The sequence below is a fragment of the Homo sapiens genome, chromosome X (assembly GCF_000001405.40).
Source record: "Homo sapiens chromosome X, GRCh38.p14 Primary Assembly".
In the NCBI taxonomy this organism is placed as follows: Eukaryota; Metazoa; Chordata; class Mammalia; order Primates; family Hominidae; genus Homo; species Homo sapiens.
Window position 1 is genome coordinate 43,136,297 of NC_000023.11, and position 144,179 is coordinate 43,280,475.

Here is a 144,179-nt window from a genome sequence, read left to right on the forward strand (position 1 = left end):
AGGATTGGAGTCAGAGACAGCTTTCAATATTTTTGTTTAATAGTGAAAGCCTTTCAAATGAAATTACATTGAATCACTACATCTATGTACACGGAGATATTTGGGTTGGAAATTTGATTATTTCATTTCCTAGCCATCAGAGATTATTTTGCCTATTTAGGTCTCAGTTACCTCATTTGTAAAATGAAGCACCAGCTAAGGCAAAGCATTGAGGTTAAATGGTACAAATATGTGAAAAAAAAATTGTTAGTGCCCTGATAATTGATTCATTTCAAGGAAACTTGTTCTCACTAAGCAGTGGCACAAAATCTGATATATAAACAAGAATGCAAATTTATTGCATTCTTATGGTTCAATAGCCAAGGAGATCCCATCCTACTTGGTCAACCCATTATATTCCCCATAGGAAACATATGTGGGAAACCAAATTATAATAGCTGATTACTTACTAAGCATGAGGCCAGCCTTATCACACTGGCCATTTTGATCTTCTTACCATAATTTCTAATAACACTTATATGCTCTATAAGGCCAGAATTTTCAACTTCGACTTTCTAGATCCTTGTCGGTGTTGCTCAAGGAAACTCCTTCTTCTAGCTTGACAAGCTTTTTATCTTTGGGTTCTTATTTTTAAGCATTTATAAAGTCTTTTTTCCTTAATACATTATCATACTGATTCTTTTAATAGGAATTATATTGTGATACCTCCCTAGTAAACTTGATGGTGTTTGGGAGTTACTAAATCCCTTTTCATTATTGTAGGGTAAACTTGTTAACAGAGAAGTCAAAGCATTTTGAAGAACCGTCATGTAAAATTTTATTTGGTGTAATAGTCAAAGTCATGCAGAATTATGCAAGATAATCAATTTCTTAGAACAGAACAAAACGATATATACCTAATCATGGTAGACAGAGCCTAGGGTCATCCCCGTGATTCCTGCCTCCAGATATTCTTGCCTTCGTGACATCTCATCCCCTTGAGTGTAAACAGGACTTGTAATTTGTTTCTAACCAATAGAACACAGCAAAACTAATGAGATGAATATGACTATGTGTACATGATTATGTTATATAAGGTTGTAACTCCAATTTGCTGAGAAAATCTCTCTTGTGCTGGGTTTGAAGAAGCCACCTGTCATGGTGTGAGCTGGCTGAATGCACGAGCCACATGGTAAGCCCTCAGTGACCTCTGGCCAAAAGCCAGCAAGAAACTGAGCCCCCCACCCCCAACTTCAACAGCCTACAAGGAACTGAATACTGCCAACAATCATCAGAAGTTAGAAGTAGATCCTTCTTTAGTTGAGCCTCATAAAACTGTAGCCCTAGATGACACCTTGATTGTAGCCTTGTGAGACCGTAAAGCAGAGGACCTAGCTAAGCTATTCATGGACTCCTCACCCACAGAAACAGTGGGAAAAATCAATAGGTGCTGTTTTAAGAAACTGAGTTTGTGGTAATTTGTTCCACAGCCATAGAAAACTAGCACAGCATTAGACTTCCATTTTTAATGTAGTATGAGTTTCCACACAAGTCATGAAACTTCCACTAGATCTTAAATAAATGCTTCTATAGAAAACCTCTTTTACACATGTTCAACTCTCCCATAATTCAGTTTGTGGGGTGATGCTAGGAGAGCTAGAGAGTGAATTCATATGTTTAAGACTCTAGGAGATAATTCAATGACATGCTTCTCTCCCATCACAGTCTGAGCCCTGCCATTGGTTTGCAGACAACATCCAATGTTGCCATTTTCTTATCTGTCCAGGAATTTATACCTTTGCCTCAAGCATAAAGCAAAACAAAAACATTATATCATAGGTAATTAATTCTGTCCCTTCTAAATTGAGTTTTGATAGTTTTTCTTCCAGGGAGCAATTTTTTTCCAAGGTCTTCCCTCCAAATGGATAAATGCAAGTTCAACCAAGTGAAGGGAAGGAAGAAAGTTATAGGAACAAGTTCAGAGTGCTAATCCCCATGGTGTGAGGGCACATGATGTGAAATGAAGGCAGTGGTGGTACACAATAAAGCTAACTAGTTAAGATGAAGTCAGACCATGCAAAATTTTAATAGAGCACATTCAAGATTTACCTTCTTAACCTAGGAACAATGAGAATATGCTGAAGGGTTTCAGGAGTGTGGGGGAAGTAGTACGATCAAAACAGCCTTTTGAAAAGGTGAGTCTGGGCCGGGCGCTGTGGCTCACGCCTGTAATCCCAGCACTCTGGGAGGCCGAGGCAGGCAGATCACCTGAGGTTGGGAGTTCGAGACCAGCCTGACCAACATGGAGAAACCCCATCTCTACTAAAAATACAAAAATTAGCGGGGCGAGGTGGTGCATGCCTGTAATCCCAGCTACTCGGGAGGCTGAGGCAGGAGAATCACTTGAACCCAGGAGGCAGAGGTTGCGGTGAGCTGAGATCGCACCATTGCACTCCAGCCTGGGCAACAAGAGCAAGACTCTGTCTCAAAATAAAAAATAAATAAAATTTAAAAAAAGAAACAAAAGAAAAGATGAGTCTGGCCCAAATGAAGGAGAGTATTGTAAAAACATAGAGAACAGGAGGTGATTAAAGAAATCTGGTGAGAGATTCTGATAGCCTGGATTAGTATGGTAACAATGAAAATTGAGAAGAGATGGAGATAATTGGACAGAGGTTCCTAAAGTTATTGCTCACTATTGCTTCTTAGACATTTCATCTCCCCCATCTTGGAAACATTTTCTGATTTAATTGTAATTTGCTGGAGGAATTTTCCATTTCTTCAGAAAGGGTGCATGGTTAATATGCTTTCTGGCCCTTGCATGTGTGAAGCAGTATCAACATTACCCTCATAAGTAAATGAATACATGGACTCAAGCTGCTACATGTTTCTCTCAACATTTTATAAATGAGATACTATAACTTCCAGTTTTATATAGCAGAAAAGAAATGCTTCCCTGTGATTATCTGCCTTTTTTTGTACATACTTAGTTATTTCTGTTTTGGAAGTTTCCGTGATATTTTATCGTGATATTTCACCAGATATGTCTAGGAGTGTATATTTTGTTCATTAATCCTATTTGGTACCCAATGAACACTTTTTATCTGAAAACTTGATTACTTTTAAAGCTCAGATAAGTTTTCTTTCTCAAATTTCTTGAATTATTGCTTTCCCTCTCTTTATTTACCTTCTCTCCTTCTGGAAATTCTATTCTTGGCATAAATCTCTTGGCTTGTTCTGTATTTTCTTTTTTTACTCATAATTTCTATTTCTTTATGTTTATTTTTCTTTTTTAGATAGTTTCTACATTTGAACTTTCAAATCACTTATTCAGTTTTCAGTAGTGCTGATTCCAACTTCTTCACAATTTTGGAATCTTTAAACCTAAAAAGCATTTTTTTCCCAAAACCTTTTGCTTTCTCATAATTTCTTTATTTTATTTTTCATAATAATTCTCATTATGGTTTTTTAAAGTTTTTTTTCTGTTATGACTCCTTTCCTTTGAAGTACTAGGTTTCCTTAACTCATCTGTGAATTATCTGTCCATTCATGTCAGCAAGTTTAGTAATCTCAGAACTTTCATAGGTGAGATTGTTGGAGACTGTAGGGCTGTAGTGGCTTTACAGAAGAATACGGTAAAAAGTGTTTCATTAACCACTGGTAAAACAACTGGATTGATTGTTGCTGAGTACCCTACTATTTCAGTCTTCTCCAGGCATGAGCTTTGAGTGGCTCACCTTTTATTGGCCCATTGGAAGGGGATTAGTTCATAGTTCCCCTCAAGGGTGGTGAGAATCCATGGGACCAGTAGGGTATCTCAGGGATACAGTGGTGAGTGAGCAGGTAGAAATGGTTCATCTCCATGGTTTTAGGCAATCCCCAGAATCTCCTGGCTGCCCTCTCAGAGAGCCTTGAAGTCAGAGCTCCTTACTTCTTGCTGCATCAAGAAGAATGGTCTCTTTTCTCCTGGTAATTGAAATAATACTGCAGAGAAGGTACATTATCCTCCTAGCCTGGTTTCTGTAAGGCCATCTGGGAAGCCTAAAGATTCCAGATATATGGGATCCCCTACAGGGTTCTACAGTGAAATAGGATAATCTCTATACCACCTTCCCAACCCCTTCCACCCTAAAGACACACACACACACACACACACACACATACACACATACACATACACACACACACACATACACACACACACTTTCATGTACTGGTGATTCCCTCCAGCAGGAGGTTAGAGGAAAATAAGGAGTGAAAAACATTTTCTCAGGCTGTCATCTTAACAGAATCCTTCCTCTTGGTAGTTTTAAAATTAAAAAAAAGATTATACTGAAGTCTCCGTGAAGATAGAAATGCTAGGTGATTTTTTAAAGTAAATTATATGAGGATCACGTTACTCAACTCCAGTAGATATTCCTTAAAAATACTAATGACATTCTAAACATGATTCATAATTGGTAAGTGGGTGAGTCAAGGAAAAGTACATACCTTGGAACTAACAGCTAAGAAATATGATCACATTAGCACCAGAAATTGATTTTTTTCTCAAGCTGTTTGCCAATTGTGTATTGATTAGTCATTGTCCTTGAAAATCAAGCTACTATTGATCTGTATCAAGTACCTAAACTCCTCAAGAAATATTTGTGGGTTTTGATGAATTACAAAATAGAATAAGAACATAATAGTCTGGTCTATGCAATTTTCATTATTTACATTTCTGAAATAACTCTGTGCATCTTTCTTTCCTTGTTAACTGATATCACCTAGATAATGAAACCTTTCTTTCCAAATTACTTCTAGGCTTTGTGAAGTGGTTTTGGATAATTTCATGATAAACGATCTCAGGAGATGCTTGATCTACCTAAGGTCTTGAATGTCATAGGTTTTTTTGTTTGTTTCTTTGCTTGTTTGTTTGTTTGTTTTTTGAGACAGAGTCTTGCTCTGTCACCCAGGCTGGAGTGCAGTGGTGTGATCTCGGCTCACTGCAAGCTCCGCCTCCTGGGTTCACGCCGAATGTCCTAGTTTTTTAGTTGATCAATAGAAACACTCTTGAAGATGTACAGTTGAAAAAATAAAGTACTTAAGCCATAACTTTTTTTCTTCTGCAAATGTAATTGTCTCCCATTTTAAGAAAAAGTACTTTGAGAAAATAGAAAAATTGAACACTGCTGCTTTTTGGATATAGAAATAAAAAATGAGGACACTCTAAAGTCAGAAAGAAGGAGTGATAGAAATGAGGACAAGACGTATGTTTGCAAGATTAATTGGCTCACTACTATTGCTAAAAGCATATAGAATATCACTAAATGTTAAGTAAGGAAAATTACCAAACTGCCTAAAGCATTTTGTGGAAGAGTCAAAGGCCCATAAAATTGAACCGAGAGAATCTACTTTTCCCTTCTTCTAGTACAAATAAAATGGAGGTTTTTCTCTTTCTTTTCTACATTTGAATGAGACTAAAGAGGCTCAGGTGGCCTTGAGAGCCTTGGAACTGAGATTATTATGTAGAGATGACAGCTAAAGAAGTATCAACCTGAGGTTTGACTTAATTGGTTTCTGTCTACAGGACCCCATATTATTTATCCCAATATGGTTTCAAAATTCTTTGCTTCCCTGCAAAGTAGATGTTCCCTAAGATTACCTCCTGCCTACCAGGCTGAGTGTCAATTAGTTGAAATGTTTTGTAATAGTTACTGCTTCCACTTTAGCTCAGCTGGATTCAGAAAGGGAGGGGGACTGGGTAGCTGGAGTTGATTTAGGAAGCACTGGGCTGTATCTCATTGACATGTGCTTTAGGAAATGGCTTTGAGTGGTTCCCACTTGTCCTGATTATAAATGTCTGCTACCATACTGGGGACTAGTGGTCTGTTAAGAACCTGGCAAGGAAGATCCCTGACCTGGAATTCTATTTTTAAAGAGTTTCATACTGGTCCTCCCATAACTATACTCTGCTATACAAGATAGAGTCCATAGGGTCAAGGGGTCTGACAATTCTAATTAGAACCAGGATTTCCAGATTTTTATGAATTACATTTGTCAAGATAGGAGTATAAAATATATTTTAATTAACAGTTTGCTAGTTTGATTTATAAGATTTATATATTTGGGTAAATAGCGTGTGGGCTTTTATTTGTACTCTTCACCTGAACCCTACAAATGTTAGGAGCAGGCCTACTTGTCACTATTCCTTTAAGGCAAAAGAAGACGTCACCTGACCAATTCCTGGACCAAATCCAGTGCTGCTCCTCTCCCAAATCAGAATAAAGCATTCAACTGGTCCTGCCTCTCCCACTAATTAACTGTGGGACCTTGGCATGTCACTTCTTCTGAGTGTCAGTTTTTCCATCTGTGAAATGAGGCGGTTGGGCAAGATGAGCTAAATATTTTTTTCCAGTTTTTCCAGAACTAAGAGTGGCAAAGAGTACACAACTATTTTTGGCTTTATCAGGCTTAGTGGGACCTTGAAACCCTTTTGAACCAAGGCTTCTATGGGTAAAGCAGAGTGGACCCTCAATACACATTTGTCTCATGAGTGTGCAGTGGACTTGCTCTAGGTCTCATCGACTTCTGCATATGAAAATGAACTTGATAACATTTATAACCCCAGTTTCACCAGTTTCTATGTATATGCTTAAGGCAAGAGTCTCCACCCTCCTCAAAATTTCACTCAACTAGTTATGGGCATCCCTGGATTGTTACAAGTGAATTTCTTAATAGTTCTTAGGGTTTTCCACCCAAGGATGTCGTATTAGTGTCTGCTGGAGAGATCCTTTCTCCTTGAACCACCACATTGCACTTTTAGCTTCTGTGCATGACAAACAGAATGGATGGTGGTGCCAGTGCACCATTTTCCAATGCCACGAAGACTATGGTACTTCAGAATGAGCTGCAGCCAAGTCATACACCATATTGACAAGGAGGAGTGCCCCTCTTTCATTCTTTTCATTTTATTTTCTATTTTGTCCCTGGGATAGCAAAGCAGGGGTGAGTATGCTCCGCTCCCTCACGGTCACATGTGAAAGCAAGGTTTCTCTCAACAGCCCTCAGAAACAGATCCAAGGATCACACAACAGACCTTGACACTGGCCTCAAAATCCCCGTGTTTCCCCAGATGCTGAATGTCATCAGACCCACATGAACATCAGTCAGGCACAGGCCCATGGATTACCGGCCCACTAACCTGGCAGATATACCAGATATGAGAAAACAACTAAGACACAACAAATCAGTGAATGAATGAATGAATAAGATACTAGGAAAATGATGAAGTACTGTGATACTGTACTGAAGTACCCATTTAGTACAGCGATACTAAAGTACTAAAGTAAGTATAGTGATACAGATGAAATCAGATATCATTTCAGAAATTCAATTAGATGCACATTGTTTATGGATATTTGCTGATTGTTTTAGGCCTTAGTGAATGGGTCTTGCATTTTTGGCAAACCAGTAAGCTAATAATTAATATTCACTGAGTACTTTGATATGCCAGGAACTGGGCTACACATTTATACGCATTATCTTATTTATTCAATTAGGTCAGGGGCTAGAAGAATTTTTCTGTAAAGGGCCAGATAGCAAATTATTTTCAGTTTTATAAGCCATTATGTGTCTGTCACACTATTCAGCTCCAAAAGCTAAAGTGTAAACAATTGGGTATGTCTATGTTCCAATAAAACTTTCTTTACAAAAATAGGTTGCAGGCTGAATTTAGCCTGTGAGCCATCATTTACTGACTGCTGCTTTATGGAATTCATGAGGATGGTACTGCTTACCTCTTTATTTAACAGGCAAGTTGGTTGAAACATCTAAAGGGGGGCTAGGCAATTTGCCCAAGGTTTTAGATACTAAGGAGGGGAACTGGAATTTGAACGTAAGCAGTCTGATTCCAGAACTCATACTCTTTAGTATAGAGTCATTTCTGGTACTTGCCAGTAATTTGAAGACCGTACTTAGGTGAGAAAGTTGAGAGCTGGGACAAGCCTGTGAGCCTGCTTTGTGTGTGGGCTTAATGTTTCCTTCCTTATCATCATCGTCAGCACAGAGCTTGATATACGCTGACTATGTCAAAGAAAAAAAAATCTAGTAATAAATGAGAAGTCACTTTCTTGGTTTTTAACCATCAACTCATGCTTCGCAATATCAAGAAAGCGTAGTGTATGTTCCATGCTAACAACCTGTAATTAGAGAATTGCAGTGTTCATGACTTCTTAATTGCTCTAATACGGTGATTTCAATTCCTACTCATTAATTTTGTTTCCAACACAGCCCCTCAAGCCAGCTCCACCTTTCATTAGAAGGCCATGAGTCAGTAATGATAGTTATGATGATGATAATGATAATCATTCTATTAACACATTTATATAATATACTCTAAACCACTCACTCTTCTAAACACTTGAATACTTTAATTCATTTACCCTTCATAGCAACCATTTTACAGATGGATAAACTGAGACCAAGAGGTGTTAAGCAATTTGGCTAAGGGCAAAATACCAGTCAGTGGCCCACCTGGGATATGAAGACAGGCACTCTGGCTCCAGGGCCCATGCTTTTAAATTGCTACTCCTGATAGCCATACAAGGACGAATTTAAAGTATACTAAAAGGCACAACTTTTCATTTTGATTGGTCACCCCTGAGTAGATAGAATGTAAATTGCACGTGGTGATTGACTATGAACAGTCTGAGGGATTCTTCATTCTTAGAGGGACTGTAACATTCCTTGAGTGTGAAGGAATGGGACATCCTCATAACCAGTCTCTCTTGTTCACTGTTGACACTGGTGATATATACAGATGCTAGTGTCCATTCCCTAAGACAATTTAGAGGAGTGATCAACTAAGTGTGTATGTGGTGGCAGGAAACGGGGGAGTCATGGGGCACCTCAGGAATGCCCAGGGGCATGGATGAGGGCACATTCTTATTCTTATTCTTATTAATGAGACAGTGTCTCACTCTGTCATCCAGGCTGGTGTGCAGTGGCGCAGTCTCAGCTCACTGCAATCTCCGCCTCCCGGGTTCAAGCAATTCTCATGCCTCAGCTTCCGAGAAGCTGGTATTACAGGTTTGCACCACCACACCTGGCTAATTTTTGTATTTTCAGTAGAGATGGGTTTTTGCCATGTTGGCCAGGCTGGTCTCAAACTCCTGGACTCAAATGATCCACCCACGTTGGCCTCCCAAAGTGCTGAAATTATAGGCGTGAGTCACTGCACCAGGGAGGGCATATTAACATTTTGAAGTGGAGGAATTTTCCTTTATTATTTATAATTTTCCACTTCAAATTTTCTTTTTTGAAATTGTACTCCTTTATGAATACAGCAGATATGTTGCTGGAATTTCACTATGTCCTCAGAATTACCCTTTCCCTATATGCAGTCCAATTTCTTATTGTCAGCACCTTCAACTTTTTGCCTGAGAAACAGGGTGGAAGTGCCAGGGAACTAAGATTCCCTGAAAGCAGCTCTATGTTCTGACTCTCAGCACACCCCAGATGATTAAGTTCCACCGTGGAAACTGGCTTAATAATTGTATCAGTCAAGATTCCACCAGAGGTACAAAACCAGTAAGATGGATGGATGGATGGATGGATGCATAGAAAGATAGATAGATAGATAGATAGATAGATAGATAGATAGATAGATAGATAGATAGATGGATGATAGATAGATAGATGATAGATAGATGACAAATAGATAGATAGAAGATAGTAGCTAGCTAGATAGATGATAGATAGATAGATAGATAGATAGATAGATAGATAGATAGATGATAGATAGATAGATAGATGATAGACAGATAGATTTATTATTGCAACGAATTGGTTTACCTGATTGTGGGGCTTGGCAAGGCTGAAATTCACAGGGCAGTCCATCAACAAGGGTAGGCTGGGACTCTCAGGCAGGAGATGATGCTCCTGTCCACAGGTGGAATTTCTTCTTCTTCAGGGATATTTCTGTTTGAAGATCTTCAACTGACTGAGTTAGGCCCACACAGATTATTTACGATAATCTTCTTTACTTAAAATCATCTAATCATAGACAGTAACTACATCTACAAAACACCTTCACGGCACCAACTAAATTAGTGTTTGATAATTGTGGACTATAGCCTAGTTAACTTGATGCGTAAAATTGACCATTACAACAATGTACCATTTATTGGTTATCTTCTTTTCTTGATCTCACTCCTCTACAAGTGTTTTATTGGATTTCCCTCTTGAATAAACTATCTGTATTTGAATTCTTGTCTCAGGGTCTTTTTCTAGGAGAACCAACCTCAGGCAAAAGAACTGGTGTCCTCATGGGTTCTTCATCTTCCTAACAAAAATTGCATTCAAAGGAAAAAATCTGAATTCATAACTCATAATTGACTTAAATTCTAATAAAATGTGACCTTCATCAGAAATAAGGACATTTAAAACATTCCCTATTTTTGTAAACAATGATGTGCTCCATGAGAACTGTGGCTGGTGTGTACTACATGTGGAAAAGGCACGATGCAGATTTTTAAAAATCAAGACAAAACATTTATAATTTTTAACACATCTATAATCACAGATATTTACAGATTTCAGGAAATTAAGAAACCACCTCAGTGCTGATCAACTATGAGCTACTATAGGACAGAGTAGTCTTTTTTAAAATACAATCCTGATAATACCACATCTTCATGCAAATTCTTTCCATACCTACTTTCAATTTTTGGGAAAATTTTCAAACTCTTCAGTCTGACATTTAAAACTCACCATGGCCTACTCTCTACCCTTGTAATTACTTACTGCTTCCCATGCTCCAAACACATGGATCCAACACTTCTTGGACTGTGCCATGCCTCTACCTCACAGTAGATTGCTTGACACTGCTCTTGATGTAAATGTGCTCACAGGTCCCTACTCAGCTCAGTTCTAAGCTGGCTACTTGCTACTTGTCCTTTGAAAATCCAGGTGTCACTTCATTGAGGTCTTCCCTCACCACCCCACACTCCTATTTGGATTAAATGCTTCTCCTGTGAGTTCTATCACATCTATTTCATACCTATATGATAGCACCTCTAGTACAATTGTTTGTCTCCTGTTTGAGAACAACACTGCTATTTCTTGGTGCCTACCTTCTAGCTCAATGCCTGACACAAAATGGTAAAGAAATGTTTGAAATGAATTAAATGAACCCAGTGAGTCCCTTGAATCAACATCATTATGTGCTTCCTTTGAATTGAAAGAACCTAGAATATATTTGTACTTTAAGTGTCACAATTTTCATGGAGCATCTATCATTCCCCATATAGGGCTTTTAGCTCCATCTTTTCTTCTGGGTATCTGTGCTATTTAGGACATTTTTATAGATGGAAGGAAGAATTTTTCCACATGTTTTCAACTTCCATAGCATTCTCCTGGCTCCACTCCCAAGAATACCCAACAAGTTTATTACACTTGTAGATTTGCAAATTAGCTTTCATGAGTAAGAGTGCCATTCCTCTATGAGAACCCAGAGCAGGGTTTGCTAGAGACAGTTTGCCAGGAAGGCAAAGACACTGAGTGGTTGCTAGCTCATCAAACCATTTACTGTACTTCTCCATTTTAAATCAAAAGTATTGATAAAAATGGATTTCCAATTGGTGGACTTTTCACTTGAAACCTGAAAAAGTCCAGGAGCCAACTGAGGGTCTTTTCAAGACATTGTCTGTGCACGTGTCTTGCCCTTTTTCTGTTCCTACGAGAAAAAGACCCACTTGCCCTTTTTCTGTTCCTACGAGCCTCCTTTTCCCAGGGAGAGAGATCATCTTGAGCCTTACCTGTAAGCTCAGCTTATCCCAAGTTTTGAGGCTTAACCGCATGTATGCTGTGTGAATGTATGTAGAGAAGGGATGGGGATCCCTCCACCACAAAGCCTTACACTTTAACTTTCAAGTAAAGAGAAGGAAAGCCTGGCCTATTAGTTTGAATGGTATTTTACTGTTCATTGTTCTACCAGAGCTAATAACAATAATAGTAACAGCTTTTCATTAAGCGCAATTTACCAGACATTGCACTGAGGTGTTTATATACATGTCAATATATTAATATAATCTTCATAATCAGCCCATGCAGTAGACTCTGCAAGCTCCATTTTACAGCTGAAGAAAATGTGACCACATAGGTAATACATTGGGGAAAAATTTAAGAAATTTGAGTTCAATTCTTAGAAATCTGCTATAAGACTTACTATGAGTCCTTCTCTGACGTTTTGCTTTCATTCTGAGCCTGAGTCTCTGTTGTTATAAAAAATCTTGATGATGATGACGACTCTAACTTTAGTTTATTGAGGCACTGTTATGCACCATGTGTTTTACATTTAGTTAACCAAGTGACGGTGCTAGGATTGAAATTCAAGGCAATCTGCACCAGAGCCTGAGGTCTTTTCACTGCAGTGTGGACCACTGCTCTCTCAAGGCTGAGGCTTACTCATGTTTTCCTCAGTCATTCTAGTAACTGTGGCCTTGCCCGTGGACTCCAGCCATGTGATTAAGAGGTGGCTTCCTTCCTGGCCCCTGCTGCCTCTTTTTCAGTTTTGAATCTTAGCCCACCTTTTGTCCCAGATCTGCTTTGGTAAATCTTCTGACACCATTAGCTGCCTGTCTTCTGTGCTTCCCATTGCTATCTCCCTGCCCCAAGCACTTGGCTCCAGTATCTCCTGTCACCCAACATCATGCTCCCTTGCCTGATTGGTCTCCTCTCTTCCATACATATGGACCTATCCATAAGCTCCTCACCCACATCCTATGGAAAATATCTCATTTTTCAGGTCAAAGCCTCAATTTCTCTGGCCTAGCCCTAGCTTTCAAGTGTTGAAATCCCATTTTGGAGTATGAGGGGCAGCTTTGGTCTCTAAGATCTATACATTAATCAATGGCAAATAAAGAAATAAAGACTCTTTGGTATCTGACTTAAATATCACTTTGGAAGTGACTGAACTCCCAAAGTATTTTAAATCCACGTCTCTTGAAGCACACAACAATTTTTGTCATATTTAAATATAGATACATCTTACACACTGATTCTTTTCATTCAGACTGTATTAGTTCATTCTCACGCTGCTATAAAGAACTGCTCGAGACTGGGTAATTTATAAAGGAAAGAGGTTTAATTGACTCATAGTTCTGCATGGCTGGAGAGCCGTCAGGAAACTAACAATCATGGCAGAAGGGGAAGCAAACACGTCTTTCTTCACATGATGGCAGGAAGGAGAAGTGCAGAGCAAAAGGGGGAAAAGTCCCTTATAAAACCTTCAGATCTTGTGAGAACTCACTCACTATCACAAGAACAGCAGCATGGAAGTAACTGCCTCTATGATTCAATTACCTCCCACTGGGTCCCTCCCATGACACATGGGGATTATCGGAGCTACAGTTCAAGATGAGATTTGGGTGGGGACACAACTAAACATATCACAGACCACATCCCCCTTGAGGGCAATAAAAGTTTAATTCATATTTGTGATACTAAAAGAAACAGCAAACTGGGGAATAACTGGGTATCTTGAAATGTAATACCCTCAATGACAGATATACTCTTCATTCGAGTCACCGAATTCACAAACATTTAGAATTTACGGAGGAAACGCACTTTTCTCATACACAGTATTATTAATAACAAAAATTTGGTAATATGTTAAATATGCTAAAGTTAATTTAAATAATAATTCACAGAGACTCATTAAAAGAAGATAATAGCTTGTGCTAAAGAACGATATTAAGTAGTAGATATTTTTTCTAAGATTTGTAAAATCTTGGACTCTGTAAAGTCACACAAACTGTGAAATACAGTTCATTAAAAGTATTTATTCTATATTGAAAATGCTCGGTTCAATATCAGCAGCGAATGAGTAATGAAATTCAGGTAAAATGTGAGTCAAACTCAGAGTAATCAAGTACATAATGACCAAGGAGAAATTCACTGATATGTTTACTACAGTACTGATCTGTTTTATCCGAGTCATTTATTTGGGACAAAAAGGAATTCTGCCATTATACCTTTGATGTAAATCAAACGCAGTCGCCTGCCTCATACTGACAATACTGTCAGTTTCCAATTGATTATAAATAGAAAATGGCCCTCCCTGCTACCATCTCCATACGTGGGCTTATTTTCCTAGCCATAATCACCTGAAGTCTTTGTAATTTAAAGGCCTAATTTTCTGCCCTCATTTTCATAAAGACTTTTATAGCAGGCACAATACACTCCAGTGGGTAAGTAATGTATCATACCCTTGGTACATGCAAAGATTACTTCATTAATTACAAAGAAAAACTACTTAAAAGGCCATATATTTTCCACAACCTGTTCACAGAAAAGGCCATAGGTGGCCATTTAAAATCATTTGGGTGTACATAAAATTATCTTAAACATTATACATGTACATTAAACATTTTTACATGTACAGAGTTTTAAAAGAGAAACATTTCTATAAAGTTTATAAAGAAAACAGCAAATCCTTTCCTATTCCTCACAAGCTATTAACTGCTCTTAGGAGGCAACCACTTTCAAATACTTTGGCTCTTTCTATTCAGGTATACAGTATCCCAATTGCTAATTCCTGATTTTTTTTTTCTGTTTTCAACATTATCTCTTGACTTTTTACTATAGAAAATAAAGACTCAGCTGTCTTAGACACTCCCTTTCCACCTGTAGGAGAAAGAATAATAATTATTTTCAAAACTCATAAGTTCTTAGTTGTAGTGAACCACTGTAAAAAAAAAAAAAAAAGATTAACAAGAGAAAAACAGCTGGGTGTGGGGGCTCACACCTGCAATCCCAGCACTTTGGGAGGCTGAGGCAAGCAGATTGCTTGAGCCCAGGAGTTCGATACCAGCCTGGGCCACATGGCGAAACCCCATCTCTACAAATAATACAAAAATTAGCCAGGTGTGGTGCTGTGCACCTGCAGTCCCAGCTACTCAGGAACCTGAGGTGGGAGGATCAGTTGATCCCAGGAGGCAGAGGTTGCAGTGAGCTGAGGTTGCATCACTGCACTCCAGCTTAGGTAACAGAGCAAGACCCTGTCTCAAAAATAAATAAGAGAAAAACAAACAGAAGTATATTCACATATATATTTCATATATACATGGGAGACACCAGGGATTGAGTGGTTCTCAAAGAGGTAGCTTTGAATTCCAGCTTATATAGTATCTTCAACAAAAAACGGTAAATTTTTGAGAAGTGCCAAGATAATGGAAAAGGACCTCGAGTCTCTGGGGGCAGCAACTTTTGGGAAGGCAAAAAATAATAATAATAATAGCAGATAAAGGCTAATTATTAAAGAGTGTTAATGTAGATTTCTCTAGTACCATCTGCAAGCCAACAAGCATTCAAGCTGTCTTCAGTGGTTAACCTTTGTTCTCCCTGGTAGAGAAAGGGTAAGGATACCTTTAGTCTTTGTACATCTACGTATTAATTTTAGGAAAACAAAGGGAGGGCAGAGAGCTTTCCTGTATCTATCCTTAAATTCAACAATCCTTCATGATTTGGGGGAACATTCTGATCTCCCACATACCTCAACTTTCAAACACATACCTCCCAATTGGTATTTTTTCATTCTCTGTATTCTTTGGAAAGATAAACATTCTATGTTGTGTTATTATTACAAATTTAACATAATTGAGCTATGTAGTTCCCATGCTTGTATTTCATTTCTTGTAAAACTATAAAACTTTTTTTTAATGTTCCTGGACTTAATCTTTCTCTTTCTTTTCTCTCTTTTCTTTCTTTCTTTTCTTTCTTTCTTTCTTTCTTTCTTTCCTTCTTTCTTTCTTTCTTTCTTTCTTTCTTTCTTTCTTTCTTTCTTTCTTTCTTTCTTCTTTCCTTCCTTCCTTCCTTCTTCATTTCCTTTCCTTTCCTTTCTTTTCCTTGGTTTCTCTGAGCCATATTTCTCAGAGTTGAGTTGGAAAGCGAGTTAAGAAGGGTCTAAGTTCAGATGTTCATATTTTTCTCCCCTCTCCCAAATTTTGCATTTGTGACCAATCTTCCACAATGTCTGGTGTCCCTGAGGGCAGAGTCTTACTGGTTTAAGTTCTTCACAGAATAAAATATCTGGTCTTCATCACGGATCAGGGAGAGGATGTGAAATTCATTTAAGTGCTGCTTATGCAACCAATCAATCAAGTCTCCTCTTTTATTAAACCTACTTTCCATCTGATACTATTCCTTAGCGTTTTTGAGCTTCTGCTGATGGACTCCATTTGTTTCTGTGTTTCCTGTACTACAGTCTAAGATATCAGTTTTCTCTGATCTGTTAGGACAGTTTCCACTTGCCTAATTTGCTTTCTGGTTTGCACTTCTTCAGTGTCATTTCCTCTCTATTGTCTTCATCTTTTTGTGAAATAACTCCTATTTCCTTTTTACTGACAGCTTGGTGGCTTTGAAGAAAAAATAGCAATAAATGCATGTGTTCAATTTACTAGATATTACTAAAATTCCTCACATACGTAATTTTTATTTTCTTAAATTTATATAAATAAATCTGTCACCTAAATTCTCTCTGAATTCAGATTTAGGAGTTCTAAATGTAAGAAATAAGTTGGTATATCATGTTAACCTATATCGTTTTGGGGCCTTAGCCTCAAATGGCAATGATAAAAAGGAGAAGAAGAAAGAAGAAGAGGGAGAAGAAGAAGGAAGAACAAGAGGGAGAAGAACAAAGAGGAGGAGGAGGAGAAAGAAGAAGAAAGAAGAAAAGAAGAAAAAAGAAAGAAAGAAGAAGAAAGAAGAAAGAAGGAGGAGGAGAGGAAGGAGAAGAAGAAAAAAAAGAAGGTGCAGGAAAAGGAGGAGAAGGAAAAGAAGACAAACCCACTTCTTTACACATTATGATGAGGTAGTCCTAGGACACTGGCTTAATGACAGAACTAAATGATGAGACAAAATTATTTGCCAAGACATTTTCTTTACACTGGCTTATTATGCCCTATTGATGAGAGGTTTCTAGCCATAATAATACAAGTCTTTGTCATGTAAGAAAACAAAAAAGCAAGTCTTTGCAAATAGTGGGTTTTCCCTTAAGTTAAAGGGCAGTCTTTGATTTGTTTACTTCCATTCTTTATCCAATTGCTGCTACCCTGCTGGCACCACCCTGCAAGTGTCCCAGATGACTTCCCACCTGCTTATAACAACAGCTTGTTTGGGGGCCTCTGAGAAACATTTGACTTTGAGAGACCTCCTGCTTTCCAGAACTCTATAGTCCCACATGATTTCTCTCTGCTCTTCATTCATTCCATATTTGTTTTTCTTTTTTATTTTAATCCTACTGCTCATTTTCCCTTGTTGTCATTGTCACCAAAGTCTTCAGCCCCATTTCAGTTCACTTCGGTAGCATCAACTCTCACTTATAAGTATCAACCTTGCCAAGCTTTGGTTGTTTCTTTCTGAAAACACTGCAGAAAGGCTAGCTGAGGCCAACTTGAATTCTCCCTGACGTATTGAAATGCTTCCATCACATTAAGCAGCTATACCAAATGCTTAAAAAAAAAAAAGGCTCACTGTGGGGAGGCAATGTTGTGGTGGATACTATGGTGTGCCACCTGAATCTTCCGGCTTTCCTGCTTCAGGACTGAAGCACTCATTCCCCCAGCTGCTGGAAGTATTGTCAGCTGAAGGCTCTTTGCTAAGATCCTCTCCCAGAAATTTAGAATTTCTTGTAGTCACCCTGGCCCAGGGTAATTCCCTGTCTCCTGGGACAATGTGCTTCTGGTAACTTCTCTCACACCCTACAGTGTTGATGCCACAGGTACTCCCTTGTAAACTTCCTGCAGGTAAATCTCCACCTTAGAGTCTATTTCCAGGAACTGACCCAAATAGATGAATATTAATTTGAGCATTTGGGGCTAAAACAAAATAACATTGTCACAAATCCTATCCTCCAAGCGTAGGATATTTTAAGGACTGGACATCAAGGAACCAGTTTAATAACATTGCTAAAGTTATTTTGTCTGGAATCAGACTGTGCAAGCTTGCAACCTGGATTTATACCTTACCAGAGCTATGGCTTTACCATATTTTTGTTCAGTGTAACATGCCTCCTTCCCTTGCGTATATAATGGCAATGATAGTATTGCCTATGCCAACATAGCCGACGTCAAAATCACATAGAGAGCTTGTTGAAATACAGATGGTCAAGCCCCACCCCAGAGTGTCTGATTCAGTAGTTCTAAAATGGGGCCTGAGAACGGGCATTTCTAACAAACTCCCAAGTGATGCTGATGCTGCTGATCTGAGAACCATCCTTTGAGATTCATGGCCACAAGTTTACATAGAGATAAAATGAGAGAACAATTGCAACGTCCTGAGCTTCAGGCATAGTAAGTGTTCAAAACCTGGCCAGATGGGGTGGTACATGCCTGTGGTCCCAGATACTAAGGAGGCTAAGGAAGGAGGAGTACTTGAACTCAGGAGTTCGAGGCCGCAGTGTACTGATGATCATGTCTGTGAATAGCCACTACACTTCAGCCTGGACAACATAGCAAGACCTCATCTCCTAAAAACAATAACAACAACAATCTTAGTTGTCTTATCTGTTATTGGGAAAGCAGTAATTTTCCACTTATGAACTTTGTACTGAACCTCTGCCTAAAGACAGTTTCCAGAAATGAGAAAAACACAGAAAAGCAATAACATCCAAGGAACAGATGGTTGTGAAGAAATTCCACAGACCGTAGTTAACCAGGGCTAACCAATAATTACAAATATGTCAGAGGAATATTAAAAAACAAGCTGAAGATCACCTTCTTTGAATGGGAACAACGTAATACTAACTGCATCTTTGACTAGAGCCTAGCCTTGCATAGTGCCATCAGCACCCCTGTTCAAACTCGTATTTCTCCTTTTCTAATTTCAAGCTGTCAGAGTGGGGCTTGTAGAGGGGAGGTAGGGCATGAATTAATTATTTCTGGCTCAATGGTTTATGTCATTGAGAAAGATAATTTTAATAAATCAAAATATTTTTCTAGTTAAGTTGGTTTAATTATTTCAAATGCTACTTTTTATTCATGACAAGTGGAATAATTCAATTCAGGCAATTAACTACATTCCAATATAAAGCCCCTCCCTCTTCAATTCCACCCAAAAGGTGGTTCCATGAAGCCTGTACCCGAGGTAACAAATAATATCTGTTCATTGGGGTTGCAGCAGGAACTCATTAGCAAGGATTTTAGGTTCTTCTCTTTGTTTCCCTACAGCTCTGATCCAATAAGACTTTGATTAAAATCTAACAAACATTTTCTGAGTTTCTACTATGGGTCAGACCTTGTGCTAATTACTTATCCAAATGTATCTTGTTTAATCCTCACAACAATAAGCAAATCTAATACTATGCAGTACGCTGATAGAGGCTTAATATTATAATACAATGAAATAAAGCCTGCAGGAAGCACAAAAACATCAGAAATTTCTACCCATCTCTTATTTGCAGTGAGTGATTTGCTATTTCTTTTAAAGAAAAATTGGTTTAGATGTCAGGCATATGGACACTGACTTTCATTTTATTCCTTTTTTTAGTATAGCTCAATGGCTTGCAAAGTCTTGTGTGTATATCAATTAATATAAAAAATTGTACATTCAGAACCAGATGTACCATACCTTATGGTTGATTTAAGGGTCTTTCAAGGATATTTTTGACTATAGGGAATTTTCATCTCTACGGCTGACTTCCAAAACTCATTCCTTTATAAAATGAGACTTTTATGTATATTTTAAGCAAAAAATTTCTGGCTCTCTGAATCCTAAGCATGCCAATATGACTTTTGCTTTTTTTCATATAGTACAGAAATGAACCTCAGTCAGGAATAAAGCTGGGACTGCTGAGGGGATGGCCCTAAAGAAGTGTCATCCACTTGACTCAGACTTGAAGAAAACCTTCATGATTATATTAGAGTTATTTTCATCAATTTATTCAGCAAATATTTATTTGGCATTGAATACATGGCAGGTACTGCTCTAAGTGCTGGGAACACAGCAGTATATTATGCACGAATTGCTGCTCTCAGGAAGTTTACATTTTAGAATCTGAAGAGACAGACAAATACCAGATAAATATATATGTAATATGTCATGATGCATTTCATCATATGAAAGGAATAGAGAGTTCCTGTAGAGGCATTATTTTATTTAACACCATCGGAGAAGGAGGAGAATAACATCCCAAAAACAAAGTGAAAAAAGTATTTTACATAGGAGAGAGTAACCACCTCCATTGTATGCAGATGGCGAATCCAATAAGATGAAAACTGAGAAATGATCATTGGATTTGGCAATAGAAAAGTCATTGTTGACCTTGACAAAAAAGTTTTGGTGGACTGATGGGGATGAAAGTCTGATCAGAGTGAGCTCAAGTGAAAATAAGAGAAGTGAAGAGAGTAAATAAGAAAAGTCTACCTGGGAGTTTTGTTATAAATGGCCATAAAAAATGGTATGGGCAACTAAGAGAGAGAAACATGGTATATCTGCATGCTGAGAAGACTGATCCAGTGGAGATGGAGAGGGAAAAACTGATGATGCAAGAGAAAGGAGGACACATCCAGGACCCCTGTTTTTGAATAAGTAGTAAAGAATGAGAATACATGCACAAGTAGAGGGTTTGGCCTTATACGAGATGATAAATAGCTAGTTTTTGTGACACAAGGAAGATGTAGAAGAAAGACACAGATATAGGAAACTGAAGATGAATTTGGTGGAAAGATATCAATGTTTACTTTGGAATGTTTCTATTTCCTCAGTGAAATAAAAAGCAAAACCATCTATTGCGAACAAGAAAAGGCAGGAGATATTGGTGGTTTGTGGAAAGAGAAAAGGGCCTAAGAATAATCATCTAAAAGAACGGGAGAATAAATCGATTTGGAAAAAAATAGAATTTCCTGGCAGTTCTAAGGGTGCATTGGAAGTCAATGCACATGTAAATTGCATCTGGTGAGCAGGCTGGCACAAAGCCAGTCTCCAGAATGGCAGGCAGGATGGTGGTGCTAGGATGTTGTACCTCTGTCTGAGAGCATGCTGTGTTATTTCCTGCTTTATGTAACCATCTCCATAAATTTCTATGACTTTTGCCATGAAATAAAGTTGACATCCTCTAGCAGTGACTGATTGCCTCTTTGCATCAATCACAACACTGTCCATTGTGACAAGCAAGCAAGGAGAGACTAGCTCCAGATAGAAGCCAAGTAACCCAGATGCTCTTAATAGAAAAAATCTAAGGCTATTTTCATCAAAATACTTCCCCTGAATTAAGTAAGAGACGATATCCCTCCATGTGTTCTAGGGAAGTCTCTGAAACCCATTTCTCATTACACAGTTACATGGCTGTCAATATCTGTTTCATAACACAACTCAAACTAAGAGTACTTCTAAAATGGGATCCTTCTTGCCAACATCTCAACTTTGGTTCTGGGATACCATGGTTCAATTTATTTATTTCAACTAAAACTGTCTTAAAAACAAACAAAAACTCATCAGTTGTAGCACTGTATCAGTTCAGTTTCTCCAGAAAGCAAGTGCCAAAACAGAATTAGAAGTGTGAGAGATGTCCTGGGGGGAATTTCTGAGCAGGATAAAGGGGGAGGGAGCAGGAGTGGTTGGGGGGGCCTTCAGACCAGAAGGCAGGGCTGACCCCTGTGGAAGGAGAGAGAAAGGAAGGAAGGGTGGGTAGGGAGAGCCTCAGTCAGCAGCGCAGCTCTGAGAAAGTCTCAGCCAGGTTGATGGGGAGACCCAGAACACAGGCTGCCCATCAAAAGAGATTTCATATTAGGCTGGAATGACCCAACTCTACTTGCCCCCAGCCCCAGGCCACGCTCTGTCATCAAGTAGCAACAGCATGGCAAGGGTGGAATACTGCAGGGGACCTGAAGTTGTGGCAACTGGAGTGTCAGGCAATGGCTCTCCTCACGCAGGTTCTCTTCTGTAGGGTGATCCGTATGTGCACTTTCATGGCTGCCACAATCATCTGCATTATCCTTATTCCCAATGCTAATTTTTTATTTTGACAATCATTACCAACAAAGCATATTCTGGATTTCTACAAGCTTCAATATGTCAGGGGTCTTACTTACACTGTTTTCTCTCTCTGCCTCTCCTTTTCTCCTCTGTCAGGTTATCTTCTACTCAATCTTGAATAATTAGTCACATAATGCTTCTTTTATGACTTCTTCCATACCCCATTCCCTTTATGTCCCCCATAGATTTTGATGATGCTTCTAGTAAAGCATTTATAATATGTTCGTAAGGTGTTTGTATGTTCTATAGTGTTAGATGTAAAAACTCCTTTCGAAAAGAAAGCATGTTTTATTTTATTCTCATCCTTCTAATGCCATGGTTCCCAAACTGTATGCCTAAGTGCCCAAAAGTGCTGCAGAGAAGTCACAAGGGGTGTCCCGGGGTAATTTAAATTCTCAAGGAAAATAGAATGATACAGTATGAACTATGACTATTAAGGTACCTGGACCTAAGCACTTAATAAGCACTATTGCATATTTCCTTGGCCTAGTGTTGCCATGAAAAATCAATTGAGACACTAAGGTGCTAGGAGCTGAGAAAATTTGAAAAACTGTACTCTCAATGAGCACAGTACTTGGCACATAACATCTGTTTGGTAAATGACTTGACTACTGACTTTAGATAATTTACCTCACCTGTACACATTTATTTAGCACATACACTCTCTGTGCCAGGTATCACTCCAAGTACTTTATGTGCATTGTGTCATTTATCCTTCCAACAGCCCTGGGAGGTAATAATATTGTCCTCTTCATTGTAAAGATTTGGAAAATAACACATGGAGTAATGAAGTAAGTTTTACAAGCCCACACAAGTAAAACGTTGTATGTTTAAAAAGTGAATTCCAAAGCCACCACATACTACATATAATCTCCCAAAAGATTTTTAAAATAACAAATGATGAAGTTGATGGAAAATAATAAAATCGCATTCACTTTACTGCAGTATATAAAGTGACGTTTTCAGAGTTAAATAGAGGAATCCATTATTGAATATTTCTTCAACAACTATTCTGGAGTGTCTGCTGGGTGTAAAATACAACGAGGGATACAAAGATGAATAAAGAAATAGTTCTGAAACTGACAACTTTGAAGCAAAGTGATTTTCACAAGTTTCCTATTTTCAAGATACTTTGTAATTCTAGTATCAGTCTGCTAATGAACCTTTCCTCTTATGTCTACGTTTTCTCAGAGACATTCCTAGGAACTCAGTTTTGTCCCTTCAATTAGCTTCTTCAGACTGAGGTTGAAATTTTTACAATCTACGCCAGCAACTGAACCCACTTTACTCTGCGCAACTAAAAGGGAATCTTCTCTCCTTCCTCTCCTTCCTAATTTAAGAGGGGCTCCTAGTTGATAAATAAACAGCAGCAGAGGCCATAGGGATCCATGCATATTAAAAGTTGGTAAGCAGCAAGAAGGGGTAAGAGTTTTGCTGCTCTCAATTAGTAGGGATGGGAGTAACAGGAAAACAAGAGTTAGTCACTTTGTACAAGTAACTCATCAAGTAACCAATATCAGAATCATAAGAGGTCTTTTGAAATAGAGTCTGGAGCTTCACTTCTGACCCCCAAAATCCGAGTCTTGTCTGCCTTCCAAATGAGTCTCACACTCCCTAAAATTAAACTAGGCCAAATCCAGTACATTTGTACTAAAAATTCAGATTTTGCTATATGCTTATAGTCTGCAACTGGTTAAGGTCAAACTGTCGGCTACAAGTTTTATACTGTTCTGAGAGATAGGAAATCTGGTATCCAGTTAGATTCTTATGCTGATTCTGTGTTTAACCTAGAGCAAGTTACTTAACCAGACTGAGTCGGAGATTTCACTTGAGTCAAATGGCCATTTTACAACCTTGACGTTCTATGATTGTATTCTGCTGAACACAGTCACAAAATAATTTGAGAGGCTATTATTGGAGCCTTTAAAAACAGGAGAAGGTGTTATATAGATTATGTAAATAAAATAAGATAAACATAAAACTGAAAATATAGAAGAAAACTTTCAGAAGGTACAATTTTCAGCCCTGCATAAGCACGTATCCAAAGCCTTCTGGAATTCTGTATAAATAAATGTAAAATAAGGGACTTACTTTTATACTGAAATTACAATAATGCAAAAAAAACCAGACTGAGTTAATATCTATCTGGACAAATTGATGAATTCTATATTGTCTTATGTGATATATGTGATGTTATTAATATCAGTGAAGACATAGGATAAATTGAGGAATACAGTAAATAATTTTATCATTGTGTAATCATATTTCATTGCTTGATTATATTTCAAATCCATTTAAATTTTTGATGTAACAATGCCAATTTAACCTGTTACCACAAATATCAATGCAGTGCTGGTGATAGATAAGAAGATATAAACACTGGCTTTTCAAGTCTGTAATTCCTTTTCTTAGAACATTTCAAATCATCAGGAAAAGTAAACAACCAGATAGAGAAGGTTAATGTAAATTTCTAGCTGAGATTTCCAAGTGGAAATTAAGTTCTCCACTATCCTTCCTACCTTGGTGGTGGTGTGGAAGGTTGAAATGGAGGCCAATAAGTTGAAAAAATTAAGCCCTTTTAGAATCTACATTCTTAAAATGGAAGGCAGTTTTGGGGAATATGGCTGTGGAAACCACCTCTGAGAGTCTCTTGATGCTTTAAAAGTAGATGTAGAAAACTATAGATAAAAATCTGTCATGAACATAGAAGCAAAAACTTTTCACAAACTTGAGGCAAAAATCTTCAAAAATACCTTAACAAATTGAACCCAGCACTATATAAGAAGAACAGAAGCCACAAACAGATGAAGTTTATTCTAGAAATGCAAGGCTGATTTATTATTTGAAAAATTAATAAATGCAATATACTATATCAACTGAGTAAAAAAGAAAAATAACATTGGTCATATCAATCAATGCAGAAAAATATTTGATAAAATTCAATATCCATTTATTTTTTTTTTGAAACTTTCAGCAAAGTAGGAAAAATGGGGAACTTTTTCAGGTTGGTGAGGAAAATCTACAAAACATAAACAACAACAAACTATAGCTAATATTGTACTTAAAGGCGAAAGATTGATTTCCCCCAAAGATTGAAAACAAGGCAAGGTTGTTAACACTACCACTCATATTCAATATCATATAGAAAGATCTAGCTATTGCAATCAGACAAGAAGAGGAAATGAAGGCATGCAGATTGGATAGAAAGAATTAAATCCTATTTTCCAATGACACCATTGTCTGTGTACAAAACACCAAGTAATCTACAAAAATCTACAAAATAAAATCAAGGCTACACAAAATCTCCTAGAACTGATAAGTGACTTTGGGAAAGTCACTAGATATAGGCTGAACACACAAAAATCAATTGTATTCCTATATACTAACAACAAACTCATGGAAACCAAAATTAAAACCACAATCATTTATAATTGAATGAAAAAACAAAAAGGATATCTAACAAAACACATACAGGATCTGTGCACTGAAGGTACAAAATACTGAGGAAAGAAGGCAAAGAAGATCTTAATGAATGGAGAGACATATTATGTTCATGGATTAAAAGATTCACCATAGTAAAGATGTCAGTTTTCCCCAACTTGATCTGTAGGTTTATTGCAATTCCTATCAAAGTTTCAGGAAAGTTTTTTTTTTTTTCAAATATAGATAAGTATAGTCTAAAGTTTATATAAAGAGGCAAAGGAACTAGAATAGCTATTACAATTTTGACAAAGATTTAAGTGAGAGAAACCTGAGGTTATGACTTACTATATAGCTACAGCAATCAAGATAGTGTGTTATTGGAGAAGGAGTAGACACATAGATCAATGCAACAGAAAACAGAACCCAGAAATAGACCAACATAAATATACTCAATTGATTTTTGACAAAAGTATAAAAGCAATTCCATGAAGGAAGGATAGTTTTTTCAACAAATTGTGCTGGAACAATAGGACATCCATAGGCAAAAAACAACAACAACAACAACAAAAAAACCCACCTTGATCTAATTCTGTATCACACTGTACACAAAAATTAATTCAAAATGGATTATGAATTTAAATGTAAAAGATAAAACTATAAAATTTTTAGAAGAAAACATATCTTTGGGACATAATACTAGGCAAAAAGCTAGTGCTTAGATAAGACACCAAAAATATATTCCACTTTAAAAAATGTATAAATTGGACTTCATCAATATTAAAAACTTTTTTACTGTTTTGTAAAAACAGTACTGCAAAAGACCCTATTGTGAACATGAAAAGACAAGCTATTGACTGGAAGAAAATATTTGTAAATCTTATATCTGAAAAAGGTCTTATATCTAAAATATATAAATAACGCTCAAAACTCAACAGTTTGCTCTTTTACAAATAAATATAGATTTCAATTGCAAAATGGGAAAAAACACGAAAAATATTCTACAAAGAGAAGACACAGATGGACATAAACACAGGAAGTGTTCAAAATCATTATCTGTTAGGTAAATGCAAATTAAAATCACAATGAAATATCACTACACAACTTTTAGAAAGCTAAAATTAAAAACTAATGCTAATACTAAATGCTAACAAGGATGTGAAGAAACTAGATCTCCCATACATTGCTGGTTGGAATGTCAAATGGTACAGGCACTCTAGAAAATAGTTTGGTAGTTTCTTACAAAAGTAAACATGTGCTTACGTGACATAGCAATCACACTGTTGGACATGATCTCAGAGAAATGAAAATGTGTGTTCACACAAAAACCTATACATGAATATTCACAGTGGCTTTATTCATAGTAGTAAAATGCTACAAACAACTCAAATGTCCTTCAGTGAGAGAACGGTTGAAAAAAACTGTGGTACATGCATACACTGGAATACTACACAGCAATAAAGAGGAATGAACTAAAGATATATGCAACCCAATTGGAATTTACAGGCATTATGCTCAGTGAAGAATATCTCAAAGGTTGCATATGTATAATTCCATTTATAGACCATCCTTGAAATGACAAAACTATCAAAATGAATAACAGAGTAGTGGTTGTCAGGGGACAAGGATAGGAGTTGGGTGGGCTATGGGTGCAAATTCAAGAAGGTAGTGTGAGGGAGTTCTTTTGTGGTGATGGAACAGTTCTGTGTTTTGATTGTGTTGCTAGTTATACCAATATATACAAAAATCATATAGGAATATATATGCATACACACATACACATAAATAAATACAGATTTTAAAAATGGTGAAAATTGTAAAAGGTCTGTATTTTTTTTGTTAACAGCAATGTACCAATGTCCATTTTCTGGTTTGATATTGTGCTATACATCTATATGATGTCTCCATTGGGGGAAGCTGTGGAGGGGTACATGGGACCCTTTGTACTCTTTGAAATTTCCCATGAATTTGCTTTCAAAATAAAATGTTTTTAAAAAATGTAAATGTAATAAAATGAACTTTTCTTACACAAATACACATACCTGGCGTGTTTGTAGAGCCCCAGAGTTATTCACTCCCTAGAAAAAGTGAAGAACAGGTTCAGGTCACTGGTATCAGATGATCAAAAGACTCTCCATTATAATATGTACTCTGGGATCTGTACAAAATCAGCAAATCAATTTGGCAGAACTAGATCATGATTTAATATCAAGGCTCTTCATAACTACCTCTCAGTCTATCTTTCTAACCTCATCTCCATCCATTCACACACACAATATGACACGGGTAGATGAAATAGACTATTTGTTTTTCATCGAACAGAATGCATATTGTCAAAGCTCTGAGTTTTTCCTTCTTTCTTTTTCCAGGAAGGCCCTTTCCCTCATTCCCCACTAGTGAAATTCATGTGCATCCCTCTCAGAGGTCCTACCTTATTATAAGACCCCATCTTGGCCAGGCAAAATTATTTGCTTCCCCTTTACTGAAAAACTTACCACATTGTAAAAGAGAGTTGTTGGTTAGTTTGAACTTGTCCTTAAGAACATAAATTACCAGCGGGAGAGGACCTTATCTTGTTCATCCCTAAGATACAGTGCCTGGCAGGTATGCACAATAGATCTTTTGATGAAACTAATTTAATGTAATTAAAATTAAGACTGAAGAATTGTTGACTTTACCGGTTGGCACATGGGTAGGCTATGTGAATAAAAAGTTTAGAGATAATAAGAATGAAGAAATGGATCCTTTCTCTCTACAGAGATAAGCCAAAAGCTAATAAAAGTGAAAAACTCATTAATGGCCTGGATTAGACAAGACTTGGCACGAAAACAAGAAAGGAAGAAGGCCTTTGTAAAGAGAAAAATGAAGGTTAGTCTCATTCAATTAAAAGGGTTCATAATGTGTAGGTAGGAGGAAAGGAGAATCCCTGAGACATGGGGACATATCATGTTATTATCTCACTTGGAAAAATGTTAACTCATTGTTGGTTGTTTTTCCTTAATAAACAGACCAGTTGAGTCACAGAAACTGGAAAGAAAAAAACACTTAAGAGTTAAGAGAGAGGAGGAGTGGAAGAAAATATCCCCATGACAGATATTATAAGGATTTTGAGACGGACCTTAAAATGTAAGTGTGAGAGGTGGTGGTATGGAGAGGGCTTTTCTAGTGTAAGAAATAGTTGGGGCAAAGGCAAACATACAGGAAAGCCCAGCATGTTTTAAGCACATGGTAAGCACTCTAGTTTTACTGATACATTGGGAAATGGAGTAGTAGAATAAGAGACCAGTCATGCAGTGTGTCAGTTGAAAGAGATTTTACAGATTATTAAATCCAGCCCTCTCATTTTATACCTGGCAAAAAAAAACACAAAAAAAACAAAAAAAAACTGTTGTGCAGATTGTTGATGAGTCCTCAATCCCCCTCCCTCCCCCATATAGAACAGTTTTTGTCATCTCCAGAGGATGTAAGGGACCCTGAGAAAGGTACCTTGAAATCACTACCATCCCAATTCTATTAGCAACACTGCCAAAAGAGTGTCTTCCGCATCATTTCCTGGTTGAGGTGAAGTAGCAAAGGTGAAGCAATATGTAGCCACCAACACCGATTGATTTACATGATAAGTGACTGGGTCAGGGGGTAAAGAAAAAGAGATGATCAAAGAATATCCCAAATACTCAGGTTTACATATTGGCACAAAAGCAACCCCCCTCTTTTCTTTGCTTCCTCCGTTGAAGTCCATCCACGTCTTTACTCATTATCTACTAGTACTGTCCTGGATACAGACAGGGTCGCTGGAAATTCTTAACAGTGCTGCCTCCTCCAGGGATCACAACAGGCTTGATCACACTGGCCACCCGCTTTGTCATCAGTACCATCCTTCCTTATGTTTCATAATGTGAGTCTCTTTTTCCATGCATATACAAACTTTATTATGTTTCTGTGATTCACCTTTTGAAAAGAATCAGACATTTACTTTCCATTTTAACTTTGTAACTGGTGTTAAGTTGACCTCGGTTTTCACTATCATGGTACTTTGCCATTCAAGGGAAGCCTAGTCTGCACCAAAACTGAAACAAACACTACTTGTTTCTAAATTACTATTTAATTTTGAGCACACTAACATATTTTGTGGTCAGCTTTATCCCATATCATTTATTCTCCAACATAGTAATAGATAATATTGTCAATGAGATACAGGCTTGTAATATAATATTTTTAAAGTAGAGGCCACTACTATTTGGGCTCTGAATTAGGCTGCTTTGAAGCACTGCTTTCATTTCTACCAAAACCCAAAAATGATGCTATTTCTCAGGGCAGCTTTGCCATATTAGTGTGTCTCAGCAGCCTGAGAAAGGCAAGATTTTAATAAACTGACAGAGAAAAGTTTTTCTTTCGAATAAATATAGTAAAAATAATGTCTTGTATAAATATATGCTTGTCTTAAATATTTTAAGCCAGATTATCCACAAATTAAGTGCATGTAAACATCAAGAACATTTTAATTTTGTGACTTTGATACCAAATCATTTTTTAAAAAAGAAAATGTTAAGTCCTAGAATTTAGATATCTAGTCTCATATACATGGGATTAATGCATCAGTTATCTTAAGACTGACTGACATTTTCTCTGCTGTTTTCCAGCATGCCTTTGGGCTACTTCATTATGTTTTATAAACTCTTTTGCTATCAGTTTGACATACACATTTTATAGGCAAATTGGGTTATTTAAAATGGCAAAAAAATTGGCAAAAATAAATCTATACAAGATGAGATCAGTAAATACACCCAAGCAACTAAACTCTATGCAGATATTAAAAATAAATCAGCTAGCTGAACTTCCAGCAATGTTCTTTTCTTTCATTCATTCAAGAAATATTTACTGACACTCCATTTTGTGCCCAAAACTGTGGTATGTACTGACAATCACTGGTGAGCAAAACACTGTCCCTGTTCTTATGTAACTTCCTCTAAATTGACCAATAAATCATGTAAATATATAATCAAGATGTATAATAAATAAGTACCTTAGAAGGAAAGTATAAAATGATTTGGGAAAATATAACAGAGGTACCTGGTATCAACAGGGATAGAGAAGGCTTTTCTAAAGTAACTTTTAGGCTATAATAATGCTAATGAAAAAGTCTTTTAAAATTTGTTATATTTTTAATTGTGAAATCCTTCATGTTGGTCATTATTTTTGTGTGTGTGTTTGTTTTTCCCATTTGTTCCAAAATGCTCTGTGGAAACAAATCACTTATTACAGTCATGTGTCACTTAATGACAGGAATACATGCTTAACAATGTGGGTACTTTCTGAGCAATGTGTTGTTAGGCAATTTAATCACTGTGTAAACATCATGGAGTATTTACACAAACCTTCATGGTAATAGCCTACTACACACATAGGCCATATGGTATAGCCTATTGCTCCTAGACTACAAACCTGTACAGCATGTTACTGTAATAAGGTAGGCAACTGCAACACAATGGTATTTGTGTATCTAAACAGAGCTAAACACAGAAAAGGTATACTAAAAAGTCAGTATAAAAGATAAAAAATTGTACACCTGTATAGGGCATTTATCATGAATGGAGTTTGCAGGACTGGAAGTTGCTCTGGGTGAGTCAATGAGTGAGTGGTGAGTGAATGTGAAGGCCTAGGACATTACTGTACACTACTGTACACTTTATAAACACTATATACTTAGGCTGCACTAAATTTATAAAAAAAAGTTTCCTCTATAATTAACCTTAGCTTACTATAACATTTTTACTTTGTAAACTTAATTTTTTTAAATTTTTGACTCTTTGTGATAGTATTTAGCTTAAAACACAAACACATTGTACAGCTGTACAGAAATATTGTCTTATATCTTTACTCTATAAGTATTTTTTCTATTTTTAATTTTAACTTTTAAAAAATTTTTGTTAAAAACTAAGACACAAACACACACATTAGCCTAGGCCCACACGGAGTCAGAAAAAACAGAACTTTAAAGTTTATGAAATTGATTTAAGAATCTATCTAATGTGTATCCAAATAATTACAGAGTTTCTTCTGAATATTAAAGCCTAACAAAAGTTAGGAGGTTTGAAGCACACCTTTAACATTCAAAACTAGCACTTTAATACATGAGCCATCAAATCCCATGGCCCAAAATGCTTGATCTAGATTAATCTGGAAAATTTCTTCAAAAGATTATGTTCTTTATCAATAACGTATATAATTTACTGTATTAAACACATGTGCAAAAAAGTAACAATTTACTATAGAGAAAGGACATAGGCACAAGTTGAGTGCATTTAGAAAACACACGGATTTACAACCATTGCATTTAATACCAACTTGCTAAAACATGAAAGCTATGAAACTACCTTCTTTTTAACTAACACGAAACCTAGAGAAGTTAATTGATCATTCATTCAGTGAGTATTTATGGAGTGGGTGTATAAGCACTGTTCTAAATCTTCAATGACCATCCCACCTCCGAGCTTTTTTGAAGAATGACATTCTGTGCTTTAGAGGGATATTGGGAAGCCACTAACATAGTCTGCCCTTCATATTCAGTGGCCAATTTTAATGTTTTGTATTGTTATAGGCACCAATAAATACAGGCATCTGGGATTGTTGGGGTAGAACTGGGAACTTTCAGGTGAAGTGGGAGTCATTACTCTGAAACATTGTGAATTTAGAGGGAGCCATTGATAAACTATTCTGATGCTTCATGTGCTTGTAAGATGAGGTATCATTAGGAAAAGCCACATAAAGCTGTTGCAGCTGTTACATAAAAAGTGGAGATAATTTAATAGAAAATGTCATCCTTTGCAAAATGTTGATTGCCTTTTTTTTTTTTTCCATAAAGACTTCTCATCAGAGGGGCTCCAGCAGCTGCGAGAAGGCATCCCATCACCGATGTTCCAAGATATCCTGGCTTACAAAGCTCTCCATGTGCTGTTTGGCATCAAAAACATTCTGCCTCCTTTTCTTTTTTTCTTTCATACTCCACTATGGAATATGGAATGTTTTCTTTCTGTGAGGATAGAGCAAGGACTGGCTTCTTGACATAGGAAATTGACTATAAACAAGAAAAACATCTGCTGAAGTCATGAGGTGCTATTTTTCAGTATTCAGGATCAAGGAACCCTAAAGCTATAACAATTCTATAATTCTATAATGTTAAAGATTTCTCCTTAACAGATGGTAGTCATTACAAGTTACTGCAGGGCATAACTCTTCAAAGGCTAAGATGAAAATTTGTCCCATGCAAAAAAGAGAAGAGATTTGATGAAGAAAAGGCAGGGTCAAGTGATTTTTAAATCGTGTTAGAATTCTCCAACTCTTTTGAAAGTTCTATTTTCTCATAATTAGTTTTAGAAAGGTGACTTAGTCATAAATTTTACATCATAAAAATCACTGGGCTTCAGAAATGTAATAGCTACATGTCTTTACTGAATTCAAAATAATCCCATAACTCTTGTCAAATGCTTTTAGAATTTATTATCACTAAAAGGATAATGGTTTATGCTATTTCTGTATACAAAATGCTTCAAATTAAATATATCATGTAGTGACATGGTCCAAAACAATTGTCAGTGTCATGCACATATTGGGCTCATTAATTCATTTGTTCATTAATTCATTCCTTCTACAAGTATATATTGAGCATCTTTTATAATCCCAGGCATTGTTCTAGGTGCTGAAGATACGATTATGAACAAAAGAAACAAAAGTCTCTTTTTTCATAGAGCATACCACCACTCTGGAAACACATGCATACAGACACACACAGACACACATGCTAGTGTTAAATGAAGGAATAAGATACTTTTGGAGTTGCACAGTGTGGTAAACAGACTTTAAGGTGGCTCCAAAGATTCCTACCTCCTGGTATTCATGCCTTTGTGTAATCTTCTCCCCTTGAGTGTGGGCAGGACCTGTGGCTTTCTTTTAAGCAATCTAATGTAACAAAGATAATGGAATGTAGGTGATCCTATGTCCTTATTAGAATCTCCCTCCCTCTTTCCCTCTCTCTTTTTCTCTCTCTCTCTGTCTGTTGTTCAATCTCATTTTCTATCTCTCTCTCTCTCTGGCTTTGAAGAGGCAAGCTGTCATGAATCTTATAGCCTCAGGAGAAAGAATGCTGCCAATGACCTAAGGGAACTTGGGAGCTTATCCTTCCCCAGTTGAGCCTCTGATGAGAACTCAGTCCTGGTTGACACCTTGATTGCAGCTTTGTGAGACACTAAGCAAAGGACCCAGGTAAGCCATACATAGATTTCTGACCCACAGAAACTGTGAGATAATAAATACCTATTGTTGTAAGTTGCAAAGTTTGTAGTTGGTTATATGGCAGAGAAAAATATTAGAAACAGAATTGTCGTCATGCTTTTGGGCCATAGAGATAACTAACCCTCTAAAATAAAACACCTCAAAGGAATTTCTAGATAATTAGGCTATGTCTTCTGTGAAGGAATATTTTTAAGAGTATTACATCATTGGGTCAAATATTATTTTGTGTTAACATATTTAGCACACAAGTACTTATGGCCTGTACTAATCTGATGGACTGGGCCAACCATATAGGACCAGCCTTGTCTTTACCAAATGGACTAATTTATAAACAAGCCCATGCTAGTCCCATTTTTGCTCGCATACAATAAACCAGGACAATGGGCTCACTTAAATGACTTAAGTATAATTGTGCTTAATCTGTGTAGACCAATTTACCAAGAACTTTTACTAAACTTATATCATGTAACCTCATACTAAGTCAGTGAGAGGAGAATTTTCCTCAGCTTTTCAAGGAAACTGAGGCTGAGAGAAGTAACAAACTGCATAGTTAATAAGTGACAGGTGTGACTGAAGCCACCAAATGTCATCAGAAAATAATGCATGGCTCATTTCATTCCACCATGGCTATGACAGGTACCTGTATAGGAAATTAACTGCTCTGTGCTTGCAGTTTGCCCTGAGCCAACTGAGCCTATCAGAGCAGACTCTGAGCTGAAGCAGCTCCCTCCTCACTTTTTTACAGGAAATGTAAGCCAGCATCAATACTTTCTTTTCCATCAGAAACAGCTATAAGCAGCATCCGAACAAAAGGGAATGAACAAAACGGAATATATTCTCCTTAGAGTAACTAAGATAGTAAAAAACATTAGCTATATTAGAGGCACTGTGCCAGGTACTGGGAATAGAAAAACGGGTAAGAACTCGCCTCTCCTCCTTCCACCACCATCACTAAGAGCTATTAGTGTGGGAGACAGAACTTACATCATTTCAGCTTGATCCGTTCAGTCCTGAGAGAGGGGTCTGACTGCAAGACCACTATGGTACCGCAGTGGACCAATGGCTCTACCCTTGGCTTTCAGAGAAGTTTTCTGAGAGGAGAAGGAGCCTTAATGGAGGTCTGCAAAGCCAAGTAAAGTTTTAATTATGTGTTCCAAGCAAAGGAAATTAGTAGGCAACTTAGAGAAGCAAAAAGCAACTTGCAATGTACAGGAACTCTCAGCAGTTGAGTGTGAATAATAAATGAAGCATAGGGCATGAAGTAGCCAGAGAGTCAGCAATAAAATTTATAGATTAAATTGCATGTGTGCCTACTATATGGAAGACTGGTAAGAACCTTAAAGACAATCATTTAATTCTAACAACTGAGGTAAGCACCGTTAGGATCCTCATTTTCCGGATGAAGAAAATGAGGCTCAGAAAGGCAAGTAACTCATACAAGTTCTCACAGCTAACAGCTGTCTGAGTTGACATTTGAACTTCAGGGTCTCAGAAAACGATACCCCAAAATGAAGTCCTCAGAAGCATCTTTCTTGCTTCTCTTACCCTCTTGCTCTGGCCTTCATTTTCCCCTGAAGTAGCCATAGAAACTAGAATTCCTCTTCCCTAAGCTGGGCCATAGAAGTCAGAACCCCTTTTCCCCAGAACCAGCCATAAAACCTAAAATTATTACTCTAATTCCCCACCACCACCCACCTCTTCCTTTGTGTGTAAAAACTGTCTATAAAGAAATTATCTGATTCTACCCCCTTTATCATTTTTTATTGCATCTATTTGATTCTTCTCTCTTTTCTTCTTTATTAGTCTTGCTAGCAGTCTATCAGTTTTGTTGATCTTTTCAAAAACAAGAAATGGGGAAAGGATTCCCTATTTAATAAATGGTGCTGGGAAAACTGGCTAGCCATATGTAGAAAGCTGAAACTGGATCCCTTCCTTACACCTTATACAAAAATTAATTCAAGATGGATTAAAGACTTAAATGTTAGACCCAAAACCATAAAAACCCTAGAAGAAAATCTAGGCAATACCATTCAGGACATAGGCATGGGCAAGGACTTCATGTCTAAAACACCAAAAGCAATGGCAACAAAAGCCAAAATTGACAAATGGGATCTAATTAAACTAAAGAGCTTCTGCACAGCAAAAGAAACTACCATCAGAGTGAACAGGCAACCTACAGAATGGGAGAAAATTTTTGCAATCTGCCCATCTGACAAAGGGCTAATATCCAGAATCTACAAAGAACTTAAACAAATTTACAAGAAAAAATCAAACAACCACATCAAAAAGTGGGTGAAGGATATGAACAGACATTTCTCAAAAGAAGACATTTATGCAGCCAACAGACACATGAAAAAATGCTCATCATCACTGGCCATCAGAGAAATGCAAATCAAAACCACAATGGGATACCATCTCACACCAGTTAGAATGGTGATCATTAAAATGTCAGGAAACAACAGGTGCTGGAGAGGATGTGGAGAAATAGGAACACATTTACACTGTTGGTGGGACTGTAAACTAGTTCAACCATTGTGGAAGACAGTGTGGCGATTCCTCAAGGATCTAGAACTAGAAATACCATTTGACCCAGCCATCCCATTACTAGGTATGTACCCAAAGGATTATAAATCATGCTGCTATCAAGACACATGCACATGTAGGTTTATTGCGGTACTATTCACAATAGCAAAGACTTGGAACCAACTCAACTGTCCATCAATGATAGACTGGATTAAGAAAATGTGGCACATATACACCATGGAATACTATGCAGCCATAAAAAAGGATGAGTTCATGTCCTTTGTAGGGACACATATGAAGCTGGAAACCATCATTCTCAGAAAACTATCACAAGGACAGAAACAAATACCACATGTTCTCACTCATAGGTGGGAACTGAACAATGAGAACACTTGGACACAGGATGGGGAACATCACACACTGGGGCCTGTCGTGGGGTGGGGGGAGGGGGGAGGGTTAGCATTAAGAGATATACCTAATGTAAATGACAAGTTAATGCATGCAGCACACCAACATGGCACATGTATACATATGTAACAAACCTGCACAATGTGCACATGTACCCTAGAACTTAAAGTATAATAATAAAAATAAAAATAAAAAAAAGAAATTATCTGATTTACCTTGTTTAATTGTAGGTCATAAGAGCCCTAATCAAGAGAGGGTTCTGTCCCACACCCAGAAGGAAAGAATGTTGCTCAAAGAGGCCAAGAAGAATCCAGACAGAAAGGACGTGCTGGGTTTCCCCACTCAGTCTGTTGGCATTAGATCATACCTTTTGTCCAATTATATTTCTACAAAGCTATCCATACTTTGTTGAACCTAAGCATAAAAATGGACAGTTTTCCCTGTATCTTTGGGTCTTTATTCTGATGGCTCCCATGTCATGTAAAAAACTATGATCAAATAAATATGTAAGTCTTTTCTCCTATTAATCTGCCTTTTGTCAGTGATTTTCAGCAAAACTTCAGACAGCAATGGGAAAGTTTTCCTTTGACCGCTACAGAACCTACATAATTCCAAACTCTTAGCTAAGTCGCATACTGCTGTTCTTCCAGGTATGAGACAGGTCCGAAGAACATTGTACTTAATTTAGCCAATAGCAGGGGTCAGAATTTTTTTTTTTTTTGTAAAAGACAAGATTATAAATATTTTAGGCTTTGTGGTCCATATGGTCTCTGTTGCAACTACTCGATTGTGCTGTTATAGCAAGAAAATAATCATAGACAATACATAAATGAATGAGCATGGCTGTGATCCAATAAAACTCTGTGTACAAGATACAGGCATCAGAATGGATCTGGCCCTTAGGTGATAGTTTACCAACTCCTGACCAATAGAAAACTATTGAAGGGTTTAAGCAAGAAATGACATGATCAATTTTGGATAGCACTGCTCTAAACAGTCTGATTCATGCCAGAAACATCAACAGGGCATCCAAGTTTGGATTGGATGAAATGGCTGCTTCTAGCAAGTGTCAACAACTGAGACTCTATCATGTCTTTTTATACTTTCACTTGTCCCTCATTTCTTTATTTGTCAAATATTTACTTGATGAATTGTGTTAGTCTGTTCTCACACTGCTAATAAAGACATACCCAAGTCTTGGTAATTTATAAAGGAAAGAGTTTTAATTGACTCCCGTTCAGCACGGCTGGGGAGGCCTCAGGAAACTTAGAATCATGGCAGAAGGGGAAGCAAACACGTCCTTCTTCACATGGTGGCAGCAAGGAGAAGTGCTGAGCAAAAGTGGGGAAAGCCCCTTGTAAAACCACCAAATCTTGTGAGAACTCACTCACTATCATGAGAAGACCAGCATGAGGATAACTGCCCCCATGATTAAATTACCTCCCACCAGGTCCCTCCCATGACACGTGGGAATTATGGGAACTACAGTTCAAGATGAGATTGGGTGGAGACACAGCCAAACCATATAATGAATATTCATCAAATATTTATTCACAATAAATATATATCAAATATTCATCAAATAATATTAATCACTATGTTTCAGGCACTGTTTAGGTATTAGGGATATAATGACAAACAAAAGTAAAGTCACTTCTCTAATGATGCTTGCATTCTAGTGAGAGGAAGATAGATAAACATGTATATACACACACATAAAGCTATACAATAGGTTATAAGTGCTATAGAGAAACACAAATTAGGAATAAACAGTACTTGGAGGGTTAATTTTACATGAAGTGCTTAGGAAAAGTCACTCTGCTAATGAGACATTTTTACAAAGATGTGAATGAAATAAGGGAGTGAATCATGTGGATATACATGGGACAAACAAATATAAAATCCAGTGGTGTGAGTATTCCTGGAGCATTTGAAATGCAACAAGTATGTCAGTGTGGCTCCAATTAGCAAGTAAGGCATCATAGGAGATGAGGCCAGAAAAGTATCCAGGGGCCAGATCAGAATCAGATCAGGCCAGTTGCAGTGGCTCATGCCTGTAATCCCAGCACTTTGGGAGGCCAAGGTGGATGGATCACTTGAGGCCAGGAGTTCAAGACCAGCCTGGCCAAGAGGGTGAAACCCCATGTCTACTAAAAATATAAAAATTAGCCTGGCATGGTGGCACACACCTATAATCCCAGCTACTTGGGAGGCTGAGGCGTGAGAATCTCTTGAGTTTGGAAGGTGGAGGTTGCAGTGAGCTGAGAGTGCACCACTGCACTTCAGCCTGGGCAATAAAGCGAGGCTCTGTCTCAAAAAAAAAAAAAAAAAAAGAAAAATCAGAAGATCAAAAGAGGATATTTAAAGGATCTGGGGTCTGGTTTAAGGTGTGGATTTCAGTGTGGTATCCTGATCAAGACTGAGCAGTTTGTAACATAATGGTTTAAGATTGGTAGACACAAGGTCTTGAAGCACGCCTTGGTAAATAAACCGTTTAATATATAAATTGTTTTTCAGGAGAGCAGGCTGTTGTCTCAGATAAAGTGACTTGTAGGAATTTCCTGAAGCGAAGACTGAAACTATTTATTGGTTTGCAGTTTTATCATCCCTGGGAAAGGTTTTTTTTGGAACAAATAACTAAGTCATGTTGACACAGATGATCTTAGCTCTTAGTCCTAATTGCTGTGTCATATTGATATAGTTGGATGCATTTCTCACATATTGCATCATGATATGTACAAGTGATTGTCTTAGTCTGTTTGTGTTGCTATAGTAGAAAACCACCGACTAATAGACTGAGTAATTTATAGCAAATAGAAATGTATTGGCTCCCAGTTCTGGAGGCTGGGAAGTCCAATAACAATGTGCCACCATTTGGCAAGGGTCTTCTTGCTGCACCATCACATGGAAGAAGGGAAAAGAGAAAGAAGAGGGCCAAACTTGCCCTTGTATGAAAGGTATTAGTCCTACTTACGAGGGCAGAGCTCACATGCCCTAATCACTTCTTTAAAGTTTCATCTCTTAATACTGTAACAGTGGCAGTTAAATTGCCATATGAGTTTTGGAGGGAACAAACATTCAAACCATAGCAGGTACATTTCAAAGTACAAGGAAGAGACTCCAGTGCTAATACACTGAGCACCTATGTGAGGTCTTTTCCAAGCATCATCTAATTTAGTCTTTACAACATTCTTATATGGTAGGTACTAGGTTCAAAGATTCTACCTGAGAAAACTGAGGATCTGAGAGTTAACATGCCTGTCATAGTCCATTAATCTTGCTATAACAAAATACCACAGACTGGGTAATCTATAAATAATAAAAATTTATTTCTCACAATTCTGGAGGCTGGGAAGTCCAAGATCAAGATGCCAGCAGATTCAGTGTTAGGTGAGTGTTGCTCTCTCTGTGTCCAAGATGGTGCCTTCTTGCTGAAGCCACATGTGGCAGAGAGCAAAATGCAAAAGGACCTAGCTTGTTCCTTCCAGTCCTTTTACAAGGCACTAATCCATTCATGAGGGCAAAGCTCTCATGGCCTAAGAAACTTTCAAAGGCCAAACATCTTAACACTGTTACATTGGGGATTATGTTTCAACATAAATTTTGGAGGGCACACAAACATTCAAACCATAGCAATGCCCAAAGTCACATAATTAGAAAGTGACATAACCAGAATTAAAATCCAAGTCATTTTTTTTCTCCAAAGTTCATATACTTAGCCACTGTAAGACACGGCCTCCTATGAACCAAAACAATACGCAGTGTATTTTCAATCTTCAAAGGAAACTTGTCTGAAATTATGGGAAACTTCTTAGTCCTGGTGATAGTTGCAGGAGGCAGCTAAGGGAGGATCCCTGGAGAATCTCCCAACCACCCCACAAGTGTTTACATCAGATGCTTTTATGCACATGAGAGAACCTGCCCAGGCCCTTGTCTGGACATGCCCACAATGGACTGGGGGCCGGCCTGCTCACTGGAAGCATGGGGTGGAGCCACTGGGGATTCGTTCCTTATGCAGTGGGGAGGAGCGTGGCCTCTTCAGGTTGTGTGTGTGGTGGCCTGGCATTCAATCTGTGAGGTGGATGCGTGTTGGAAGGACCCCTTTTGGTTTCTTTTTGCTCAGAGCTTTCTTTTAATAAATTCCGCTCTCCTCACCTTTCAATGTGTCCGTATGCCTAATTTTTCCTGGTCCTGTGACAAGAACCTGATTTTAGCTGAACTAAGGAGCGAAAGATCCTGGATCATTTTGGTGACCCATACTGGTACATGAGGAAAGGTGAGTAAAATGCAGACCAAAAAATGTTTGTCCCTTTTGTTTCTGAGACTTTTTGTCCTTGGACTTCTTCTGAGGGTAAACTGTGCCCCACCTCGTTGCTCTCAGGGGTCAGCAGTGTCAGTCTCAGTCCAATCCAGAATTTCTATGGCATTTTCCTTCTTTTTTTGAGACTGTACTGGCACCTATCCTTTCTTTTACAATATTGGGGGTGTTTCACCCCCACCCCAATGGCTGCAGGCATGACTCCCTGCTCCCCTCCCCTCCCAGGTGGGGCTGGAGCACATGGCCCAAGGCCCCCACGTGGCAGGCTGGCCAGTGTTCCCCACCACACGTCCATGATGTCTTCCCCTCACCTGGCCTCCCCTCCCCTAGCTGAGGGGTCCAGCTCTGAGCCCCAGGGAAGAAACAGCAATTAAGTTTTTCTCCCTGTTGGAAGAAACCATTTACATAAGAACAAGCAGTTCTTTCCCCAGGCATCTTTCTGATATGATTTGGCTGTGCCCCACCAAAATCTCATCTTGGATTGTAGTTCCCATAATACCCAAGTGTTGTGGGTGGGACCCTGTGGGAGATAATTGAATCATGAGGGCAGTTTCTCCCATACTGGCCTCATGGTAGTAAATAAGTCTCACAACATCTGATGGTTTTAAAAGGGGAAACTCCTTTCACCTGATTCTCATTTTCTCTTGCCGCCACCATGTAAGAGGTGCTTTTCACTTTCTGCCATGATTGTAAGGCCTCCCCAACCACATAGAACTGTGAATCCATTAAGCCTATTTTTCTTCCCAGTCTTGGATATGTCTTTATCAGCAGTGTGAAAACAGACTAATACACTTTCCAACTCTGCACTTTAAGCTGTTTTTTTCTTTTCTCCACTAGGCCAGGCATTAACTTTTATGTGACAGGCTTTTTTATTTTCCTTTTAGAAGACGTTTGACTAGGCCAGGATCCCAACTATCACTGTTTATATTCTCTGTAAAGTTTTAATTATATTTAAAAAAAAAAAGGATTTTTGAGGTTGGTCTTAAGCTATACTCAATCTGGTGTGTTTTGCATATTTTTCTTTATGGTTCTGTCGGAAAGAGGGGTACCTTAGAATGGGATGTAGGCCTAGGATTACATAGGTCCACTGTTCAAGCCCAGCAAACTGGTCAGTAGCAAACTTTGCTGAAGGCCTCCATCTTGTTTTAAATTATTGGGAGTGTGACCTGTAACCACATGGCAATGCTTTGTTTCAGCCTCCACCATTTACAGCGGTGGCCCAGGTTCAATCCTGGCTTAGGGAATGAGTCCTTTCTGGTTTGATATCTGTGTGACCTTTGCCATTTGTCAATTCTCTTCCCCTCCATGAACCACCTTGTATTTTCCTTTCTTGGAGTAGTTGGGAGGTTACCTTTGGTAAAGTTCAAAAGCCAGAAATATTGGCCACTTGGCATGGCTAAAGTCGGGTAATAAGGGACTTAAAAGGATTTTCTTAAAGAGCACTCAGCTTAATTAAAAGTGGATATCCAAGTTATGGGTATATTTAAAAGGACTTTATGGTTTTCTCTTCTTGGATCTTGTTTTGCTGGGAAAAGGTTTTTTTCTCAGTCGACTGAACTCCATTTTGCCTTGCCACTCTTACTGAATGCATGAGAGGTTCTAAGATAATTTCTGATGGCCTGGGACTCTTGGGAAAAACAGAAAAGGTACCACAGATTCAATTTTTAGAGACACCTGTTTTCCTTATGGAGTGCCAGGAATTAGAGGTGTATAGATCCCTCCCAAAATCTGTTTTTGTCTTCCAGCTACACTTGTTTATTAGACCCTAGAAACTACATGCTTTCCTAGCCTTGCTCTTAAAGGGCTCCACCCAGAAGCCAATAATGCAATTAGGAGATTGGCAAAGGAAAAATTTTATAGCTACTGGATCTTCTTCTGCCTGTCTGTGTGGTTATACATGTGTTGTGTGTGTGATGTCTATAAAAAAGAGCTCTAATTAATTGACTTAAAGAAGGATGAGCGCTTGGATGAAATATTTTTGAAAGGGAAGATAAAAGCTACGGTACTTTTTAGTTCATGTGACTTTAATCTTTCAGAAATAAAAACAGCCCAAAAGATTATTGGTAAAATGCAGATGTTGTCAAAATGTAAATTTCTGCCTAGGTGTATCACATTTATTGACTTGTGTATGTTAAACCATCACCATCCCTGCATCTCTGGTATGAAACCCAGTTAATGATGGTGGATTATCTTTTTGATATGTTGTTGGATTCAGTTAGCTAGTATTTTGTTAGGGATTTTAGTGTCTATGTTCATCAGGGATATCAATCTGCACTTTTCTTTTTTGGTTATGTCCTTTCCTGGTTTTGGTATTAGGGTTATGCTGGCTTCATAGAATGAATTAGTAAGGGTTCCCTCTTACTCTGTCTTGTGGAATAGTGTCAAAAAGATTGGTACCAATTCTTCTTTGAATGTCTGGTAGAATTCTGCTGTGAATCTGTCTGGTCCTGGACTTTTTTTGTTGATAATTGTTTAATTACCATTCCAATCTTGCTGCTTGTTATTGTTGTGTTCAGGGTATCTAATTCTTCCTGATTTAAGCTGGGAGGGTTGTATTTTTCCAGGAATGTATCCATCTCTTCTAGGTTTTCAAGTTTATGTGTGTAAAGGTGTTCATAGTAGCCTTGGATGATCTTTTGGATTTCTGTGGTGTCAGTTGTAATAGCTCCCATTTCGTTTATTATTGAGGTTATTTGGATTTTCTCTCTTCTTTTCTTGGTTAAGCTTGCTAATTGTCTATCAATTTTATTTATCTGTTCAAAAAATGAGCCTTTTGCTTCATTAATCTTTGGGGGTTTTTTTTGTTTGTTTCAATTTCATTTAGTTCTGCTCTGATTTGGTTATTTCCTTTATTCTGCTAGGTTTGGGTTTGGTTTGTTCTTGTTTCTCTAGATCCTTGAGGTGTGACCTTAGAATGTCAGTTTGTGCCCTTTCAGTCTTTTTGATGCAGGCATTTATAGCTATGAACTTTCCTCTTAGCACCGCCTTTGCTGTATCCCAAAAGTTTTGATAGGTTGTGTCACTATTGTCGTTCAGTTCGAAGAATTTTTTAGTTTGCATCTTGATTTTGTTTTTGACCCAATGATCATTCAGGAGCAGGTTATTTAATTTCCATGTATTTGCATGGTTTTGAAGGTTCCCTTTGGAGTTGATTTCCAGTTTTATTCCACTGTGCTCTGAGAGAGTGCTTGGTATAATTTCAATTTTCTTAAATCTATTAGGCTCATTTTGTGGCCTATCGTATGGTCTATCTTGGAGAAAGTTCCATGTGCTGTTGAATAGAATGTGTATTCTGCAGTTATTGGATAAAATGTTCTGTATATATTTGTTAACGTCCATTTGTTTCAAGGTATAGTTTAAACCCATTGTTTCTTTATTGATTTTCTGTCTTGATGACCTGTCTAGTGCTGGCAGTGGGGTATTGAAATCCCCCACTATTAATCTGTTGCTGTCTATCTCATTTCTTAGGTCTACTAGTAATTGTTTTATAAATTTGGGAGCTCCAGTGTTACGTGCATATATGTTTAGGATTATATTTTCCTGTTGGACAAGGCCTTTTACCATTATATAATATCCCTCATTGTCTTTTTTAACTGCTGTTACTTTAAAGTTTGTTTTGTCTGAAATAAGAATAGCTACTCCTGCTTGCTTTTAAAGTTCATTTGCATGAAATGCCTTTTTTCCACCCCTCATCCTGGGTTGTAAATTCCCTTTTTCCTTGTTATATTTGAAGTTGAGCCCAATCTCTCTCCCCAAATGCAAAACCCCATTACAGTGGTCCCTATACCTATTGCAACAGTTCTGACTATAGTCTGCCTCACTGTTCTTTAACAAGTGTCATGAATAATTTTTATTTAACAATAATAAAATAATACAACATAATAATATATTTTATCTTTAGAATGTGCTAAAAACTTTATATACTTAACTCCTTTAATCTTCACCTTCATCCAGTAGGATAGTCATTATTGTTAGTTATCCCCACTATCCAGATAAGGAAGCTGAGGCACTGAGCTTTTAGGTACCTCACCTGGGTCACATAGCTAACAATAACAACAACAACAAAACCTCAAATGGACGTCTGCCAAGGCTCAATGCTACGCCTTCAAAACATTAAGCCAGGTGTTATTCAGACATAAAATAATCAGAAACGGAGGTTCCACCCATAGATATTCAACAAGTTCAAACAAACAGCTGCACTGAACCATTTTTACCTCTAAAAGTGTGGATCACAGGGGCATCTGAACCCTGCATTTCAAGTACAGTTTACAAATGATTTCACCAAGGGTTTTCTAATCTGAATAAAGGAAGACAAGGAAGCTGGGATAAAACACAAAACTTAAATTTAGTAAAAGGGCCACAAAAGGATGCTGTTGAATCCCTGTGGGGTTTCTTTGTGGGTGTCTGAAAATGGGAAGGAGATAGAAGGCAGAAGGGAGCTCTGTGTGTGATATAAATGACCACAACTCAATGTTTAGGAAGACATTCTAAAGGGAGAAACTTCCTCCTGTAGGACAAAAGAGGATAACAATAATAGCAAACATTAATTGAGTGCTTAATGCATGCCAGGCACCAAGCATGGTTCTAAGTGTTATTGTTTTTTAATCATTACATGATTTGGTCTGATTTGATCTTCACGACAACTCTATAAGGCATATTTTGAGAAATTAGCCCTGTCTTGTATGGAGAAACACAATGTAAGCTCAAAGGGAAATAATCTGAAAGGACAACTGCTGCATTTACACAAAACAATATTAGGAAAATAAAGATTAATGGCTCTTGCCTATAGATTTCTATTTGTACAATTGCAGGAGAAAAAGGTTTTAAAATTTACCCAAATAAAACTGTACCTATTAGTTTGCAGTTAATTATTGAAAATGAAAGACGATTATATCACACTCTTCCCCAACTCTTCAAATTGGATAGCATTTCTATAAAATGAGTGTTTAGAGATTTCTAAAATAAAAACAATACAATAGAGGAACAACAAAGAAAAACACCTCAAGGTATCTGAATTGTTTCCGGATAAATGAATGTGTTTTTAAGAAATATTCAAGCAAATATTGAAAATAATTCAAGCAGAGAGAGAGAGAAAGAGAGAAATGATATATTTTCTTCTTATAACTATAAATGTGTTATATATGTATAGTGTAGGAGTCCAGAATATGCCACCCCAAAATATGCCTCTTTGGCATAAGGACTATTTTCAGTTGATTATTCTAAGAAACTACAGACACAGGAGAAGCTCTAAAAACAGAGAAGTTACCCTTTTGTAAGAGAAATTCACATCTATTAAAAAAAAACTCCATTTGTAAGGGTGTCTCCCACTCCATACCAGAAAGAAAAGGCTTACTCTAAATCACTAGAAACTCTTATCAGTGGAGAAGGTACCTGCTTAAATTTGCATAAAAAATGTTACCCTTGTTTACCATGCTTTTTCTAGTCACATTCCCATAACTGCTTCCCCTCCACACCCTTCTTTCTTTGTTTCAACTGAAGATAGTATTTAAGCCTGAATTCAAAGCCATTTTTTTGAGATTTACTTTTTGCTCTCAGTATCTCCCAATGTATACATAAGACATACATGTTAATAAACTTTTTTGTTTTTCTCTTGTTAATCTGTCTTTTGTTACGGGGGTCTATCCCAACTAAGAACTATGAAGCATAGTGGTAAAAATATTTTTTTCCTCCCCTACAATAAAATGATCTCTTTAGGTTACATTGAAAAACTGAGGTGAAGAGATATTCTTCCCATATTAAATCAATCACCATAGACCTTCAAAAGAAAAAATATAAATGGAAGAAAGTTTTATTTTTAATGAAATAAGGAAGGAGCCACACAACAAACTATAACCAAAAAGAATATGTTGGAGCTCAAAAACTGATACCTCAAAATATGACATTTGGTTATGGTGAACTGAAGAAGCTTTAAGGTCCCTCTGACTTTCCTCACTTCCCATAATAGTCTCTCTTAAAGCATAAGATATGCCGGGCACGGTGGCTCACGCCTGTAATCCCAGCATTTTGGGAGTCCGAGGCGGGCGGATCACTTGAGGTCGGGAGTTCAAGAACAGCCTGACCAACATGAAGTAACCCCATCTCTACTAAAAATACAAAATTAGTCGGGCGTGTTGGCGCATGCCTGTAATCCCAGCTACTTGGGAGGCTGAGGCAGGAGAATCACTTGAACCTGGGAGGCAGAGGTTGTGGTGAGCCGAGATCGCGCCATTGCACTCCAGCCTGGGCGACAAGAGTGAAACTCCGTCTCAAAAAATAAAAAGTATAGGATAAAGTTGTTCTCTGAAGTTCCTTTATCTGCCTAAAGTCTGAACTCACCAAGGAAAACAATAGATTTTTCTTCCCCTCCCTGTTATCTCATTACCTATTGCAGAAAAGAAGACCAAGAATGTAACCACACCTGAACAGACTCTATAAGATAATGTCTGTCTCTTAGACTCATTCACATTCTAAAGAGAACCACTTACCAGGTAATCTCTGTTCCCCAACCATTCATTCTCTCTAGTAATCCTTTACTGCTCCTCAATAGAATTTCTCTTGTTTTGCAAGGATCCAAGCTCCCATTCTTTCTGTAACTTTAAGATGGTATATAAGGGCCTGATGTGGTGGCTCACCCCTGTAATCTAAGCACTTTGGGAGGTCGAGGTGAGATTGCTTAAGGCCAGTTCAAGACCAGCCTGGGCAACATAGTCTGACCCTGTCTCTACAAAAAAGATAAAAGAAATAGCCAGGCATGGTGGCATGTGCCTGTAGTCCCAGCTACCTGGGAGGCTGAGCAGGAGGATAGCTTGACCTACAAGTTGGAGGCTATAATGAGCTATGATCACATCACTGCATTACAGTCTGAGTGACAGAGCAAAACCCCATCTCTAAAAATAAATGAATACATTTTAAAAGATAAGCTTATATAAGCTTCTATACTTCACTGGGGGATTGGATCTTCATTCTGAAGGCTCCCTTGTATACACGTTAAATAAATATGTATACCTATTCTATTAATCAATATGCCTTATGCCAGTGATTTTTAGGGAACCTTCAGTGGGCCAAGGGCCTTGCCCCCTACAAATACCAACCAAATGCAGTGGAACTGAAACCTAAACAGGGATAGATTCCAAGATAGACCTAAAATTCTCCACATATTAAAGAGCATTGTTAAGTATCAATGATATACCATATACCAAGAAATATTCTAAGTGGTAACTAATTTAATCCTGACAACCCTGTGAGATAGGTAATATTATTTTCCCCATTTACAAGCAATGAAACAGAGGCATAGAGAAGGTAAGTAACTTGCCCAAGATCACAAAACTACTGGTTATTAAAACTGAAGTTTGAACTCTGGAACTTGAATAGAGCACAGAGCTCTCCAAAAAGAAGTGGCAGAAAAATCCCTCACTTAACAAAGAAAGTTCTAATATAAGGCTGGGCTGGACTGAGAGTGCCTCCTTGAAGCCACTCCAACACAGAGCGGCAAGGGAGGCAGCCTTGAACAAAAAAAGTCCCAGAAAAAACAGGTGGTCAGTATGGCAGAAAGAGGCTGGGGGTGGGGGACGGCAACCAATTCGTAGCTGTTAATCTTTGTCAGGAGAAGAAGAGCAAGTGCCAAGTCATCACTCAAGAAGCCTGTGGCACATGGGGCTTTACTGCAAGACTATCAGGCCAGTCTTGTCAGACTGTACTGCAAAATCCATGTAAACCATCTCTGAGACTCTTGATTTAAATCCAAGCAAGCTGAAACCTCATGTTCCCTTAACCACACAATTTTTTTTTTAGCAAATAAATGATCTATAAGAAATGTCTTACAGAATATTTTGAAGATAGTTTTTATAACATTAGGCTGAGGATGCGTTACTGACAATTCATAGAGTTGGTTTGGCCTTAGAAAATAAGGTGGTGGGGAGAGAAAACAGTAGAGGGATCCCTCCTTCACTCCTTTAGCCAAAATAAATTCCAAAGATGTGAAATGTTTAAATATAACGAAATGAAATTTTTAAAACCCTAGAAGATACCATGAAAGATTTTAAACGATAAATTTAGGATGTTTGATCAAAAAAGCTTAGAGACCTCTACAATGTCAGTTAAAAAGAAAAGCATATGTCCCCTTCCCCAGTGCATCTGTTTCTTTAGTGTATTTATTATACATATATATATAAAATATATGAAACATGGATTTATTTATACAATTATAAATAGTCACTCACCACACTCTAACATTTACGTATCTATATACAGCTATATAGATATAAAGATATAGATAGATATAAATGTAATCCTCACGACTCTAAGAGGCACACGTTTAGAAACAAGCTGCTCTGTCTTTAAAGAGTTAATGTGTAATAATGCTAAACTACAAATAATGCTTCCTTTCATCCTATATAATGTATATATAGTCATGCATCACTTAATGAGGAGGATATATTCTGAGAAATGCATTGTTAGGCAATTTTGTTGTTGTGCAAACATCAGAGAGTGCACTTACACAAACCTAGATGGGATAGCCTACTAGACACCTAGGCTATATGGTATAGCATGTTGCTTCTAGGCTATGAACCTATACAGTACATTACTTTAGTGAATACTGTAGGAAATTGCTACAAAATGGTAAACACTTGTGTATCTAAACCTAGAAAAGGTACAGTAAAAATATGGTATTATAATATTATGGGATCATCATCAATATATGCAAAACTATTGTTGCCTGAAATGTTATGTTGTACATAACTGTATATATGTATATATACAGTCCTCCCTCACTGTCCATGGGAGATTGGCTCCAGGACTTCCTTTAAATACCAAAATTCATGGATGCTCAAGTCCCTGATGTAAAATGCCTTAGTATTTATGTGTAACCTATGCACATCTCCCCACATACTTTAAATCATCTGTAGATTGCTTATAATACCTAATATAATGTGCTATAAAAACAGTTGTTTTATTATATTGCTTATAAAATAATGACAAGAAAAAATGTCTTTACGGACCCAATTAAAAAAAAATTCTATCTGTGGTTGTTTGAATTCATGGGTGCATTACCCACAGATACAGAGGGCCGACCTTACATAAAAAATGAACATAAAATATGTAATCTTAGGTTGAGGTGAACCAGCATTTACAATTTTAGGCATAAATCCATGTTTCAAATAGTCTTCTTGATAATCTTGAATATTTTAGGCCAAATTCTTATCAGATCTGATGAGACTGTATGTATTTTTCACCCTGCAGTACAGTTGAACAGAAACAAAGAGAGCATCAAAGGGCCAAGAACAGGAGGACAAATCATATCCTTGTAAGATTCTCTGGCTGGCATGCTGTTATTCATGTAGTGGACACCACTACTGTGTTACAATGTTGCTGACATGGCCTCAGTGACTGTGAGGACTCCCTAACATTCCCTGTGTCACTGAGTTACTCTTTCCAGTCTCAAATTGCAGACCCCCATGATGGAATCTGAATTAGTGGTATATGCCTGGCTACCATAGGGCAGAGAGAGGGAGGACAATTTCAACTTTCTAAATGCAAGACAAGGCTCCATACGAAATGAGAGAATCTCAACAATAGGAAGGAATTGGGTGCTATACAGCTGTGACAATGAACATTGTCCACTATTGCATGTCTCAGCAATTCATAGTGGCTGAGAGCATGGGCACAGAGTCAACAGACTGAGACCAAAACTATCATTTGCTAGTCCCATGACATGACTGCTCTTAATAGGGTTCCACCAGGGAATTAAGCACTAACACTCCAAAACAATTGTTCTATACAATGCATTAATTTATTTCCTATGTTACTAGAATGGTGTTAGTTATACATTCTTGGAAGAATTGAGGAAATAGTCACTCCAGTCGTTTTCTATAGGGCTTAATTATCTCACTGAACCTCTTGTGAGAGAAGCTGCAAGCTTAGATAAATTATTTACTTTTTCTACGCCCGTTTTCTCTTTTAATTTCTAAAGTATAGACAAAAATTGTACCTTGTTCATAATTATTTAAAGATAATGTAATAAGCTAAAACATGTAAAGAACTTAGAACAATGCAAGGCACAATAGTAAATGCCATTTCTATCAACATCATATCCATATTTATATTTTTCACTTCTACCTGTAGTATGGGTGCTCAGTAAATAGTTGAGGAATGAATGGATATATGCCTGGGTGAAGATGAACAGTAGTGGTGTGCAGAGTAAATTAGGTGAGACAGGAAGCAGAAAGGCTGTTTGGAACCTGCTTGAATAATAACACAAAAAGGTAAGTAAAGAGGTTTTGAAACAGGGAGACAGCACTGAAAATTGAGAGAACACAGAGATTATTCCACAAGTCTTGGAATCTGATAGGGTGTGGGGAGTGGAAATAACACAAACTTATGAGCTTGGGTAACTGAGTAAATGGATGGTGGTGTCATTCACAGAAAGAAAAAAAAAAACTTCCAGAGAGAGGTGATGAGCTGAGTTTGGAACATTCAGGTAACTAACCTTATAAGTAGTGTGAAAGAGGGGATATTTATTCAAAAAGATTTTTGTTACCTTTTTCCATTTATCTTTTTAACTTTTTTACTTTGTTTAAATCCAAAGGACCTTCCAAGCAGGACTGCATTCAAACCATTCCAAGAAAAGTGCCATATTTGGTGGTTGGGTTGTATGGTTGCAAGTCATAGAAACAACTGTTATTAGCTTAGGAAGAAGAAGTAGAAGGGGGCAGGAATTTATTGGGGTAATATAGGGGGATACTGTGGAAATAATTGGAAAGAATACATTAAAACCTCAGAAAGAATATAGTTGGGAAAGAAAGCCATCAGGTACCCAGAAAGGACTCTGTCATAGGGTTTTCTTTCTTGTGTTGGCCTCCTTATTCTCTCTCTGCAGACCTGTTATTTCTGCTACACAGTCCACATGCTGAGAGGTGGCCATGTGACTTGTAGCAGATATCAGTGTTCTGCCCAAATACCTTCCAATTCCAATTTGTCTTTTTTGTGGATCCCCTAGCTTTGGTATGTTTTTGAGGTAGAAGATCAGAGGACTTATTTCCTAGTCCCGACCGGATGAAACAAAGAAACTTGCTGGAACCAACAAATGGTGCTGAAAGCAACCTCTAATTGCCCTCATTGCTCATTAGCATAAGACACTCCCATCACCACCATGACAGTTTACAAATGCCATGGCAATGACCCAGATGTTACCACCCCTTTCAATGGCAACTACCTGGAAGTTAATGCTCCTTTTCTAGAGATTTTGGCATAGCCCACCCCTTAATTTGCATGTAATTAAAAGTAGATATAAATACAGCTAGCCAATAGCCCACAAGTGCCAACTCTGGGCACACTGCCTATGCATTAGTCCTGTTCCACAAAAAGCAGTACTGGTTCAATAAAAGGTGCTGTCTTTCACTGCTGGTTCATTATTGAATTCTTTCTTGAGAAAAGCCAAGAACCCTCCTAAGCTAAGCCCCAAATTTGGGGGCTAGCCCACCTGCATCCCTTTCCCTCCCCTCCCCAGTATACATTTTGTACACTGGCTCAAAGGGTGAATTTAATTTCCAGTCTCAGTGGTAGCTAATTTGAACCTGATTTGAAATTGATTGTTTTCAAGCAGATACTAGTATGTATGCATTTATTAATAGACAGGCACTGAGTCTCATTTTTCTTCTACTTTCTCTGCTAATCTGTTCATGAAATGTGATTTTCAGCAACCATGTACATACATGCAATGTATTAGTCTGTTTTCACACTGCTGTAAAGAACTACCTGAGATTGGGTAATTTATAAAGGAAAGAGGTTTAATTGGCTCACAGTTCTGCATGGTTGGAGAGACCTCAGGAAACACAATCATGGCAGAAGGCGAATGGGAAGCAAGACACATCTTACATGGCAGCAGGACAGACAGAGCGATGGAGGAGACTGCTGAATACTTTTAAACCATCAGATCTCATAGGAACTCCCTCATTATCACGAGAACAGCATGGGAGAAACTGACCCCATGATCCAATCACCTCCCACCATGTCCCTCTCTTGACACATGGGGATTACAATTAGAGGTGAGATTTGGGTGGGGACACAAAGCAAAATCATATCATGCAATGAGATGAAATGGAATTTGTTTATTTTGATATCCACCTAATTTTTTTTCTTTTTTTGAGACATAGCCTTGCTCCATTGCCCAGGCTAGAGTGCAATGGCGCAATCTCGGCTTACTGCAACCTCTGCCTCCCAGGTTCAAGCAATTCTCCTGCCTCAGCCTCCCAAGTAGCTGGGACTACAGGTGTGTGCCACCATGCCCAGCTAATTTTTGTATTTTTAGTAGAGACGGGGTTTCATCATGTTGGCCAGGCTGGTCTTGAACTCCTGACCTCAGGTGATCCACCCGCCTCAGCCTCTCAAAGTGCTGAGATTACAGGCGTGAGCCACTGTGCCCAGCCTAACTTTTCTTTTTAAATAACATTTATTTTCTCTTTTAGGGCATAGGAATTGTAGTTCACACCTACAATTCTGTTTAGAGGACTGCCAAGAGAGTCTTGGAGTCCCATTTGCTGGGATGTAGCAGAGATGAAAGTGCCTGGGGATTTACATTCCCCCACCACCCCCAAGGCAGTCCTTAGTCAATGATAATTGCTGAAAGCATAGGCATGCCCTGTTTGCTTGTCTCTAATCAGAAAAACTCCAAAATGTAATTCACACTCCAGGGTTCCGTTGCAGGATAAAATTGAGTAATCCAACCTTCTATGGAACTTTTGCTTCCTCCTTTATCCTGCCTTGTTTCCATTAGTGCCTTACTGATTTTTCCTGTGAGCACTTAATGATTTGATTGCAGTCGTATCCTCATCTCAGGGTCAGCTTCATGGGAACCCAACTGTTATGGCTTGAATTGTATCCCTCAATAAAGATATGTTGGAAATAACGTCCTTGCAGATGTAATTAGTTAAGACGAGGCAATTAGGGTGGACTCTATTCTAATATGACTGCTATCTTTATAAAAAGGGGAAATTTGGATATGGAGGCAGACATGCGCAGAGGGAAGATATACAAGGTGAAGATGGCCCTGTAACTAGAGTACTGCATCCACGAGTTAAGGAATGACAAGGACTGCTGGCAAACACCAGAAGCTAGGAGAAGCAAGGAAGGATGAGAGAAAACTCAGAGCAGGGCCATGACTTTAGACTTCTGGCTTCCAGAACTGTGAGAGAATAAATTTCTATTGTTTTAAGCCACCAAGCTTTTGGTACTTTTCTTACAGCAGCCCTAGGAACCTAATGCATTAATTAACAACAGCCATGTGCCCAAGATTTTACACCTTTTCTCTTTCAGAGTTCAGTACAGACTGACACAAGATTATCTTAGCTCCTATTCCAGATTCTCAGAGTATAGATTCTGACTGGATTACCCTGGTCCTTGAAGTATACCTAGGAGATGGAATAACATTGTATAAGCATCCACGTTGTCATTAAGAGGAAAGAGTTTCCATTAAAACAGGTAATTTTTTGTTCCATGGGCTGCAAAGAGATCTTTCAAATGGCCACTACAAAAAGATTTCTCAGAATGGAATTTTCTGAGAAAAATTGTACAGTCCTAATGCCAAACTAGCATGTATCCAACAAGAAATGATGAAGAAGTTTGATTACTTTTTCAAATTCGGATGATGTTATAAATGTATAGGGTTTCCAAAACATGCATTTTGAAAAAGCTTCAAAGTTGATTAGTGTTGCCATTTTGACTTCCTGATTTGGCTTCTGAATGGCAACAATGCATGCTACAGAATAATGTTAATTCAGAATGAACAACAAATCTTGCTGTGCAGCGGAACATGAAGTCAATTTATGTCAAATGTTGTTGCACAGGGATTGAAAATAAACAGAAATGTGATCAGTATATCTATGAATTTACTTAGCAGAACAGTATTTTATCTTTTAAGCCAATTCTAAAAGGGAAAAGAAAAGAGAGTTTCCTTTTCTTTTTTCTTATGATTCAAGCTAGAAGTAGAACATTTTGTACACTGGCTCAGAGGGTGAATTTCATTTCCACTCTCAGCAGCAGCCAATTTGAACCTGATTCGAAGTTGATTGTTTTCAAGCAGTTCCTCGTATATATGCATTTATTAATAGATGAGCACTGAGTCTTATTTTTCTTCTACTTCCTCTACTAATCCAGTTATGAAATGTGATTTTCAGCAACCCTGAACATACATGCAATAAGATGAAATGTAATTTGCTAATTTTAATATCCATCCAACTTTTCTTTTTAAATAACATTTATTTTCTCTTTTATGACAAGAATTTCAAAGAAGGGAACCTGCATACTTGAAGTTTCTTTGTGAGTGGAAGTAGTGGCTTTCCACTATCCATATATTTGTATATACAAATTTTTGATGATCATTGTCAGTTACCCAGAAACAGACCGCAAGATGAGGATTCAGGTGCAAGTTGTTTATGAAGGAAGTGCTGCCAGGAGAATCTTGTAAAAGAGTGAGAAAAACAGGAGAGGAAAGAGGAAGAAGCAAGCAATTGTGTGGTTTTAGGCCAGGTCCTTACCTCAGCCTAATCCTGCGTAAATCACAGCTCAGAGTTAGAGCTGTTTCAAGGAAAGTAGCTGGGCTTTATAACTCCTGCACCAGCCAGTCCTGGAATAAGGGTCACTGGATTTAGGGTGGGGGTAAAAGGGCAGTTTGTCAACTCCCAGGCACTTCAAACTTTTTGCTGTTGAGGCAGAGCAAACCCAGTAGCCCAAGAGTGGGCCTTCAAAGAGAAACACAGCTGTGCGATTTGAAGGAAAAACACACAGTAACTGGAAAAACGATGCTCTGAAATGCTAAAAGAGACTCAGCAGTATACTTAGTGACATCCCTATGCCAGGTACCTTCCAATTGATTTCATTAGGATAGAAAGTACAGCTTTTTGGTTTACCGTCTCCCCAAGCTTAGACAGCCTGCTTTAGTCTTCTGCACCATAGCCCCCACACTTAGCCCAAACTCCTGGGTTACCACATCTCAGCCTGGACTTCAATGTCCTTGGTCCTCAGTAATCTGGCAGGGTGGATCCAATATAGACTATTTTTTCCTTTTTAACTTGAAATCTGATTGACTTGTGACCCTGGCTTAATTGAAGGCAAAACTTTATCTTTGATAATACTGCAAAATTGAACTTGCCAAAATTATTATTTTAGACAATATGTTTTAAACATCAGGAAAAATTTAAAGTCTATTTATTAAGCCTTTCACTATGCATTCAGAAATTTCCATTAATAATATCATATTTCCTCAAGTCTCTCTGCCACAACCCTCATGTATGTATTCATTTCTGATGAAATCTGAAAAAAATATATAGGTCTGCTTCTACAGCAACCTTCCCCATAGGCTGCTACAGTCAAAAACAATAATCTAGATGGGCTATAAACACTGCACCTCACCATCACAGTGTCCAAGTAGAATTGTTATAACTTGGCAAGATGAACCCAAGTTTTGTCCTCAGCTCCTCTTTTCTTTCTAGGATTTATACATGCTTGGGAATGTCTGGAATCCTGAGGAGGCAGTCAGAGAAATATCTCCTTATGTGAGAGTTTGATTTGCCTCCTGGGAAGGACTTTCCATGAGGGAAAAAGAGTCAGATGGATAGAATATGGCCAAGGGCAGTGGACAGGATCTGAGGGAAAAGGACAATCTTATCACAATCCAAGAATAAAATCATATTGTTGGTATCTTTTGTGACCGTCTTCTTTAGCTTAACATTGTTTGTGACAGTTGGATATAGCCATTCTCCCTTCGTTTTCCTTTCTATACTTTCTGGATGCAACACAATTTGTTTGTCTAGTGTACCATTGAGTACATGTAGATTGTTTCCAAAAACAAAGTCAGTTATTTCAGTCCTGACTCAGTCCTCAAGTCCAGCTCCCAGGAACTCATGCATAAGCCTCATTATGAGGAGGCACTATTACAGGAGAAAGAAAGAGTTAATATGTAAGGACATTGGTGTGATAAGACATCAACCATGTTAGTTCCAGCATTTTTGTTGGTGATGCCAGATAGCATGGCATTGCTGGCTTATCTCTTCTAGCAATCCTAGGTGCTCTTTCTGTCACAATTTATAATCTGTTTATCTAAAGCCACCCCCTTTAACCTAGGAGACAAAATATGTTGTGTTCGGAAAATGCTCACTAAATCACAGTCCAAGATTGAGGGCCCTGAGGCAGCACCTCACAAGGATGCTATTAGAGGAGGCCTCAGTGATTTTGAAGATGAGGGCTGGGCACAGCCACCTCTGTTCAGACTTTGTGGGCATGTCAGTGGCAACAGGAGCAGCAGGTCCGTGTGAGTATGCACTGCTAGTTACCACCTTGTGCCTCATTTAACTGCTTGGAAAAAAAACAAAAGGGAGATGGAGTCAAGGGTAATAAGAAAAATACACAAAGTTTATAAAGTAATTAAGTATCAAACACTTGTTTAAAACTAGTAGGACACCTGAGTTCTGTTATTTTTATCACCTGTGTTAATAATAATAATCAAACAATGCCTACACCAAAGTACCCTACTATGGTCCCCCTTGCCATCACATTCTTCTCTCGTTCTCCCAGTGACAACCATGGTCTAGCCATCTGTGATGATTATTTTCTTCATTTTCTTTACAGATTTTCAACTTAAGTATGGATTCAAACTACATGACATAGTTTGGCTTGCCTTGCTTTTGAACTTTTACATGAATAAAATCATATTGTTAGTGTCTTTTGTGACTGTCTTCTTTAGCTTAACAATGCTTGTGACAGTTGGCTATAGCCATTCTCCCCTGGTTTTCCTTTTTGTATTTTCTGGATGCAACACAATTTGTTTGTCTAGTGTACTACTGAGTACACGTAGATTGTTTCCAGTTATTGGCTTTACGAACAATACTGCTTAAATAGTCTGTATTCAAGTGCACACATGAAAGAATTTCTCTCAGGTATATCACCAGTAGTCGGATACAATTTCAATTTTACTAGAGAATGCCGAATTGTTTCAAAAGTGGCTAGACCAATTTATCCTCCCTCCAGCAGTACCTGGGTATTCCTGTTGCTCCATGTCATCACCAGTCTGAATTGTCAGACTTTCAGTGTGTGTTAATCTGTTGAATATTGTGATGTTTAATGTTTATTTCCTTGATTACTAATTAGGTTATCAAATATATTTCTGAGTGCCTTGATTTGTATGCAATTGTAAATAGTATATATTATTTTGAGACAGGGTCTCACTCTGTTGCCCAGGCTGAGAGTCCAGTGGTGCAATCTTGGCTCACTGCAGCCTCTACCTCCTGAGTTCAAGTGATCCTCCCACCTCAGCCTCCCAAGTAGCTGAGACTACAGGCATGCACCACCACGCCCAAGCTAATTTTTGTATTTTTAGTAGAGACAAGGTTTCACCATGTTGTTCAGGCTAGTCTTGAACTCCTGATCTCACCTCAGCCTCCCAAAGTACTGGGATTACAGGTGTGAGCCACTGCACCTAGCCTGTAAATAGTATATTTATTTGAATTCTATTTTTCTATATCTCTAAGTGCTTTGATTTGTATGCTATTATAAGTGGTATCTTTATTTGAATTCCATTTTCTATTTTTTAAAAAATCAACTTTTGAGATATAATTTATATAATAAGATGCATCAGCTGGGCGTGGTGGCTCAAGCCTGTAATCCCAGCACGTTGGGAGGCTGAGGTGGGTGGATTACCTGAGGTCAGGAGTTCAACACCAGCCTGGCCAACATGGTGAAACCCTGTGTCTACTAAAAATATAAAAATCAGCCTGGCGTGGTGGCACGCGCCTGTAATCCCAGCTACTCAGGAGGCTGAGGCAAGAGAATCACTCGAACCCAGGAGGCGGAGGTTGCAGTGAGCTGAGATTGTGCCACTGCACTCCAGCCTGAGCGACAGAGTAAGACCTCGTCTCAAAAAATAAATAAATAAGTAAATAAGATGAATCCATTTTAAATGTTTTATTCAATGAGTTTTGACAAGTATATGCGCCCATGTAACCACTATCCCATTTCTATATAAATATTCTATAGAAATTCAGAACTTCTCTTATGCCCCTTTTCAAACATTCACCCTTAACTACCATCACTGTGCAACCACTAATCTGTTAGCTTTCACCAGCTTTAGATTAGTTTTGCCTGTTTAAGAATTTTATATAAATATAATCATACACTATGCCCTTGGGATAGCCAGTATCCAAGATGATCCAAAATTATCCCTGGCTTCTGGTATTCATATCTTTGTGTAGCCCCTTCCAACATTGTACCAGTGTTGGTCTGTGTGACCAATCACATACAGCAGAAGTGATTGTATATCACTCCTGAGATTAGGTTATTAAAACACAGTTGCTTCCATCTCAGTCTCTTTCACTCTCACTCTCTTGGATCACTTGTTCTTGGTGAAGCTATGCCCTGAGAAGCCCCATGGGGAGGCACATGTGGCAAGGAACTGAAGCCTACTGCCAATAGCCATATATGTAATTAAAAATGGAAGCAGATCCTTCACCCCTATCATGTCTCGGATGACTGAAATCTCTAGATGAACCTTCATTGCAACTTTATGAGAGACACTGAGTTAGAACCATCCAGCTAAGCCACTCCTAGACTCCTGACCCAGAGAAACTGAGATAATAAATGTTGCTTTAAGTCACTGAATGTCTGGGTAATATTATGCAGCAATATATAACTAATATGGCACTCTTGGATTTAGCTTCTTTCACTCAGGATAACATTTTTGAGATTCGGCAATGTTGTTTCATGTTTCAGGGGTTTATTCTTTTTATTCTTGAGTGATATTCCATTATATTACTGTAATAATATTTATTATCTAAATATTGCTCATCATGTAGTTCAGGACATGTTACTCCAAAATTTGACATTTTGTCTTACTGAATATTTTAAGCTGAAAAAACTTGAGAAATGGCATATGTGGTATGGACTTTCTGACTGTTTCCTGAAGCAGGTCACAAAACCCTCCTGTGAGAGGAACCCTCTGTGGAAGAACAGAATATGTCACCCCAAAATATGAAGAATTGTTGAGCTGAAGATGATTAAGAAGAAGCGGATGCAGGAAAGCTCTCTGCTCTCCCTCTATTTGCTTAAAAGCAGGATAAACACTTACAAAGACTAAAGGTATCCTTGCCTTCTGCCAGGAAGAAAAGGGTTAACTGCCAGAACAGCTTTAGACCCTCATTGGCCTGTAGATGGTACTAGAGAAATCTACATTAACAAGCTTTATTAATTCGCTTTTATCTGCCATTTATTTGCCCTCCCCCAAGTTACTGTCAAAGTCCTTTTCGTTTGTCTTGTCACTTCTCTAAAAATTGACTGTTCTTTATTGAAGATGCTATATAAGCTGTAATTTAAAGACATACTTCCATTTGTTTTTCTCCCGTTAATCTGTTTTTTGTTATAGGGGTCCATTCCAACTAAGAAACTATGGGGGACCAGGCATGGTGGCTCACGCCTATAATCCCAGCACTTTGGGAGGCCAAGGCCGGCAGATCACGAGGTCAGGAGATCGAGACCATCCTGGCCAACATGGTGAAACCCCATCTCTATTTAAAAAATACAAAAAATTAACTGGGTGTGGTGGCATGCACCTGTAGTCCCAGCTACTTGGGAGTCTGAAGCAGGGGAATCACTTGAACCCAGAAGGTGAAGGCTGCAGCAAGCCGAGATCGCACCACTGCACTCCAGCCTGGTGGACAGAGCAAGACTCCGTCTCAAAAAAAAAAAAAAAAAAAAGACTATGGGGTTATTTTCCCCCTTCACCTCCCTATATTCTAAGGAAAGAATCATTCTTATTTGTGAAGACAAAAGGACACAGAGGGAAATATGAACTAAATTTTTGCTGTGTCCTCCACTTTACTACCCTTAGCTCATACCCCCTTTGTCTTATATTTCTTTGTGACTCTCCACTCTTCATCAAATACAGTGTTAAAAACACTCAGGTTTAATCACTTATTTGGGTCTTCATTTCCTTATTAAAGCTCTCACGGCATGTAAAGCTTATATTTTTAAAATGTGTATGCTTCTCTTTTGTCTTTTATATGCTTTTCTCTGTCTTCTGTTACAGACGCCACAATCAAGAACTCAGAAGGGTAGAAGAAAAAGATAGTTTCCCTTCCCTACACAGGTAAATAGAAATGCAATTTTTTATATACATTTGTATTCTACAAACTTTCTGAACTCTTAATTCTAATAATTTAGCTATAGATTCTTCTTGATTTTCTTTCTTGTTTTTTCCTTCAACCTTTAAGCTCTGGGGTACGTGTGCAGGATATGCGGGTTTGTTACGTAGGTAAACGTATGCCATGGTGGTTTGCTGCACAGATTATCCCATCACCTAGGTATTAAGCCTAGCATGCATAAACTATTTTTCCTAATGCTCTCCCTCCCCATAACTCCCACCTTCGACAGGCCCCAGTGGTGGTGTTCCTCATTATGTGTCCATGTGATCTTGTCATTCAGCTCCCACTTATAAGTAAGAAAATGTGGTGTTTGGTTTTCTGTTCCTGCATTAGTTTGCTGAGGATAATGGCTTCCAATTCCATACATGTCCCTGCAAAGGACATGCTCTCATTTCTTTTTATGGGTGCATAGTATTCCATGGTGTGTATGTACCACATTTTCTTTATCCAATCTATCAATTCTGGGCATTCAGGTTGATTCCATGTCTTTGTTATTGTGAACAGTGCTGCAATGAACATATACGTGCATATATCTTTATAAGAGAATGATTTATATTCCTTTGGGTATATACCCAGTAATGGGATTGCTGGGTCAAATGGTATTTCTGTCTCTAGGTCTTTGAGGAATTGCCACCCTATTTTTGCACAACAGTTTTGCACAATAGTTGAACTAATTGGCCAGGTGTGGTGGCTCATGCCTGTAATCCCAGCACTTTGGGAGGCCAAGGCAGGCAGATCACGAGGTCAGGAGATTGAGACAATCATGCTAACACGGTGAAACCCTGTCTCTACTAAAAATACAAAAAATTAGCCGGGCATGGTGTCAGGCGCCTGTAGTCCCAGCTACTCAGGAGGCTGAGGCAGGAGAATGGCGTGAACCCAGGAGGCGGACTTTGCAGCGAGCCAAGATCGCCACTGCGCTCCAGCTTGGGTGACAGAGCGAGACTCTGTCTCAAAAAAAAAAAAAAAAAAGTTGAACTAATTTACACTCCCACCAACAGTGTAAAAGCATTCCTTTTTCTCCACAGCCTCTCTAGCATCTGTTGTTTTTGACTTTTTAATAATCACCATTCTGACTAGTGTGAGATGGTATCTCATTGTGGTTTTGATTTGCATTTCTTTAATGATCAGTGATGTTGAGCTTTTCTTAATGTTCGTTGGCCACATTTATGTCTTCTTTTGAGAAGTGTCTGTTTGTGTCCTTTGCCCACTTTTTAATGAGGTTGTTTTTTTTTCTTGTAAATTTAATTTCCTTGTAGACTCTAGATATTAGACCTTTGTCAGATGGATACATTGCAAAAATTTTCTCCCGTTTTGTAGGTTGTCTCTGCACTCTGATGATAATTTCTTTCGTTGTGCAGAAGCTCTTTAGTTTAATTACATTCCATTTGTCAATTTTTGCTTTTGTTGCAATTGCTTTTGGCATGTTGGTTATGAAATGTTTGCCCATTCTTCTGTCCTGAATGATATTGCCTAGATTTTCTTCTAGGGTTTTTATAGTTTGGGGTTTTACATTTCAGTCTTTAATCCATCTTGAATTAATTTTTGTATATGGTGTAAGGAAGGGGTCCAGTTTCAATTTTCTGCATATGGCTAGCCAGCTCTCTCAGCACCATTTATTAAATAGGGAGTACTTTCCCCATTGCTTGTTTTTGTCATGGGCAAAGATCAGATGGTTGTAAGTTTGCGGTTTTATTTCTGAGTTCTCTATTCTATTCCATCGGTCTATGTATCTGTTCTTGTGCCAGTACCATGCTGTTTGGGTTATAGTAACCTTGCAGTATAGTTTGAAGTCAGGTAGCATGATGCCGTCAGCTTTGTTCTTATTGCTTAGGATTATCTTGGCTATTTGGGCTCATTTTTTGATCTATATGAATTTTTAAATAGTTTTTTTCTAATTCTGTGAAGAATGTTGATGGTAGTTTAATGGGAATAACATTGAATCTATAAATTACTTTGGGCAGTATGGCCATTTTCACAATATTGATTTTTCCTATCCATGACCATGGATTGTTTCTCCATTTGACTGTATCCTCTCTGATTTCTGTGAGCAGTGGTTTGTAGTTCTCCTTGAAGAAGTTCTTCAATTTCCTTGTTAGCTGTATTCCTAGGTATTTTATTCTTTTTGTAGCCATTGTGGATGAGAATTCATTCATGATTTGGCTCTCTGCTTGCCTGTTGTTTGTGTATAGGAATGTTAGCGATTTTTGAACATTGATTTTGTATCTTGAGACTTTGCTGAAGTTACTTATTAGCTTAAGAAGCTTTTGGGCTGAGATGATGGGGTTTTCTACATATAGAATCATGTCATCTGCAAACGAAGATTTGACTTCCACTCTCCCCATTTGAATACCCTTTATTTCCTTCTTTTGCCTGATTGCCCTGACAAGAACTTCCAATACTATGTTGAATAGGAGTGGTGAGAGTGGGTATATTTGTCCTGTGCTGGTTTTCAAGGGGAATGATACCAGCTTTTTCCCATTCAATATGATATTGGCTATGGGTTTGTCATATATGGGTCTTATTATTTTGAGGTCTGTTCCTTCGATACCTAGTTTATTGAAAGTTTTTAACATGAAGATAGGTTGAATTTTATTGAAGGCCTTTTCTGCATCTATTGAGATAATGTGATTATTGCTTTAGTTCTGTTTAATGTGATGAATCACATTTATTCATTTGCATATGTTGAACCAACTTGGCATCCTGGGGGTGAAGCCAACCTGATCATGGTGTATAAGCTTTTTGATGTGCTGCTGGATTAAGTTTGCCAGTATTTTATTGAGGATTTTTGCATCAATATTCATCGAGGATATTGGCCTAAAATCTTTTTTCGTTATATCTGTGACATGTTGTGATATCAGGATGATGCTGGCCTCATAGAATGAGTTATGGAGGAGTCCCTTCTTTTCATTTTTTTGAAATCATGTCAGTAGGTATGGTATCAGATCTTCTTTGTACCTCTGACAGAATTCAGCTGTGAATATGTCAGGTCCTGGGCTTTTTTGGTTTGTTTGTTTGTTTTTGTTTTTGTTTTTTTTTGGTTGGTAGGCTATTTATTACTGCCTTAATTTCAAAACTCATTATTGGTCTATTCAGGGATTTAATTTCTTCCTGGTTCAGTCTGGGGAGGTTGTATGTGTCCAGGAATTTATCCATGTCTTCTAGATGTTCTAGTTTATGTGCACAGAGGTGTTTTTAGTATTCTCTAATGCTTGTTTGTATTTCTGTGGGGTCAGTGGTGATATCTCCTTTATCATTTCTGATTGCATTTATTTGATTCTTCTCTCATTTCTTCTTTATTAGTCTAGCTAATGGTCTATTTTATTGATTTTTTTTTTCAAAAAAAAAAAACAGTTCCTGGATTTGTTGATTTTTTGAACAGTTTTTTATGTCTCTATCTACCTCAGTTCAGTTCTGATCTTGTCTTCTGCTAGCTTTGGGGTTTGTTTGCTCTTGGTTCTCTAGCTGTTTTAGTTGAAATGTGAGGTTGTTAACTTGAGACTTTTCTAGCTTTTTGATGTGGGCATTTTAGCGCTATTAATTTTTCTCTTAACACTGCTTTAGTTGTGTCCCAGATATTCTGGTACATCATCTCTTTGTTCTCATTAGTTTCAAAGAACTTTTTGATTTCTGTCTTAATTTCTTTATTTACTCAGTGGTAATTCAGGAGCAGGTTGTTCAGTTTCCATGCAGTTTTGTAGTTTTGTGTGAATTTCTTAATCTTGAGTTCTAATTTGATTGTGTTGTCTGAAAGACTGTTATTTCAGTTCTTTTGCATTCATCGAGGAGTGTTTTACTTCCAATTATGCAATCAATTTCACAGCAGGTGCCATGTGGCTATGAGAATGTATATTCTGTTGCTTTTGGGTGGAGAGTTCTGTAGATATCTATCAGATCCACTTGATCCAGAGCTAAGTTTGTGTCCTGAATATCTTTGTTAATTTTCTCTCTCAGTGATCTGCCTGATATTGTCAGTGAGGTGTTGAAGTTTTCCACTATTATTTTGTGGGTGTCAAAGTCTCTTTGCAGGTCTCTAAGAACTTGCTTTATGAATCTGAATGCTCCTGTATTGAGTGCATATTTAGGATAGCTAGCTCTTCTTGTTGAATTGAACCCTTTACCATTATGTAATGCCCTTGTTTGTCTTTTTTGATCTTTGTTGGTTCAAATTCTCTTTTGTCAAAAACCAGGATTGCAACCCCTGCTTTTTTCTGTTTTCCATTTTCTTGGTAAATTTTCCTTCATCTCTTTATTTTGAGCCTATGTGTGTCTTTGCATGTGAGATGGGTCTCTTGAAGACAGCATACCAGTGGGTCTTGGCTCTTTATCCAGCTTGCCATTCTGTGTCTTTTAATTGGGGCATTTAGAACATTTACATTTAAGGTTAGCATTGTTATGTGTAAATTTAATTGTCATCCTGATGCTAGCTGGTTATTTTGTCAACTTGCTTATGTGGCTGCTTCACTGTGTCACTGGTCTGTGTGCTTCAGTGTGTTTTTGTAGTGGCTGGTAATGGTTTTTCCTTTCCATATTTAGTGCTTCCTTCAGGAGCTTTTGCAAGGCAGGCCTAATGGTGATGAATTTCCTAAACATTTGCTTGTCTGAAAAGGATCTTATTTCTCCTTTGCTTATGAAGATTAGTTTTGCCAGATATTAAATTCTGCATTGGAAATACTTTTCTTTAAGAATGTTGAATATTGGCCCCCTGTCTTCTTGTAGGGCTTCCACTGAGAGGTCTGCTATTAGTCTGATGGGTTTCCCTTTGTAGGTGACCTGGCCTTTCTTTCTGAATTGCCTTAACATTTTTTTTTCCTTTCATTTTGACCTTGGAAAATCTGCAGATTATCTGTCTTGGGATTGATCTTTTCATGGAGTTTCTTACTTGGGTTCTCTGTATTTCCTGAATTTGAATGTTGGCCTGTATTTCTAGGTTGGGGAAGTTCTCCTGGCTGATATCCTGAAGTGTTTTTCAACTTGATTCCATTTTTCAAGTCTCCTTAGTGTACCCCAATGAGTAGTAGGTTTGGTCTCTTTACATAATCCCATATTTCTCAGAGGTTTTGTTCATTCCTTTTCATTCATTTTTTTTAATTATTTTTGTCTGCTTGTCCTATTTCAGAAAGATAGTCTTCAAACTCCAAGACTCTTTCCTCCACTTGATCTATTCTGCTATTGAAACTTGTGATTGCATTGTGAAGTTCTCATGTTTTTCAGCTCTATCAAGTCGGTTATGTTTTTCTCTAAACTGGCTATTCTGGCTATCAGCTCCTGTATTGTTTTATCAAGATTCTTGGCTTCTTTGCATTGGGTTACAACATGCTCCTTTAGCTCAGCAAAGTTTGTTATTGCCCACCTTCTGAAGCTTACTTCTGTCAATTCAGTCTTTTTAGCCTCAACCCCAGCTCTGTAGCCTTGCTGGAGAGGTGTTGTGGTCATTTGGAGGAGAAGAAGCACTCTGGCTTTTTTATTTTTCAGTGTTTTTGCATTGATTCTTTCTCATCTTTGTGAACTTATTTACCTTCGTTCTTTAAGGTTGTTGACCTTTGAGTGAGGTTTCTGTGGGGTCTTTTTTGTTGATATTGTTGTTTTCTGTTTGTTTGTTTGTTTGTTTTTTAACTGTCAGGTCACTCTACTGTAGGGCTGCTGTTGTTTGCTAGGAGTTCACTCCAGACCCTAGTTGCCTTGGTTTTTCCCATACCTGGAGGTTTCACCAGTGAAGGCTGTGAAACTGCAAAGGTGGTAGCCAGCTCCTTCCTCTGGAAACCTTGTCCCAGGGGTGTACTGATCTGTCACCACCCTGAACGCACCTGTAGGAGGTGGCTGGACACCCCAATTGAGAGGTCTCATCCAGTCAGGAAGAACAAGATCAGAAACCCACTTGAAGAAGCAGTCTGGCTGCTTTTTGGTAGAGCAAGTGTACCATGTTTTGGGGGACCCTTCCTCATCCAGACCATTTGTATTCTCCAATGCCAGCAGGCTGGAATGGCTGAGGTAGCCAAATTGCAGAGGTAGTGGCGGCCCCTCGTGCTGGGAGCTCTGTCCCAGAGATAAGAACTCTGTCCATAGAACCCTGGCTGGAGTGGCTGAAGCCCCCACAGGGAGGTCTTGCCCAGTGAGGAGGAATGGATTGAGGTCCCATTTAAAGAAGCAGTCTGGCCACAATCTGGCAAAACAGCTGTACTGCATTGTAAGGGACTCTTCCTCATCTGGACCATTTGTATTCTCCAAAGCTAGCAGGCTGGAACAGCTGAGACTACCAAACCACAGAGATGGCAGCTGCCCCTCCCCCTGGGAACTCAGGCCCATCTCAGGCGATTCCAGCTTGTTCCCATTGGCTGGCTGGAATTCCAAGCCAGTGGGTCTTAACTTATGACATGTCATGGAAATGGGGCCCAGAGAAAGATGCTGCTTGGCTCCCTGGATTCAGCCCCCTTTCTAGGGATATGTATGGACAGATTTCCCACCTTGCCAGGGATCCCAGGGCCAGAGTATGTAAAACTCCTGTGTCTTTGTGTATGCCTAAGCAGCTGCTCTGCTGAGACTCCACACAGCTCTGTGTATCTGACCCAAGGCCCTGGTGGCATGAGCTCTTGAGGGGGTCTCCTGACCTGCAGGTGGCAAAGATCTGTAGGAAAAGTGTGGTTTCTCAGGTGGGGTTGCACTATCAGTCACTGCCTCCCTTGGCTTGGGTGGGGGTTCCTTTGGCTCTGTGCCACTCCCAGGTGGGCCATCACCCTGCTCCCTGCTTTTCTTCATTCTCTGTGGGTCGAGTTGTTTGCCTGGTCAGTCCCAAAGTGAGAACCTGGCTATTTCAGTTGAAGATGCTGGATTCACTCACCCCTTTTAATTTCTTTCTGCAAGTGCTGCATACTGCAGCTGTTTCTAATCCTTTTCTTGATTTTCTAAATGTACATTGTGTCATCCATGAAAAATGATAGTATGATTCTTCCTTTCCTAGACCAATGGCTTTTATTTCTTTTTCTTGTTCTGTTTCACTGACCAAGGCATCTGATAAAATAAAGGATGGATGTAATGATAGGAGATATCCTTGTCTTACTTCTGATACCAAGGATAAAGTTGGAACCTGAATTTACCATTGAGTATGATTTAGGTTTGCTCTTATTCAGTAAAAATGTTTCAAAAATGCATTTGCTCTTGTTCAGTAAAGATGATTAAAAAAAGATAACGGATGTTAAATAGCATTGATTTTTCCAAATCTATCGAGGTGAGTATATATACAATATATGTGTGTGTATACATACATATATATCCTTTTTAATATGTTAATGTGGTGGATTATATAAATTGGTTTCTCATGTTTTACTGTACTTTCATTCCTGGGATATAAACACTATAGGCTGATGTAGTGTATTTTCAAATATTGTTTGATCGAATGTAATATTTTGTCCAGGATATTTGTATCTATATTAATGAATAAGATTTACCTTTAATTATTATTTCTTGTATTTCCTTTGAATTATCTTAGAAATCAAGGTTATACTAGCCTTATAAGGTAATTCAGAGTATATTCCCCCATTTGTTTTATTGGCATAATTTTTTTTTAACATTGAAGTTGAGGGGTACATGTGCAGATTTGTCATATAGGTAAACTTATGTCATGGGGGTTTGCTGTACAGATTACTTCATCACCCAGGTATTAAGCCTAGTACTCATCAGTTATTTTTCCTGATCCTTTCCCTCCTCCCACCCTCCACCCTCCAATAGACCCCAGTGTGTGTTGTTCCCCTCTATATGTCCATGTGTTCTTATCATTTAGCTCCCACTTGTAAGTGAGAACATGTAGTGTTTGGTTTTCTGTTCCTGCATTAGTTTGCTAAGGATAATGGCCTCCAGCTCCATCCATGCCTCTGCAAAGGACAAGATTCCATTCCTTTTTATGGCTTCATAGTATTCCATGGTGTATATGTACCACATTTTCTTTATCCAGTCTATCATCGATAGGTATTTAGGTTGATTCCATGTTTTTGCTATAGTGAATACTGTTGCAACAAAATTCTGTGTGCATGTGTCTTTCTGGTAAGATAATTTATATTCCTTTGGGTATATACCCAGTAATGGAATTGCTGGGTCAAATGATATTTCTGTCTTTAGTTCTTTGAGGAATCACCACACTGTCTTCCACAATGGTTGAGTTAATTTAAACTACTACCAACAGTGTATAAGTGTTCTTTTTTTTCTCCACAACCTTGCCAACATTTGTCATTTATTAACTTTTTATAATAGCCATTCTGACTGCTGTGACATGGTATCTTATTGTGGTTTTGATTTTCATTCTTTAATCAGTGATGTTGAGCATTTTTATCATATGATTGTTGGGGGCATGTATGTCTTCTTTTGTCTGTTCATGTCCTTTGCCCACATATTAATGGAGCTGTTTGTTTTTCTTGTGAATTTGTTTCAGTTCCTTATAGATGCTGGCTACTATACCTTTGTTGGATGCATAGTTTGCAAAAATTTTCTCCCATTCTATAGGTTGTTTGATTTCTCTGTTGATAGTTTCTTTTGCTGTGCAGAAGCTCTTTAGTTTAATTAGATCTCATTCGTCAATTTTTGCTTTTGTTGCAATTGCTTTTGGTGTTTTCATCATGAAATCTTTGCCTGTGCCTATGTCCTGAATTATATTGCCTAGATTTTCTTCTAGGGTTTCTATAATTTTGGGTTTTACATTTAAGTCTTTAATCCATCTTGAGTTAATTTTTGTATATGGTATAATTATGGGGTCCAGTTTTAATCCTTTGCATATGGCTAGCCAGTTATATTGTGATGAATTTGTAACAGATGAAAAAAAAAATTATTTGTTGACTATTTGTTAAAACTTCCCATTGAAGACACCTGAAACTGAATTCTTCAAATTTCTTGTCACTTATATTACTTTAATGGTTTTAGGAGACTTTCAGTTTTCTAGCTTTTCTGAAATATGCTTTGGAAAGTGTATTATTAAGGCTGTAAACAAATAGTTCAGTTCTCCTCCTTTGAGGTATCTGATAGAATTGCATTGTCCCATTGTCCTTGAAATTAGCTGCAGTCCTCTACCTGCCTGGGCCAATGAAATGTGAATAGAAGCAGTAACTGTGGTTCAGTCAGCAGAGAAATTTTGTATCTAAAAATATAAAAATAAAAATTATTTTTTAAAAGATGGTTTATAAGCTTTTGTACCTCCTTGGGGGGTTGGTTTTTCATTTCCGAAGGCTTTGTGTCATGTAAAACTCTTACTAAATAAATTCATTATCCTATGGTGTTCTTGTGATAGTGAGTGAACTCTCATGAGATCTGATGGTTTTTTAAGGGGCTTTCCCCTGCTTTGCTTGGCATTTCTCTCTCCTGTCACCATGTGAAGAAGGACATGTTTCCTTCCCCTTCTACCATGATTATAAGTTTACTGAGGTCTCCCCAGCCATGCAGAACCATGAGTCAATAGAACCTCTTTCCTTTATAAATTACCCAGTTTCAGGTATTTCTTCATAGCAGTGTGAGAATGGACTAATACATTTCCCTTTGCTGTTCTCGTCATAGTGAGTGAGTTCTCATGAGATCTAGTTGCTTGAAAGTGTGTAGCAGTTCCCCCTTCACTCTCTCTCCTGCTCCACCATATGAGGACAGTGCTTGCTTCTTATTTGCCTTCTGCCATGATTGTAAGCTTACTGAGGCCTTCCAGCCATGCTACCTGTACAGCCTGCAGAACTGTGAGTCAAATAAAACCCTTTTCTTTATAAATTACCCTGTCTCAGGTAGTTCATTATAGCAATGTGAGAATGGATTAATACAGAAAATTGGTACCAGAGAGGTAGGGCATTGCTATAAAGATACCTGAAAACGTAGAAGTGACTTGGATACTGGGTAACCAGCAGAGGTTGGAACAGTTTGGAGGACTCAGAAGAAGACAGGAAGATGAAAGAGAGTTTGGTATTCCTAGAGACTTGTTAAATTGTTGTGACCAAAATGCTGATAGTGATACAGACAGTAAAATCCAGGCTGAGGTCTCAGATTGACATGAGGAACTTATTGGGAACTGAAGTAAAAGTCACTCTTGCTATGCTTTAGCAAATAAACTTCTGGCATTGTGCCCTGCTCTAGGGATCTGTGGAGATTTGAACTTGAGAGAGATGATTTAGGGTATCTGGTGGGAGAAATTTATAAGCAGCAAAGCATTCAAGATGTGACTTGACTCCTTCTAATAGCATACATTCATGTGCATTTGTGAAAAGATGGTCTGAAATTGGAATTTTTATTAAAAAGCAAAGCAGAGCATGAAAATTTGGAAAATTTGCAGCCTGACCACGTGGTAGAAAAAAAAAAAAAACATTTTCTGGGGAGGCATTCAAGCCTGCTGCAAAAATTTGCATAAGCAAAGAGGAACCAAATGTTGATAGCCAAGACAATGGGGAAAATGCCTCTATGACATTTCAGAGATTTTTATGGCAGATCCTCTCATCACATGCCTGAAGGCCTAGAAGAAAACAAATGGTTTCCTAGAAGAAAAAAATGGTTCCTCTTATCACAGACCTGGAGGCCTAGAAGAAAAAAATGCACAGGCCCCTCTGCTCTGTGCAGGCAAACATGGTATTCTGCATTATGGCAGCTCCAGCTCCAGCCATGGCTAAAAAGGGCCAAGGTACAGCTTAAGACATTGCTTCCAAGGGTGCAAGCCCCAAGACTTGGTGGCTTCCATGTAGCCTTGGGCCTGTGGGTACACAAAGGGCAAGAGTTGAAACTTGGGAGCCTGTGCCTAGATTTCAGAGCATATATTGAAAGTCTGGATGTCCAGGCAGAAGTCTGCTGCAGGGGCAGAGTCCTCATGGACAACCTCTACTAGGTCACTGGGGAAGGGAAATGTGGGGTTGGAGCCCCCACACAAAGTCCCCACTGGGGCACTGCCTAGTGGAGCTGTGAGGAGAGGGCCGCTGTTCTCCTGACCCCAGAATGGTAAATCCACCTACAGCTTGCATCATGCACCTGGAAAAGATGAAGGCACTCAATGCTAGCCCATGAAAGCATCTGAGAGAGCTATACCCTGCAAAACCACAGAGGTATGGATGCCTAAAGCCTTAGGAGCCCACCGCTTTTATCAGTGTGGCCTGGATTTGAGACATAGAGTCAAAGGAGATAATTTCAGAGCTTTAAGATTTAATGATTTCCCTGTTGGGTTTTGGACTTGCATGGGTCCTGTAGCCCCTTTGTTTTGGCCAATTTCTCCCTTTTGGAACGGGAGAATTTACGCAATACCTGTATCCCATTGTATCTTGGAAGTAACTAACTTGTTTTTTATTTTACAAGCTCATAGGTGGAAGGGACTTGCCTTGTCTCAGATGAGACTTTGGTGTTGGACTTTTGAGTTATTGCTGGGATGAGTTAAGACTTTGAGGGACTGTTGGGAAGGCACGACTGTGTTCTGAAATGTGAGAAGGACATGAGATTTGAGAGGGGCCAGGAAGGGAATGATATGGTTTGGCTCTGTGTCACCACCCAAATCACATGTTGAATTGTAATCCTCAGTGTTGTGAGAGAGACCTAGTGGGAGGTCATTGGATCATGGGGGCAGATTTTCTCTTTGCTGTTTTCATAATAGTGAGTGAGTTCTCATCAGATCTGGTTGTTTGAAAATGTGAAGCACTTCCCCCTTTGTTCTCTCTCTCTCCCTGATCTGCCATGTGAGGACAACGCTTGCTTCCCCTTCACGTTCCACCATGATTGTAACCTGAGGGCTCCCAGCCATGCTACCTGTACAGCCTGCAGAACTTTGAGTCATTTAAACTTCTTTTCTTTATAAGTTACCCAGTTTCAGGTAGTTCTTTATAGGAATGTGAGAACAGACTAATACATAGTCATGAATTTAGCAATGAGTAAGGAAAAGTTATTACTTTTTGTCCCTTACAATAGTGATATATTTGTACAACATTTGGCCCAGAAAAATACAGTTCTTTTGGTATTTTCATGCTGATGAAGTTTATTTAATTGGACTATTTAATATTAGTATCATACGTGCTTTTCAATTTTAGATTGTGGAAATGGGCCATAAGTATTTTGAGGGCAGAACTATTTTCTTGCTTGATTCCCCACACAGAGTATTATGGACATTACAGAGTATTATGGACAGTTCCCAACTTACAATGGGTTCAACTTACAATTTTTCAACTTTACAACTTTACTACGATATGAAAGCCATACACATTCTTTATACTCCTTGACTTAGGATGTGGTTTATCTGCACATAACCTGATCATGAGTCGAAGAGCATCTGTACTCAACAGATATTTATTGAATAGATTAATAAAATTGGTGAAGTGTTGCATTATGCTTTTTCTGCTACCTCTACTGGCTACCATTGAGGTTTTTCTTTTTCTTTTGCGGAGGTAAAATTGTTTTCAAATATCTGTCTAAAATTATGCTTTCGTCTAATATAATCTAAGAGTTTTCTCTGTGGTGGAGGAATAATGTAAGCAGTTAAAACTCTTCAAAAGAGCAAAAAGCAGAGGCATTGTAGGTGTTCCTTGAAATTCTGATTAGCTGGGAAACTCCTGCAAGGAGATTGGGCTACTGAAAGAAGGACTCCTTGTCCTACCTCTCTTTGAATAATGTACATGAAAAGCATGTATGAAGGAGGGGAAGTATAATCTTAGAAAATATGCTGCTTCAATATTCGTTCTGTGATGAGCCATACAGCCATATAGTATCTTCACTATCTATACCATTTTTACAAAATGTATTCATTCAGCAAATGAACAGCAGGCATTTGGGCTTCCTTGGGAATATGTAAATAAATTAATTTTCTTTCCACAGGGTCCATGCATTCAGTGGAGTAATGATTCCTGTCCATGAAAAAAAAAAAAGAAAGTAGAAAATTTCAGAGAAGAGAAAAATTTTCCACTTGGGAGCAAGGGCATGAGGGCAGCGGGGAAGTGGTAGATATACTGACATGTTAATATATTAGGTCTTGTATTTCTTTTGTACATAGTCTTTCTTCTTTGACTGCCTCGTTCATGCATCTCCACTACTTGAAAAATTATTTAATTTACAAGCATGTGCCAAAGTCCTACATCATGCTTCCTCTAAGATTCTATGCAAGCCAATTCAAAGATTTCTCTCTTAAAAATATTTGTATGAAAAAAAGACATGGCTAGGAAATCACTGTTCAGTAGGATAAAATAAAAGTGCAAGCAAACAAGTGATAGAGAACCTCTGGTTAAAGAGCTTTACCCCCCTGACTGATGGACTGATATGGAAACGTAAGATGAAGAATTTCCTAGCAGTTGTGAATCTCATTTAGGTTTATCAGAAAATTGTGGAGCAGGGAGAGAGCCAAGATGGCTTACTAGATGCACCCACCAAGAGAGACAAGATCATCAGGTAGACAAACACACTCCAAACAGATCTTCAAAAATAAGGCATTGAGTGTGGACAGAGGGAAGATGCAGGCCCCAGGCTGAAAGTGAAGGAAGCTGGGGACCCTGCACAAGGTTGCCAAGCACCAGGACATGTTTCTGACACTAAGTGGCGCCTAGAGAAGGGATAAGTGAAATAGGCATAGAGTGGCCCACTCTTGCCATGAACCTCCAAGATCCCGGGTCCAGGAGACCCCATGACCCCCTTGGACATCTGGTCCAGCAGGGAGAACTGCCTTAAGAGTTGGCAGAGACAGAACTCCAGCCTGTGTGGAGTCCAGAGGGTTTGGTGCAGGAATGGCTGGCTGCAATGCAGCACAACCATGGGCACTCATCACTCAAGGCTCACCATATTCTTCTAGGTGGCTCTAGTCTGTTACCAGCTGCATCCAAACAGAGGAGGGTTGTCTTGCCCATGGGATGGAGGCAGTCTGACCTGAGTAACCCACTGTCTGCTGGCCTCTCCCAGGGTCCTTGCCTTGCAGCACCTGCTTGCAGGGCAGCCTCAGTTTGCCAGCAGCCACTGCCACAGCTCTTTTGCCAGCAAACCCCGCCTAACCATCCATGTGCTTTTACAGATTGACTCCCACAAGCACTCACTCACCTGCACATTTCACCCTGCCAGCATTTTTTTGCACCACCAGCAGCACTTCCCCACCAGCACACACTTATCCACAGCATCTCCCTGCTCCCTCACCAGCACACACATGGGTAGGGATCCCCACCACCCCACAAGCATGCACATGCAGGAGCCCCACAGGACCCACTATCATCTCTTCCAGGGCACATGCACACAGGGACCCCTTCCACATCCTGCCAGTGCATGCATGCACACACACACACACACACACACACACAGAGACCTGCCACTGCCCTGGTGGCATGCATACACATGGGGACCTCTCACTGCCTCACTGACATGCATGCATGCAGGGGTCTATTGCCATCCCTCCAGAGGACTCTTGCCAGCAGCCCCCATCAGAGCATCACTGTCAGCAGACTGGGAACACCTTGGCCCTTCCAATGTATCAGGTGCTTAACTCAATGGGCAAGAGAATAAAGCTGCAGGCCTGTTCCCAGCCCCTCAGGGATAGAGCACATAGCCAGAGTGCTGAGCTGAGACTTGGCTCTCTGGAAGCAGTTAGAAATGAAGCCAAACAACTAAACCTAAAGTATACTATAGTCAAACCCTCAGGAACATTAAAAAATATGAAAGCAAAAATTTTCATCCAAAAAACAGTAGCTTCAAAGATGAAATGAGCATCAGCCCACACAGATGAGGAAGAGCCAGTTCAAGAACTCTGGCAACTCAAAAAGCCAGAGTGTCTTCTCGTGACAAAAAAATGACCACACTTGTTCCCTAGCAATGGTTCTTAACCAGACTGAAATGGCTGAAATGGCAGACATAGAATTCAGAATCTGGATTGCAAGGAAGCTTATCAACATACAGGAGAAAGTTGAAACCCGATCCAAGGAACACACTAATATGGTCCAAGAGTTGAAAGACAACATAGCCAGTTTGATTTTTAAAAAGAATCAAACTGAACTTCTTGAAGTGAAAAACTCACTACAGGCATTACAGAACGAAAATGGAAGCATTAATAACAGAATAGACCAAGCTGAGGCAAGAATTTCAGAGCTTGAAGGCTGCCCCTTTGAATCAATGCAGGCAAACAAAAATAAAGAAAAAATAATTTTTAAAAATGTACAAAACCTCCAAGAAATATGGCATTCTATAAAGAGATCAAACCTATGACTCATTGGCATTCCTGAAAAAGATGGAGAGAGAGAGCAAGCAGCTTAGAAAACATATTTGAGGATACTGTCCATGGAAAACTTTCCAACCTTGCTAGAGAGGTCAACATACAAATTCAAGAAATTCAGAGAACCCTTGTGAGATAACACAAAAGATGACCATACCCAAGACACATAGTCATCAGATTCTCCAAAGTCAATGTGAAAGAAAAAATCCTAAAGGCAGCTAGAGAGAAGTAGCAGGTCACTTACAAAGGAAACCCCATCAGGCTAACGGTGGACCTTTCAACAAAAACACTAGAAGCCAGAAGAGATTGGGGGCCTACATGCAGCATAATTAAAAAAAAATTCTAACCAAGAATTTCTTATCCAGTCAAACAAAGCTTCGTAAGTGAAGGAGAAATAAAATCCTTTTTAGACAAGCAAATACTAAGGGAGTCCTTTACCACCAGGCCTGCCTTACAAGAAGTTCTTAAGGGAGTGCTACACATAGAAAAAAAAGACGAACACCTGCCGCCACAAAAACACACTTATGTAGATAGCCCACTGACGTTATAAAGCAACTGTACAATCAAGTCCACATAACAACCAGCTAACAACATGATGACAGGTTCAAATCTTGATATATTAATATCAACCCTGAATGTAGACGGGATGAATGCCCCACTTAAAAGACATGGAGTGGCAAGTTGGATAAAGAAACAAGACACAACTGTATGCTGTCTTCAAGAGACCCATCTCACATGCAATGACATCCATAAGCTCAGCAGATGTAGAAAGATCTATCAAGCAAATTGAAAACAGAAAAGAGCAGGAGTTGATATTCTTATATCAAATAAAACAGACATTAAACCAACAACAATAAAAAAGGACAAAGAAGGGCATTACATAATGATAAAAGGTTCAATTCAACAAGAAGTCTTAACTATCCTAAATATATATGCACCAATACTGGAACACATATATTCATAAAATAAGTTATTAGAGACCTAAGAAAACCTTCCTACTATTATTGTGTTGTTATTAGTGAACAACACAATAATAGTGGGAGACTTCAACACCCCATTGACAGTGTTGGATCAACAAGAAATAAAACAAACAAAAATATTCAGGACCTAAACTCAATGCCTGACCAAATGGACTTAACAGACATGTACAGAATACACCACTCAACAACAATAGAGTATACATTCTCATCTGCACACAGCACATACTTTAAGATTGCCTGCACACTTGGCCATAAAGCAATTCTCAACTAATTTTTAAAAACTGTAATCATGCCAACCACACTCTCAGACCACAGTGCAATAAAAATAGAAATCAATACCAGTAGATCTCTCAAAACCATACAAGTACATGTAAATTAATCAACCTGTTTATGAATGACTTTTCAGTAAACAATGAAATTAACACAGAAATTTTAAAAAAATCTTTGATACTAATAAAAACAAAGATACAACATACCAGAATCTCTGGGCCATAGCTAAAGCAGAGTTAAGAGGAAAGTTTATAGCACTAACCACCTACATCAAGAAGTTAGAAACGTATCAAATTAAAAACCTCATGTCACACCTAGAGGAACTAGAAAAACAAGAGCTAGCCAAAGATAGCAGAAGAAAAGAAATAGCCAAAGTCGGAGATGAAGTGAATGAAATTGAGACATTAAAACCCATACAAAGGGTCAATGAAACTAAGAGTTGGTTCTTAGGAACAATAAATAAGATTGATAGACTGCCATGTACATGAATAAGGGAAAAAAGAGAGATCCAAATAAACACAATAAGAAAAGACAAAGGGGACATTACCATCAACCTTACAGAAATACAAAAAAAAAAAAGCCCTCAGAGGCTATTACAAACACCTCCATAAAACACAAACTAGAAAACCTACAAGAAATGAATAAATTCCTGGTAACATACAGTCTCCCAAGATTGAACCAGGAAAAAAAAAAAATTGAAACCCTGAAAAGATCAATAACCAGTTCCAAAATTGAATCAGTAATAAAAAAACCTACCAACCAGAAAAAGCCCCAGAACAGATGGATTCACAGCCAAATTCTACCAGAGGCATAAAGAAGGGCTGGTACCAATCCTACTGAAACTATTCCAAAAAATTGAGGAGGAGGGACTCCTCTTGAACGCATTCTATGAGGCCAGAATCATCCTGATACCAAAACCTGGCAGAAACACAATGAAAAGAGAAAACTTCAGATCACTATCCCTGATGAATATAAATGCAAAACTCCTGGACAAAATACTAGCAAATCTAATCCAGCAGCACATCCAAAAGCTATTCCACTATGAACAAGTAGGCTTTATCTCTGAGATGAAAGATTGTTTCAACATAGACAAGTTAATAAATGTGATTAATCACATATAGGGGACTAAAAACAAAACCCACATGATCATCTCAATAAATGCAGAAAAGGTTTTCAATAAAATTCAACATCATTTCATGCTAAAAACCCTCAACAAACTCAGCATCGAAGGAACATACCTCAAAATAATAAGAGCCATCTATGATGAACCCACAGCCAACATCATACTGAATAGGCAAAAGCTAGAAACATTCCTCCTTAGAACTGGAACAAGAAAAAAATATCCAGTCTCAGCACTTCTATTCAATATAGTACTGGAAGTCATAGCCAGAGCAATAAGGCAAGAGAAAGAAATAAAAGGCATCCAGATAGGAAGAGATGAAGTCAAACTATCTCTTTTTGCAGATGATATGATTCTATACAGAGAAGACTCCATAATCTCTGCCCAAAGGCTCCTAGAACTGATAAGCAACTTCAGTAAAGTTTCAGTATACAAAATCTGCATAAAAATCATTAGTATTTCTATACACCAACATTGTCCAATCTGAGAGCCAAATCGAGAATGCAGTGCCATTCACAATAGCCACAAAAAAATAAAATACCTAAGAATACAGCTAACCAGGGAAGTCAATGATCTCTATAATAAAAATTACAAAACACTACTCAAAGAAATCAGAGGACACAAACAAATGAGAAAAATTTCTATGCTCATGGATAGGAAGAATCAACATTGTTAAAATGGCCATGCTGCCCAAAGCAAGTTATAGATTCAATGCTATTCCTATCAAACTGCCAATGTCATTTTTTACAGATTAGAAAAAAAACTATTCAAAATTCACATGTAACCAAAAATAGCTCAAATAGCAAAGGCAATCCTAAGCAAAAAGAACAAAGCTGGAGGAATCACATTATCCAATTTCAAACTGTACTACAAGGCCACAGTAACCATAATAGCACGGAATTGGTACAAAAATAGACACATAGACCAATTGAACAGGTTATAAATCCCAGAAATAAAGCTGCACATCTACAACCATCTGATTTTTTACAAAGTTGACAATAACAAACAATGGGGAAAGGACTCCCTATTCAATAACTGATGCTGGGATAACTAGCTAGCCATATGCAGAATATTAAAACTGGACCCCTTTCTTTCACCACATACAAAAATTAACTGAAGATGGATTGAAGACTTAAATGTAAGACCTAAAACTATAGAAACCCTAGGAAAAAAACCTAGGAAATATCATTCTGGACATAGGCCTTGGCAAAGATTTCATGATGAAGATGCCAAAAGCAATTGCAACAAAAACAAAAATAGACAATTGGGACCTAATTAAACTAAACAGCTTCTGCACAACAAAAGAAACTTTCAACAGACTAAACAGACAACCTACAGAATGGGAAAAAAATTTGCAAGCTACGCATATGACGAAGGTCTAATATCCATAATCTATAAGCAACTTAAATCAGTAAGAAAAAACCAAACAACCCTATTAAAAATGGGCAAAGTACATGAACAGACACTTCTCAAAAGAAGACATACATGCAGCCAACAAACACATGAAAATAATTCTCCACATCACTAATCATTAGAGAAATTCAAATCAAACTACAATGAGATACCATGTCACACCAGTCAGAATGGCTATTATTAAAAAGTCAGAAAATAACAGATATTGGTGAGATTGTGGAGAAAAAGGAACACTTATACACTTATATACTGGTAGGAATGTAAATTATTTCAGCCACTATAGAAAGCGGTTTGGAGAATTCTCAAAGAACTTCAAAAAGAAATATCATTTGAACCAGCAATACCATTACTGGATATATACCCAAAGGAATATACATTGTTTTACCAAAAAGACATATGCACTCATATGTTCACTGCAGCACTGTTCACAATAGAAAATACATGGAATCAACCTAGATGCCCATCAGTAGTGAAATGGATAAAGAAAATATGGTACATATACACCATGGAGTACTACACAACCATTAAAAAAAGCAATCCTGTCCTTTGCAGCAATATGGATGGAGCTGGAGGCCATTATTCTAAGCAAACTAACACAGGAACAGAAAACCAAATACTGCACATTCTCACTTATAATTGGAAGGTAAACATTGAGTTCACATGAACACAAAGAGGGGAACAATAGACACCAGGGTGTACTTGAGGGTGGAGGTTAGGAGGAGGGTGAGGGTTGAAAATCTACCTATCAGGTACTATGCTCACTACCTGGGTAATGAAATCATTTGTATACCAAACCCCAGTGACACAAAATTTACCGATGTAACAAATCTGCATATGTACCCCCTGAACCTAAAATAAAAGTTGAAGAAGAAGAAAAGTAAATGAAAAAAGAAATTGCCTAAGCATTTTATTAGAGATGTGAATTATTTTTCAAAAGATTTTGAAATATATTAGGTTAAAATATTTTTTCTTAGACCAAGTCTGGTTCAATTTTTCTTTCTCAGATTCTGCTTTTGAAGGAAACAATCATAAAGGAACTGGTTTTGTTAGAAAAATATCTGAATATATTTTTGTGCTAAATTTATTAATTGAATTTCTTGCTTAGTCAAATTTTATATTTAATACAGATAGCAGGAATGGGAGCTGGGCTGAATTAATACAATACAGCCCTCTCAATAGAGCTGGGAAATATATGTATGTATGCTAACCCATGTATACATATTTATCTACCTTTCTGTATCTATCTATATGTATATTAAATATGAATTTATACTGATGTCTCCAACTCTAATCCAGCAACACAGGGTATATTCTGGTCCTCCCTTTTTGCTTATTTATAACTTATTTCCATGACACTGAGAATTCTGGCTCTTATTATCTACTATAAGGGTCAGCAAACTTTTCATGTAAAGAGATAGTTTTTCCTGTAAAAGTAAATATTTTAGGCTTTGGGGGCCATAATGTCTCTATCACAACTCCTCAGCTTTGAATTTTTTAATAATTTTCACGTATTATAAAGTATAATTTTTCTATTGATTTTTTTAGCCATTCAATAATGAAAAAAAAAGTTTTTTTGTGGGCCATAGAAAAATAAGCTAAATTTGGCCCACAGTCCATAGTATGCCAATCCCTATTCTACAGTACACTTATTTGTTCACTGTAGTGCTTACATAGTTTCAGAATTGCTAATCCATATCCCATGCTAGACAAGTTTACCAACTAAAGCACAGTGTTTGTACACGGTACTTTTTGCCTTTATCCTTACAGTCAAAACACTATATTACAAAGTTATCAGGTCTGCTCCTTTCTTCCTCATTTGCATCAATATAATAACGTTATGGGGCACAGGACTACCCCAAAATGTGGCACCTTGGCATTTGAGAAAGTAGCAGGAGCAGGAAGGTCTCTCAAGCCTTCCCTTGTCCTTCTCCCCTGAGGCAGATTATAAGATCTAGGAAGGATTTTCTGAGCTGTCCCTGAAGCAGGTTATAAGACCAACATTCCAAAGGTGCCCTCTCTTATCTTCAGAGATAAGGAAAAGAACATTCTTATCTCTGAAGACGCAGGGACAGAGAAGACTCTCACATGAGAGGAAGTCTACACTTGCTCATTTAACCATTTCTGGCAGTGTTGGAGGTTAAGCCACATTTTTTTCTGTGGTATTTTGGTAGAGGAGCTATTTTCTAATAATAAATATTTTCTATCTATCCATCTAGGTTGCTCCTCTCCTGGCTCTTAGGCTAGATAGACTATAGAAAGTAGGATTTCTTGTTGTTGTTGTTGTTGTTTTCCCTTGGTGTTTGCCTATTGATGTTTCTGAGTTGCTGGCTTCTCCAGTGCCCGGTTTGGAAAATATGTGTCAAACACACACACACACACACACACACACGATTCACCACTAATCACTCCTTTGATCCTGAAGTTGCTAGCTTGTCTGACTTCTTTCCACCTTTCAGAGTAGTACACATCTATTTCTCCCCTGCTGACCTTGGTACTTAGGTTTTCATACATTTTGCTTTAATTTATGCTATAAATCTCAGGCTACATTCTTATTATTTTTGAAGAGTAAGTTATCCTTTAAAGAGATTTAAATAATGAGGAAAAGGTGTTACATATTTACCCATGTAGTCACCATTCTGATGATTCTTCATCTTTTGTGGAGATCAATATTTGCATCCTACCCAAGACTTCTTGTTATCTGTCTTTTTTATTATAGCCATGCTAGTAAGTATAAAGTAGTATCTCATTGTGGTTTTGATTTGCATTTCCCTAATGGCTAATAATGTTGAGTATCTTTTCATGTGTTTGTTGGCCATTTATGTATCTTTTCAGAAAACTATTTGTTCATATAATTTGTCCATTTTTCAATTGAGTTATCTTTTTATCATTGAATGGTAAGTATCCTGAATACAAATCCATTATCAAATATAAGATTTGAAAATATTTCCTCCCATTTGTGGTTGCCTTTTCATTTTCTTCATAGTATTCTTTCAGGGACTAAAGTTTTACATTTTGATGATGTCCATTTTATCTATGTTTTCTTTTGTTGCTTGTACTTTTGTTTTCATGTCTAAAAATTTTTGCCTAGCCTAAGGTCATGAAGATTTGCTCCTATATTTTCTTCTAAAAGTTGTATAATTTTAATTTAGGTCTAAGATCAGATTTAATTTTCTTGTGTGGATTTAGGAGAGTGTTCTTCTTCCTTCTTTTATGTGTGAATATTCAATTATACCACCACCATTTATTCAAGAACTATTTTCCCCTATTGCATTGTCTTGGCATCTTTTGACCATAAATGTGAGAGTTTATTTCTGGACCCTCAATTCTATTTAGTTTATTTATACTTCTATCTTTTTGCCAGTACCATGCTGTCTTGATTACTGGAGTTTTGTGGTAAGTTTTGAAATCAGAAAGTGTGAATTCTCCAAATTTGTTTTTATTTGTCAAGTTTTTATTTATTTATTTATTTTAGCTATACTGGGCCCTGTGAATTTCCTCATTGATTTTAGAATCAGCTCTTCAATTTCTGCAAAGAAGCCTGGTGAAATGTTGCTAGTAATTGTGTGGATCTGTAATCGATTTGGGAAGTATGTCTATGTTAATAATATTAAGTCTTTTTATCCATGAACATAGAGTTTTTTCATCTATTTAGGTCTTCTTTAACTTCTTTTAACAATATTTCGTAGTTTTCAGAATACAAGTTTTGCACTTCTTTTGTTAAATTTATTCCTAAGCACATTGTTCTTTTGGGTCCTATTGAAATGTGAATACAACCTTATTTTCTTCCCTCTTTGTATGACTTGTCTTTTTTTTATTGGATGTCATAAATTGTTAATTTTACCTTGCCGGGTGCTGGATATCTTTGTATTCCTATAAATCTTCTTGAAAATTTTTCTCTTCATAGAGTTAAGTTACTTGGAAACATTTTGGTCATTTCAGATTCTGCTTTCAGATTTGTTAGGTGGGCCTGGAACACTGGTCAGTTTAGGACTACTGCCCATTATTGAGGTTAGACCCTTCTGTGTACTGTATTTAACCCCCCATGAATCTTAGTTACTTATTTATTCATTTATTTGCTTACTTACTTATTTCTTTACTTAATTAGTAACAACAGGGTCTTGCTATGTTGCCCAATCTGGTCTTGAACTCCTGGCCTCAAGCAATCTTCCCACCTCCACCTCCCCAAAGCACTGGGGTTATAGGAATGAGCCACTGCACCCAGCTTAAATCCTATGAATCTTGAGGTAAAGCACTATTTCTGGCCCTTTGGGAGCATTTTTTTTCTCTAATCCTTTCATCTGATTCTTTCTCCATCCTCAGGTAATTTTCTCACACACGTACTAATTGATACTCAGTGGGGAACACTCTGCACTGGAATTCTTTTCCTAGAGTTCTCTTACAGCCCTATCCTTTCTGGCACTCTGTCCTACCAACTCTAGGCCACTTTGTTCTCCAAGATTCTCAGCTCCTCTTAAATTCAGTGCGTCTGTGGACTCTTCGTGATCCCCCTCTCTGTGTCATGGACTAGAAATTCTCTGAAGATAATTATAGTGCTCTCTTCATTTGTCTCCCTTCTCTCAGGGTCACTGTCCTTCACCTTCTCAGACTAATGTAAAATCAAGATGTCACTAGCTTGGTTCCATGACCCACCATGGATAATAAAATCTACAGATGCTTGGGCCTCTACTATGAAGTGGCATGGTATTCAACCATAACCTATGCACATCCTTCTGTATACTTTAAATCATTTCTAGATTACTTTTTGGTTGTATTTTTCTAAATTTGAGGTCTGAACTCGAAGGAAGGTGATGTCATAATAGTTTTCAGATGGGAGTACAATGTGAGGATAAGAAACTTCCAGAGAGTAGCAACACCATGTAACAACCATAACAGAATTGTTTCATAATAAACATTCAGGAATTTAGTTCTTTATGTCACTTTGCTTAGAGTTGTCTCTAGTCATGGAATTCCCAAAAGTAGATAGAAACCTAAAAATTAACAGACTCTTTTGAGAATGCACAGTCAGGGTGGGTGAGGCAAAAATCATTTGCCATCTGGGTAGAATATGCTGAAAGCAAATGATAACTTTTTATTGTCTCACATTTAGAACAGACATTACTCTAAAGACCCTTTTATTTTGTCTTCTGAGCTACCAGTGTCTTCTCTCACTTAAATATAAAATTTGTTAATAAAAAAAATTCATATACAATCACACTAAAAAATAACAGATTATAACTTAATTTAAAAATGTAAGCTGTAGCTTTTAACTTTTCTAAACACATAAGAATTTTTTTCTATAGTGTCAACTATATTTAAATATAAATGAGAATACATAAATGAAAACTATTGTTTGGTGACCAATTACTTTTGCTGTTTTCATCTTTATTCACTTAGATTTCTTTAACAATTTTCCAGATAACCTAAGATTATTTTTTAATGACACCAATATAATACTTAGAGAAGACTTTAAATTATAATTGCTGGCCGGGTGCAGTGGCTCACGCCTGTAATCCCAGCACTTTGGGAGGCCAAGGCAGGTGGATCACCTGAGGTCAGGAGTTCGAGACCAGCTTGGCCAACATGGTGAAATCCCGTCTCTACTAAAAATATAAAAATCAGCCGGGCGTGGTAACACACACCTGTAGTCCCAGCTACTTGGGAGGCTGAGGCAGGAGAATCACTTGAACTGGGGAGGCAGAGGTTGCAGCGAGCCGAGATCGCGCCATTGCACTCCAGCCTGGGTGACAGAGAGAGAACTCCGTCTCTAAATAAATAAATAAATAAATTATAATTTCAAGATCCTTATTTAGCTGTAAGTTAATTAAATAACAGTGTAGTCACTGTTGATATTAAAAAAACTTCCCAGAAAAGTATAACACCCTGAAATTTCACCTGGTACAAGTTAAGTAATTCTTGGGTTCACATAATTTGAAACTGTGCTTGGAGTTTACAAGAACAACAATAGCAAAAAATCATAAGGATATTAGTTATTGTAAATCAATTTAGTTGAACATCCATGTTTAAATTTACATGTCCTAAAATTTTTGTATCAGTAATGATTATTTATCTGACCCCATAAGACAAGTATAGAAAAGTTCCAGTTAACCAGACACTTTTGTAAGAAAATAAAATCAAGTACTGTATATATAAAGTACTTTATATTATATTCTACACTGTGATAAAGTAAGAAAGAAAACATGTAACTATCTTTTAAAACAAATCTATCAAAACAGTTTAATTTGCCCATGACTTACTATAACTAAAAGTAATAAAAGAACCTTTATAATCCTCTCATATTTATCAGAAAAGATTAAAACTATTTTAATTTTGCTTTAAAGTCATCATTTAGAATAGTTTCTTAAAACTGGCCTTATACCAATGTATCAATGCTCATTTCTTTGTTTCTTATCATAGTAACCTAAAGTTCACCCATATACCTAAAACTTAATTGTTCCCTTTTAGGCACAGTTTTTTTGTTTCTTCCTTTTTGTCTATGCATTCTTGAGACTATTTATTCTAAAATTATATGAACTTAGTTCCTAGACCAGTTACAATATGAGCTCCATTAAATGTGATAAATTTAGCAATATTGTTCATTTCCATCCAGATTCGTCAATTTAGTTCCACAAAAATGTATAACTAAGGAGGGAGATCCCTTTATGCTCTACCTAGATCCTACCTCAGGGAAAGATTTGCCTCAGCTTCTGGGAGAGATGTCAAAGATGTGTCAGCCAAAGGTAGCCACAAATTTCCCCCACTACCCTGATCCAAATGGAGATGGCAATGTCCAGACCTCTCTACCCAAAAAGGAACAACTCTGAAGAGCTATTTTAACTGTAGAGTGCCACCATAGGGTTGCCCCAAATCTTTGTTAGGCTGGCACTGCAGGTTGGCCTTCTCCCTCTGCTCATGCTTATTTAAACCTCTTACCTCCCACAGGTGTTGATCCCTTCATAAATATTATGCATGCTAAGCCCTATCTCAAGGTCTACATCCAGGAGAACCCAACCTGCAACATTAAGTAAGTAAATAGTTTGCCTTTGATAACATTATTTATATCTCCAGAGTTGGTTCTATCTCTGCCTATTCTAGCCAATCCCTCAGTCACTGTGCCCAGCACAGGGAACTGTCTTTCTCTTTAATGTCACAGAAGAAGATAGGATATTTTTGTGATATTAGTTGAACAGATTTTCCATTGCTTCTTCATCTCAAAATGGACCTGTCTGTTTGAACTCATGTTTTCATGGTGCACACAAATGACCAATTCCTGTGATCAATTACCTTTAAGTTTCCAGAGATATTTTAAGCAAACAGGCAGTTGTGTATCTAGAATCTCTCTGACCACAAACACAAAGAATTATAAATGACTGTTTATAGACATAGGCCAACATGTGAAAAATTGCTGGGCAAATTATACAATTTTAGCTAAAAGAAAAATGAAAATAAGACACAAAATCCCTATGGAAGAAACACAAAATAACTTCCTGCAACCAAAAGAAATAATCGATTATTTGCCCACTATATCTTTTCTAGGGGCTTTTGTCATCCCTTAGTAATATAATTGCTGACCAAAAGCCTATGGTACCACACCCGAATCTCCTTTCCTCCAGTCTTATGACATCCTTCAGACATCAAATGACATTTCCAGGCATTCGTGGGAGAAGCAGGGGTGGTGACATTTATTGTAACTGTCCAAAACATGAGAACACCCAGTACTCTAGCTCCAAACTTTCTCTAAAAGTTTTCACCATGAGATTTTGAAAAGCAAAAGCTCTAAAATTGAGTCCAATTTCTATGTCTCATTAAAACAGTCAGTGGCAGTAGCTGCAGAATAGTAAAGCCACGGAGATCTGAAGTTTTCAGTGTCATTCTTGGTTTGGTGTTACTTGACTCAGAGCTGTTCTTACTTCACTCTAGTGAGTACCAAGATAGTGACTTGAGCCATCTTGGTAGTGCCTCCAAATTCTTAAGGAAAATATATATAACAAATTCATTATTTCAAAGTTTTATTTTAAGTTTGATGCAAGAGACTAAGCCTCTAACTCAGACAAGTGAAATATTTCACTCTTAGTGGAGACACAGGAAAAAAGACTGATTGGAAAAAGAAATCATTGTTAGAAAGAGTAAAAAATGAAAAAGAATGTTTGTTTAAAGATATTTAGACTGCTGCTAGATACATAACTGAGTAGGTAGTAAATAATATCACCAATTTTTTAAAATTTGTAGATAGGTTTAGCAGAACAACCCCCAGGCAAATTATCAGGCATAACAATGACTGCTCTGAAGGAGGCTGGTAATTACATCACACTGGGTTTGAGTCATTTTTTTCCCTTACTCATCTGTAATCTAAATTATGTTACCCTTCAAGATCTAGCTCAATACTTCCTTTGGAAATAGAAATGGCATTCCAGGGTGAAGGTGGAGGACAGGAGCAGGGAAGTATGGTTGGGAACATGAATACACAAAAATATAGAAGAAAAAGCAGTATGATAATGCAGAAGTCAGGATGAGATCCACCTAACTCAGGTGGACACTGCTTACTAGAGACACAGGAGGAAAATATTCCAGAGATAAATGAAAAATTATATGGAGTCCTCATATTTTTTCAAGTGGGAGAACTAAGGTTGTTTGCTTTCTCATTCATATTTACCAGGTTACTGACTGTGCAAGAACCCTTTGATCACGTACCTTACAGACCAAGATAAGTGAGGATGCCCATGTATAACCTGCTGTCTTTCTGGTCTCTTATGTTTTTGTACCAGAAAGGGACAACTTTTTGGGTAACCATAGGTCTCTAGTATATCTGTGATTACAATAAAGATTTTTGATATACCAAAACTGATGAACCAAAATTCCACTGAAATAGCGAGTAAATGGAGTTCTTTTATCCTTTGCAGTATACCAGGGTGAACTTTTTACATGATTTCTTGCTCCAAAGGGAGAAGTGTTATGACAAAGTACATTTAAGGACCCTAACTGATCACAGAAAAAATATTAATGGCATTGGGAAAAAAATGCAGACTAATGAATCCACTACTAAATTTTATCTATCTTGTAGCTCTAAAATTGCACTGTTTAGAATACACTATGGTAGCCACTAGACATATGGCTACTTGAACTTGAATTGGTTAAAATCAAAATTAAGAATTTAATTTCTCACTCACATTAGCCACATTTCAAGTGCTCAACAGACACATGTGGCTAGTGTCTACCATATTGGACAGCATAGATTTAAAGCACATTTCCATCATTGCAACACTGCAATATGGAGGATGTATCCTCAATACATTGATATTGCCCCCTCAAAATTCATAACCCCTAGATATCTTATCTCTGTATGTGAGGATAGTGTATTAACTTGCACCTGGACTGAGATAGATAAATGCTTATCTCCAGAGATGTCTGAAAGTCTGGTACTGACCCTTGTCTAAGATAAGGATGGAATGTGCTGGTTAATGATTTATACTGTGCTATACAAAGTCCAAAATTCCTTTGGAGGTATCCTCTGCTGGCTTGTCTACATTGTTTAAGGATGGATAGGTTGATGGTTTGCACCTGCTTTAATCATTTACACATTCTGATTTTATTTGTGATCAGTGGAGGATAAAACCTTCAATAAACTTGTGTCTTAGCTTCCTTGATATTAAGATATCTTGCACATATCTTAGATTTTTATAATCTGAATGCAAAGCACATCCTTTGCAATTGAGAAAGGACTCTGTGAGCTGCTCCTGGATATGTGAAACCCCTCAGTGACTGACCGTATTTTCTTTCTTCTGCTGTACTTGCCCTTATTAAAGCCTTACATGTGAAGTAAGTCCTTTCAATTGTCTGACTCCGGGTGATTGTTATACCCTTTGATATAGTTTGGATATTTGTGCCTTCCAAATCTCATGTTGAAATGCGATCCCCTATGTTGGAGGTGGAGCCTAGTAGGAGGTGTTAGGGTCACGGGAATGGATCCCTGATGAATGGCTTGGTACACAGTAATGAGTGAGTTTGTGCTTTATTAGTTACTGTGAGATTTACTTGGTAAAAAGAGCCTGGCAACTCCTCCCTCTCCCTTGCTCCCTCTCTTGCCATGTGACATGCTTGCTCCAGCTGCACCTTTTGCCACAATTGTAAGCTTTGTGAGTCCCTCAACAGAAGCTGAGCAAATGCTGGCACCATGCTTCTTGTACAGCCTACAGAACTGTGAACCAAATAAAACTTTTATTTTTATAAATTATCTAGCCTCAGGTATTCCTTTATAGCAATGCAAAACAAACTAACACACCCTTAAACCCTATATTTAAGGCTGAGATCTTGGACCCTCCTCCTAAAATTTACCTTAAAAGGTGAAGCAAGCACTAGTCTTGGAGACTATAAATTGGAAAAAATGGCAAAGCAGTAGGTGTTCCAATCTTTGCTTTAGGCCTGAGTAAGAGGCCATAAAGATGCCTGTGGAATCCTAGATCTTAGTTCTGGGTGTAAGTAGAGGGAAATTGGGGAATAACATAGGCACAGCATAGACAAAATTTGGCCAACAGATCCTAGTCTCCCCACTTCTGTCAGGAATATAACTCAAAGGTGGAAGGAGGACTGAGCTTACAGATGAAATTCAAATAGGGACTGACAGTTATTTCTGTTGGTTCATATGACTTCTATTCTAGAAACTGTCTCTGAGGCTGAAAGCATTGTAGGATATAAGGGAATGAAAGCTGCAGTATAATGAAAATTGCACAATTAAATCAAGATCATCCACCAAAGGCGCACAGTCTAAATAACTACAAAATCCACTGTCTTCCATAAACTATTTGTTTTGAGTGTTCTTGGATTAACTTAGAGACAGCTTTCTGTTCTGGGTACTATAAAGGCTCTAAATGGGATATTCATTGTAAAGCACGTGTGAATAAAGGAAATAATTATGAAATATAAGAGAACAGCAGAAACATTTACACACAGAAAATGCCTTGTAACCTTAATCAGGATAAAGAAAGAAAGAAACACTAAGAAAAAGTCTAATATTAGAGAACTGGTTGAATGAATTATGGTATAGTAAAGTGATGGAATATTATGCAGGCATTAAAATGATAGGTTTATGTAGAAACATAAACAAAATGTTTCATATAATGTTAAGTAAAATCAGCAGAACACAAAGTGGCATATCATATATGAGAGCATAAAATATATGCAAGTTGAAGGAAATATATTAAAATAAGGTATTATGATTGGGAGTGGACTATTTTTTATATTAAAATGTACTGTTATATAGACTGCCTAAGGGTATACATTAATATATACACCTTCTGTATGTGTACATGTATATGTAAACATAAGACATAAAGTGGTAGACACATTAGTCTGGATATTGTTTAGACATTGTCTTTTTTGTAGACATTGTCTAGCAACACTTACCAGTAGAACATGTTGCAATGATGGAAATGTTCTTTAAGTCTATGCTGTCCAATATGGTAGACACTAGCCACATGTGTCTGTTGAGCACTTGAAATGTGGCTAATGTGAGTGAGAAATTAAATTCTTAATTTTGATTTTAACCAATTCAAGTTCAAGTAGCCATATGTCTAGTGGCTACCATAGTGTATTCTAAACAGTGCGATTTTAGAGCTACAAGATAGAAAAAGTTTAGTAGTGGATTCATTAGTCTTCAATACATTGGTTTTCTCCATCTGTCCCCATTGCTTAAGGTGAAAAGTACTCTTGTTTAACATTAAGTTTGCTGAAGGACACATGAGAAGTCTCACAAAAGTTGCTTGGGTTTATTTCTTTTCTTCAGGTTGAGGATTTTCAATTTAATAAATCCTTTGAACTTTAACTGATTAATTTATTGAGTAGCTAGAAGAAGTTAGGATAAGAAAAAAGATCTGGGAGCTACAATCAAAGAGACTCTCAGTTGCCATTGGAAAAGTGCTACAGGGCATCTTAGAGCAGATGAGTAAATAGCTATGCAATTCACAGTCTTATCCAACTCCGAAAGAGAAAACTATAGGGAAATCTTTCCAGCAGCTTCTCCATGTACTTTTCTCAAGAGACCAGAGTTATCCACAGGAAAATGAAATGTGCTGAACTATACCTGGGGGCTATGACGTTTGAGGGGACACAATTCACCCCATAACAGGCACATATTGAAAACCAGGCTGCTTATCAAAACATCTAAAGCATTCTTTTCTTTGCACTCCTCTTCCTCCACTTGACATGAGCTGTCATCAGGATAGGCTGTGGTTGACACTGCTTTCTGTCATGGAGGAATAATTTCCTCATGGCCAAAGTAACAAGACGTGTATATAAGGAGGTAGACATAACATAGTCTTCTGGCCAGGAATCAACTGTGACATAACTAGATGGATTATGTTAAACATGTGAGTTTTCAAAACATAACAACCAAGGCAACTTTGTTGCGATGAGTGACCATTCAATGCTAAATGGCACATGAAGCCTTTTAGCTCTTAAAATGAACAGGGAGGATGCTTATCTGTGCTTTGAGGAGAGAAGTTAAACAATAAAACACAGAGCTGGTTCTTTGAAAAGATCCATAAAATTGACAAACTTCTAGCAAGACTGACAACAGAAAAAAGAGAAGACACAAATAACTAATGTCAGGAATGAAAGAGTGTATTATTACAGACCCTGCAGACACCAAAATGATAATAAGGAAATACTTCAAACAATTCCATACTCATACATTTGACAACTTAGATGAAATAGATCAACTTTTAGAAAAACATAAAGTACCTCAGCTCACCCAATATTAAATAGTTGATTTGAATTGCCTTATGACTATTAAATAAATTGAATTCATAATTTTTAAAACTCCCCAAATAGAAACTCTAGGCCTAGACGGTTTCACTGGAAAATTCTACCAAATGTTCAAAAAGAATTAAAGCAATTATATACAATCCCTTGCAGAATATAGAAGAGGTAACACTTCTCAATTAATTTTATGAAGCTATTATTACTGTGACACCAAAAGCAGACAAAGATAGTGTCCAAAACTAAAAGTACAGATCGATATCTCTCATAATCTTTGATATAAAATTCCTTAACAAAATATTAGCAAACTGAATTCTATGATGTAAAGAATTATACACCATAACCACTGGGGTTAATTCCAAGGATCGAAGCTTGGTTAAATATTTAAAAACAAATAATTTCATTCCACCATAATAACAAGGTAAAGAAGAAACATTAATGATTTTGTCAATGGATACATAAAAAGCATTTAATACATTTTAACACTCATTTATTATAAAGTCTCAGGAAAATAGAAACAGGACAACTTCCTTAACTTGGTAAAGAACAGCTACAAAAACCCTACACCTAACATTATACTTAATGGTGAAAGAATGAACGTTTCCCAGCTATGCTCAGAAACAAAGTAAGGATGTCTACTGTCACTGCTATTATTCCGCATAGTGATGGAAGTTTTAGGCAATGCAATAAAGAAAAGTAAAGAAATAAAAAGGTATACAGGTCAGAAAAGAAGAAAGAAAGAAAATCTATTAATAAAAACTCCTAGGTCTAAGTGAGTTCTTCAAAGTCACAGGATATTATGATATTAGAACAATACATCAAACAACAAAAATCAATTGCATATCCATATATTGATAAAAAACATGCAGAAACCAAAATTTAAGACACCATGCTACTAAAATTGCCAAATAAAATAAAAGAGTTAAGTATATAGTTAACAAAACACATATAGGGTCTGTTTGCAAAATTACAAAATGATGAATGTAATCAGAGAAAACCTAAATACATGAAGAGACTTGCCATGTTCATGAATTGGGAGACTCAACACAGTATAGTTGTCAATCCTCTCCTAATTTATATAGAGAGTTAACAAATTTCCCATCAAAATTTAAGCAAGGTGTTTTATAGTCATATAGAAGCTTATTCTAAAACTCATAGGGAAAAGCACAGGCCCTGGAATAACTAAGATAACGTTGATAAAGAATAATAAAGTGGGAGGATTTACTCTACCCAATATTAAGACTTACTATATAGTCCAATAATCAAGACAATATGATATGGTGAAGGCACAGATGCATAGATCAATGGAATAGAATAGAGAACACAGAAATTGCTTCCACACAAGTACAACCACTTGATTTTTGACAAAGGTGCAAATACAATTCAATAGAGGAAGGATAGCCTTTTCAAGAAATCGTGTGGGAGCAATTGGCCCTCCATAAGCAAAAAATGAACCTTGCCCTAAACCTCACACCTTATACAACTATTAACCTAAAATGGATAATGGACTTAAGTGTAAAATATACAGAAAAAAAAAACAAGAGAAAAAATCTTTGGGGTCTAATACTAGACAAAGTTTTATTAGCCTTGACACCAAAAGCATGATTCATAGAAGGAAAAATTGATAAATTGTACCTCATTAAAACTAGAAACTTTTACTCTGTGAAATCCCGTATGAGGAGGATTAAAGACAGTCTACAGACTGGCAGAAATTATTTGCTAACCACATATTTGACAAAGGGCGATTATGTAGGATATAAAGAAGTCCCAAAACCCAACGGCAAAACCACAAACAATCCAATTAGAAAATGGGCAAAAGTCTTGAAAAAACATTTCACCTAAAGGGATACACAGATGGAAAATAAGCACATGAAAAGATGTTCAACACTATTAGCTAAGGAAATGCAAATTAATACTAAAATGAGATATCACTACACATCTATCAGAATGACTAAAATAAACAAAAAAATAGATATAGCACCAAATGCTTGAGATGATGTAAACACTGAATCGCCTGCGTTGCTGATGGGAATGTAAAATGGTATAGGCACTGTGGAAAACAGTTTGGCAGTTTCTTATACAGCTAAACATGCAACTACCATACGACCCAGCAATTGTACTATTGGATATTTATTCCAAAGTTATGAAAACATGATCATACAAAAACCTGAACATAAATGTCGTAACAGTTTAATCTGTAATAGTCAGAAATTGGAATCGACCTAGATGCCCTTCAAGGAATGAATAGTTACACAAACTGTGATATATACACACTCAGCAATGAAAAAGAACAAACTATTGATACTTGCAACAATTTGAGGAATCTATGAGAAATCATGCTGAGTGTAAAAAGCCAGTCTCAGAAGGTTACATTGTGCACTATACTATGCTATAAAATTTTATTTTTAATAACAATTGTATATGTTTATAAGGTATCAATGTCAATATCTTGGTTGTGATACTATACTATACTTTTGCAAATTGTTATCATTGTTAGAAACTGGGTAAAGCATACAAAGACTCTCTCCATATTGTTTTTTACAACTGCATGTGAATTTACAATTATATCACAATAAAAATTTCAAAAACATTTTGCAAAGCACTGAAACATACACTTCACCAAAGAAAATACAGAGACGGCAAATAAGTATGTGAGAAAACATTTAACATCTTTAGTTATTAGAGAAATGCAAAGAAGAAGGAGGAGATACCACTACACATATATTACAACAGCTAAAAAATACTGACAATATCAACTGTTTGCAAAATTGTGACACATCTGGAACCTTCACCTGGGAATGCAAAATGGTGTAGCCACTCTGTGAAATCATTTGGCAGTTTTCTTATAAAGTTAAACCTACATTTACCATACTATCCAACAATCTTATTCCTTGGTATTTACTCCAAAGAAATACAAACTTATGTTCATACAAAAACCAGCAAATTAATATATATCACAGCTCTATTATAATTGTCCCAAACTGGAAGCAACCCATATACCTTTTTTAAAGTGTGAGTAGACAAACAAACTGTGATATACCCATGCAATGGAATAATACTCATCAATGAAAAGGGATAAATTATTGATACATGGAACAACATCAATGAATCTCAAAGACATTATGCTAAGTGAATGAAGCAATTTTGTAAAAGTTACATAGTATGTGATTCTGTTTATAACATGTTCTGGGGAGACAAAACAAATCAGTGGTTGCCAAAAGTTGAGAGGGGGGAAGAGGGTGTGATTATAAAGGAAGAGCATGAAGTCATTTTCGAGGGCTGATAAAACTGCTATGTATCCTGATTGTGGTGGTATTAATAGATACATTAACCTATACATGTGTTGAAACTCATAGAAATGCATGCCAAAAAGTCAGGAGGGAGTAGAAAAGATTCATATGAAACCTTTGATAACCTATAGCCCATCCTAGCAATTTGTACTCAATTCTTTCAATGTCTCTGAGTAGTGACTCAGGGACTTGAAGACTCAGTAACTAGTTATCTACATATTTTGTCTTGAACTGAAGCGTCTATTGTGCCTGCCCATGTCATTAGAGAACAGGAAAATTGGAGATGCCATTAGAGAACAGGGAAATTGCAGTTGCCTTTTCAAAATTCTGGTTCCTTTCTTCACACATGACATAGAGACAAAATTACATGATAACTTTTTTTTATGTAGTGCAAGCTTCATTTTTCATGAATTTATCTTCTCATCTAAAAATTGTATATTTCCATTGAATGCTTCTTAGTTTCCCTCTTATATAAGCAGTTTGCCTTATTTAAATGGAATTTTATGCCCCTCGAATGTCACAGAATCTTTGTAATTAGAAAACCTTTCCTATTAGAAAAATTGTATTGTTACAAATAGTGACTTAAAGTCATATTTTTAGGTAGCCAAAATAAGTCTTAAAATACCTTGTTTTCCTAGAGTTTTAATGCATAAATATGGTGAGAAGTTTTTGGCTACAATTTAGACTAATTTCATTAGAACAGCAGTGTGGTTATTCATTTCCTAATTTGAAACCATTTTCTTGGTATAGGTAGTTTCATGTTAACCATTTTGAAACAAATTTGCACAGCGTGAATAGTCAAGTGTTTAGAAATATCAACAAAAGCATACAAATTTGTTGAAAATAACATCAGAATTACGGTATTCTCTTTCCCTCTGTCTTCCACCCATTTTAACCTTGAAATGGGAGTATCATTGAAATAGTTTGCCCCCTCATAGTTGTGAAGCCCTGTTCTGTGTGTACCTGCCACCCATGGGACCCTAAGGAACACTTTATTCAGCCAAGGAAATAGAGGGGTCACTGCCATCCTCAGTTAAAAGTGCTATTTTACCTCTTCACATCACTGCCGAGTGTCATCGTTGCTTTCAAAACCCCATGTACTCAATAAAGCTTTCATGAATTAATTGCCTGAGTAAAAAAGTTTTCCCATTACCATGTCCAAACATAAAACATATGTCGGCTTTCCACTCACTAATTTCTATATAAATTCAGTAATTCCTTACTTCCACATAATGCAAACACCTGAACGTTATGCTTATTCATTCAGATAAATGTTTATTATTCAATTATCTATGTATCATAAACGTATTCAGTCTACCATAGTGGTGCATTGAAATAAATTAACCATATTCCAAAGGAAGTTATGATCTGCCTTTCTCTGCCAAGCGTGGCTCCATTTATAAATTGATACTTAACAAATACTTTCAATAGCTGATAAGGATGACTTTATATAACTGAAGAGGCAAATAGATTTTATGGCTGTGACAAGAGATACAGAGAAATTAAGAAATTATATTTCCAATTATGCCATGAGCCATTATCAGATCTGAATATAACACTATCAAAATTTACAGTCTTTAAGATATTTAAGATTCTGATAGAATAAAGCCTTTAGTATTGCTTTGATTATCCCAATACAGTTTCAGGACAGTAGTTGATTTTAGGAAGGGCTGGCATCAAGAAATGATAAGGATCTTTGAAATAAGGTTTGCTTGGTTTCTGAATGCAATTTTACCTTTCCAGAAAGAAAAATAAACAGCTATGAGAAAGCAAGTGCAATAGATCCTGATCAAACTTGGCATTTACTTCAAAACAGATATCTGTCCACAAACATCAACACCTAACTTGTGTGTTGAATGGAGCATATTGGAAAGCTTTCTATGTGAAAGATATTTTTGAAATTAAAAGCAAGTGAGGGGATAAAAACAAATGAGTCATCATTTAAAACCTTGTGGCCATATGTGAACTGAAGTATTTCTGACCCTTAGAGATAAATTTTTCATTTAGAATCAAGTGTCAGGCTCTGCATATTTGAGATTTGCAGGACAGGGGGAAAACAGATTTCATAATTTTATCACATTTACTACAAAACATTTCCAAATGTTGGCCATTATCTTTTCCTTTGATTTTCTTCTCTGAACCTCTCTTACCTCAGCAAACACAGGTTTTATAATAAAAGAATATGATTTTCTCAGCTGTCTCTCAAGCTTAGGAGAGTGGCCATGCACCCACATATTACTCACTGTCTTTCAAGATCTCATAACTTGGGACAGCAAATTTCTCTTTATTCTCCAGAACTAATTTCAGGCTTAGAGCATGGGAAACCCTCTGGGCTGCTACCATTTCTGAAAAGACAACTAAGGCAGTGATCACCTGGTAGACAAGTTTAAATAAATCACTTGACTTTGCTTTTTGCTTTTGCAAGATTATCACATCTTCAAGAAGATTGATTGAAGGAACTGACAAAGACAAGCTCTTTATTCATTTGGTACAAGGGTCTCCAAAGGGTTCAATCTTTAATTTGGTTTTGTGGAATGTTAACAGGGAAAACAGATCTTTCACGGTCAGGCTATAACACTGGCTACTAGAAATATGATTTTTGTGTTTTATCTACAATGTCAGATACTGATTCCTAAGCTTTTAAATAAATCTTTTAAAAAATTTTCTGTCTTAAGAGGGCTCATAGTTGCTTCCTAAGTAGTACTTTACCTTATTCTAATTTATTTCAAATGAGATTGCAAAAATAAACACATGTTCTTTGTCTTACTTTGGACCCTCTCGAAAGCAGACTCTGAGGTGAGGACACAGGTGCAAATTTTTTATTTGGGAGGTGAGCATAGGAAGCAGAATGGAGAAGTGAGTGAGAAAATACAAAAGGAAAGCTAATGAAGTGGGTATTCATTAGCAGGTTATCGCTGTGGGCAACTGGAGCTTAATTTTGCTAGGGCACCTCTGAAATATCACATGGAAGAGGTTTCCCAAGGACTGTGGTGGAGGTGGGTGGGGTTGAGAGGGACGCTGGAGCACTTATTCACAGATCCCATACTTCATTGGCTGAATTTGTCTCAAATAGCATGAACTCCCCATACTTCCATGTTGTGCCTGTATATAGTAGCCTAAGTTTCCATGCTGGATAAAATCCTCAGCCCGAGAAGACAGACTGGTGATTGGGCTGGGAAGCTAACAGGTTCTGGTAATTGTCTTTATTTGCATCTGCAGGTGAATTTATGTAGGCCAAAGAAATATGAAACAGAGCATCAACAGCGTCTACTCTGTGCTTTGTTCTGTATCTAAAAGGGGCTTAGTAGAAGTTATTGACAATGAGAGGGAGTAATGTAAATATGCCTTTCAAATCATTAAACCTGACCTATAAAGAAGCTGACTTTGCCGGGCGTGGTGGCTCACAACTGTAACCCCAGCACTTTGGGAGGCTGAGGTGGGCAGATCACCTGAGGTCAGGAGTTCAAGACCAGCCTGGTCAGCATGGTGAAACCCCGTCTCTACTAAAAATACAAAAAAGTAGCCAGGCATAGTGGTGGGTGCCTGTAATCCCAGCTACTCAGGAGGCTGAGATAGGACAATCGCTTGAACCTGGGAGGCAGAGGTTGCAGTGAGCCGAGATCGCATCATTGCACTCCAGCCTGGGCAACAAGAGCGAAAATCCATCTCAAAAAAAGAAGAAGCTGGCTTTTGAAAAATGAGCCCTGGTCTTACTACAAAGCATTAATGTTTACAAAAGTTCCCATTTGACTAGTGTTTTATCCTTACTGATGGAGTTCCACTTGGGTCAAGATTCATAGTTAGCATTATATATGAGTTGATGGTACAGTTGTAACTCTCCTTCCTCCAACTGCCTCTTTCACTGATGGCCAATGATATTATTTAGCAAGAAGTACCAACTGGAGGAACTAACCGAAGGTACTAACTGGAGGAACTTTGATCCTTGCATGATTGATTCTTTAGGTTGGAACTTTTGCATTATGGCTTAGTTGTATTAAGTGACACCCCCAAGAAACAGCTCTAATGAATTCACTATTTCATTTAATGTAGATGTGTTCTGAAGAAAATTGTCAGGTACATTGCTCAATATGCCTACTTAGAGACTCATATGAAAAAGTTATTCATATTTGAAAAGTGTTTTTCCCCTGACACTAAATATGTGGTAACTTTACCAACACAAATTCACTGATTCTTGACATAAACTGAGTGTCTGACACTTCAATCCAATTCAGACCCTACCTATCTAAAGTTAGCATAGACCCCACAAGTTAAGGGCTCATTTCACAAGTCTGCCTTCACTTCAGATGTCAGTCACAAGTTCAATGTTTCCACCCATATTTATTGACAAGCCATAAATTTGGGGGTTCACACAATCCCCTTTTTAGATTCAATAATTCATTAGAATAACTCACAGAACTCGGGAAAGTGCTTTGCTAGTAACAGTTTATTATAAAGGATACAACTCAGGAACAGCCAAATGGAAGGTATGCATAGGGCAAAGTATGGGGTCAGTGGGCACAGAGCTCGCATACCTTCTCTGAGCACACCACCTTCCCAGCATACTCACTAACCCAGAAGCTCTCTGACTGTCATTCAGAAATTTTTATAAAGGTTTCATTATGTAGTCATGATTGATTAAATCATTGGCCATTGGTTTTTGAACTCAATCTCCTGTCCCTCTCCCTTCCCCAAACATGGTAGGGGAATGTGGTGAGGGGGCTGAAAATTCCAACCCTCTAATTGTGCCCCCATCCTAAAGCTATTTAGGGGCCCTTAGCCACCAATCATCTCATTAGCATACAAAAACACCCATCACTCAGGAAATTCCAAGGGTTTCAGGGGCTCTGTGCCAAGAACCAAGGACAATGACCAAATACTTATTTTTCATTATACTACAATACAATAATACCAGGTAAAATGTTTATGCCCCAGGTAATTGGAATCTCCCCCTTCCCATGGACAAAGCAAACTGAAATGGAGGATATTACCATTTTTGGTCATTAAGGACTTCAGAACCAAATTTGTAGATCACATGGGCTACTTATTTATATTCTAAAGCCTCATCTTCTCCATAAATTTAATAGCTAAACACAAATATAGTCTTATGATAATAGATTTATACAGTGAGAGTTGTAGAGAATTAAATGTGAATGTTCCATTTACTGTGCCCCAACACTCAATATAGTCTTACCTAACTAAAAGTAAGCAAATGTATCATATGGATATATATTTTTTAGTCCTTTTCTATGTATAAATAGAGAATAATATGTATATACTTACATATATGTTTATGAATATGAATAGAATCATGCTATTAACTTTCAAACACATATGTGCATATAGGTATATATATATTTCTGTCTTGAATTTGTTTACATAAAGACATGTTAGATACTATTCCTTGCTAACACATACAGAACTTTCTCAATCTTTTTATTATTACATAGTATGCCAAAGTAAATACTTTTCGTTATTTAATTAACCATTTCTCTAATGATGGGTATTTAGGTTGTCCTTAAGTATTTACTAATACAAATGATTTTATAGTTATGCATGAGGCAGGCATGAAGTTGAACATTTGAAGTTGATATTTGACCTGTTTTCCAGAACTTTTTGAGCATCTTTGAAATGTCTAGAGAATTAGAGTCTCATCTCCATAATTTAGAATTCAGGCAACTCACCTCCACAGGTTCCTTTCAGCTAGGGCACAATCATGTGACTTAGATATACCCCTGCTTAAGTTTGATTGGTGAAGAGCAGCTTCCCTACTTAATCCACTTTCCTGGAGAGGATTATAATGATAGTGGCAAAAGACAGCCAAATGCCTAGGCAGATAGGAGCAAGTCCCTGGTGAAACCTCACCTTCAAGCCAAAAACAGCCTGAAGGCTGAAAGACTAGACTGCTGGTCCCAGATATCAATAGCAGAGTCCTCTGGATGTCAAGGGAGATAGTAGCAGGCAAGTTGAGTTCCTGGTATAGAAGTGAGTTTGGGGCTAACAGCAGCAGCTACTTCAGTCATTTCTAGTAGATAGCAGCTGTTCAATCTGCAGCATCTAGGATTTGGTAGCAGCAGGGGAAACAGCTGTGTTTTTCTCCATTATCGAATTCTGTAGGTTGCTTTCTGGCATTGACCATGGAAACTTAGCCTAAGACACTCTCAATAATTCTATGAGCTATCCAGTACCCTTTTTAAAAAACTCTCTTTTTGCCTAATCAGCCAGTCAGCTTCTGCTATATGCAGCTAAGAATCTGGAAGGATACAGAAATTGGAACCAGAAGTTGATGCAGGCAACAGAACCCCTGGGAAATGGGGAAGTTTTGTGATTGGTTATCTGGCATGGCAGCCATGGAAACATGCTGCTCAGCTCTCTTTCAAGAGAACCTGCTCCATGAGCAGTGAACATAGTGACTGACAGCTTCCAGCTGCTGTTCCTCCTAGCCAATGCCTGAGCATGGCAGAGGTACTAGGGCTAGCTCACTCCTGCCTCAAACTGGGATTCCTCTAAGGAGCAACTTTGGTTTGGGGAGTTCCTTTCAGCCAAGTGGAAACTTTCTCAGAACTGCCCTATGGTCTGAGGCTCTTCTTACCCAATTCTTCCTTCTTTCTCTTTTGCCACACTTGCATCACAGACTGAAGCCTCTCACCTCCTAAAATGCTTCCTCTGCTTTACCCTTCATAGGCATTTCCCCCTATAAATCTCTCACCCCTGATCCCATCTTGGCATCTGCTTCTCAAAAGACCTAACTAAACTAACTGACAGTGGTCAGGAAAAATTCATAAAAATGGGATATGGCCACTGGCTCACTAAGTACCTGTCTGAAAAGCAGGACACCATACTGAGTGCCTCTGTAAGAGCATGAATAGTCCCAGATACAATGTGTCAACCCAACTGTTGGCGATTTCACCTGTAGTGATCTGGGAAAATTTCACAGTGGAGGGGAATGCCCTTGCTGGTTTGGTGATTCAGGCACTTGAAAGAGACAGGTAAAACAATACCTGTAAGGACAGGAGAGTTGGCTTGATAGGATTAAGTTCGATTGACATCCTGCAGAGAGATAATGGAAGTCTGCAGGCTGTTAACAAACAGTTAAAGACTAACTATGAGAGCCGGAGTGCCTCTGTAGTTGCTTGAAATAAACCTTACCTCCTGCAGCGGAAGCGCAGACATAGGTGTTAACAGGAGTGGACACAAGATCTGATTGAGCTGCAGAATTCCAGAGGCATTTAAATGCTGAGCCAAGGCAGGCCTGTTATATGAAGTTCTAGCCCCTGATAGGGACAATCTGGGCCCCTGAAACATGAAATGGAAGCATCAGGATGCTTGCATTTGAGGATTATAGCTCTTCAGACCTCCCTGAACCCTTAGAGCTTCTAGAGATAACCATTTCTTTTTTTTTTTTTTTTTTTTTTGAGATGGAGTCTCGCTGTGTCGCCCAGGCTGGAGTGCAGTGGTGGGATCTCGGCTCACTGCAAGCTCTGCCTCCCGAGTTCACGCCATTCTCCTGCCTCAGCTGGGACTACAAGTGCCTGCCACCATGCCCAGCTAATTTTTTGTATTTTTAGTAGAGATGGGTTTCACCGTGTTAGCCAGGATGGTCTTGATCTCCTGACCTCGTGATCTGGCTGCCTCGGCCTCCCAAAGTGCTGGGATTATGGGCGTGAGCCACCGCACCTGGCCAAGATAACCATTTCTTCTTAAGACTAGCATTTCCCCCACATGGGAAAATGCTGCAGGCTTTTGCCCTGTAAGACAATAGGTGGCACACATCAGGAGCTGCCCCACCTCCTCTCCTGGCTGTTAGGCCTATTACTAAGGTTAAATCTCAGTATAACCTGTATGGAAAAATGCTAGGTCTGATAAGGGAATAAAGAGATTATACACAGTAGGAGCATCAAGAATTACCCAGCATGCACTAGCAGGAGCCAGAGAGTATCTATAGAATAGGATTTTAAGGCGTTTGAAAGAAACTGGAATATATGACTAGGTAAGCAAAAATTAACTCACTTGGGAACACTTTTTCAGGACATGAAATTTAATGACCTGGCAGAGACCCTAAGGGATGGGGCAAATGTACGACAAGTTAGCTTTTAGAAGCCTGGAAGAAGAGATAGTCAACAAGGATCAAGTGAAAACTGCCCTGGCAGACAGTAGAGAAGGGAATGAAGAGACTGAGGGAAGTGAGCACGCTGGAATTAATATGTTACATGAGACCAGAAGATTCATCATAGGCTTATGGTTCATTAGAGGACCCAAAGGGCACCCTCTTCCACCCAGGCCATCAGGAATGTGCTGGTGAGATGGGAACCAGCATCACTGACTTCAATGGTAGTTATCCTCTCCAAGTCGGGGCAGACAGTAGGCAAGGCAGTGACAGAGGTGGGCTCACTGATAATTATGGGAATTATGGTGCCTTGAAGTAATAGAGCATATATATGAATAGAAGAGGGCATAAGTGTAAAGATTTTTGTATCACACCTTAAGGGTCACCAGGAAGCATTTACCACAGAAGTGTGGCTGAAAAATCAAACAGACAAAATGTCTTGGCCAGTTGATGTTAAGCATCCTTCATCAATGGCTATGATGATTCAACAAAAAGGCTCTTCCTGCCTATTCCTGTTTCTGCCCCCATTATCCTTCACAGGAATCCCCCACATCCCATTTCTGACCAAATCTATTGTACATCTAATTCTATCTGCTTGTTGGGACACCTGGTTAGTATTGAAAGATTGGACTTAGTAGTTCATAGTACATAGCAAGCAACAACTTAAATTATCACCTATGATCACTAAAAATAAAGTACCTAGTGAAGGCACAGCTTTGAGGGATATAGTAACTACTTCCAAAAAAATGTGAATAAAGCCAATGAGGAATTCAAGGATTGTAGGAGTGATCTTAAAGTTCTAAATTCTTGGTTTAATGCAAAAACTTAAAATGATAGAATTATTATGACCATGTTAAAGAATCTCTTGTTTGTAGCTGTAGAGAGGAAGTGGCTGAAAACTATAGTCAAAGTTTGGACACATATATTGGGAAATTAATATCATTTAACTCATCACTTCATCAGGTCTCATATATATAAAATAATGATTAGCAAAAAGTGGAATGCCACGATAGGAACACTGTCATATGAGAGGATTCAGAGTACTGAATCTAGCATAGTGCTTCTCCCATATTGTCTTTTGACTTTGCTCATGGTGTATTTTTCCCATGTGAAAAAAGTTTTCAAAGAATGTTTATGAGTTCAAATTTATCAGTCTTTTTAATGGCTGCCTTTGAATTGCGAGTCATAGAACTTCATATACGGGTTATAAAGTAATTCACTCAAGTTTTCTTCTAGTGTGATTTAATTTATTTACTTTTACACTTAAATATCTAATCCATTTGGAATTCATTTTAGTGTATGGTATAAAGTATGAACCCAGTTTTATTTTTTTTCAAATGACTATCCATTTATCTCAACCCAATCTAAGTCCCTCTTCTCCCTAGTGATGCAAGATGCCACCTTTATCATATCCTAAATTGCCATATGTTCTTGGGTATATTTCTGGACTGCTCTGTTCTATTCTTCTGTTCTGCCTGCCTTTTCATGTGCCAGCACTAACAGTTTTAATTATAGAAGAGTTATAATATGTTTTAATAACTGGTAGGATTCGTTCAGCTCTTTGCTCTTCTTTTCCAGGGCTTCCCGAGATTTTGCATGCTATTTTTCCAAACAAATGTTAAGAATCAATTTATCTAGCTCTTTTAAAAAGTAAATATTTTATTTTTATGCACACACACACATACACACACACATAAACAAACATGGAGAAGATTTTATTTCTTTATGATATTGAATCATGCTATCCAAGAAAAAAGGCTTTCTTTGCATTTGTGTGTCTAACTTGCATCTCTTAGTAGTTGTATTAATATTTTCTCATACAGGTTTTATAATTTTTAATTGTGTACTTATAAATATTTTATCATTTTGTTGTTATTGCAAATTGGGTTATCTCTTTCATTGCATCATTTCACTAGTTGCTTTTATATATGAAGGATATTGATTTTTATTTATTAATTTCATATCCTACTAAATTATCAACTTGTTTTACTATTTGTGTTAGTTTTGTTGTTGTCCTCATGGGTTTTCCAGGTAAACTATCTATCATATCATCTACAGATAGTGATAGTGTTCTTTTTTTGATTCAATTTTATACCTCTAGTTTTTCTCTTTTCTGATTTCATTTCTAATAATTACAATAGAATGTAAAATAGCAGAGGAGATAGTAGGCATTAAGGTTTCATTTCTGACCTTTGAGAGAATACCTAATATTTCCTCATTATATAATTTGCTTGCTTGAGAGACACACACACACATACACACACACACACACATATATTTAAGGCTAAAATACTAAGCAATAAAAACAAAAAATGCATATGGATGAATTTGAATCTATAAGATGAACAGCATCATAATTTAAAAGGAAGCAGACTGAAGGAATTAATATAGATAAAAGGGTATACGATTGAGGTAGAAAACAGAAAAAAATTAGAAATAATAAATAAACCAAAATTCTGGTCCTGCAAAATTCAATAAAATAGACAAACCACTAACTAACCTAGCTAAGAAAAAAAGTGGGAAATCTCAAATATAGAAAATAAAAATTGACAAGGAGGAAATAAAAATGAGATGGAGAAAAATTTTTGACCATGAGACTGCTTTTCAACATTTTATGCATAGAAACTTGAAAACCTAGATGAAATAGCTTATATATTCTAGGAAAATACAATCTACCCAAATTAACTTTATTACAAATAGAACATTTAAACAGAGAAATTTCTTGGTTTAGTAGAGAGTAGATGAATAAGCTTCACAAAGTAGATTGTTGATGTTTTGATGGTGATGCAAGTTTGTTTTTATCCCTCAAAGATCTGCTGCTCTGGTAGCACCAATAAGTATATACCATCTTTTTTTTTTTTTTGAGACAGAGTCTCACTCTGTCACCAGGCTGGAGTGCAATGGCGCGATCTCTGCTCACTGCAACCTCTGCCTCCCGGGTTCAAGCGATTCTCCTGCCTCAGCCTCCCGAGTAGTTGGGACTACAGGCATGCGCCACCATGCCCAGCTAATTTTTGTATTTTTAGTAGAGACGGGTTTCACTATGTTGGCCAGGATGGTCTCAATCTCTTTACCTCGTGATCCACCCACCTCGGCCTCCCAAAGTGCTGGGATTACAGGCATGAGCCACCACGCCCGGCCACATATACCATCTTGAATCCTGTTCTCAACTTCTTAGAAAGGAAAAGATTGGAAGGTTTCCCCCCCTTGTGGTTTCCATATCCTTTTTAATATTTCCCACGATTTCTCCCCCTTCCAATCACTCATGCCACCACCAACACATCTATCCAACCCATCCTAGTATCGGCTACCACCTTTTCTGTCACTTATCTATTAATTTGACAAATATTTACTGAGGTTCTGAGATGTATGATGAGACTGGGTGTAGGAAGACACAAAAGACATGGTACTCATTTCAAGTCGTGTTCCCCCCCAAAAAGCTCTGGCATGGAGATTAGCATGTAGAAATTGTACTAGGGAGTAATCTTGAGATGAGTGTCTGTGAAAGAAGAGAACAAAGCAGGATTGGGCAGAGGGTAATGTTAGGCTGTGACATAGTAACAAGAAAGACCTCAGCCAAATTGATGCTGAGCTCTGAGGCTGTAATTGTCATATAAAATTGTCTCCAGTATAGAGTTGTCCCCAGTTGAAGTGATGAGGCTGGACTCTTATATTCCCAAATCAACCAGTCATTGGATGCAGGCTTCCCCCAGAAGGATGTGATCTTGGGTGAGGTATCTTTCTCCAGCCAAAGGCAATTCTCGGAAAGAGGGCTGACAGCTGAGGGTTGAGTGCCTGCAGCACTTCCAACATGAGGGGAAATAGGTCCTTCAGTCCTGAAGGAGGACCTGGTCAGTATATTATAGGATCCACTACAGTCCCTTTCCTAAAGTAGTCACTGTCTGGGTCAGGGAGGTGGTGGTGGCGTAGACAAACAAATGGATGACAACTCTTCACTGTTGTCCAGTCTAATTTGGTCAGTACCTACTGAGCTCTTTGCTCACCACACTTCTGACATCAAATGTGTGGGGTTTTTCCACACCAACAACCAGTTCTCAACTCTTTGGACACCAGCTGGGCATCCTATAATTGAATTAAATTCTAACACTAACTACTCATGGTATCAGACTCAAAGTTCTAAGGCCTCAGTCCCACAGAATTACCCTCACTTTAGATGCCAGTAGCAAGTATTGGAGGCCAAGGTACCCATACTTCCGCCCACTTTGGCTATAAAATTGGAGGTTCCCACACTTCCCCCTTTTATATTTGATAATTTGGTAGAATAACAGAAATCTGCAAGACATTTTACTCTCACTGGTTTATTAAAAACAATACAAATGAACAGCCAGATGAAGAGGTATACATAAGGCAAGGTCCAGACATGTCTTAAGCCCAGCTTTGTCTCTGTGGATTTTGGGTGCACTAATCCTGGCACGTGAATATGTTTGCCAGTTCCAAAGATCTCCAAACCCTGTTGTTGAGGGAATTTGTGGAGGTCTCATCACATAGGCATGATTGATTAAATCACTGGCCAATCTTCAGGCCCTCTCGCCTCTCCAGAAGTAGGGAGTGGGACTGAAAGTTCCAATCCTCTAATCAGGTGGTTGGTTCCTTTCGTGACCAGTCTCCATCCTGAAGCTATCTAGGGCTCACCAGGAGTCACATTATTAGCAAAAACTCAGGTATGGTTGAAAGGGACTTGTAGTGAATAATAAGACACCCCTATCACTCAGAAAATTACAAGAATTTTAGGAGCTCTGTGTCAGGAACCAGGGACAAAGGCCACATATGTATTTCTTATTATGCTACACTTATCTCTCAGCCTTCAAACCTACCCTCTTCACTACATTGTAAACACACTGGCCTTCCCTCTGTTTCTGTAATAAGCCAAGCTTTTTCTCCACTACAGCCTTTTCTTTTCTTTTTTTTTTTTTGACAGGGTCTTGGTCTGTCACTCAGACTGGAGTACAGTGGCGCGATCTCGGCTCACTGCAACCTCAGCCTCCCAGGTTCAAGCGATCCTCCCACCTCAGCCTCTGGAGTAGCTGGAACTACAGGCATGTGCTACCATGCCAGGCTAATTTTTTTTTTTTTTTTTTGTATTTTTTTGTAGCGTCGGGGTTTCACCCTGTTACCCAGGCTGGTCTTGAACTCCTGGGATCAAGCAATCCTCCCTCCTCAACCTCCCAAAGTGCTGGGATTACAGGCGTGAGCCACCACACCCAGACACCTACTGTTGATATTCTTAATATTTCGGAAGCTGAAATCTATGCATTTTTACATGGGTAAATGGAGTTCTCACATTTAGCTGACAATTTTTTTTTTTTTTTTTTTTTTTTTTTTTTGTGACAGAGTCTTGCTCTGTCTCCCAGGTTGCGTTGCAGTGACGCGATCTCAGCTCACTGCAAACTTTGTCTCCCAGGTTCAAGTGATTCTCCTGCCTCAGCCTCCCAAGTAGCTGGGACTATATGCACCCAGCAGCATGCCTGGCTAATTTTTGTATTTTTAGTAGAGACAGGGTTTCACCATGTTAGCCAGGCTGGTCTCGAACTCCTGACCTCAAGTGACCCGCCTGCTTCAGCCTCCCAAAGTGCTGGGATTACAGGCATGAGCCACCTCACCTGGCCTGATTTGTTTTTCTATTTGTCTGTAGGGGTGGCATTCTGGTTCTTCAGAGCTAGCTTGTTCTCAATATTCAGTTTGAATCCAGTTTGAATGATGAGAAGATGAACAAATGTCAGCTTCTTAATAAGGTGTTTCCCTAACCACCTACTTCTTTGCCCTGCAACAATAATGAGAAAAACAGCTAACACTTTCTGGAAACTATGTGCCAAGCATTCCTCAAATCAGTTGAAACAATCCAAATTAACTAATTTAGTCCTTACAACAACTTTGTAAAGTAGCTACCGTATTCGTATTTTATAGATAAGTAAACTATAAAATGAGGCACAAGGGTTTTAATTTGTCTCAGGTCTTAGCAAGTAATGGTAGTGCCAGGTCTGGACCTCAAGCAGTCAGCCTCCAGAATCCATGCCCTTAAGCATGACATTATGCTGCCTCTCCTAGCCACTAACATTTAAAATTTTTAAAATTTTCATTAATAGCATTAATCCTTCTCACTAATTATCTTGCTTCTATGTTTATATGTTTTTTCTGACTTCCCCAACTATCAAGTAATTATGTCGGCCTGGCGCGGTGACTCACGCCTGTAATCCCAGCACTTTGGGAGGTCAAGGCGGGCGGATCACAAGGTCAGGAGTTTGAGACCAGCCTAGCCAATATGGTGAAACCCCGTCTCTACTAAAAATACAAAAATTAGCCAGGAATGGTGATGTGCACCTGTAGTCCCAGCTACTCGGGAGGCTGAGGCAGAAGAAACGCTTGAACCCGGGAGGCGGAGGTTGCAGTGAGCCAACACCGTGCCATTGCACTCCAGCCTGGGTGACAGAGCAAGACTCCATCTCAAAAACAAAACAACAAAACAAATTCATGATGTCAGCGACTTCCTCCATCCTGTTTATTGCCCGGTGTCATGCCCCTTTTCCTGAGGAGCAGCCACATCTAAGGACTAGTTATTGCACAGGAACTGTGGTGCAGCTCCCTTGCTCCAATTCAGGACAACTCCGAAGGGCCATCTCAGCCTGAATCTCCCTATGGGGTCACCTGCAGCCTTTGTTGTGACTGCATTACAATTCAACTTCTCCCTCTGCCAAACCTGATTCTTCATTCCCCTACTGATGCTGAGCTCTAGAGTACTCCCCAATAAACTTTCAGAATACACATCTCCATCTCAGAATCTGTTTCCTGGGAAAACCCAGCCACCTAGATATTAGAATTCCCTAAGGATCTTTTAAAAATTTCCCAAGCCCATGACCCACACCAAACCAATTAAATCAGAATATCTGAGGGTGAGTCCTAGATATTTGTAATTTTGAAACTTCCGAGATAATTCTAATGTGCAAAAAGGATGGAGAATGTATCATATACAAAAGCTGCAGAATCATACACAAAAGCTGCAGAAGCAATAAGGGTCTATATTGACTTCCTTGACCAACTCAAAATAAATAGAAATAGAATAAATGGAATAAAATTATTTGTTCTAACCACATAGTGATGGTAAGAGGGGTGTGAGAACTGAGGATCTGCTCAGAGCACATAACAGAAATCTCTCTCAATCTGTGTATAACCTCTACCTATAAATATGGGTGAGCAGCATCGTATGTGTGCTAAAGCAGGGACCAAGTGAATCGAAGGGCTCTGACTTCCAAACTCATCATTACCATTAGAGCTGGAACATCCATCTCTAATTTGACTCCAGCAGATAATGCAGAACCTGGCCTTTCCTAGCCCAGTTTTTAACTGGAAGAAGAGGCCATTCTGCAGTTCACTAACAGGCTCTTTTTCCATTTTCCTCTTCACTAGACTTTTGAGGCACTGAGGGAGCAATACAAACAACATATTTGTCAGTAGTTAATATACTGTAAACCATTCCAAGATGATTGTCACTTGTAAGCAAATTCCGTACTTGAATTAGAGATGTCTGGCACTTTGTTATGCACAAGGAAGAGAAGCATGAAGGAAGGAAGTGCCACTTAGACAATGCTATTTCATTTGGAGTAGATACCATTTCACATGAAAGTCAACTTCCCTCAGTACTAAGTATATGTGAGGAGGGGGGGATTGAGGAGGGGTTAAAGCATACCTGCATGTATCAAAGAGTAGAGGCTAGGTTATGCTATAGTGACAGACACCCTCCAAAATCTCAATGGCTTAAAACAACAAAAGTTCTTGTTCCCATTGCATGTTTGCTGTAGGTCAGCAGAAGGTTCACATCTATGCCATCCTCAGTAATCCAGTTCTGAGGGAGGCTCCACCTCTGTTCTCACACAATTGCTGAGGGAGAAACAGAGAATGTGGTGAACTGTGTACTAGTTCTTAAAGGTTTGACCCAGAAGTGACACACATTTCTTCTGCTCATATTTCATTGGCCAGAGCAACTCACATGTATCCACCTAACTACAAAGGGTCAGGGAAATTCAATTCTGTGATATACCCAAGAGAACTGGGAGTGTTTGGTAGCTGGATGACATGGTTTTGATATGTGTGCCCACCCAAATCTCATGTTGAATTGTAATCCCCAATGTTGGAGGAGTGGCCTGGTGGGAGGTAATTGGATTATGGGCAGATTTCCTTGCTGTTTTCATGATAGTGAGTCAGTTCTCATGATATCTGGTTGTTTAAAAGTGTGTGGCACCTCCCCCTTTTCCCTCTTCCTCCTGCTCCAGCCGTGTAGAATATGCCTGCTTCCCCTTCACCTTCTGACATGATTGTAAGTTTTCTGAGGCCTCTCCATCCATGCTTCCTGTAGAGCTTGTGGAACCATGAGCTACTTCAACCTCTTCTTTATAAATTACCCAGTCTCAGGTATTTCTTTATAGCAGTGTGAGAATGGACTAATACCGAAAATTGGTACCTGGAGTGGGGAATTGCTATAAAGGTATCTGAAAATGAGAAAGTGACTTTGGAACTGGGTAACAGGCAGAGGTTGGAACAGTTTGGAGGGCTCAGAAGAATACAGGAAGATGAAGGAAAGTGTGGTACTTCCCAGAGACTTGTTAAATTGTTATGACTGAAATGCTGATAGTGATATGGACAATAAAGTCCAGGCTGAGGTGGTCTCAGATGGAGATGAGAAACTTTTTGGGAACTGGAGAAAAGGTGACTTTTGTTATGCATTAGCAAAGAGATTGGAGGTATTGTGCCCCTGCTCTAAAGATCTGTGGAACTTTGAACTTAAGGGGGATGATTTAGGGTATCTGGTGGAAGAAATTTCTAAGAAGCAAAGCATTCAAGAACTGATCTGGCTGCTTCTAGCAGCATATGCTTATATGTGTGAGCAAAGAGATGATCTGAAACTAAAACTTATATTTTAAAGGGAAGCAGAGCATAAAAGTTTGGAAAATTTGCAACCTGGCCATGTGGTAGAAAGGAAAAACCCATTTTCAGGAAAGGAATTCAAGCCGACTGCAGAAATTTGCAAAAGTAAAAAGGAGCCAAGGGCAAATACTCAAAGGTATTTCAGAAAACTTTGCAGCAGCCTCTCCCATCACAGGCCTGGAGGCCTAGTGGGGAATAATGATTTTGTGGACCAGGCCCAGGGCCCTGCTACCCTGCACAATATAGAGAGTTAAACCAACAGCACTAGACTAAGAAGAAGTTTGGTTCCTATTTTTTGTTTTATTCATAACTAGTTTGACAACATCATTTCTCCACTTTAAAGTATAATAAAAGGCTTAAACTAAATCAGTGTCCACTAAATACCCAAATGCTTGTTCATGATAAGGCATTCATTAGGACCCAGAGAACTAAAAATTTAAATTAAATTAAATTTAAAAGGGAAATGTAGCAATTCTATGTGTATTGTTAGTTCTCACTTCATCAGTATCACACCTTACTTTACTCATAAGAAAATGTCAGTAATAACACATACTATTATTTAAGACCTTTAGTCATAGCAATAGTCAAATGTATACAGGGCTTTCTAGGTGCCAAAAACTGTTCCAAGTACTTAATATAATTAACTCATTTAATCCTTATGAAGTAGGTACTGTTATTATCCCTATTTTATAGATAAGGTATAGATAAATTAAATCCCTTCTCAGGTCACACTGGAAAGTAAAGAGTAGAATCTGAATTCAAATCCAGGCAGTGTGGCTTTAGAATCCTCACTCTTTATCACTAAGTCATACTAAACTAGCTTGGCAAAATCAAGTTTGGTAACTGTATTAGTCCATTTGTGTTGCTGCAAAGAAATACTTGAGGCTAGGTAATTTATGAAGAAAATAGTTTTAATTGGCTTGTGGTTCTGCAGGCTGTACAAGAAGCATGATGCTGACATCTGCTTCTGGTGAGGGCTTCAGAAAGCTTACAATCACAGCAAAAGGTAAAGGAGGAACAGGCATCTCACATGGCAAGAGCAGGAGCAAGAGAGAGAGGTAGGAGGTGCCACACACTTTTAAACAACCAGATCTCACGAGAACTCACTCACTATCATGAGAACAGCAACAAGATATTCATGATAGATTTGCCCCCATGACCCAAACACCTCTCACTAGGCACCACCTCCACCATCAGGGATTACATTTCAATATGAGATTTATAGGGGAGAAACATCCAAACTATATCATTCTGCCCCTGGCCCCTCAAATCTCAAGTCCTTCTCATTTTGCAAAATATATTAATCTCTTCCCCCCAAATCTTAACTTGCTCCAAAATCAAGTTCAAAGTCTTAAGTCTCATCCGAGACTCATATCCTTCTGCCTATGAGCCTGTAAAACCAAAACAAGTTATTTAATCCCAAGATACAATGGTAGTACAGGCATTGGGTAAACATTACCATACTGAAAGGGAGAAATGAGCCAAAAGAAAGGAGCAATAGGCCCCACACAAGTCTGAAACCTAGCAGGGCAGCCATTAAATCTTGAAGCTCCAAAATAATCTTCTCTGACTCCATGTCCCACATCTAAGGCACACTGGTGCAAGGGGTAGACTCCCAAAGGCCTTGGGCAGCTCTGTCTCCTGTGGCTTTGCAGGGTGCATCCCACTTGGCTGCTCACATAGGTTGGAGTTTAATGCCTTCAGCTTTTCTAGATGCAGCATAGAAGCTGCCGGTGGAGCTACCTTTCTGGGCTCTAGAGGTTGGTGGCCCCCTTCCCATAGCTCCACTAGGCAGTGCCCTAGTGAGAACTCTGTTTGAGGCTTCCAGCCTCACATTTCCCCTTGGCATTGCCCCAGCAGAGGTTTTCTTTGAGGGTTCTGCCCCTGTGGCAGGCTTCTGCCTGGGCACCTAGGCTTTCTCATATATATCCTCTGAAATCTAAGTGGAGGCCACCAAGCCTCATTCATGCTTGCATTCTATGCACAGGCTTAACACCATGTGGAAGCCAAGGCTTACAGCTTGCACCTTTCAGAATAGTGGCCCAAGCTGTACCTGGGGCCCTGTGAGCCACGGCCACAGCAGCCAGGATGTGGGAAGCAGTGTCCCAAGGCTGGATAGGGCATCCTGGTCCTAGCCTTGAAACCATTCTTTCCTCCTAGGCCTCTGGGTCTGTGATGAGAGGTGCTGCATCTGAGATCTCTGAAATGCCTTCAAGGCCTTTTTCCCATACTCTTGGATACTAGTACTTTGCTCCCTTTTTGTCATGCTAATCTCTCTAGCAAGTGGTTGCTCCACAGCCTGCTTGGATACTTTGTCTACCACAGAGCCAGGCTACAAATTTTCCAAACGTTTGTGCTTTGCTTTCCTTTTAAAAATAAATTCCAACTTTAAGTCATTCCTTTGCTCCTACATCTGATCATATGTTTTTAGCCAGGCCACATCTGAAATGCTTTGCTGCTTAGAAATTTCTTCTGCCAGATACCCTAAATCATCACTCTTAAGTTCAGACTTCCAAAGATCCTTAGGACATGAACACAGTGCCACCAAGTTCTTTGCTAGAGTGTAACACAGGTGACCTTTGTTCCAGTTCTCAATAAACTCCTCATTTTCACTTGAGATCTCATCAGCCTGGTTTTCACTATCCATAATTCTATCAGTATTTTGGTCACAATCATTTAACCAGTCTTTAAAAAGTTATAAACTTTCCCTCATCTTCCTGTCTTCTGAGCCCTCCAAACTCTTCCAACCACTTCCCATTACCCAGTTCCAAAGTCACTTACATATTTTCAGGTATCTTTATAGCAATGCCCCACTCCTCGGTCCCAATTTTCTGTATGAGTTCATTTGCGTTGATATAAAAAAATACCTGAGGCTAGGTAATACATTAAAAAGAGGTTTAATTGGCTCATGGTTCTGCAGACAGTACAAGAAGCATGGTGCCAGCATCTGCTTCTGGTAAGGGCCTCAGAAAGCTTGCAATTATGGTGAAAGTCAAAGGGGAAGCTGGAATCTCACATGTTGAGAGTGGGAGCAAGAGAGAGAGTGGGGAGGTGTCACACACTTTTAAGCAACCAGATATCGAGAGAACTCACTTGCTGTCTTGTGGACAGCACCAAGCCATTCATGAAGGATCTACCCCCACGACCCAAACACCTCCCACCAGGCCCCACCTCCAATATTAGGGATTGCATTTCAAAATGAGATTTGGAGAGGACAAACATCCAAACTATATCAGTAACCAAGTATTATGTACCAATTCTGGGTTTTATTGTGTTTTTTTTTATTCTTAGTTCTTTTAAAGTTCTACTTTAAGACATTAAGAAACATATTGAGAAGTTAGTATGTCCCACAGAATCACTGGGTTACACTATGTATTATATTAAGACAGACTTGCAAATTTTGATATATCATGCACCCATATTTTAAAGCTTCTTACATATTATGAAAATCAATTTAACTCTAAATTTTTATAATATTCATTGTATTGCAATGGTAAGAGAAATAAGCAAAGATAGCTGTAATTTTTCATATATTTGGGAGGAGAAAATTCCAGTGGAATAAGTAAATATTTGGTTCCATTCTCTTTAAGTTAGACTTAAATTATCTGCACTTTCCTTTTTCCTATATTGTAGCATTTTATTTTGTCTCCTGATATGATTGTGTGCATCTTTCTCAACAGACAGATTTTTGGATACAAAGACTGTTTTATATTTTTGGCTGTGCCTCCAAATGAACCTTACATGGTGCCTTGCCCATTCTAGGTACCCAATTCAAATTTGCTTGGCTGATTAAATAAATATTTGTCTCTTTTGAGATGACTTCAGCACAAGTTGGGGAAAACAGGATGGAGTCTGGATGTTCTCTTTCTAAGCAAAACAGTTTAACTCTTAGCAATGATAGTAAATAACCATAAACATTTTAGAACCCAAGGGGGCAGCTAACATAGCCTGAACTTTGGGGAAGTAAACTAGGTTTCTGACCTCTCAAGTGTCAGCCCTGGGGAATGGATATTAGACAAGGAACTCTGCAAAGTTGGCAGAAGACTGTCCAGGTGCAGCATAAATTGATGGAGCCAAGGCATAGCACCTGAACCCACCAGCAATGATCCAGCCAGTAGAGACAGAGCATCTAGCAGGTTGGAAGAACAAAACTTCTTAGTATGTAAACTGCTGTCAATTGAAGACAAGGCTTCTGTCCTGCTTTCTCTACAAGCACAAAAATATACCTGTCTCAGTAAGAGGATATATAGGAATAACTTCTTATAGAATTTGGGCTTTGGTTGGATGATTTGGAGGAGGGTCTAAGAAAGCAAGAATTCACTCTATATTGGATACTGCAAGAAAGTGAGGGCAATTCTATGATTAGGTGTTTCATGGGTGGCACAGTGACCTTGATTTTGTCTGTGCTTAGACAAAATTATGAACATGGCCTTGTTTTGTTTCATTTTATCATTGTCTCAGAGTAACCTTGTCTGTGGTTGGTGTTCCGTGAGATTGTATGTCTCCAAAGAAAGAACAAAATAGCCTTGCCTTGAATATCAGAATAACTTATAAATAATATTGAGGTCTAGCTGCGAATGTCAGATCAATTCTGAATGTGAGAGCCTGCTTTTTTCTTTCTCACTCATTATGGTAGTAGGCCTGAAAGCAAAGCTGGTGACAAGTTGGTACTCATAACTGAGTTAAGATGTAAGAGACTGAGGAAGAAGGAGGTTTCTGACACTACACCCTAAGCATAAGTTGCTTCTGCATACATTAGGTGTTTCTGGAATTTCTGGGAATATCCATCCTTTAATAAAACCAGGGCAACAGCTGAAAAGCCCCAAATCCCTGTCAATTTAGCTGTAGATAAAGCTGACAAGAAGCAAGAAGCACCCTGTTATAGACTGATTTTTGTTCCCCCAAAATTTATATGATGAAGCCCTAACCCCTAGTGTGGTAGTATTTGGAGGTGAAGCCATTAGGAGGTAACTAAAGTGAGATGACATCATGAGTGTGGAGCCCTCATAATGGGATTAGTGCCCTTATAAGAAGGGACACTAGAGAGCTTGCTCTTTCTCTCTCTCAGAAGTCATGTGAACACACAAGATGGCAGCCATCTACCAACCAGGAGGAGAACGCTTACCAGAACCCAATCATACTGGCACTGATCTCAGACCTTCTGCTTCCAGAACTGTGAGAAAATAAATGGGCCGGGTGTGGTGGCTCATGCCTATAATCCCAGCACTTCGGGAGGCCAAGGCGGGCAGATCACTTAAGGTCAGGAGTTCAAGACCAGCCTGGCCAACATGGGAAAACCCTGTTTCTACTAAAAATACCAAAAAAAAAAATTAGCCAGGCGTGGTGGCGGGCACCTGTAATCCCAGCTACTCAGGCGGCCGAGGCAGGAGAATCACTTGAACCTGGGAGGCAGAGGTTGCAGTAAGCCAAGATCATGCCACTGCACTCCAGCCTGGGCAACAGAGCGAGACTCCATCTCAAAAAAAAAGGAAGAAAGAAAAAGAAAATAAGTGTTTATTGTTTAAGCTACCTATCTGTAGTATTTTGTTATGGCAGCTGTGGCTAAGACACATCTGTAGGTGTTACATTATTTAATTATGTGGGGTAATTCTATTTTGTCCCTGAGTGAACCACCAGGCCCAGGTGCGGGAGTTTGTAACTTTACCTCATCAGAACTGAGAGTTAAGCTGCTTATGAAATGGTAATCAGTGTTACAATATAAACCTAAATTTTAAAAATAGGATGGTCTTGAAAGTATCTGAATTGACTTTCTGTCTCTCTTCATAGTTCGAAAAACGGAGTCTGAGCTGCAACAGACTCAATATTTTGCTAGATTTTACAGCAATTTCCCAGGTGAGTTGGGTGCCTGCGAAGCACTGTTTTCATATAAGACTTCACTGGGATCAGGAGAGACATTTTCTTTACCCACATTCATCCCTCATCTTGTTTAAACACAAAATAACATCAAATGGCTGAGTTTAAAACATCCCATTTTGCTCTAAAACACGAAACAAAATCTGTTTATTCTTGGCTTCTCAGGCAAAGTGAGCTTTCTGTATTTCCTGACTTCATATTAGTCGGAAGTGCTACTCCCATTTATCTACCATCTTAAGGATATGCAAAAGAAATGGGCAGCCCTGGTAACCTGAAAGAAGGGGCAACAGAGGACATCTTTCATTCTTAATCTTGGTAAACAGGATCTTCTAGAACTGCATGGTGCAATTACGGTGCAAGAAGACTATTTCTGCTTCTTGACTAAACTTTGGTTTCCTAGCACCTTCCCTGGCCCCTTCTCTTTCATTGGCCTCCAATCTGATCATATTCTTGACTGAGCTCAGCAGGTGGCAGCTTACTAATGGTGCCTATGTGCCCACACTCCTCCCCTCCTGCTTCAACACACACATGCCACACAAAGGGTCATGCTCACACATCAGTAAAAAAATGCCCTCATCCCTTTTCTCTGCTAAATTTAGTAAATGGGGCTTTGACTCCCCTGCTAGAACCAGTTGGTAAACTCCAATTTTTCACCCTCAACTGCCCTCCCCACAGTCATGAGTTGTGACACTCACTTTCACAGAATTGCTTGTCTTTTAATTACATATATGTCAAAAATAAATGTAATAACAGAATTACAGTCTATTAGAGAAATAATCTTGTATGACCACTATAATGTACCTCAATTTCCTAGCAGAGTCCTTGTCATATAGAAGGTACACAATAATTATTGCTTGTATGAATGAACCCATGAGTTTTATAACTGAAGCAACTGAGGTTCACTGATATATCAAGTTTCTTACTCTGGCAAGTTAGTGTAGAACCTGTATTTTAAACTCACAGAAACATTTGTAGTGTTCAGTGAAGGGTCACAAATCATTGAGAGAGAAATATAAAACATTTTTGTTTTTTCAATTACTGTTTCCAACGGTGCTCTAAATCTCTTCTTTCTTAGTGAGGAGTTTAATAATATCTTAATTTTATGCCTTTCCAGCCGCTTTCAGTTATCCATTCAAGTTTCCATTATTCAACCCTGTTCATTTTACAAAGTCAATGCCATATTCAGTCCAAAGCTTTTTTCTTCTCCAGAGGAAAAGATAAATTTGTGTCACTATCAGCTTGCATGAAGGGGATTCTAAGGGTCTGAGAGTGAAGGTGAAGCACCAGATCCACTCTTATAACCACCTTCCACTTCATCTTCTTTGCAATAGCTTGTACATAGAAGAGTGAGGAAAGCCTAATGTGCCATTACATAATGGTCCATGGTGGGGTTGATTTCCTTTCCTTGCTTAGTTCTAATTGCCACTGTGACTTCTTGGCTTCGGATTCTGTGGGCAGGTGGTAGCTCTCATAAGCCACACTGATGAAGACTCTCCTTATGCTGCTGCCCTAGGCATTGGTCAGCTGCTTCCCCCCACATTCTGCTAAAGTTTGTGACTCTGCCACATGCAGTGACAGACCCCAAAAATGTTATAGTCTTTAATTTCTTCAGTGGCTCCAAAATCTAGGGCCTTTGAAAAGAAGAAGAAGAAATGACTCTGATCACAAACACAACAATCTTCCTAAAGAAGACTCTTTCTTTAGGACTTCTTATTTGAGTTTATTGGGGAGAAGAATGGCCATTTCTGCCCAATAGTACATCTCAGCAAGCCATAGAGGGAGGTGGCAACCTCTAACATCAAGTCAGGATAGTTTTCTGTTAGGTGCCTTGAATACACACACATGAACATATATATATACACACACACACATACACATACACATAATGCAAATGTATCATGCATAGATATGTTATGGTATATGTGTATATATGTATATATTCACACATTCATCTTATATATACACACACGTGTGTGTGTGCACGTCTACATATGTATTCAGTGAGTTGGGATGAGGAACGGAGAACCATCAACTGGGTTGTGTGTATAATGTAGATTCATGGATCCCCTTTCTCCTGTTTTTCCTATTTATTTAGTGTGGCTTAATTTTCTTTAAGTAAGAAGGTTCTGATATTAAGCTTAATCAAAAGAAATTGTCAAATGGAATCTTTTTAATAAGGAAAGAATTTGAGAGTATTAAAAGAGGAAGACAAAGTGAAAAACTCTATATATAGAAACAAAAGATGACGAATTGTAACAATGAAGGAAAATAAACATAGATAGACCCGAGTGGGATGAATGGTATGAATGAGCTAATAGTGAGAGGGGCTGGATATACTAGGACTTTATGCTTATAAACCTTCTGTACTAGATCCTAGAACCTATGAAAGACAGAGGAAAATTAGTATTTAAATTCAATATTATTCCTATCTCACCATAATGGCAAAAATTAAGAACTGTAATAAAACAACAGAAGGTGGATGATGTAGATCAAAGAGAGCTCTTATATATTGCTAGCATGAATATAAATTGGTACAACTTCTTTTGAAAATAACTGAGTATAATCTGACAAACCTGAGCACGTGCACATCTTACAGTTTAGCAATCTTACACCTAAGTATGTATAACTAAGAGAAATTCTCACACATATGTTCTAGAATATATGCCACATTTTTTTAGATTCAGAGGGTACATGTGCAGGTTTGTTACATGGATATATTGCATAATGTTGAGATTTGGGGTACAACTGATCATGCCACCCAAGTAGTAAACAGAGTACCCAACAGATAGTTTTTAAACCCGTGCCCTCATCCCTCCCTGCTTTTGGAGTCCTTAGTGTCTATTGTTTCCATCTTTATTCCATGTATACCCAACATTCAACTACTACTTATAAGTGAGAATATGTGGTATTTGAATTTCTGTTTCTGCATTAATTTGGTTAGAATAATAGCCTCCAACTGCACCCAGATAGCTGCAAAAGACATTTCATTCTTTTCATGGCTGCATAGTATTCCATGGTGTATATATACCACAGTTTTTAGCCATTGCACTTTTGATGGGCACATAGGTTGATTCCATGTCTTTGCTATTGTGAATAGTACTGTGATGGATATGCGAGTGCACGTTCCTTTTTGGTAGAACAATTTGTTTTCCTTTCAGTGGATACCCAGTAATGGCATTGCTAGGTCAAATGGTAGTTCTCTTTCAAGTTCATTGAGAAATCTCCAAACTGCTTTATGCAGTGGCTGGACTAATTTACACTCCCACTAGCAGTGTATGAAAGTTCCCTTTTCTCCACAAGCTCGCCAACATCTGTTGGTTTTTGACTTTTTAATGCTAGCCATTCTGATGAGTGTGAGACCATATCTCATTGTTGTTTTGATTTGTATTTCTCTAATAATTAGTGATGTTGAGCATTTTTTTCATATGTTTGTTGGCCACTTGTATGTCTTCCTTTGGTAAGTCTCTGTTCATATCCTTTGCTCAATTTTTAATGTTTTTCTGTTTCATTTCTTGTTGATTTGTCTAAATTCCTTATAGATTCTGGATATTCATCCTTCATTGCATGCATAGTTTGCAAATATTTTCTCCCAATCTGTAGGTTGTTTGTTTACTCTGTTGATAGTTTATTTTGCTGCACAGAAGCTCTTTCATTTAATTTAATTAGGTTCCAATTGTCAATTTTTGTTTTTGTTGCATTTGCTTTTGGGATCTTCATCATAAGTTCTTTGCCTAGGCCAATGTCCAGAAGAGTATTTCCTAGCTTTTCTTACAGGATTTTTATACTTTGAGGTCTTATATTTCAGTCTTTAATCCTCTTGAGTTAACTTTTGCATATGGTGAAACTTGGTAAGGATCCAGTTTCATTCTTCTGCATATGGTTAGCCAGTTTTCCCAGCACTATTTATTGAATAATTTGATGCCTCTGGCTTTTTTTTTTTTTTTTTTTTTTTGGCTTTGGCTTTGGCTTTGGCTTTGGCTACTCGGGCACATTTTTTGGTCCATATGAATATTAGGAGAGTTTTTTTTTTCTAATTCTGTGACAAATGACATTGGTAATTTGATAAGAATTGCATTGAATCTACAGATTGCTTTTGGCAGCATAGGCATTTTAATGATATAAATTCTTCTAATCCACAGGCATAGAATTTCAATTTTTTTGTGTCATCTATGATTTTTTTCAACAATATTTTGGAGTTCTCCTTATAGAGTTATTTCACCTCCATGGTTAAAGGCATTCCTAGGTATTCTATTTTTGTATGTGTGTGCCTATTGTAAATGGGATTTATAACTTTTTGAGTTATAAAAAATCATTTATAACTTTTTGAGTAAATTGTAGGTGTGTATATTTATGGGGTACATGAGATGTTTTGATACAGACATGCAATGTGTAATCATCACATTATGGAAAATGTGGTATCCATCCCCCCAGCATTTATCTTGTATGTTACAAACAATCCAATTATATTTTTTAGTTATTTTGAAATGTACAATTAAGGTATTATTGACTATAGTCACCCTTTTGTGCTAGCAAATACTAGGTCTCATTCATCCTTTCTAACTAATTTTTTTGTATGCATTAACCATTCCCACTTCACCCCCCTACTCCACAACTACGCATCCCAGCCTCTGGTAACCATCCTTCTACTCTCTGTATCCATGAGTTCAATTGTTTTGATTTTTAGATCCCACAAATAAGTGAGAACATGCACAGTTTATCTTTCTGTGCCTGGCTTATTTCACTTATACTGACCTCCAGTTCCCTCCATGTTGTTGCAACTGACAGGATCTCATTCTTTTGTATGGCTGAATATTACTCCATTGTGTATAATTAGCATGTTTTCTTTATCCACTCAACTGTTGATGAACACTTAGGTTACCTCCAAATCTTGGCTATTGTGAACAGTGCTGCAACAAACATGGGAGTGCAGATATCTCTTTGATGTTCTGATTTCCTTTCTATTGGGTATATACCCAGAAGTGGGATTACTGAATCATATGGTACGTCTATTTTTAGTTTTCTGAGGACCCTCCAAACTGTTATCCATAGTGGTTGTGCTAATTTACCTTCCCACTAACAGGGTGCAAGGGATCCCATTTCTCCACATTCTCACCAGCATTTGTAATTTCCTGTCTTTTGGATATAAGCCATTTTAACTGGAGTGAGATGATATCTCATTGTAGTTTTGATTTGCATTCCTCTGATCAGTGATGTCAAGCACCTTTTCATATGCTTGTTTGCCATTTGTATGTCTTAGAAATGTCGAGTCAAATCATTTGCCCGTTTTTTTGATTGGATCATTAGATTTTTCCAAGAGTTGTTTGAGTTCCTTATATATTCTGGTTATTAATTCCTTGTGAGATAGGTAGTTTGCAAATATTTTCTCCCATTTTGTGGGTTGTCTCTTCACTTTATTGATGTTGCCTTTGCTGTGCAGAAGCTTTTTAACTTGATGCGATCCCATTTGTCCATTTGTGCTTGTTTTGCCTGTGCTTGTGGGGTATTGCTCAAGATATCTTTGCACAGACTAATGTCCTAGAGATTTTCCTCAATATTTTCTCTTAATAGTTTCATATTTTGAAGTCTTAGATTTAAGTTTTAAGCTATTTTGATTTGATTTTCATTTATGGTGAAAGATAGGGGTATAGTTTCATTCTTTTGCATATGTATATCCAGTTTTCCCAGCACCATTTATTGAAGAGACTTTATTTTAAACAGTGTATGTTCTTGGCAGTTTTGTTGAAAATGAGTTCCCTGTTGGTGTGTGGATTTGTTTCTGGGTTCTTTATGCTATTTCATTGGTCTATGTGTCTGTATTTGAAGTTAGGTAATGTGATTCCTCCAGTTTTGTTTCCTCCCCGCCCCTCCCCCGCCAGGATAGCTTTGGCTATTCTGGGTCTTTTGTGGTTTTGTATAAATTTTAGGATTTTTTTTTCCTTTTTTAACTTTTATTTTAAGTTTGGGGGTACAAGTGCAGGTTTGTTACACAAGTAAACTTCTGCCATGGGGATTTGTTGTACAGATTATTTATCATCCAGCTATTAAGACTAGTATCCATTAGTTATTTGATCTGATCCTCTCCCTCCTCCCACCCTCCACCCTCCCAAAGTTCCCAGTGTGTGTTATTTTCCTCTATGTGTACATGTTTTCTCATCATTTAGCTCCCACTTATAAGTGAGAACAGGAAGTACTTGGTTTATGTTCCTGTGTTAGTTGGCTAAGGATAATGGCCTCCAGCTCCATCCATGTCCCTGCAGATAACATGATCTCATTCTTTTTGTGGCTGCATAGTATTCTATGGTGGATATGTACCACATTTTCTTTATCCAGTATATCACTGATGGGCATTTAAGTTGATTCCATGTCTTTGCTATTGTGAATAGTGTTATAATGAACATACTCATGCATGTGTCTTTATAATAGAATGATTTTTATTCCTTGGGGTATACACCCAGTAATGGGATTGCTGGGTCAAATGATATTTCTAGTTTTGGGTCTTTGAGGAATTGCCCCCTGTCTTCCACAATGCCTGAACTAATATACATTCCCACCAACAGTGTATAAGAGTTCTTTTTTCTCCACAACCTTACTAGTATCTGTTATTTTTTGATATTTTAATAATAGCCATTCTGACTGGTGTGAGATGACATCTCATTGTGGTTTTGATTTGCATTTCGGTAATGATCAGTGATGTTTTATCTATTTCTGTAAAGAATGTCATTGGTGTTTTCATAGCTATTGTACTAAGTCTGTGGGTTGCTTTTGATAGTATGGACATTTTAACAATGTTGATTCTTTCAATCCATGAACATGGCATATCTTTTCATTTTTTGGTGTCCTCTTCAATTTATTTCATCAGTGTTTTGTAGTTTTCATTATAAATATTTTTCACTTCTTTGGTTAAGTTAATTCTTAAGTATTTAATTGTATTTGTGGTTACTGTAAATGGGATTACTTTTGAAATTTCAGATTGTTCACTGTTGGCATATGGGAATGCTAGTGATTTTGTATCCTGCAAAATACTGAATTTGTTTATTTGTTCTAATAATTGTTTGGTGAAGTTTTTAGGTTTTTCCAAATATAAGATTATATCATCTGCAAACAGGATAATTTGACTTCTTCCATTCCATTTTGGATTCCCTTTATTTTCTTTCGCTTGTCTGATTGCTCTAGCTAGGACTTCTTGTACTATGTTGAATAATAGTGGTCAAAGTAGGTATCCTCCCCATATTTCAGAGCTTAGAAAAAAGACTCAATTTTTCCCCATTCAGTATGATACTAGCTCTGGATTTGTCATATGTGGCTTTTATTATGTTGACATATGTTCCTTCTATACACAGTTTTTATAGGGGTTTTGTTGTTAAGGGATATTGAATTTTATCAAATGCTTTTTCAGCATCAATTAAAATGATCATATGGATTCTATCCTTCTTTCTGTTGATATGATGTATCACATTGATTAACTTGTGTATGTTGAGCCATTCTTGCATACAAGAGATATATCCCACTTGGTCATAATGAATGATCTTTTTAGTATATTGTTGAATTAAGTTTGCTAGTATTTTGCTGTAGATTTTTGCATCAGTATTCATCAGAGATACTGCTCTGTAGTTATCTTTTTTTTATGTGTCTTTGTCTGGTTTTGGTATCAGGACAATACTGGCCTTGTAGAATGAGTTTGGAAGTATTCCCTCCTCCTCTATTTTTCAGAATAGTTTGAGTAGAATTGGTATTAGTTATTCTTCAAATGTTTGCTAAACTTCAACAGTGATGCCATCAGGTTCCTGGCTTTTCTTTACTAGGAGAGCTTTTATTATAGCTTCACTCTTGTTACTTGTTATTGATCTGTTCAAGTTTTGTATTTCTTCCTGGTTCAATCTTGGAAGATTGTATATGCCTAGAAATTTGTCCATTTCTTCTAGATTTTCCAAATTATTGGCATATAGATGTTCATAGTAGCCACTAATGATCCTTTGAATTTCTTTAGTATCAATTATAATGTCTCCTTTTTGATCTCTGGTTTTATTTATTTGTGTCTTCTCTCTTTTTTCTTAGTCTGGCTAAAGTTTTGTCAATTTTGTTTAACTTTCCAAAAAGTTAACTCTGTTTTATTGATCTTTCTTATTTTTTTCTTCATTACAATTTCATTCATTTCTGCTCTGATCTTTTTTTTTTTTCATTTGCTAATTTGGGGTTTTGTTTGCTTTTGCTTTTCTGGTTCTTTAGGATGCATCATTAGTTTATTTTTTTGAAGTTGTCCTTCTTTTGTGATGTAGACATTTATAGCTATAAACTTTCTTCTTACTACTGCTTTTGCTGTATCCCATAGGTCTTGGTATGTTTTGTTTCCATTGTTATTTGTTTCAGGAAATTTTTCAATTTTCTTCCTAATTTTTTCATTGATCCATTTGTCATTTAGGAGCATATTGTTTACATTCTATATATTTGTATACTTCCAAAATTCCTCTATTATTGATTTATAGTTTTATTCTATTGTAGTCAGAGAGGATGCTTGATATTATTTCAATTATTTTGAATGTTTTAAGACTTGTTTTGTGAGCTAACATATGGTCTAACCTTGAGAATGATCCATGTGCTGTGGAAAATAATGTGTATTCTGTAGTCATTGGATGAAATGTTCTGTAAATATCTATTAGATTCTTTTGGTCTGTAGTGCAGATTAATTTTAATATTTATTTGTTGATTTTCTGTCTGGGAGATGTGTCCACCACTGAAAGTGGGGTGTTAAGGTCTCTAGCTCTTGTTGTATTGGGACCCGTCTCTCTGTCTCACTTTAATAATATTGTCTTTATAGGTTGGTGTGCTCCAGTGTTGGATGCACATATATTTAAAATTATTATACTCTCTTGATGAATTAACCCCTTTATCATTATATAGTAACCTTCTTTGTCTCTTATTGTAGTTTTTGTCTTGACTTCTATTTTATCTGATATATGAATAGTGACTCCTGCTCTACTTTGGTTTCCATTGGCATGTCATATCTATTTCCCATCCCTTTAGTCTATGCGTGGCTTTGTGAGCGAAGTGTGTTTCTCGCAGGCAACAGATTAATGGGTCTTGTTTATTCATCCATTCAGCTACTCTATGTGTTTTGATGGGAGAGTTTAGTTTATTTACATTCAATGTTATTATTGATAAGTAAGGACTTCTGCCATTTTTTTATTTGTTTTCTAGTTGTTCTGTTGTCTTCTCTTCCTTCTTTCTTTCCTTCCTGTTTAACTTTAGTGAAGGTGATTTTCTCCAGTGATATGATTTAGTTTCTTGTTTTTTATTTTTTGTGTACCTATTGTAAGATTTTTGGTTTGAGGTTACCAGGAGGCTTGCAAATGCTATGTTATAATTCATTATTTCAACTATATAACAACACTGTTTGCATGAACAAACAAACAAGCAAAAAGAAAACAAATAAAAATTCTATGGCTTAACTTCATCTCCCTGCTTTTTAAATTTGTTGTTTCCATTTATACCTTATTGTACTGTTTATGTCTTGGAAAGTTGTTGTAGTTATTATTTTTTATTGGTTTATTGTTCAGTCTTCCTATGTAGGATAAGAGTAATTTACATGCCACAGTCACAGCGTAGTAATATTCTGTGATTTTCTGTGTACTTAGTATTACCAGAGAGTTTTGTACCTTCAGGTGATAACTTATTTCTCATTAACCTTCTTTTATTTCTGATTTATGTACTCTCTTAGCATTTCTTGTAGGACAGGTCTGGTGTTGATGAAACCCCTCAGCTTTTGTTTATCTGGGAAAGTCTTTATTTCTCCTCCATGTTTGAAGGATATTTTTGTCAGATATATAATTCTAGGGTAAAAGTTTTATTCCTTCAGCATTTGAAATGTGTCATGCCACTGTCTCCTGGCCTGTAAGGTTTACACAGAAAAGTCTACTGCCAGATGTTTTGGAGCTCCATTGCATATTATTTGTTTCTTTTCTCTTGCTGCTTTTAGGATCCTTCCTTTATTCTTGACCTTTGGGAGTTTGATTATTAAATGCCTCGAGGTAGTCTTCTTTGAGTGAAATCTGCTTGGTGTTCTACAACTTCCTTATACTTGGATATTGATAAATTTCTCTAGGTTTGTGAAGTTCTCTTATTATTCCTTGAAAAAAACTTTCTACCCCTGTCTTTTTCTTTCTCTTTCTTTCTTTTTTTTTTTTTTTTTCTTGAGTTGGAGTTTCACTCTTGTTGCCCAGACTGGAGTGCAATGGCGCGATCTTGGCTCACCACAACCTCTGCCTCCTGGGTTCAAGTGATTCTCCTGCCTCAGCCTCCCAAATAGCTGGGATTGCAGGCATGCGCCACCATGCTCAGCTAATTTTATATTTTTAGTAGAGACAGGGTTTCTCCATGTTGGTCAGGCTGGTCTCGAACTCCTGACTTCAGGTGATCCACCCGCCTCGGCTTCCCAAAGTGCTGGGATTACAGGCATGAGTCACTGCACCCAGCTCACCCCTGTCTTTCACTATAGCTCTTCTTTAAGGCCAATAACTATTAGATTTGCCCTTTTAATTTGCCTCTGGAAGCTATTTTCTAGATCCTGTAGTCATGCTTCATTGTTTTCTATTCTTTTTGTCTTTTGTCTCCTCTGACTGTGCATTTTCAAATAGCCTGTCTTCAAGCTCACTAATTCTTTATTCTACTTGATCAATTTTGCTATTTAAAAACTCTGATGCATTCTTTAGTATGCCAGTTGCATTTTCCATCTCCAGAATTTCTTCTTGATTCTTTTTAATTATTTTCATCTCCTTGTTAAGTTCATCTGACAGAATTCTGAGTTCCTTCTGTATTATTTTGAGTTTTTTTGAGTTTCCTCAACATAGTTATTTTGAATTCTCTGTCTGAAAGGTCACATATCTCTGTTTCTCCATGATTAGTCCCTGGTTCCTTATTTAGTTCATTTGGTGAGGTTATGTTTTCTGAGATGGTCTTGATACTTGTAGATGTTCTTTGATGTCTGGCCATTGAAGAGTTATGTATCTATTGTAGTACTTACTGTGTAAGCTTGTTTGTACCTGTCCTTCTTGGGAAGGCTTTCCAGATATTTGAGAGGACTTGGGTGTTGTGATCTAAGCTATATCTGCTTTAGGGGGCACCCCAAGCTCAGTAATCCTGTGGTTTTTGCAGACTCATAGTGGTACCACCTTGATAGTATTGGATAAGATGCAGGAGAATTAGCTGGATTACCAAGCAGAGACTCTTGTTCTCTTCCTTTACTTTCTTCCAAACAAATGAAGTCTCTCTCTCTGTTCTGAGCCACTGAAGTTGGAGGTGGAGTGACACAAGCACCCCTGTGCCACTACCTATATGACTGTGCTGGGTTAGACCTGAAAGCAGCACAGTACTGGGTCTCATGCAAGGCCTGCTGTAACCACTCCTTAGCTACTGACTATGTTCACTCAAGGCTCTGGTGCTCTGCAATTTGCAAGTGACAAAGCCAGTCAGGCCACTCTTCAGGTTGGCAAAATTACCCATGTCCCAGGTGGGTCCAGAGGTGCCATGTGAAGCCAGGGACTAGAGTCAAAAACTTTAGAAGTCTACCTGGTGTGCTATTGTACTGTGGCTGAACTGCCACTCAAATCACAAGACAGTTCTTACCACTCTTCTCTCTCTTTCCCAAAGGCAGAGGAGCCTTATCCCATGGCCTGCACCACCACAGGACCAGAAGGAGTACTGCCAGACTACAGGTGATGTTCTCTTATGGCCCAAAGGCTCTTCAGTCAGCTTATGGTAAATGCTAGCTGGCCTGGGACTCACTGTTCAGTGAAGTGGGTTCCCCTCTCACCCAGGGCAGTTCAAGAAATGCTGTCCAAGAGCCAAGTCCTGGAATCGGGGACTTCAAGAGCCTGCTTGGTGCTTTACTCCCCTGTGGCCAAGCAGGGAAGTACCTAAGGTGTAAGACAAAGTCCCCTTTACTTTTCCCTCTGCTTTTCTCAAGTGGAAGAAGTCTTACCCCATAGCCACCACAGTTGGAAATGTTCTCTCACCTGATGCCAACAAGCCTCAGAGTCTTACCCAAGGTCCTTGATGTAGTACCTGGGTATTGCTGCTGGTTTTCGGGGGCCCAAGGGATCTTCATATAGCCTGTGATGAATGCTGCCAGGACTGGATCCATCCCTTCAGAAGGCATTAGGTTCCCTTCTAGCCCATGGTATGTCTAGAAATGTAATCTGAGAGCTAGGGCCTGGAATGGGGGCCTCAGGACTCTGAGTGGGGCCTTATCCTGCTGCGGCTGAGCTGGTATCCAAGATGCAAGACAAAATCCTCCCCACTCTTCCCTTTCCTCTCCTCAAGCAGAAGGAAGGGATCTCTTTTGGAGCCATGAGCTGTGTAGCCTGGAGCACACAGGGAAGGGGTGATGCCAGCACTTTCTTAGCCACCGTAGCTGGTGTCTCAGTATGTCACGAGCCCCCACAGTCCATTGCCTCTGGGCCTAGTTCAGCGCTAAGTCTCACCTAACAGTTGCAGTTATTATGGCCTAGCCTGCCTTTCAAGTTTATTTAGAGCCCCAGAGCACTTCGGCCCTCATTGGTGAGGCTTGTGGGAACTCAAGTTCCAACCACTGATATTAGCAATTCCCCTCTGGCTAGAGCTGATTTAAATGCTCCCTCTGTGAGCAGGTGTCACCTGAGCTTGGTCCGATTTCCCTTTTGGCTATAACTGAGGACAGCACTGAGTTCAGTGCCTCACAATTGCTGTGCTCTCCCTCTCCCATTACACAGAAATGCTTTCCGCACCATGCAGCTGCTGCTGGGGGATAGGGTAGGGGTGGCGTCGGCTATTCAAGACTGTTTTTTCTACCTCTTTAGTGCCTCTTTCAGTGATACAAAGTTAAAAACCAGGTATTGTTGAGTGCTCATCTAAGTTTTGGTTCTTATGAAGGTACTTTTCTGTGCAGATAGCTGTTAAATTGGCGTATTCCAGGGGAATGATCAGTGGAGCCTTTTATTCCACCATCTTGCTCTACAACTTGGGATTTTGTTCTTGATTTTGTTCTCAGCTTGAATATTATTGCTGTATAGAAATGCTACTGATTTTTGTATGTTTCTTTTGTATCCTGAAACTTTACTGAAGTCTTTCATCAGGTCTAGGAGTCTTTTTGCAGAATTTTTAGGGTTTTCTAGTTTATATATACCAAATTCTTTATTGCAGCAATACTTGTAATGGTAAAAACAAAAATCCTAAAACTCAGAACAACCCAAATATTCACTGACAGGAGAATAAATACAATAGACTGTGGTATATTCACAAAAGAACTGTCATAAATCAGTAAAAGTCAATGAGCTAAATCATGGCAGATACTGGGTGGCTATTCACTGAAGCTAGTTCCTCTTCTTCCTGGGCACTCACCTAAACTATGTTTTCCAGCCTCCTTTGTGTTTATGTGTCAGCATATGTCTCAATTTGGATCCTGTGGAAAGCCAACACAAAGATGGAATTAGAAGTACAAGAATGTTATTGAGGATGAACTCTGTGAGCAACAAAGGGAAGAGGGAGCAAAAGTAGGTGGAGAGAGACTTCAGACCAGGATGCTTGTCTAACCTCTGTGAAAGGAGAGGATAACAAAGGAAGGGTGGGTAGGAAAAAGTCAGACTGCAATAAAGCTCTGAGAAAGTTTCATACTCCCAGTGTTGGGTTCCAACACGAAGATTACCCACAGATGAATCCTACATTTGGCAGAAATGTCCAGGCCCTAGTATACTTACTGTTCTCAGCATCGCCTAGAAACTGCCTGAGAAAAGCCTGGCCTCAGCCTGAATGTTGTGAGAGATCCTGAAGGAGCTGCAGTCAGCTCACTGGACCCTTTCTAGCATCTTCTCTCTTGGAGGGTGATCTGAGAAGCCCACCTCCATGGCTGTCACACCATGTGACTGAGCTTACACAAATGAAACAAGAGAAGAAATGATATGTGCCACTTCTAGTACTGACCCATAGCAATATTTTATATGGATCCTCCATGATGTTCCTCTCTCTGCAGCTTAGAGGAAGATAAGTATGGCAACATAGGAAGCCATATGCTGAGGACAGCAGAGAGTAAGATGAAGGAATGCTAAGTTTCTGACTCACCACTTGGATGAGAGCCATCCACTATTAATGCAGTACATTTTAGATCTTATATGGGAAAGAAATGAACTTCTATTGAGTTGTAATATTGAGATTTGAGAGTTTACCTATTATGACTGATAATTATACCCTAAATCATGCTTTTAGCAACTTATTAAATTTCAGATGAATCTTGGAAACCTAATTTTGAGAGGAAAAAAGCAGATCCCAGAATATAAAGTGCAACTGTATAGACTCCAAAACAAATAAATCTGACAATGTATTGCTTGAGTCATATGTTCAGAGCTATGAAATTATTTTAAAAATTAATGATAATGGTTAATTCTGAGGGGAGGCCGGGGGTGAGACTGGGAAGAACATATAGATAGATGGGAAATGTGTATAGTAAGATTAAGCACAACTTAGATAATAATTATTTCATCCTTTTCATTTCTCCTTTGCATGGGCATACTTGTTAAAGGCAGAGGCTTCTTGTTATATAGAGAATCACTGCTATGGTTTCTTCAGGACTATCAAGTGTGCCTATCAAAAATCTCCTATTTATTGGGGGAACAACTGACATTTTGAAATGAAAATTTTTCTCTAGGCCAGGCGCAGTAGCTCACGCCTGTAATCCTAGCACTTTGGGAGGCCGAGGCAGGTAGATCACCTGAGGCCAGGAGTTCCAGACCAGCCTGACCAACATGGCTCAGGATAATTAACATATCAATCGTCTCAATTATCCTGATCTGATAACCCCATCTCTACTAAAAATACAAATAATTAGCCAGGTGTGGTGGTGGGAACCTGTAATTCCAGCTACTCGGGAGGCTGAGGCAGGAGAATTGCTTGAACCTGGGAGGTGGAGGCTGCAGTAAGCGAAGATCGCACCATAGCTCTCCAGCCTAGGCAACAAGAGTGAAATTCTGTCTCAAAAAAAAAAAAAGTTTCTCTAAAACATATCAAGAAATCACCAAACTTGAGACATAAACTGAAAATTCAAAACACTGTTTGTATGCTCAAATATCAGATACAGATTATGAAATTAAATTTCAAAGTGAATTCAGTTAGGAATTGTGTTTGGCTGCAAGTACACATACTCAAAATAGTGGCTTAAACACACAAGGATTTATTCTCTCACATCATTAAAGGAGTCTGAAATTTGAAAGTCCAAAACTGGTAGGAACGTCAACAGTGTCCTTAAGGAACCAGAATATCTTTGTCTGCTCCAACATACTAGTACATGGCTTCCATCCTTAAAAGTCAAGATGGCAGTTGGATCTCTACTATCTAACTTGCATTTCAGGTAGCAGGAAGGACAAAAAGCAACCTTGCAGCATCAGCTTTCTTTAAGCAGTCTCCTCAAAACTTCTACCCAACATTTATGCTCTCATTTCAGCAAGGGGGCTGAGAATAGTGTCTATTCTGCATGGTCATGTGTGCAGCTAAAAATCAGGGTATCGCTAAAGAAAGAAGAGGAGAATGTCTATTGGGAAGCAACCGAAAGTCTCTGCCATTGAGTGGAAATAATTAAAATGTTCCCAGAAATAAAAAGCACCTTGAGTAAAATTGACCATATACAAATCTCATGACCCAGCGCTCTACTACTATTTAAACACCTTAGAGAAATTCTTGCAAATACACACTAGAAAGCATGTACAAGAATGTCTATAATAGCAATGTTCATAATATGAAAAAACTAGAAACAATGAAATGTCATTAATAGTAGAATGGATGAATAAATTGTAGTATACTTCATGTAATAAACTGCTATAGTGAAGTGGAAATCAACCACATATTTCAATATACCACTGTAGGATTACTGCAGTTCACAATAATATATTACATAGTTTCAAATAGCTAGAAGGAGCATATTGAACATTCCCAACATAAAGAAATGATAAATGTTTGAGATGATGGATATGTTAGTTATCCTGATCTGATAAGTAAACATTATATGTATCAAAACATCACTATGTATCCCATGAATATGTACAATTATTATTCATCAATTAAAAAATACAAAATAAATGAAAATAAACCTATTATAAAAGTTCAAAATATACATAATTACCATGACAGAGGCATGTCCCAGTGTAATAAAGTGTTGGTTCCATTGATATAAAGTTCAAAAATTGGCAAAACTGAGTCATGTTTAAGTATATACACATAGGTGGATATATATATATGTAAATGATTAACACAAAAGTCTGTGTTATGAGCTGAATTGTGTCCTGAAAAATTTATGTCAAAGCCCTAGCCCCCAGTACCTTCCAATATGACTGTATTTGGAGATAGGGCCTTTAAAGAGGTAACTTAAGTAAAAATGTGCTCATTAGCGTGGACCCTTCCTAATCCAATACGACTGGTATCCTTATAAGAAGAGATTAGGACACAACATACACAGGGGAAAGATCATGTGAAGATGCACAGACATGAACATGTGAACACACAACAAGAAGACAGCTATCTGTAAGCCAGAAAGAAAAGCTTCCCAAGAAACGAAACCTACTGCCATACCTGGATCTATCTCATATTTTTAGCTTCTAGAACTGTGAGAGAATGAATTTCCATTGTTTAAGCCACCCAATCTGTGATATTTTTATTATGGCAGCCTGAGTACACTAATAAAGTCAGGATTATGGATTTGTCTGGTGGTAAGGGCAGAGGGATGCAATCATGAAAGGCCATAGATAGATTTTCTAAGGCCATCATGATTTTTTACATTTTCATGTGAATTATGGGCATGTAGAAGTTTTCAAATTTTTATTATTTTAACTTCAAATATATTTTATATTTCATCTTGTGTATATGGTATTTTTCACCATTTAAATATGGAGAAAAAGAAAGGAAGAGAAAGATGTGAAGATAGGCATTTAAGTAAATAAAAATAATCATAACTAGAGGCCTGAGAACAGAAATCTGTATTACATAATTAGGACAAAGATATAGTTTCGATTCAGAACCACAGCTTTAAAACTAAACTTAAGAGCTCCAATTACATTAAAACTTGTAATGTATTTTATTCAAGGAAAAAGTTGAGTGTTAAAAGTGTTAATTTAATTTTGTAGTGTGAAAACTAATTATCCTTCATTAGCAGTATATTATACCTACTGTTACTACTATCTCCTTGAGTAAGAATTATTATCATAGAAAGATAAATTTAGAATAGGTAGAGTCTTTAGAGATCATCTACATATGTGTATAGTACAGGAAGGCTAGCCCAAAAACAAACTATTATTTTAGTCAAACTAGTCTCTGTTCATGATTTTAGTCAAACTAGTCTCTGTTCATGACCACATTATTATGATTATTGTCCTAGATAACATAACCTAATGGAAGGCAGACTAAAACAGGAATCAGAAGGATGTGTTCTGATTCTTATTTTACTTAAACTCTCTGAGATGTAATTCCTTCATCTGTACACATAGGTAACAGTATGCCTGTCTGCCTGCCTGATGGTTCAATGTGAACCTCATAATAAGTGAGAGGTGGAAGGCAAGTTAAGCATTATATAATTCAACTTATTCCTTTTAAAAATAAGTTTTATTTTGTTTTTAATTGACACATAATTGTACATATTTATGGGGTACAGTGTAATTTGTTTCTTTGTTTTGAGACAATGTCTTGCTTTGTCACCCAGGCTGGAGTGCTTTGGCACAATCATGGTTCACTGCTGCCTCAAACTCCTGTGCTCAAGCATTCCTCTTGCCTCAGCCTCCCAAGTAGCTAGGACTACAAATGTGCACCAACACACCCAGCCAACTTTTTTTTTTTTTTTTTTTTTTTTGTAGAGATGGGGTTTTGCTATGTTGCCCAGGCTGGTCTTGAACTCATGGCCTCAAGCAATCCTCCTGCTTCAGCTCTCAAAATACTGCGATTACAGGTGTGAGCCACCACACAGGGCCCACTGTGATGTTTTGCTACATATATACACTGTGTAATGATTCAATCAGGGTATATCCATCACCTCAAACATTTGTCATTTGTGATGATAACATTTGAAAACCTCTCTTCTATTTTGAAGTACACATTATTGTCGACTATAATCATTCTCCTGTGCAATGGAACACTAGAACTTATTCCTCTTATCTGACTACTACTGTGCATATCAACCAACCTCTCCCCATTCCTTCTCTCCCGCCTACTCTACCCAGCCTCTGGTAAGCAGTATTTTACTCTCTACTTCTATGAGATCAACATTTTTAGATTACACTTATGAGTGTGATCATGCGATATTTGTCCTACTATGCTTAGTTTATTTCACTTAATATAATGTCCTCCACATTCACCCATGTTGTTGCAAATAACAGGATTTTGCCTCTTTTTTTTGGCCTAATAGTATTCCATTGTGACTATATACCAGCCCTTTATATCCATTCATTTATTGATAGACACATAGTGGGATTGTTGGATCATATGGTAGATCTATTTTTAATTTGGGGGAAACTTCCATATTGTTTTCCATAATGGCTGTACTAATTTACATTCCCATCAACAGTGTATTACTTCCCCTTTCTCCACATCGTTGCTGGCATTTTTTTTTTTAATAGTAGCCATTCTAACAGATGTGAAGTGATATCTCATTGTGGTTTTGATTTGCATTTCCCTGATGATTAGTGATGTTGAGTGTTTTTTTCATATACCTGTTGACAATTTGTATATCTTCTTTTGATAAATGTTTACTTAGATCTTTTGACCATTTTTAAATCAGACCATTGAGTCGAGTTCCTTACATATTCTGGATATTAACCCCCCTTTTTTTTTTTTGCTATTGAATCGAGTTCCTTACATATTCTGGATATTAACCCCTTGTTAGATGCATAGTATACAAATATTTTCTCCCATTATATAGGTTGTCTCTTCACTCTGTTGACTGTTGCCTTTGCTGGGCAGAATATTTTATGTTTGATGTAATCCTATTTGTCTGTTTTTGCTTTTATTGCCTATGATTTTGAGGTGTTATTAAAAAACATCCTTGCCCAGAACAATGTAATAAAGTATTTCTCCTATGTTTTCTAGTAATTTCATAGTTTGGGGTGTTACATTAAAGTTTTTAATTTATTTTGAGTTTATTTTTGTCAGTGATGAGAGATAAGGATCTAGTTTTATTCTTCTGCATGTAGATATTTAGTTTTCCCAGCACCACTTATTGAAGGGACTGTCTTTTCTCCAATGTGTGCTCTTAGCAAGACATTTTTCACAGAAATAGAAAAACAATCCTAAAATTTGTATGCAACCATAAAAGACATTGAATAGCCAAGGCAATCATGAACAAAAAAAGTTGGAGGTATCATACTACCTGACTTTAAAACATACTACAAAGCAACAGTAACCAAAACAGCATGGTACTGGCTTAAAAACAGACACATAGACCAATGGAACAGAAATGATAACCTAGATATAAACTCATGTACTTACAGCCAACTGATTTCTTTTAAACCTGATGAAACTGAAATTTAGAGAGTGACCAAGATAATCATTGGGATATTGTTGGGTCTAGAATTCAAGTTCCTTTAGCTAATCTCCCCAAAATTAGAATAATAAAAAGGAAATGGAAAGTTGGAGTGAAAAAGAAAAAAACTGAGCACAGTCCAGGCATTTATTTTATAAGCAGAATAATAGGAATTATGGAAAGATAGTAGAGAGAAAATGGAGGGGAGGAAATCATGAATGAAATAATTCAACAAAATTGATCAGAACAGAAGGAAACAAGTTTTCATTTTGAAAGAACCCACCAAGCGCCCAGCACAATAGGTGAAAATATGCCTACGTATGGATTCCAGAAATGAGGGGAAAGTCATTTGACACTGAAGAACCATGAGTCAACGAGGTTTCAGGTGTTTCATTAGCAAGACTTAAAGCTAGAATAAAATGGATTAATATTTTCAAAGTACTGAAGGAGAAATATTTCCAACCTGGAATCCCATACTCATACAAACCATCAATGAAATTTGAAGGTAGAATAAATACATAAATGAAGGTAAGCTAGAAAGAAAAGCTAACTAATAATAGCGGTTATCTCTAGCGATGGGAAAGAAGATGCAATTAACCTAGGAAGAACAAAGAAGGAACTTATTAAGTTGTGGTAATGGTGTATTTCTTTAGTTGAGTGGTGAGTGCATGTCTCTTCATTTTATTCTTTAATAAAGAATAAATAAACACCAAAAGGGCAAATTGAAAAATGATTATCAATGAAGGGCTTGCAAGGCAGTGGGGTTAATGGGGCTGGAATAGGAATGAGATTTCTCATGAATACATTTTTACATAAACCTAAGCCAAATTAATATATTATCAATTTTTAAAAAAATAAAAATTAGAAAAAGGTATCCTAAGGATTAGGAGAAGATGTGAACAATTAATTAAAGTCCCATTGTCATAAAAACATAAAATATCTAAAGTTAAGAATTTAAATAAGCATTTCATAGAAGGAGAACTCTGAAAGGTCAATTAACATATGAAAAAATAACCACCCTCACTAGTAATCAGGGAAATACTAATTTAAATAATAAGATATGGTTTTATATCTATCATTAGTTTGACATTACCTAGTTTGGACTAGGATGCAGAAAAATGAAGACTCTCATATGCTGGTGGCGGAATGCAAATTGATACAATTTGGCAATAACTAGAAGACTGACAATATGCATAGCCTTTAACCTAAATATTATTTTGGGGCTATATCTTAGAGAAACACATTAGCACAAGGAGACATATAAAATATTTATGTCAGGATTTATTTTTATAGTGAAAAATTGAAAACAACATAAATGCTCATCAACTAAGGAATTGATGAATAATTTATAGTATATTTATACCATGGAATATAAAACATCAATACAATCAGTGAACTTGGGCTAATCCATATGCATCAACCTGAAAAAAACTTATAATAACTAGAGAGAAAAAAGCAATTTGCAAAAGGATATGTGCAATCATTAATAAACAATATAAAATTATCTACACATTTTAATTTTTTAAAATTTTCTATTATTTTACATTCAGTGGATACATGTGCAGGTTTGTTACATAGGTATATTGTGTAATAATCGAGATTGGGTTTCTAGTGTACTCATTACCCAAGTAGTGAACATTGTACCCAATGGGTAATTTTTGAACTCTCACCCTTTTTCCAACATTTCTAATTTTGGAGTCCCCTGTGTCTATGATTTCCATCTTTATGTCCATGTGTACCCATTGTTTAGTTCCCATTTATAAGTGAAAACATGTGATATTTGATAATTTGTTTCTGAGTTATGTCAATTAGGATAATGGTCTCCAGCTCCACCCATGTTGCTACAAATAACATAATTTCATTCTTTTCTATGACTGCTTAATATTTCATGGTGTATATATACCCACATTTTTTTTTATCCAATTCACTGTTGATGGAAACTTAGGTTGATTACATGACTTTTCTACTGTGAATAGTGCTGTGATAAAGATATGAGTGCAGGCTGGGCGTGGTGGCTCTTGCCTGTAATCCCAGCACTTTGGGAGGCTGAGGTGGGCAGATCAATTGAGGTCAGGAGTTCGAGACCAGCCTGGCCAACATGGTGAAACTTCATCTCTACTAAAAATACAAAAACTTAGCCGAGCATGGTGGCACATGCCTGTAGTCCCAGCTACTCAGGAGGCTGAGGCAGGAGAATTGCTTGAACCTGGGAGGAGGAGGTTGCAGTGAGCCAAGATCACACCACTGCACTCCAGCCCGGATGACAGAGTGAGACTCTGTCTCAAAAAACAAAAAAAAAAAAAGACATGAGTGCAGATATCTTTTTGAAAAAAATATTTATTTTCCATTCAGTGTATACCCAGTAGTGGGATTGCTGGGTTGAATGGTAGTTCTATTTTCAGTTCTCCGAGAAAACTCCATACTGTTTTGTGTACAAGTTGAACTAATTTATATTCCCACCAACAGTGTATAAGCATTCCCCTTTCTCCACATCCATGCTGACATCTGTTCTTTTTTTTTTTTTTTGGAGGCATTGAGACCTGCTTGATTTCTTCCATTAATACACAATGACGCAACTATGATCCCAAAGTGTGCAAAGTTAAAGTCTTCAACTGCAGCTGAGGAGAGGGTAGGAATGGTACACCTGGGGACAGTGGTGAGTCAGGAACGACGGGCAGGCAGCCATGACCAGGGCAGCCTCCTCCCCAAGGCCAGGGACAGGGGAGTGGCCTGAGGAGCAGGACCCAAGGGTAGCCCAGGGCCGGAGAAGGGGGCAGAGACCTCCCCTTGGCCTAGGTCAGGAGTTCAGAAGTGCCACGTGGCTGAGGGGGAAGGGGCTTGGGAAGGGCCAGAGGCAGGACCAGGACAGCACAATTTCCTGGGGGGCTGGGGACAAAGAGGTGCCCTACAGGAGAAGCCAGGATGGGACGTCTGCCCCTGGGGTGGGGGCTGGGCTGGAGCAGGCTGCAGCAAGAAAGACCTGAGGCAGGCTCAGGGCCTGAGAGTCCGGCTGACTGGGGCGGGCGGCGGAGGGGCGGGGAAGGAGGGGGCTCCCAGGGCAGCCTGGCCCAGGGAGCAGTAATGACTCTGCAGGGGATGCCCAGTGAGGGACCCCAGACCCCTCAGGACCTCCCCTCCTGTCTCCCTGGAAAGGAGCTGGGGAACCCGTAGTGCAAATCTGCGGACCACTCAGTTATGGAGGGAGGCTGTGCCCGAAGGTGGACACTGGGGTGTGCCCCCTCAACCACCTCGGCCTCCACCACTGTCCTCAGTACAGCCACTTCTCCTAAGAGTGCAGGCCATGGACACCACGCTTGATCTGAGCCAACATGGTCCGCTTCTCAAACTTGAGCTCTCCTGAGTACATCATGGACCCAAAGACAGACAGGCTGTGGACCCCGATATCCTGGTAGCCATGCTGGATGCCCGCTATGAGGTAGGGCACAAACTTCTGAATGGACCCTTTGTCCTGGATGGAGCCCGAGATACCCTGTGTGATCTTCACCTTATCCCCCTCGCTGAAGTATCATTTCTGGGTGCTGCTGCTCTTCTCCATGGCATCCAGCGAGCCCATGCCCCGGTACTTCCTGAGCCACACCCTGTCTGAGAAGAAGTACTCGCCAGAGGCCTCCGTGGTAGCGGCCAGCAAGGAGCCCGTCATCACTGTGGAGGCTCCAAGGGCCAGCACTGTGGAGGCTCCAAGGGCCAGGGCCTTGACCATGTACCCCACGGTCTGGATGCTGCCATCGGCTATGACGGGCACACCAAAGCGCCAGACATACTCGGCCACCTTGTACACAGCAGTGCCGTGGGTCTGACCACAGGCCATCACTTCCCCGGTGATGCAGATGGAGCCGCAGCCCATGCCCACGCTGGGCTGCTGTCACCACGTTCCCCGCAATCACCTGGAGGTGGAGGTACTTCTGTTTGATGTAATGCACCGTGGCGATCTGATACACCGAGTTCCCTTGGGACGAGTCCAAGACTATGACATCGACGCCCGCCTGAGTGAGCAGGTCCAGGCAGAATTTGTCATCTTCACGGGTGCCCACAACTGCCCCGCACAGCAGCTGCTTGTGGAAATCCTTGGAGGCCAGAGGTAGTCTCGGTTCTTCTTCAGGTCGGTGCGGGTGATGATGGCCACCAGCTCATTGTGATCATTGACGATAGGCAGCTTCCCTTTCTTGCTACGCTGCAGGATCTCATTTGCTCTTTCAATGTCACGCCTGCTGGAGCCACCACCAGCTCGGTCCTTGGCGTCATCATCTCACTGAGGAGGATGGTGTCCTTCTCAGCAAGAAAGTCGATGTCTCGGGAGGCGATGATACCCACCAGCTTGCTGCCGATGGTGCCCGTCTCAGTGATGGGGATGCCAGAGAAGCCATGCCGCATCTTGGCCTCCAGTACATCACCCACGGTGTGCGAGGGGCTCAGCACCACGGGGTCCGTGATGAAGCCCTGTTCAAACTTCTTGACCTTCTGCACCTTATTGGCCTGAAACTCTGGGGTGCAGTTGTGGTGAATGAAACTAATACCTCCTATCAGAGCCCTCCCATCAGAGCCATCACGATGGCCATGTCGGCATCTGTCACAGTGCCCATGGAGGAGGAGGTCAGCGGAGTCTTCAGCGTGATCTTCCGGGTCAGGGCTGAGGTCAGGTCCACCTCATCAGTTATGAAGCCTATGAATCCTGGGAGAATCAGGAAGTCGTTGTAGGTGAGGCCATCGGCGCTGGCGAAGAGCTGCTGCGCGGTGAGGCCGGCCTCGGACACGTAGCGGGTGCTGCCGCTGATCAGGTAGTCCGCCATGCTGCCGCAAGACCCCGACATAAACACCCGCGCGGCCGCCAGCCGCTGCAGCCGCCGCCGCCGCCACTGCTGCTGCTGCTGAGGCCGCGCGGCGGACACGCTGCAGCCTCGGGCCGGGCGGGCCGGGGGCGGGGGCTGTTCTTTTTTGACTTGTTTTTTTTTCTTTCCAACTTTTATTTCAGGTTCAAGGAGTACATGTGCAAGTTTTCAAGTTTTTTACCTGGGTAAGTTGCATGTTGTGGGGATTTGGTGTAAAGATAATTTTGTCACCCAGGTAATCAGCATAATACCCAATAGGTTGTTTTTAAATCCTTACCCTCCTCCCACGCTTCACCCTCAGATAGGCACCAGTGTGTATTGTTCCCTTCTTTGTGTCCATGCATAGTCAACATATTGCTCCTATGTATAAGTGAGAACATATGACAGTTGGTTTTCTGTTCCTCCATTAATTCACGTAGGATTATGGCCTCCAGTTCCATCCATGTTGCTGCAAAGGCCATGAACTCATTTTTTATAGCTGCGTAGTATTTCATGGTATATATGTACCACATTTTCTGAATCCAGTTTACTATTGATGGACATCTAGGTTGATTCCATGTCTCTGCTATTATGAATAGTGCTACAATGAATATATGTGTGCATGTATCTTTATGGTAGAATAATTTATATTCCTTTGGGTATATACCCAGTAATGGAATTGTTGGGTCCAGTGGTAGTTCTATTTTAAGTTCTTTGAGAAATCTCCAGACTTACCACAATGGCTGAACTAATTTATTTTCCCAGCAGTAGTGTATGTGTTTCCTTTACTTTGCAAACA

At 38.3% G+C, this 144,179-nt stretch overlaps 1 long non-coding RNA gene and 1 pseudogene across 1 annotated transcript, besides 2 other annotated features; one reads left to right on the top strand and one right to left on the bottom strand.

Annotated features, from left to right (window-relative positions):
• Positions 39,949-41,148: an enhancer, noted in NCBI's record as "MED14-independent group 3 enhancer chrX:43035494-43036693 (GRCh37/hg19 assembly coordinates)". NCBI's record gives its function as "activates an origin of replication core promoter dependent on BRD2, BRD4, P300/CBP and CDK7 cofactors, and independent of MED14, by STARR-seq in HCT116 cells {active_cell/tissue: HCT116}" and the evidence as "EXISTENCE:reporter gene assay evidence [ECO:0000049][PMID:35650434]".
• PINCR (p53-induced noncoding RNA) lies at positions 40,698-90,302 on the top strand. The gene is made up of 6 exons (NR_110387.1): positions 40,698-40,909; positions 54,296-54,427; positions 59,901-60,073; positions 61,020-61,079; positions 87,020-87,101; positions 88,734-90,302. It is a non-coding gene; the product is annotated as a p53-induced noncoding RNA (long non-coding RNA).
• Positions 102,865-103,432: an enhancer, noted in NCBI's record as "NANOG hESC enhancer chrX:43098410-43098977 (GRCh37/hg19 assembly coordinates)". NCBI's record gives its function as "activates a minimal SCP1, AML or CMV promoter by ChIP-STARR-seq in primed H9 embryonic stem cells {active_cell/tissue: H9 hESC(primed)}" and the evidence as "EXISTENCE:reporter gene assay evidence [ECO:0000049][PMID:30033119]".
• Positions 141,080-143,492, bottom strand: IMPDH1P4 (inosine monophosphate dehydrogenase 1 pseudogene 4; annotated as a pseudogene).